General features: G+C 38.8%; 11 protein-coding genes across 16 annotated transcripts in view; 3 read left to right on the forward strand and 8 right to left on the reverse strand.

Annotated features, from left to right (window-relative positions):
• The first annotated feature begins 4,759 nt into the window (after window positions 1-4,759).
• LOC145469211 (uncharacterized) lies at window positions 4,760-10,229 on the forward strand. The gene is made up of 6 exons (XM_081452903.1): window positions 4,760-4,801; window positions 5,229-5,427; window positions 6,115-6,195; window positions 6,940-7,000; window positions 7,297-7,471; window positions 8,298-10,229. The coding sequence occupies exons 1-6, from the start codon at window positions 4,760-4,762 to the stop codon at window positions 10,227-10,229; spliced, it is 2,490 nt and encodes an 829-aa protein (XP_081309029.1).
• Window positions 10,230-10,459: 230 nt separating this feature from the next.
• LOC145469849 (uncharacterized) lies at window positions 10,460-16,993 on the reverse strand. Its single transcript, XM_081453656.1, has one exon. The coding sequence runs from the start codon at window positions 14,982-14,984 to the stop codon at window positions 13,113-13,115; it is 1,872 nt and encodes a 623-aa protein (XP_081309782.1). The 5' UTR covers window positions 14,985-16,993; the 3' UTR covers window positions 10,460-13,112.
• A 331-nt stretch (window positions 16,994-17,324) lies between these two features.
• Window positions 17,325-20,197, reverse strand: LOC145469850 (prostaglandin E2 receptor EP4 subtype-like). Its single transcript, XM_081453657.1, has 3 exons — window positions 19,063-20,197; window positions 18,093-18,300; window positions 17,325-17,797 (listed from the first exon to the last, which is right to left on the reverse strand). The coding sequence occupies exons 1-3, from the start codon at window positions 19,867-19,869 to the stop codon at window positions 17,703-17,705; spliced, it is 1,110 nt and encodes a 369-aa protein (XP_081309783.1). The 5' UTR covers window positions 19,870-20,197; the 3' UTR covers window positions 17,325-17,702.
• Window positions 20,198-31,602: 11,405 nt separating this feature from the next.
• Window positions 31,603-50,058, reverse strand: LOC145469368 (uncharacterized). Of its 3 annotated transcripts, XM_081453069.1 has the most exons (10): window positions 49,646-50,058; window positions 49,104-49,441; window positions 39,146-39,211; window positions 38,606-38,642; window positions 37,694-37,796; window positions 36,990-37,185; window positions 35,236-35,371; window positions 34,885-34,972; window positions 34,617-34,682; window positions 31,603-34,005 (listed from the first exon to the last, which is right to left on the reverse strand). In XM_081453069.1, the coding sequence occupies exons 3-10, from the start codon at window positions 39,159-39,161 to the stop codon at window positions 32,077-32,079; spliced, it is 2,571 nt and encodes an 856-aa protein (XP_081309195.1). In that variant the 5' UTR covers window positions 39,162-39,211; window positions 49,104-49,441; window positions 49,646-50,058; the 3' UTR covers window positions 31,603-32,076. The 3 variants fall into 3 exon arrangements, with proteins under 3 accessions (XP_081309195.1, XP_081309196.1, XP_081309194.1); XM_081453070.1 differs by lacking the exon at window positions 49,104-49,441; XM_081453068.1 differs by lacking the exons at window positions 49,104-49,441; window positions 49,646-50,058 and adding an exon at window positions 45,177-46,076.
• A 7,065-nt stretch (window positions 50,059-57,123) lies between these two features.
• On the reverse strand, window positions 57,124-66,128 carry LOC145469613 (ectonucleotide pyrophosphatase/phosphodiesterase family member 5-like). Its single transcript, XM_081453367.1, has 2 exons — window positions 64,648-66,128; window positions 57,124-57,995 (listed from the first exon to the last, which is right to left on the reverse strand). The coding sequence occupies exons 1-2, from the start codon at window positions 65,347-65,349 to the stop codon at window positions 57,288-57,290; spliced, it is 1,410 nt and encodes a 469-aa protein (XP_081309493.1). The 5' UTR covers window positions 65,350-66,128; the 3' UTR covers window positions 57,124-57,287.
• A 344-nt stretch (window positions 66,129-66,472) lies between these two features.
• LOC145469455 (solute carrier family 35 member F5-like) lies at window positions 66,473-82,718 on the reverse strand. 2 transcript variants are annotated; one of them, XM_081453175.1, is made up of 15 exons: window positions 82,511-82,707; window positions 82,109-82,401; window positions 81,564-81,710; window positions 80,559-80,654; window positions 78,148-78,238; window positions 76,350-76,400; window positions 75,431-75,543; window positions 74,806-74,887; window positions 73,046-73,133; window positions 72,068-72,163; window positions 71,578-71,651; window positions 70,002-70,164; window positions 69,779-69,869; window positions 69,138-69,286; window positions 66,473-68,420 (listed from the first exon to the last, which is right to left on the reverse strand). In XM_081453175.1, the coding sequence occupies exons 2-15, from the start codon at window positions 82,271-82,273 to the stop codon at window positions 68,327-68,329; spliced, it is 1,500 nt and encodes a 499-aa protein (XP_081309301.1). In that variant the 5' UTR covers window positions 82,274-82,401; window positions 82,511-82,707; the 3' UTR covers window positions 66,473-68,326. The 2 variants fall into 2 exon arrangements, with proteins under 2 accessions (XP_081309301.1, XP_081309302.1); XM_081453176.1 differs by lacking the exons at window positions 66,473-68,420; window positions 69,138-69,286 and adding an exon at window positions 69,292-69,577 and having other exon boundaries at window positions 82,511-82,718.
• Window positions 82,719-83,528: 810 nt separating this feature from the next.
• Window positions 83,529-92,047, forward strand: LOC145469364 (uncharacterized). The gene is made up of 2 exons (XM_081453058.1): window positions 83,529-87,124; window positions 89,743-92,047. The coding sequence occupies exon 1, from the start codon at window positions 83,870-83,872 to the stop codon at window positions 87,089-87,091; it is 3,222 nt and encodes a 1,073-aa protein (XP_081309184.1). The 5' UTR covers window positions 83,529-83,869; the 3' UTR covers window positions 87,092-87,124; window positions 89,743-92,047.
• Window positions 92,048-93,024: 977 nt separating this feature from the next.
• On the reverse strand, window positions 93,025-97,674 carry LOC145469212 (putative methyltransferase YdaC). The gene is made up of 3 exons (XM_081452904.1): window positions 96,177-97,674; window positions 95,662-95,719; window positions 93,025-94,962 (listed from the first exon to the last, which is right to left on the reverse strand). The coding sequence occupies exons 1-3, from the start codon at window positions 96,353-96,355 to the stop codon at window positions 94,576-94,578; spliced, it is 624 nt and encodes a 207-aa protein (XP_081309030.1). The 5' UTR covers window positions 96,356-97,674; the 3' UTR covers window positions 93,025-94,575.
• Window positions 97,675-100,342: 2,668 nt separating this feature from the next.
• Window positions 100,343-112,501, forward strand: LOC145469366 (pre-mRNA-splicing factor CWC22 homolog). The gene is made up of 26 exons (XM_081453066.1): window positions 100,343-100,554; window positions 100,659-100,735; window positions 101,126-101,583; window positions 101,799-101,862; window positions 102,366-102,429; window positions 102,586-102,650; window positions 102,827-102,920; window positions 103,593-103,667; window positions 104,101-104,154; window positions 104,382-104,456; window positions 104,911-104,971; window positions 105,108-105,211; window positions 106,058-106,160; window positions 106,826-106,888; window positions 106,993-107,085; window positions 107,237-107,321; window positions 107,469-107,529; window positions 107,745-107,822; window positions 108,581-108,640; window positions 108,755-108,847; window positions 109,302-109,348; window positions 109,442-109,522; window positions 110,041-110,142; window positions 111,339-111,454; window positions 111,562-111,640; window positions 112,072-112,501. Exons 1-26 carry the CDS (start codon window positions 100,513-100,515, stop codon window positions 112,139-112,141), a joined length of 2,364 nt encoding a protein of 787 aa, XP_081309192.1. The 5' UTR covers window positions 100,343-100,512; the 3' UTR covers window positions 112,142-112,501.
• Window positions 112,502-114,119: 1,618 nt separating this feature from the next.
• Window positions 114,120-117,047, reverse strand: LOC145469367 (uncharacterized). The gene has a single exon (XM_081453067.1). The coding sequence runs from the start codon at window positions 115,710-115,712 to the stop codon at window positions 114,966-114,968; it is 747 nt and encodes a 248-aa protein (XP_081309193.1). The 5' UTR covers window positions 115,713-117,047; the 3' UTR covers window positions 114,120-114,965.
• Window positions 117,048-124,441: 7,394 nt separating this feature from the next.
• LOC145469936 (disco-interacting protein 2 homolog B-like) overlaps window positions 124,442-127,500 on the reverse strand; it is a 46,480-nt gene continuing 43,421 nt past the window's right edge. For all 3 annotated transcript variants that reach the window (XM_081453755.1, XM_081453756.1, XM_081453757.1), the window contains 2 exons: window positions 127,414-127,500; window positions 124,442-125,787 (listed from right to left, as the gene is read on the reverse strand). The exon at window positions 127,414-127,500 is cut by the window's right edge and continues 37 nt beyond it. In XM_081453755.1, the coding sequence (XP_081309881.1) occupies window positions 125,535-125,787; window positions 127,414-127,500 (340 nt within the window). In that variant the 3' untranslated portion in view covers window positions 124,442-125,534. The remainder of the gene's footprint in view (window positions 125,788-127,413) is intronic.

Raw genomic sequence — 127,500 nt, forward strand, 5'->3', positions numbered from 1 at the left:
AGGAAATTTCATTATCAGTCTCTTTTCACGAGTACTTTCACGTTTCATATGAACTTAAAATTGGTTTTCGACATTTGGTGTTGTTAGAAATGATTTCTTTTGAGAAGGTATTTAAAACAGTCGCACAGAAGTTTGCAATACAATGTAAAAACTCTTGTTACAAAGTTTTTGTCCACTTCAAGTTACTCGAACTTCTGGTGGATTCCATTTCCACCGACGTGACGGTTCTGTCGTAATGCACCAGTCATTTGAAACACCCGCCCCGCCCCTCATAGAGGGATACCCGGGGCATTCACTTTTACTGTCAGTGAAATGCGGGGAAAGCCCCGTATTGCGGGCAAAAAAATTCAGAATGAACTCCCTTCGCCCTCTAAACATCAAGCGCAAATCATGAAATAGATTATAGTTTTTTTTAACGACTGGAGCTTTCACATGATTTCACCACTGAAGTCAAGGTTACTTATTTTTTTCCCTTCCTCTTCGTTTTCTTCCTTTTCTTGCAGTCTATTGAAAAATAGAAGAAAAAAAATCGATGGATCCGAAAAAGCATGATATTGAGCGATTGAAATTATACCTTCTTCGTCAATTGCTCATCCTCCATGTTTTCTGCGAACATGCAACTTGAACCAAGTCTTGTAGAAGAGATCGCGATCTGAAATCCCTGCCAAAACCCCGCTCAGCCCCCGCATTGTATAGCGAAGCCGTGAAAAAAGGTGCATTCCCCGACTACCGGGGAACCTAAATCGGGTGAAAACGAGGTGAAATGTCAGCTGTCACTGTCAGCTGCAGGGGCCTTACTTTCAGTGTCTTCAATCAGAAACAAAGAAACGCGTGAAAGGCGGGAAAGGCGTGTAATATGCAACGGAAACAGCATTGGACATTTTCGAATTTAAGCGAGCATCAAGCGTGACCTTACGAAAAGAATTTTGAGCGCTAATTACGGAATATACGAGATCCGAAAGATCAATACTGAACTCTCTATCCGTGAAAAGCCACTATCATATGGCTAGCTCCAAGAGCGAGCAACATGACCTAAATCCGCAAGAAAATAATTGTCTTTTACCCCATTTAATAAATCGTTTATTGACCAAGCTTGTTCGGTGAAGATGGCTGGATATTGTTTGGCCTCGTTCTCTTTTTGCGTGTTTATAAAACACTTGGCCAATATTAAGCCATCTTGGCATCACACTTGGTCAACGACCCATATACATATACTGTAAATTCCATTTGCTTCGGTTATTTTGCCTGAGAATTCACAAATAAGTACTTTTTTGAACGCTTATGCAGCAGGCAGCCGACTTTGGTTGCCTTATCCCTCATGAACTCCTCCAAGTAATCATGGCACGCTAGTAACGCATCTTCTAATGTATCAACGACGGAACTGACCGAGGTAAGGTCCGCTTTAATTGTTGAATGTGGTTTACCTTGGAATCTCGATTTCTTGAACCCTCGAATTTTCGAAACTCTCGGTAGGTCGAGCCAAAAGTCGTTTTTCTCTTCTCAGTCAAACACTGTAATTTTACTTTGTCCCCATGCAATTTCTTGTACTACTCGCCTTTTTAAACCAATTTTCATTTTCCTTGGAGGCTCGAAAAGTCGGATTAGACTGTATTTTCTACCTCGTTGGGGAACTGAATAGGCCTCAAGATTTACGCGATGCCAAATAGGGTGAGGCAACGTTCACACCCTGACATAGTGTACCTACGATGAGTTTTCAAGCCGCGCCTGTCGCACGGAGTGATTTCTCGAGGGTGATATATTCTGGCCTGGTACAGAGACGGCAAGAGGACAACAACAAACTAAAACTGTTAACAACACGCAGTATTGTGATCATGGCCATGCTATTGAACTTTAAGAAATAAGGTGAGAAGTTAACGCCGCCCGTCAGCATTTTCTCTTTCTGTGGAAATCTCGACACGCGCAATCGAAATTCCGAGTGGGAAAGAGGCTGGGGTTGAAGTTCTACCCTTACAGGGCCGCCAAAGACAAAAAAATTACTGTGATGAAAAGCGTGTCCTTAATGGATTTAAGAACTTGCTACAGAAGGGGTTTTGGAGCATTTTCCTGTTCTCCAGTGTGTCTTTATTGTACTTCATTAATCGTTCGTTGCCAAACGATTAAAGAAACGAGAGCTGTCTTACCATGCAATGATTATCGGGTTCCCGTTATGACAAATAGATACGTAACTAGGCCTCTAACAGTGTCCACGGTGAGGAAATATCTAAATATGATTCAACACTTCTTGATCACGTGAATTTTTTCCCCACGCTTAGTCAGATGATCTTAATTCATCAAACAGAGCAAGCCACTGTCACGTGAAGCACCCTTAAGTAATGTAAGTCTCTCGCTTATTGGCTTTGCCACGCTACTTTAGAGGTGCTCCTTTCTCTTTTTAATGCAGGTCGAAACAAGAATAAAATCCAAAATAATCAGAACTGGACTGGATGTTAAATTTAGCTTCGATTTCTTTAGCTGTTTTATTTTTCATTTGTAATACTTATCAAGAAGTCATAACAATTAGCTTTCCGGACTTTTTTTTCAAGCACAAGTTTTTTAGTTTAAGTGCAAAGCTATAAAAAGCACTTAACAGCTACTTAAACGATATCTTTATTGGTCTTGATTATAAGTTGATTTAGGGTAATCTGCTACTGAGCTTATATCCTTATTTTGTCAATCTTCTTCTTTTGGCGGTGATATATGGAGGAATCTTTTTCAATGAATCCAGGTATAAATGGGAAGTTTTGTTCAGTTGTTTTTCAGATACAGAAGCGTTTTGTTATTTTATTGATTAAGTATTAAGCATTAAAACGCTTGACTGGAAGCATAAACAAAATTACAAGCTAAGTGTAATGTGACATTTTAGTTGAAGTCCGTGCAAGCTCCTCAGTGAAATTAATCTTCACAGGAACCTTTTTGTCGGAATACAAATTACATAGGACATGCAACAAACGCATAAAATGCAATAATTTTTTAGTCCTCCTGCGTTCTGTAGAAGACAAATAACGTGTGAAACGAGCAAAACATCTCACGGTTAATGTGTTGCAGAAAATATCTCTGACAGCCCAGTTGTAGTCCTCATGGGGTAAAAAAACATGGAAGAAAAAAAACTGTAACGAGATGTTTTCGGTGTTAAAAATCAGATATAGAGATTGTTCATTTTCAGTTTGCTTCAATGGTAAACAGGATATCAATAGATAAACCTTAACAAAACAAATACAAACCTTACTGAAAATGAAGCCCTTCATCGTACATCAAATCATGTGGCTGCACTATTTTCTTATATATTCATTGGCATAGCCTATGTACATGTAACTACAATAACCAAAAAAAAGACAACTTCATTTGTACACATGTATCTGTACGTTTTTTTCTTCACAGGTCTAGAGAGTATTTCATTTTGCCAGAACCATTTAGTTATCCTGTATTACCATGTCGGTGGAAAGCGGTATGTTTGCTTCAAACAGTTCATTGCACATCCACTATTCCTCTTTAGTATAAATCTGCTAGCGTTCTATCACAAATGCCGTTCTCTGATTGGCTACGCTACTCACTATTCTGTTGTAGATAGTGAGTAGCGTAGCAGTGTACCCTTGTTAACAAAATGGAGGCCGCTTCTTGGCGTTTTCGAAGTGTCTGTGAAGAGGATTTAGATAAAGTTTTGAAGCCGACAAGTGGATTTATACTAAAGCAATAAGGTTGTTCTCTCTGGATTTCTATGCGTGATAGTTGACTCGGGCTGCGCCCTTCAACTATCGCGCGATAGAAATCTCGAGCTCATAATCTACTTTTAATAGACTATTCCCAAGGTCTTGTTAGAATACATCAAGTGAAACGATTAAAGTTCACTGTAAGTTCTTGTCAGGCTCTCAAAGATCAACTGAGAAAACAAGAAAACTGTGAACAGTCTTTTCTATCCAGTGATCGTGTAACATTTGTTTTTTCCCAGGATATATCGATCTTGCAGACATGTCAGGCAGTGAAGGGTAGGTATAGTTTTTGTTCACTTTGCCTCGATGTGCTCGCTTGTTGGCTTATTAATGTGAATTTTCACATAAAGTGACAACTTATTTATAGAGAAGTATTAATTTGTTATATGAGACTAAGCTCTGAGACCAGTCCTTTCCAAATTGTTCTTCATTTATGTTTTTAGTTGTCAATATCGCATTTGCGTGATATTGAGGGGTTTTCAGAAGAAAAAGATCCGTCTGTCTTAAAATTGCACAGGAAGGCTCATTTCAGCTGACTTAAGACGGCTGGAAAGTAACTTGAAGTCTTAATTCCAGGGGGACCGACTAAAAATGATTTTATGCCGAAAGACATTTGCCTTGAAGAAGATTGACAAAGAGCCGCAAAAGTCGGCTGAATTTTAACAGTCATTTCGGACAAAACTAACACCCAAAAGGCTTTTTCAACTGACTTAATAACTTAAAAGAATATTTCCTTGAAACCCAACATAACGTGGATTTAGAAAAAGGTGCCTTCTATAGGTTCGGACTCTTAACCGTTATTAATTTCTACAGGCAGAATCAACGACAAAAAATCTGATTTATCGTTATTCTATATCTAATACGTCTGTCGCTAGACTTTTTTTTCTTGCTGCTAACCCACTACATGTCACGAAAGTTGATGGAGATTGCAGTCTAACATTTTAGTTTTAAGTATATTACAACAGCTTTTGCATTCCACCTGACATTGCAGAAGGCGGTCATCAGACGAAACATTATCCACGGGTTCTGTGTTTCTTCCATTGGACTAACTAATGGATAAAGTCAGGACATTTGTTCGCGAAAGAGGGATTATGGTAAGACTGTTTATAAAACTACGTTAAAGGAGACCGTCGTCTTAGAATTAGTGATTAATTCTTCGGACCACTAACAGCTGATAGACGCCCAGTAGTAGGTCTCTTGTGGTCTGCTAGAGACTCATTGAATAACGTTATTGATTGATTGACTGTTTATGGTGTTAGGCTCTGTTTTGTCTTAAAGTAGGAACCCGTGGTATAGTTTGTCGTCAATGTAAGCTAAATGACAACCGTTAGGAAAAAATTATGAACAAATGACTTTCTGAACTTCTTCTTCCTTTACTTACCGTCTGATAAGTCAGCGTAAGTGGCTCAGTGTAAGTGGTCTGGGGTCAATGAAGGGAATTTACCACAATTCCATCGTTAATAGAACACCGACAATCAAGAGTTGAGCATCAAATAATTTGTTTTTATTCTTAATTTTAAGCAGGAGGACTTTTTCCATGGTTGTGACCTACTGAGGACAGGGTATGTCAGTGCTAGTGACTTTAACAAAGCTCTGAAGGAAGTGTTTGAAGAGCTCTTAACGGATGAACAGGTGGAAGAAATACAGAACCGATACTGCGTGCACAACAGCCCTGATAATTGCTTCAATTGGTCAAAGTTCTTGCACGATGCTGAGACCGGTAAGATTTCGTCACTCTTATCTCTCATAAACTATTTGATAACAATTGCTAATAACTCAGGGAAAAAAATTTACACTTAAATCGAGTTGAGTATCATATTTTAATTAAGAGTAGTATTTTAATTCTCCTTATTTTTTTCCTGCTGCCTGAGAAGAAAGCTAGGCAGCGGAAAAATTAGCATAATTTCGAAACAAAACGCAAAAAACATACTTTTGATGAAGGAAACCGGTTAATGATCTCAGTAATTATCTCAATAATTAATACTAGCTAGTGCACTGAAGCTATAAACGGTCGGGGAGGAGGAGGGTTAAAATGGGTTACCCATGTACAAGGTTGTGATGTCAAATTGAAAACGTCCAGCATTTTTTTTGCAAATTGTCTTCCTTGGAGAAATTGCTCAAAAACTGATTATTTTAGCTTGGGCGATTTGCTTTCCGAGTACAGACTACGTGATATTCTCTAGATAATTGTTCTTTTATCCATCTAATAATTATTTGTTCATGTACACGCGACTATTTGAAAGTTTGAAAGCGAGAATTCTCAAGAACAAACCACCCAAGGTAAAAAGATCTATTTCTCTCCCTTCAACGATTTCCTTAATATCTTGTGCGACTTTCTAGAGGCGTTTTTTCATGCGCGCGAACGTACTTTTTTTCTTTTTAATTTTGATACCGTTTTGACAACCAGTGCAGCCAATCACCATGATAGTGTTCTTAAACGCTTTAACTGTTGAATTGAGAGAAGGAAAAGAGAGAGAGAGAGAACCTGGTGACAAGGCTCACTCGCAAGCGGAGCATTCCATCCACTTGTCCATTTCGCCTATTCTTTGCAAGATGGCCTGTTCAAAAATTCCTTCAGCAAGATCTCGTACTCGTTTTGTTTACAACGCGCTGAACACACGGTCCAACTAAATATTAACGATAATGGGAAAATCAAGAACTGGGAGACAGTTCTCAGAAATGACATTTAAGGAAATACCCAGTAATTAATAAGAAGTTTACCTTCAAATTTGACACAAAAGGAGTTGGTTAGTATGAACTCACCAATCCATTCATTTACTTTTGACTTTGTTTCTGGCCTATGTTGTATTTACTTTTTTCACTGTGAAAAAGGCAAGCAATAAACACAAGATGGCGAGACAAAATGTTGCACTTAGATAAAGTCACAATAAGAAAGATGTCAGGTAATTACAGAGGCTGTATTTGGAAAGAGAATTGCAAGGGATCCAACGGGTGACTTTCGGCACGTGGGTAAGATGCTCTTTCAGTGAACTTTAGAAAGCTACTTGGAGCTATGGAAGGACATTCAACTCCGTTTAAAAGAGATATTGACAAAGATAATCAAATTGAAACACTAGAGCTGTAAAACGTTCATACCTCCGGGGGTTATGTTATGTATGTTGTGTTATATGTCTTTACGATATCTAATGATAGTATAAAGTAGCAACTGCCAAGCTAGGGTTAAAGGACACCTCATTTTTTGTTTGCTTCACAAGAACCCTTTGTGCCTCAGAACAGCACTTTGCAGCCTCAGAAGACGGAGCTACTAAAGAGAGTTGCTCTGCTAATGAAGGGTAAAATGGACCTCTCGAATCTACTGTGCCAAGCGTCCAATCAGAATTCAAAGAGGTACTTGCTTTGATAAATACAATTACATTGACGTACACAGTTTTAAAGCATGTCCTCATTATTACTGGTTGGCCAAAATTGATTTGCTATTTTATTTAATGTTAATTTATTAATGAAATTTGCGAACTTGAGGGAGGGGTCTAAGTCAAGACAGTTGCCTTTTTGATATTAGCTTCAGCTGCGAGTACGGTCACTTGTCAGCAATTAGTTTTTCCATTTCCCTTTTACCTTCCATTCACAGGAATGGACAAAATGACCATACATTTGACAAGCAGGCAGAGGATGTCTTTCAGCTTCTTGCTGCGGTCATCGAAAAGGGAGAATTAAAGGTTAGCCATTACAAAAATTTACAGCTAGTCAGTAACATTACTCAAAACACCAGACTTAGAAAAGCTTTTAAACTTGACAGGCAAAAGGTATTGCAGTTGTATACCTTTTCTTTCTTCCGCGTTCAACAGTCAATTGTGTCAGACGTTCTCTTTTTCAAGACCCTTGAAAGGTATTTTAACACAAACTACGTTGCATTTTAAGGCCATCATGGATATATACACAGATGAGACGGGTTTTAAATGCCAAGAGTTTCTACAAGATTTGAAGGTGGGCACTATATATCATTCCCTCACTTCTCACATTGTTATTTGATTGTTTACACATCAATGGAACCATACAGTCTTCCAAGTCAAGATCACGGTTCCCTCTGTAATGACTGATGGGGTGGTCTAAATATATTCGACCAGGTCTTGAATGGTTCTGACTGAATTTGAACTTAAGTATTCGGCTAATCGCGGTTAACTGTGACAAACTGTATTAATTTCAACGTAACTTAACCTTTTTAGTTTCCATGCTGTTACCACCTGTACCCATCTGTATGTAGGTGGGCCGTTCATCCAAGGCGGGATTACGTTTTTCTATGGGTAGTAACAACAATTTTAAGAGTAAAATAAAGTAAGGTCATTTAGACAAAATCGATTTATAATAGCAAAACAGTCTATGATAGATCCTTTTTTTTTTGAAAACATACACTTATTTTGGTGGTTTTCGGCAGATTTCATCCCTCATATCACTCTTTACTAGCATCCGGAGTATAATGATTTTGCTGAAGCCATTTATTAACAACCCCCAATGGTGTTTTCTCAAGGAAGTTTTTTGTGATTCTATAACAAATATCAAAGTCGAAAGTCAAAAAGGGTAAATACTTCATTTCACTGTGTTCCTTGACAGCTAATTATTTTTATATTACAGAAAGTGGAAGAGTGCCATAAAGAATCAAGACCGCCTTCCAGAAGCAACAACGTCTCACCGAAGTCACTGGGATTTTTCATTGACACTCCTGAGGATCAAGCGCATTCCTCCCAGAACTCGAAGCACTCCATCAGACGAAGCAGAAGGCCATTCCTGAGTATTTCTTACGAAAACTTAGTTTGGATAGTATTTACGATCGTGACGACACTGTGCGTGGTTGATCGATTTGTTCTGAAAGGTGACGTGGTGCTTGGACGAGCAGCAAAATTCCCCAAGCGTCTTTGGGGTACAAACATTGGTGAGACCATCACTAATGTCGTGTGGGGTGTCACAGCACGTATGATCATTACCTCTCAGAACTTGATGTTTTACACGATGCTGTGGTGCTTTCCAAACTTCATCAGCGAGATCGCTCCAAACTGGATTACACTGGACGGAATCCGTGCTGTTCATTCAAGAATTCACACGTTCGCTGGAGTATTCTTGATGGCTATACCATCTCTGGCCCATGTACTGGTGATTTTCGTTCCACCCCTTATTGACGGCACAAACCTGAAGTATTATCCACCGAGCACGTTCAACTATAGCAAGTATCCAGACCACCTGAACTGGTCGGAATTCTGGGATCCTGCAGCTGTTCAAGGTTGGACATTTAACGACCACACAGGCGTTCATCTGACGGCTGACGAGATCTACCGTTTCATGATCATAATCGTCATATTCTGCATCTTTGTTCCTCTGAGCAGATCGTATTACGCAAACCATCGGAGCTATTCTTTGGCAATGGCCTTACACATCTTTGCTGGAATCTGGTACGCTATTGACAACATTCGAAAGATCACCCATGGTCTGTCACAAGTCACCAACCTTCCCATACTCGCACTCTGGTGTTTCGACCGACTGCTCTCCATTTGGATCTATCGACATCATCATGGCCGCATTGTTCGCAAAGAAGTGATTGGAAACAACGAGTACGTCATCATGTACATCAAACTCGACAAGGAAGTGAAGCATGCTGTTGGCGATGTTTACTATCTTCTACACCAGGTGAAAGGAAGCACAGGAATACTACCACAACGATCGCATCCCTTTACGACATTTGCCAATGTGTCGCAAGATTCAACATGGGACATCGGTTTTGTGATATCGATATTAGAGGACGAGGAGCAAATGTGCCTGCCGTGGACGAGCTGGCTCGCTCACAGTTCAGATACTTCAAATTTCCACGTGTGGGGACCGTATCGTTCATCCGTTTGGAAGTTGTATAAACAGATGGTAGACGTGACAGATGGACAGTCGCCATCGCACTATGTTCTCTTCGCGACAGGATCTGGCTGTGGTTATATCTTGGATGTCCTCAGCTGCGTGGCCCACAAATCAGAATTATCTGAGCACGGAAGCCAAACATGCAGAAAGATTAAAATTGACATCTTCTGCTCAGTTCGATGTAAAGCGTTTTACTATTTTTTGAGGAAAACTATCGGCGAACTCCTGAAGAAGATCAAAGAGAAGAACACTGCAACAGTAAATTTCCAATTTTATGTCACCGGTGCGGCGGAAGAAGGAGATAATCTCGAAGAACGCGAAGATGATATCCAGGCAGAAACACAGATTCAGCTAATCAATGGGCGAATAGATTTCGAGAAAGCTCTTAAGTCCGCTAACAAGAAGTCTCGCTGTTACTTCGTGGGAAGACCAGTAATTGTCGAAAATGTTGAAAAAATATGCCAGAGAAAAGGAATCAGGTTGGTGAAGGATTACACAAACGGACGAGGAAACGAACAGGATCGTCGTTTATTAATGAAGTACCTTAAGATAACCTTTTGGGTGTTGTTTATCATAACTGCTGTTTGCCTTGCGATACGTCTAATGATTGACGTTAAAACCATCAAGCAATCTATACAAACTATTACAACGAATAAGACGAAGTGAGACTTCTAGAAAAAAAAAGAAAAGAGAAAATCAAATTATCGTTTAGCTTTTAAAGTACCTCACTCAGCTGGACTGTCGGACATTTTATCAGTAAGATATTTTGTGCTTATTTTTCCTATATTTGACACTAAACATTTATTACATCGTTGTATTCCTGGCGCAACTTCATCCCTCTTGACCCTTTTGTCACCAAGAATAAGAACCAAAATGATTCATTTTGTTAGCGGAGTATCGACTGCAATTAATTAGAAAACTAAGACAATTACTTTCCTCGACTTTATCAGAGTTTAAATAAATCGTGTTAATTGACTTTCAAATTGCAGCAATCATATATTTAGCACCGGCAAGTCGCCGTAGTTAGTTGTAATGGTTATAGAGTTACTTGTGAAGTCCGAATCCTCGAGATTGTGTTTGTACACCATTTTACTCGAAAGTATAATGGAACATTTTATATTGTGTGCAAAAACCTCTACTGAAGAAGGTAGAATAACCTGATATACCTTTCTATAATACTATAGATAACAACAAGAAGGATTTTATGAGTCAGTTTTCTCAATATAACCATAGATTATATTTATAGCAATTTTTTGAAGTTATTCTTATCTATAATGACTGCAGATTGTTGACATAACTTCCAATGTCCAAGTGAATTGGCTAAAGTATACGTAATTTAGCATAGATGTCAATACAGAATTGTTGATATTGTATCTACACCTATCAGTAGTGAACAATTTAATGCTTTTTCTATTTTTTGAACAGAATTTCAGTCAAGACTGTATTTCCAGTTATGTAGCCTCAATTTGTTGAAGCCGTGAAGGTTTCCTACAGCAGCGTTTAGTGTAACAGTTTAACTGGGTCAAGTTTGTTTCCAGCAGTTTCTTCACAGCACAATTAAAGTTATTTCTCACCAAGGCGCATCGGTGGACTGATGAAAACTATCACATTAACGACCAAATATGAACTGGCCATAACCCCTCCGCACCTACCCTTCCTCCATGCCCTTTAAATAACAGAGATGGTTGATGGACTTGTTAATATTGCAATCGACGCTTCACTTCCAGGGTAATTCTATTAGAAAAAAGTGTAAAATATATTTAAGATTTGGACATAAACAGCAAAATTACAGCACCAGAATTAAAGGGTGAATTGACATGGTGGTCATGGTGACCTGCGTTACAAAGAGTTCACTCGACACTCCTCTAGCAACAAAAGTTTAAATTTCAGAAGGCGCCATTGAATTACTTGAGCTCACTTGTCAGGGGATACTCAGGCGACGTAAAGCCGGATCACATGACTGGTTGATTTGATTTAATTTATGCATGAGCTGCCCCCGACCTTTTCCTCGCGTAGCTTTGTGGATTTGGGAAACTGGGAACACTTTTCCGAGAATTGAGTGCTATTACCTGTATTGGTGTAATATTTGTTTTCACAGAAGCTTAAGGAAGTCATGTTCCTGACCCTTAAGCCTTCCTTTAAAAGCAAACAACTCAACCAGGATTTGCATTAATTGTATTGACAAATCCGTTGTGATCCTAAATAGACAACTGAGCATTCCATGAAATAGAATTTGTGACATTCTTACTTTTGTTCTGCGTTTAAATATAAAGATTTAGAAGAAAAACCATCCCAGTTAAATACACATTGTGATAAAGCCTGAAAAAAAAAAAAACGGCCACGCGTTCAAACCATTCAAGCAAGGACTTAGCAAGGACTCGCAAAGATCTGGAACTCTCTTGTCCTCTTTATTGTTGATTTAACTTCGTAGTACATAGCTCAAAGCTAACTCGGGGTAAATTGGGCTTATATATGCTTACGGTGTGATAATAATGGCAGGTGAACTTTAAGGTTTACAACAAAATAAACAAGTAAGTCAAGTCGCATCAATACCAACATCGGTAAAGGAAATTGCTAAACGTTTATATCTTCCGTTCAAGATACGTTTCAGGAAATTGCTCAAAATATAGGTAAATAACGGTGTTAGCTGACAATATGCTACTTCGCATCTAAGAACAGTGATATTAATGAAGCTTAATGAAATACTGGACCGTAAGTAATCTTAATGCATAAAGGGAAGTTTCTTTCTATGTCAACATTTATGAATTTGTAATTGTTCTATATTTAAGATGCATACATTTTTAACTCATGACATTTCCAGTAGATTACGATAAGTTTACAATTCTAAGTAAAGTGCGGAACCTATTTACGATAAGGATATAAAGAAGAGCAAATATTACAGATAAACCTACTCATAGTTTTGGAGTTATTTCTCCTCTGTCACAGACGTCATAACTGATTTTGTACTTCTAACAGGAGCCCTAAGCGATTATGGCCCCTGACTCCTAAACAACTGTTCTTTGATAAACATCCGGAACGCTGATATAATTAAAAAAAAAAAATGAATCTTTTATCATTACGAACAATATTAACAATGGAAAGATGAATATAACTGTTTTGAGTGGAGGTGTAAAGAGGTGTTACAATAATCTTCATCTACACCTATGTTTAAAAAGCAGAGAAGGTGGAATTACTCCAGGGTTTGTTGTATAAAGATAAAGCTGGTTTGGGGACTGTTGTTTGGTCACTTATTCATAATTGTTAAGAAAATTGATCAATGAAGACATGATTGATCGTTATATTTTAATATAACGATTAAAGCCTGACAAAAATCATTCAGGCTTGAACGGGATTCGAACTCACGAACTCTGCGATAGCGGCGCAGCGCTCTAACAACTGAACTATCAAGCCAGTTGGTAGTCAAATCAATGTTAACCGGTTGTTTCCAATCCAGCTCTTCAAGTTTTTCGTCTTATACTTCTTTGCTTTCAGTTTCTTTAAGCTTATGCGACAAAAAAAAACGTTCAATTCTGGCCCCATAGCATGTTTTTATACAACAAGCAACTTGTAATTGACATCGGCAACTCCAAAAACTGCCGCAATACGACCTTCGGTATTCACTGCAATCCCTTGTAAGACATCAATCTCTTCATCATCGATTTGAGTGCTGCGCACAAACTCACCATCCTTGGTGTAGATTTCCATATGCAGGACGCCTTTCTCTTCGTCTATACCAGCGACGACGACATGTTTACTTGCACGGTGAAATGCAATCTTAGGAAAGGAATAACATCCTTGGAGTGCAAACTTGTCAAGATGGTCTCCATCTTCACTGAATATGTGAACACAGGAATCGCCCCTGTCCACTACCATAACACGGCCATCATTAACAGTGGTAATGTCCCTCGCATCCTTCAACAGTCCTTCTCCAAAGCTGCAAACGAACTGTCCATCAGTATCAAACACATCAACTTCGTCGTTTTCCTCAGTTCTCCTTGTCGGCAGAACACGTGATTTAGATGGGCTGAATGCGGAGCGCAATGCTTTATAATTAGTGCGAAGCCCACGGACACGCCTGGGACGCGAGGAAGAAGCATTTTCTTCGCTCCCCTCTTGCTCCACGCTAGCACTCGCTAAACCGCCATCTGATCTCCCCAGCACCAACACTTGGTCACGGTCATTGACTGCCAGTCTATGCCAGTGCCCTTTTCTCACAGGAAACTTGTCATGCAGATAAACCGTGTTGTTAAATTTGTAAACAACGTGCTCAGATCCAAAGGCATTTAACTTGATTAGTACGTAGATGTTGTCATTCGTGTCTGAGACCACATCAAGAACTTGTAACGTTGTATTTACGTCGTCCGTAGGAGGACTGAATGGACTGGTAAAACTGCCGCTGCTGTCAAACACCTTCACGTTATTATCCCCACGGTCTGCGACAAAAAAGTCTCCGCTGGAGTTTGTAGCGATACCCTGTGGGATCTTCAGCTTTTGCTCCTCTTCACCCTCCTGACCAAATGACCATGGTGTGACACAACAGTATTCCATTCCTTGTTTTCGCAGAATTTTATTTACTCTTCCGTCACGCAATGGATTCACTTTGTCTTCCCCACTGCCAACGCAAGGCCAGTTTGACAGCTCCTTATTACCGAAACAGACCATCAGCGTGGTGGCGTAGATGACAAAATTCACGTGACAGACGCTGGCAATAACTTTTCTGCGTTCAGTCTTACCAAATCGAGCCCGTAAGCCTTTCGTTAGCTCGACATTAAAATACTCTTGAACAGCAGACAGATAGTGAAGCTCTTCAATGTATACTCTACATGGTGCTACTGCGTCCGCGGGATTGTCTAGTTTCTCTAGTATTGTCGCCATAACTCGATAGTGCATTGCTAGAATGCGGTCTGATAATTCAAGAGCTTCATTAGCGAAGGCCCTTGTTGCTTCCTTGCGGGCATCTTTAAATCTCTCTTTCGCGTCGGCAAGCGCTCTCGTAGTTGATTCATCAAGGCCATTGAGCTCCAACTTTCGCATACCTTCCGCGAGAGAAAATGCTTCATCACAAGCTGCTTGTGTCTTCACGGTACCTCGCTCACTTCTGGACCTTGCCTTATCAAACACCTCATACAACAACTCGATTCCTTCCTTGAAGAAGCTGATGCTTGCCAGTAAATCTTTCCTTGACAACCCTTCCAACTTGGACTTGATATCGTCAATTTCACGGATGATCAAGCCACGAAATTTTTGATTTGTTACATCGCCATCTTTTAACTTCTCTGCTGCCTTATTCCTGCCTTTTCTCACAAGTAAACCAATTGTTTCTTTGAACACAGCTATAACTATGGAAGACATTGTCAAAAAATGGTAAAATTGTAGCGTGTTTAGCCCAAACGCGTCGGCGTGACGTGGCTTCGCGATCATACATCCGCTTCCAAAACATTGGTGCCACGAAATGAATTATGGGCTGGACTCGATTACACATCTTGGACTAAAAGGCATGGGCTGATCGCTTGTGGTAACCAGAGAGGAATCATGTGACATACAGAATCAAAGGCCCCGGCCAGGGCTGCCTCTACAGGCCCGCAAATGATCCCGGACCGCAAATGAACCCCGGACCGCAAATGATCCCCAAACTGGACCTCAAATTAAATGATCCCGGAACTGATTCCACCGCAAAAAGTTAGGAATGGCCGGGACGCCATGAAAAGTCTATGGGTGGATATATATCTTTATTAATTATCCTAAGCGAAGGAAAGACAAGCGCCTCTGGCATAAACACAGCAATAAAAAAACGTTAAACATACTGCCCAAAATAAAAAATACATGTGTCGACTGAACAAATTGTTCATTTACGAAATGCACCCCAAAAATTAATATACCTGAATCTTCGAAGATGCCTCTGCTATCTAAATTAACCGCTTGGAACATTTCCCCTCAGTGTACTCTTGTTATACTTGCGTCCTATTTAGACATGAGCTTCCATGAACGTGCACAACATTTCTTCGCGCGAGTTACCGCAGTGTTCTTTAATAGCTTTATTTGCATGCCGTACGAGTAGAGCTGTCGCTTTTGCTAATGATCTTTTTTCCCTGTCAATAATGTCAATAATCTCCTTGGGGCTGAAAGCTACGCCACGAAAATGTAGTCAATCCACTTGGGAATTCTCAGTTGTCTCCAGATTTGAGGATAGCCGTGAACATCCTGTGTTAGCATACATCTCAGGCCCGGACCCAATACGACTACAAATTTCAAACACAGGATTTCGTGACGATGGATATCATTTTTAAAGTTGTGAAATTTGCATTCAAATCGTTAGTACTGTACATTTTGCTCGCGTTACAAATAGTAACTGTTGTATCAAAAAACAGTCGAACCTCCTGTTGCGACCACCTCTCGTACGCGACCACCTCTCCTCGGGACCGGTTTTCTAAACTACAAAAAGTTTCCAAGTCAAATCATTATATTTGGAACCTCTTGTAAGCGACCACCTCTCGTAAGCGACCGTGACCACTTTTAAAGCTAAAAGTTTGAAATTTTCTTTTGTTTTTAACCTCCTGTAAGCGACCACTTGACAGATAATAGAGCGAAAATTGGATAATAGAGTGTTGCAACATTATCGCATTCCTGGGTAGTACAAGAGATGGGAATCTCCCATTTGATAGTACCGAATTTTTTTTCTCGGAATTGACTTTTCACGTGAATAAAACATTCAAAACATGGGGTAAGTCTCTGCAGTTACCATATGCCAATGAGGCAGAATTTGAACCCAATATGGTCTAAGCCCTCGTAAGCGACCACCAAGGCTTGACATTTTGGGTGGTCGCTTACGGAAGGTTCGACTGTATTGTATTATTACTGTAAAACCCAGAGAATCGAATCGAAGGGTCAAACATGATATCAGTGAAGTCATCGATATCTTCACTAGTGGAAATATGGAAAATACGCCAGCCGACTTCCGGATGTGGTTTCGTATAAATTTTACAAGTGGTGTATTTTCCAGTAAAACACTCGCGTTTATATAATAAAGGCCTATATATACAGTGAGATATTGACAGACCTAACAATCAATTTTTGTAAGTTATATACCTGTTTGCTAATTCGCAGAAAATGCGCTTCAGAGGTCAGTTTTAAACCAATCATCGTCATCTTTAGATTTTTCTGCGTGACTGAAACCCGTCACTTCAACGTTTTAAGCCTGTTATTTTTTTGTCAAATTTGATTTAAACGCAAACGAGTTGCTAGAACTGAGGGCTCGGACACTAACAAAATAAAATGCTAAAAACAGCCTGTCACAAATAGCTACAAATGCTTGAGTCTACAAGATCTACATCTCAGTCCCCGTAAAAAAAATTAAAAAATAACTAAAAAAATAACTAAACAACTAACTAACTACCTAACTAACTAAGTAACTAACTAACTAAATAAATAAATAAATAAATAAATGTCTTGAATCTGTACAGCGTGGTTGAAACTCGCATTTCCAAAAATCAATTGCACCAAACGCCATCAATGGTCGTCAATTCATCGTCAGTTTTGTACCTGTCTTACATAGCCAAAATTGATTAACCCGTAACTTGCCTGAACCATATCTATCTACCTATCTATTTACCGCCTGTCACGGATTTTGCGTTCTTTACTAAACAGATCAATCCAAGATCACTCGGATCGTGGTGCATCACACTGTACCCTCGTGTCCACAAGACCTTGGTCACTTGGACACGGGGCAAAAGCAACTTGTACCGGAAGTTAAGTCTATTTTTTTTGTAAGTTTCTTTCCTATGTACAATTTGCTCAATTTTCTTTTCTTTTGTTTTGTTTTTTTGGTGGCTTGTTTCAAAAATAACATCCACACAGAAGACTGGTTTCTGTCACCACAACTTTCATTTGTAAATATTAAGATACTAAAGAATGCTCTTTGATTTTACATTTGGAAATCGAGCAACTTGTTAACTATGTTGCCGCCAAATGTCTTTAATATCTCGTCTCCTTAACAAACTCTAAAAACAACGTTTATTCTGAAAGTGCACCACTTTTCTTCCGATGTCTGTGTACCACGGTCGTTCCCCTGCTGACCAAAAGTATTAAGTGGCCTGGGAACGAAAACTGCCATTCACGTTTCACAGATGTGATATCTTGCTCTTATTTGACTAGCCGCTGGGAACTTGACCGTCGTCGCTCCTCCTGGTAGAGTTCACGAACTTGGCTTGCTTCAGACTGTATACCAACAAGTTCATCTGTAAGAAGAAACATTTACTCAATATTCAATTTTCTAAAGATGCGATTGAATGAAAGAACTCTTTCACTTTCAAGACATTTATTTAAAGCTGTTGACCGGTGTATAGGAAATAGCAAGTAAGACTAAACAGATTAAATAGTACACGCAAATACTGGTTTGCGAGAAAAATAAAACTGTTGGCATGTCAGGTTGATACTCACACAACCTTGATCCCGGGCTCTCTCTCCTGTGACTCTCTCAACGACGAGTGAGGCACAGGAGAGAGAGAGTCCGGGATCGAGGTTGATACTCACCTAGGGTGGTGCCAGGCCTGGCTACTAATGTGCATGTGACGTAATACGCAAACAACGTTAGTAGGTACCAGAATGCATCGCGGTATTTCCTTCTAGTCAAGGGGTATAACCAAGGGTTAACAACTGTGTGTAGGGAGGCAAGACGTACTGCAGTGAAGTCTGTCAACTCATCAAATGACCAACCTCTTTGAATAAGTGTCACTCTTAGCTGGAAATAACAAAAAGAAACTGTAGTTAGGCTTAAACTGGTTAGAAGGCCTTTGTGGCGTGGGCAGAAAAATGGTATCAAAATGGAACAATGAGATGAAAAAAGCTGGGATTTGAGAATTGAGACAAGAAAGCAAAGCGTCAACCGAGTTTCCGCAAGAGAATATGATCTTGGTTTCCGCTAGACGCGGTCGTGTTTCGATGAAAACAGCTTGTAGGTTTATTCTGGAGATATTGCAGTTAGATCATAGTGTCGTAGCCATGGGCGGATCTAAGAGCAAATGTGGCAAGGGACCGCAAACAAAAATGCTGCTGTTATACGCCCCACTTTGTTTTAAATCTTTTTTCGGCCTACTATCTTCTTCCTTTTGAAAGCCAACGAATCAGTCAATGGTTGCAGGCACACCATACCTTCGTACCATATTAGATGGTCGTCATTTCGCAATCGTTTCATTGTTGTACCACAGTCATGCTACTGTCGTGGCACAGTCATACCACTGTCGTGTGAGAAGTCTTATAACCACAGTCCTACTCCTGCTGTGCCACAGTCATACCACTGTATTGTGATATAGTCTTACCACAGTCTACTCCTGTCGTTCCACAGTCATCTCTCGGACAGTTGTAAAGTAGTTGAGTTGAAGCCTAACTCTAGATCAGTCGCACCACAGTTGCAAACTACATTCGTATACTTGTTACTCTGAATTTTTTTAAGATCGAAACAGTGAGCAATTAGAACATAAAGAATTCTATTAATTATACTTACTAAAAATAAACTCCAGCAACCGACAAATGATACTGCTACAGCACCGCTTAACTTGGCAAACTGAAGCTCCATTTTCCCACAGACACAGTGATGGTGCTCTATATTCCCTGCGTTGGACGCCTCCGGATCTTCACGAGGTTTATTTGTACTGTTTTGCCTTCGATTTGAAAGTCTTAACGCCATAACAACAATGAGTAAATTGCATGTCACAATAAGGACCATAGCGCTCGCTAGCGCAGACATAAAAATATAAACGAGTGCTTTACCCTCTACCGTATCAGAACCCCACTCAAACAGGCAGAATGTCCCAGGAAAATGTAGAACATTTCTGCTGACTCCAAACGCTGGAAGTAAACTGACAGTGAGTACAGAACATCCAAAACCAATGGCTGTAATCTTGACTTTTTCCCTGTCGTAAACCATGTGTTTATCGTAATAAAAAGGTTTATACAAAGCTAGAAGGCGATCTACACTCATTAAAACAACCAGCAGTATGGATAACATAAATAAAAATGATATAGTGGTGGCTTGGAAGTCGCAAGCCACGTAGTCTCCGATGTAAAAGCCGAAGAAGTACTTTATCAGTGACTGCGGATACGCTAAAGGAAATACCAGCAGGTCTATCCAGGCTAAGAATAATATCAATACATTGGGGATATTTCGTCTGTGCCGGAGAATTCTGTATGTGACAATCAAAACAAGCAGGTTACCAACAAAGCCAATGAGACCAGTTAACATGAGAGTTACGCCGCCAGCAAGAAACTGATCATCGCTGAATTCTTCTTGTCCAAATTCGCGCCCATTCATAGCCAAGTGTGAGGAGACCGCGTTTTAACGCCCTGACCGGTGCCAAGGGGTTAATTAGCTATTTATGTTGCAAATGATTATAATTCAAGCTATAGCGTCGACTCGTTCGCCAGGGTTGTAGCTGATAGATCCAAACGCAGAATTATGTGAAATACAGTCGAACCAAATTGATATCAAGTCGATCGCTCCTTCGGTCCTTCCAAGGGCGCTGTGAGGGTCTCCACGACAGCACATAGAACCCAATGCAATGCCCAACAACTTGACGCTTTAATGGGTTTTTACTCGACAAGTGCACCGTTGAATGGGCTCCGCATATATTATATTTCCCGAAGACTACGAAACCCTAGCTGAAAAAGGGATGTTAACGCTAGCTACAGAACAATCGTTTAAGTCGTCTGAGCTGAACAGTCGCCCTGCTAAGGGTGTTGCTAGTTTGTAAACTTTATTTTTATATTTTAAAATCCCTAAAGCGGTGATGACTGCATTTCGCGGGCGCGTAAACACAAACTACTGGTCACTTCGAGGTGAAATATTAGCCAATCAGCTGTTAGCATTGAAGAGAACAGACGCGCGGAAATTATGAGTCACTTGTGGCAACAGGTGGTGTGCAACAACTGTATGTTCATGTTTTTCTTCCTGATATTTCGCCGAATCCGGACCCGCCGTGTGTTTCAAACCATCAAAGTACTGTGTAACAGACTTGAAACATAGACATTTTTTTTTTAATGTGTTATAGAGAGCCTTACTCACCGTGTTCGACGTCCCTATTGTAAGTTACCGATCGCGACCGAGGTTTTTCCCTTTCGATTTATGGCTCAATCGAAGGAAAACAACGACGAACCGTAACTTGAAGTACGGACTAAGAAGACGAAGTTAGTGAGTATATTTATTACATATGTATTCATAACTCTGCTGTGTATCTGACGGTCGGGTTCGTAATCGATTTCTATTCACGTGGAACGGCCTCAAATTTCTGACTCACGTCGAAAGCAAAATTAGTCAATTTGAAATCGTTGTTAAGGACGTTCGCGCGAAAATTTTCCAGTCCATAGATTTTTTTCAAATTTTTACTGCAGTCAGATAATGAGTTACTTATGTCAGAAATGCAAAAAAATTTGGGGTTACCGGCTTCGTTTCAGTGATAAAGCGGTTGAAAAACTACCCTGATTTTGAAAAATTGGCGCACGTAATTCAGCATGGTCTACAGGGGTTTATAGTTAAAAATATCGAAGGTGAGTCAACGGAGGCAAACGATCTTAGTCATATTTTGTAGAAGTGGGTCTGTTGCGTAAATAATTCCAAATGTTGCCAACGTTTTCACAAAACTTAACCCTTCAAGCCGGGGATTTGAAACCACCGCACGGAAAAACGAAGGGCTAAAAAAAAGGAATTCGATGGTGCATTTTGCAAAAAATTCAAACTTCTAATCGATAGATTTTCTTCATTTTTTCGCTAAACGTAGATAATCGGTAGAGAAGATTATCCATCAAAAGAGAAATAGGGGTCACCGAAAGTCCGAGGTCGTTAAATCCAGGCAAAGCTGAGGCAATCGCCATCTGCCCTATAATTGTTTATCATTGCGCGCTCATGCATGACGTGGAGTGTGAATTTGCGTGCACAGTAAGGATGCGCAGAAACAATTAGCGCGAACGTCCCTAAGTCAAGCCTGAAAGAAAGTTTAAACCTTTAGTTTCCATAAAAATTACGAACACTTGGCAATAAATCACGGAAAATTTCGGTAACAAAAGCAGTTTATATTTTAGCTTGCCGTACAGTGGAATACTGCCCGCTAAATTTACTAATCACAGCGCGCGTAATAACCGAGAGATATAAGGGAGTTTACGAAACCACGACGGCGACGCCGAGGACAACGTCCATTAAATAAACGGCACGCAATGCAGAAGCGATGACGTTTAAAAATTGTTCCTAGATGATTGGAACATGAGCAGACAAACTGATTCTTAAACTTTTGGGTTAGAAATTTTAGGGGTTTACATTTAGGGTAGTCCATTGGTGGTTCATTCAAGTAGTTCATGTACCAGGTCCATCTTGTTAGTCCATGTGCTAGGGGTCAGCGAAATGTACCAACCCAAATAAAAAGCACTCCGCTGAAAAGTTCCTCTGTCTGAAATCAACACCTTATTACCTTTAAAGATATTTGGCAAAGCTAATTACCTCACCGAAAATTAATTTTTTGTTTTAACAATACACTTGTCCAAGAGAAAATCATTTTCTCTTGACTTGTCATATCGCGCGTGCGACCCGTTTGTTTATCTAAAATTGTATGTATCGAAGATATGTTATTATGAGTTTGCCCGTGAGCGCAGATTTATCCGACACTGTATAAACCAAAATCCACCCCCAAATCTTCGTTTAAAAGCTGAAATTAAAAGCACTCCGCTGATCCTACAAACAGCAAAGGAAAGCCGCAAAGTGCAAGTTTCTCATTCTCTGAAATCGACACCTTATTATCTTTAAAGATATTTGGCAACGCTAATTACCTCACAGAAAATTAATTTGTTGTTAACCGTATACTTGTCATCAATGGACATTCGTATTGTCTTTACCCTGACAAAACGATTGTCGATTGTTTAATCACAACCACTCTTTCGTTGACGGAAAATATAAAACAGCACATTTCCAAAACTTCATAAAAAACTGACTTCATTATCACTACTGTAAACTGTATATTTCAGTGCTCATACAATGCTCATTCAATTCACTTCAAGACTGGCAAAAGAACAACTGCGCTACCAATCCGTAAATTTTATGTAGACCCTTCAGCGAGGGTCCCCAGTAGGGTTCTCCGATCCCGCTTTCCCGCCCATTTTTTCCTGTTAATCCCGCCATCCCACCCTTTTTAGACTGGAAATCCCGATCCCGCCCACTTCTTCAAGACGTTTCTGCGTTAATTATTAATTTGTTAAATTTAATGATAGTAATAGGACTGAGTGGAGTCCAATACGGACTGTAATCACACGAGTGATTAACAAAATCGGACGACCGCGAAGCGGAGGTCCGATTTGTTAATCACGAGTGTGATTACAGACTGAATTGGACGACATAATGTCCTGTTACCAATTAACCATAACAATTACAATTTCCCATAAAAGTAAAAGTTTTATTTGAAAAGGAGCTTTTAATAGTCATTTTAAATATCATAATTAAAAATTTGGAGAATAGTGTGGAAAATGGCTGTTAAGTTTCTTTTAACAAAGTCACCAGAGACTAAACCTCCACAATTTTACAAAGTCGGTCTCTTGAATTGGTTACTATAGTGATTGTAATCAATGTTATAATTGGTGGATTTAGTGGAGAGGACTTAAAATGATTGGCTCATGTAACTGTCCGATTACAGGTGTCCGATTACAACTTTGCAGATTAATTAGAGCAAAATACAGCTGTTTATGCACCAATAACATTTGAGGAAATTGTAATTGTTATGATTAATTTAATTATTAATCAAAACGATGTTTAATCGTTCAGCACTCAATCGATGGTCTGTTCGTTTCTCGAATTTTGTCATAGTTTTGATTAATTGGTAACAGGACATCGTGTTGTCCAATTCGGTCTGTAATCATACTCGTGATTAACAAATCGGACTCCCGCTTCGCGGTCGTCCGATTTTGTTAATCACTCGTATGATTACAGACCGAATTGGACTCCATTCAGTCCTATTATCATTATTAATTATTAACGCAGAAACTTTTTAAAAATAGATATCGCAAAAGATCACAAAAGAATTCAATGGGTAGCAGATAAGTAAGCACAAATGATTATAACGTTTTGTTCCGTAAACGGTATACTGTTTTGTTCTCTTTTGTCCACGTATCAGTGAAAGGAAAAGATTGTTCATTTCCCATATTTAAGAGATGGCCCGGAAATACACTTGGCAGTTTCTTTTAAAGCTTTCAGGGTCTTCGCTTTCCTTGAAGTCTGGACTCAGAACTTTTCTTTCCGAATGAAGGCATTCCTGCTCGCACATTCTTTTCGTAATACATGGGGACACAATTCCTAACGTCACATACTTCGTACAGTAAATCACTATCACCACCATCCGGTGTGGCCATGCTGGCCAAAACAAACCAAGCGCTCTAGAAAAGGTCGAAAGACTAGAAAAACTGGAAAGGATCGAGGGACCAAGATTACAAGCGCAAGTGTCGAAAATGTCGGAAATGGACAGATGTCATTGATGTCAGAGGTCAATGCAAATGATCGCAGTCAGTAGGAATGGGACTCAAAGACCTCATACAGTCTCATGATGCTAACGTAGTCAAGCGATAATGGATACGTTTGACAGAACCTGACAGGGTGCAGAGCTGTTGCCATTCATTACTTGAAACCTGACACAGCTACACACACGAAAGGTTCTTTTCTGCCAGCTTGTGGTTTTTGCGCTGGTCAATAACAATTTATGAGGTCATGTAAGAATTGAAATCTCGTATCCCACTCTGTTCCCCTTACGGATCCCGCATCCCAACCTTATGAAATCACGAAATCCCGCTCCCACTCGTAATTGTAATTTCCGCTTCCCGCCCCTGTTTTCAGATGAAATCCCGAATATCACAGCGAAAAAAAGCCAAATCCCGCATCCCGCCAAACCTATTGGGGACCCTCTTTAGCTATCGCGTGTGCGACTTGCTTGTCTATCTAAATTTGTATGTATGGACGATATGTTCTTTTCACGAGTTTGCCAGTGAGCGCAAATTTATCTGACACTGTATAAACCAAAATCAACCCCCAAATCTTCGTTTAAAAGCTGAAATTAAAAGCACTCCGCTGATCCTACAAACAGCAAAGGAGAGCCGCAAAGGAAAGCCGCAAAGGAGTGTTACTCTCTCTGAAATCGACACCTTATTATCTTTAAAAATATTTGGCAACACTAATTACCTCACCGGAAATTAATTTGTTGTTTTAACTGATTGAAAGCAGTCTGCTGATCCTACAAACAGCAAAGGAAAGTCGTAAAGCCTTCACCTATCGCCTGTGCGACTTACTTGTCTATCTAAACTTGAATGTATGGAGGATATGTTCTTATTATGAGTTTGCCCGTGAACGCAAATTTATCCGATACTGTTTAAACCAAAATCCACCCCTAAATCTTCTTTTAAAAGCTACAATTAAAAGCACTCCACTGAACCTACAAACAGCAAAGGAAAGCGGCAAAGGAACTCCCAGAGTGCATTTCGCTTCCACAGGGGGATAAATTGTGCGCGACATAAGCAAACGGACATAAGCGCGACAAACTATGCGAAATCACTATCCAAAGGAATGCATGCATGCCAGCATAAAGCGATGACGTCACACAATACGTCATCGCTTAAGAATGAGTTAATGTTTTACCTAAAAATCTCGCGATACTCTTAAGTCATTTATTTTGTTTATCACTGTCAAAACTAGCGCAAAACTAACTCCGGAACACAGCGATAAATTTGTAATAAAAAGTCAAAAAATTAGCCGTCGTGGTTCACGTTCTCCAGACAACGCAAAAGTGATCATTTCACGCTGTTTTCTTGCAGAGGACGGCAAAAAAAATGTACCAAGAATTATAACGCACGTACACAGCCATTGTATTGCTCATTAAACCTTTTGTTCAGTGACGTTCCCGTTGCCGTTGTCGTCGTGGTTTCGTAAACTCCCTATTATTTCGCCATAAGCGCGACGATCGGCGCGAATCAAGAGAGGTATAGCGAACGGAGATGGACAGAAGAAAGAAACTAAGCGTTGGTGGACAAAAGCAATTTGAGACTCTGTCTAACTTTGAAGAAAATTATACCTTTTTATTGTGTTTGTTATTCTTGTTGCATTTGTAGCTGTTTTTCAAGTGCTTTTTGAATATGGTGAATTTTACACAAGCTTAGTTAACCTATTATTTTTTGTAACAAACCACTAAACCTTGTCGTTATACGTCGGTTGTAAATTTTATGGACCAAAAATTTGCTTTCGTTCTGTCACCCATGGTTGATTTGAATGTAAGCGGTATGACAAAATATGAATACAACCGGTTTAATGTCTTTTACTGGTTTGAAGCAAAAAGCTCTAATGTTGTCCTTGAATAAGGGCACATTCGATTGAATCAAAATGCCACTCCAGATTGGACTTCCTGTTTGCACGTCAATAACAAGAAGCAAGTCGTGATAGTTAGAACTGATCAAGTTTTCCTGTAAGTAGGTTTGTAGTCTCGGGACCGTGAGAAGATTCAACTTTCACTTGCCATTGAATTAAAAAGTGTCTCGATCGTCCCTACTTCAAACGGTACCTCCGCTGAAGTGAAGTGACATTTTGTTCCTTTTCTGCTTGTTTGTTGCACAAACCGATGTCCTTCTTCGCTCAAGCTACACGGGATGTTTACAGCAGCACGCATATCCTCATCTTAATTGTCTTTTATTAGTTTACATGTGTACAATGAATCAACGTATAGCTGTTATTGACCCTCAATTATGGACACAGATGTGAGTAATATCATATTTATTTTTTACTTTCTTCATAGCTCAGAGTTTACCATTCAAGGGTAAGTGAAAGTCAGACTCCATCTGTTGTTCGTGACGAGTATCACGCCACTGCAAAAAAATCTCGTTTTGTTTCAGAGGGTAAGGAAACCAGTGTTCGGAGTTTTCGTTCCAAGTAAACTGCCCATTTTGAGGTTACTTTCTCCCGTTTGAAGGCGATAATGTTGATAACTTATATCAACCAAGATTGAACTGAGTTAGAGGATTACGCCTTTTCTTTATCGCACTTTCTCAGATATTGCTAACCTGTATCTCTGATTGCAGACAAGCAAACACCGACAGTACACTATGAATATGTGCACGGTCATTGTTTTAACTTCAAGAGTTGATTTTCGTTCCTTGGCTAAATTAATATAGAGAGTCGGTACTGAGAATCAAGGGATCAGATTTGTCACAACTACAGCTACCTTCTGATTGTTTTGGAACTGATTGATTTCGGCAATAATACCGCTACCGCAAATGGGAATTCTAATTATTGTTATTGATGAGTTTTTTTCCAGACAAATCCCAGGGCTTATCTAAGCTTTCAGCGAAAGGTGAGAATAATTATCTTTGGGAACCAATCAATTAATCAACTTTATTTAGACGGTGACACATGACAGTATGAACTGATAAAATAGTGGCCCTCTGTGCTAAAAATCTACGAGTAATTAACGAGTAACGAGCTTTAATAAGTAGCGTGATTTTCTCTTCGATTATTTTCCATCGTCTTGCCCGAAGTTCATAATGCCCGAATACGTGAGTGTTGAAATCGGTAACTAGCGAACAGAAAATTTTTAAAAGGGCTCTCTTCAGAGCCATCACAAAAACAAAATTTTTTGTTCGCTTTGATTCTTTTGTCACTGTTTTGCTGATGGAAAATTAGGAATGGAAATAATATCCATGTCGTGGATTTTAACCGATTTATGGCTTTTCCAAAGCAATACCTGGATCCCCCAGATCATATAACGTCAAGTGTGTTTTGGCAAGGCAAACGTGAGAGAGAGTAGCCGAGAAGCTTTGAAACCGTTTGGAATGTTTTCTCCCAAGCACTGTTGCCCGAATCATGAGCGTTTTGCCTGAAAAATTTCAAAACTTTCCGTAACTTCCTCCCCCCCCCCCCCCCCCGTCCCCCAGCTCGTACGCTTTTGGGCCAGCCGCCCAAACCTGGGACTTTTGTATGTGACTCGAGTGACTGCTCTGGTCTTTGAAAGGTTGCACTGTGTTATCCGCGCTTTTACGGTCGTTATTATTAGCGGTCAAGCTGCCGGGTCTAGCTCTAAGCTCTGAAGCTAACATGAAGGAGACTGATTTCATTTAATAATAAAATTCATTGGATAAATCTTGTTAACAACACAGGATTGCTTTATCACACAATATTGTTTGAGTCTATAACAGTTTAGCCACAAGATGGGTCATACAGTTGTTATCTTGTTCAATGCTAACATCTCATCAGCTATTTAAACAATTTGAATGAATTAAAATTAATTTACAAAAACTAAAAATATAAAGACAAACAATCAGTAAAATAGCAGTATCTTAGACAAAGGTGGCCAAGAAAAAATGTTTATGGGCATGTGATGTCACAGCAAACTTCATGATTGTAGTAACTATGAGGGGAATCACAGTTAACGATATGGCTGAGAGGATAATAGCGACGTTTGTCCCAGTTGTAACCGCCCTCAGGGTTTGGAAATCGTGCATTTCAGTTTCCAGACTATTTAAAAAACACTGCGGTAACTCGCAGGAAGAAATCTTGGGCACCTTCATGGCAGCCCATGTCTATATAGGACGCAAGTATAACAAGAGTACACTGAGGGGAAATGTTCTAAGCGATTAATTCAGATAGCAGAGGCGTCTTCGAAGATTTAGGTATATTTTTTGGGTACATTTCGTAAATGAAATATTTGTTCAGTCGACCAAGTGTTGCTGCTGAGAAATACTGACCTCCAAAACTATCAGTAGGTTTATCTGTAATATTTGCTCTTCTTTATATCCTTATCGTAAATAAGTTCCGCATTTTACTTAGAATTATAAACTTATCGTAATCTACTGGAAATGTCATGAGTTAAAACTGTGTGCATCTTAAATGTAGAACAATTACAAATTCATAAATGTTGACACAGAAAAGAATTTCACGGTCCAGTATCTTAATAAGCTTCATTAATATCACTGTTCTTAGATGCGAAGTAGCGTATTGTCAGCTAACACCTTTATTTACCTATATTTTGAGCAATTTCCTTGAACTTATCTTGAACGGAAGATCTAAACGTTCAGCAATTTCCTTTACGGGTGTTGGTGTTGACGAGACTTGTCTTAGTTGTTTATTTTGCTGTAAACCTTAAAGTTCACCTGCCACACCATAAGCATATAGAAGCACGATTTACCCTGAGTTATTTTTGAGCTATGTACTACGAGGTTTAATCAACAATAAAGAAGACAAGAGAGTTCCAGATCTTTGAGAGTCCTTGCTGAGTCCTTGCTGAGTCCTTGCTTTAATGGTTTGAACGCTTGGCCGTTCAAGCCAAACCGTTTTTTTTTTTCCAGGCTTTATCGCAATGTGTATTTAACTGTGATGGTCTCTCTTCTAAATCTTTGTATTTAAACGCAGATCAAAAGTATGAATGTCACATATTCTATTTCATGGAATGTTCAGTTGTCTATTTAGGATCACAACGGATTTGTCAATACAATTAATGCAAATCCTGGTTGAGTTGTTTGCTTTTAAAGGAAGGCTTAAGGGTCAGGAACATGACTTCCTTAAGCTTCTGTGAAAACAAATAGTACACCAATATAGGTATTAGCACTCAATTCTCGGAAAAGTGTTCCCAGTTTCCCGAATCCACAAAGCTACGCGAGGAAAAGGTCGGGGGCAGCTCATGCATAAATTAAATCAAATCAACCAGTCATGTGATCCGGCTTTACGTCGCCTGAGTATCCCCTGACAAGTGAGCTCAAGTAATTCAATGGCGCCTTTTGAAATTTAAATTTGTTGCTAGAGGAAAGTGTCGAGTGATATGGTAAGCCGTTACTTCCAAAAGCCATTCGAGTTTTAAATCTTGGTCCAACCGACTTTTAGCCTTGGCGAGTCGCAAATCTTAAATGGTGAGCTTTGACCATGTATGGGTGAATTTAATATAGCGATGGTTGAGTTTTTTGGGGGAAGCTTCAGTTCTCGCTAGCGAGTTTTCAATTTCTCGCTAACGAGTTTTCAATTTCTCGTTAGCGAGTTTTTAATTTCTCGCTAGCGAGTTTCCAATTTCTCGCTGGCGAGTTTTTAATTCCTAGCTAGCGAGTTTCCAATTTCTCGCTAGGAGTTTTCAATTTCTTGCTAACGAGTGTTCAGTTTCTCACTAGCGAGTTTCCAATTTCTCACTAGCGAGTTTTAGCCAGGCCTCTCTCCCAGGCCTTCACGTAGAAGGCGATTAATTAGTCCTGGGGATTAGGTTGCAATCATTCAATATGGCTGATGTTCAAATCTCAACCAGAGAAAGACAAGAAGACCTTGTGAGATTTTTTGCTGGTTTTAATGACCTTTTAGAACAGTTAGATTCCGATGATGACAATTTTGTGACTGAATACCTGGAAAGGAAACTGGAATTCGGTGCTTTATCACTTTTTGCTTTGCCTTTCTCGCGAGTGTTTTGACCAGCCCTTGAATTATTGAAATTATACGATAACCTGAAGCGCGGAGTCAGCGTAGAATTTGTGCTGTTACTTGGTCTTTGCTGAGCAGCTGTGGAAGTACTAGTAGTGATGATATTGCTAACAGTGCAAGTAAAGCAAGCATTACTGGCACAAATGCTGGGATAGGGCTGTGCTGTGCTTCTCCTGAAAATTCGCGACCCTTCACCTTCGACAGAAACTGTTCGTTCGTTGCTCATGGTTCCACCGTTCGTCTTAGATGGATTTGGCTGGCTGTTTTCTAGCTCGCTGTCCAATCTACCAATGTTATCAAGGATCTGTCTTACGACAGGATTCACAATTTTTAGCTTACAGTAAGCTTCTCTTGCTTCACTTTCGCTTCAATCGAAAACCTGACACCTCGAGGGTTCGGGGGAGAAGGCGGGAAAATGTCCCACAGTTCCCTGCGCTCCCACCCGTAAACTGTTGAAAACTCACTAGCGACAAAATTGAAAACTTGCTAGCGAGAAATTTGATGGTCTTTAAAAACTCACTAGTAAGAAATTGTTAACTCGCTAGCGAGAAATTTAAAACTCGCTCGCAAGAAATTAAAAACTCGTTCGCAAGAAATTGAAAACTCGCAAGCGAGAAATTGTTAACTCATAGCGAGAAATTGGAAACTCGCAGGTAGTAAACTCGCTAGCGAGAAATTAAAAACTCGCTAACGAGAAATTGAAAACTCGCTAGCGAGAAATTAAAAACTCGCTAGCGAGAACTGAAGCTTCCCCCAAAAACTCAGCCATCGCGATATTAAATTCACCCATTCATGGTCCAAGCTCACCATTTAAGATTTGCAACTCGCCAAGGCTAAAAGCCGGTTGGACCAAGATTTAAAACTCGAATGGCTTTTGGCAGTAACGGCTTGCCATAGAGTGAACTCTATGTAACGCAGACCACCATGACCACCATATCAATTCACCCTTTAATTTTGGTGCTGTAATTTTGCTGTTTTCGTCCAAATCTTAAATATATTTCACACTTTTTTTATAATAGAATTATTCTGGAAGTGAAGCGTCAATTGCAAGATTAACAAGTCTATCAACCATCTTTGCTATTTAAAGGGCATGGAGGAAGGGTAGGTGCGGAGGGGTTATGGCCTGTTCATATTTGGTCGTCAGTCCACCGATGCGCTTTTGTGAGAAATAACTTTAATGACTTAAATGGGCTGTGAACATACTTGAACCAGTTAAATTGTTATACTGAGACGTGCTGTAGGAAACCTTCACGGCTTCAACAAATTGAGGCTACATGACTGGAAATACAGTCTTGACTGAAATTCTGTTCAAAAAATAGAGAAAGCATTAAATTGTTCAGTACTGATAGGTGTAGATATAATATCAACAATTCTGTATTGACATCTATGCTAAATTATGTATACTTTAGCCAATTTACTTGGACATCGGAAGTTATGTCAACAATCTGCAGTCATTATAGATAAGAATAACTCCGAAAAATTGCTATAAATATAATCTATGGCTATATTAAGGAAACTGACTCATAAAATCCTTCTCGTTGTTATCTATAGTATTATAGAAAGGTATATCAGGTTTATTCTACCTTCTTCAGTAGAGGTTTTTGCACACAATATAAAATGTTCCATTACACTTTCGAGTAAAATGGTGTACAAACACAACCTCGAGGATTCGGACTTCACAAGTAACTCTATAACCATTACAACTAACTATGGCGACTTGCCGGTGCTAAATATATGATTGCTGCAATTTGAAAGTCAATTAGCACGATTTACTTAAACTGTGATAAAGTCGAGGAAAGTAACTGTCTTATTTTTCTACTTAATTGCAGTCGATACTCCGCTAACAAAATGAATCATTTTCGTTCTCATTCTTGGTGACAAAAGGGTCAAAAGGGATGACGTTGCGTCAGGAATACAACGATGTAATAATTGTTTAGTGTCAAATATAGGAAAAATAAGTACAATATATCTTACTGATAAAATGTCCGACAGTCCAGCTGAGTGAGGTACTTTAAAAGCTAAACGATAATTTGATTTTCCCTTTTTTTTTTTCTAGAAGTCTCACTTCGTCTTATTCGTTGTAATAGTTTGTATAGATTGCTTGATGGTTTTAACGTCAATTACTAGACGTATCACTAGGCAAACAGCAGTTATGATAACCACTACCCAAAAGGTTATCTTAAGGTACTTCATTAATAAACGACGATCCTGTTCGTTTCCTCGTCCGTTTGTGTAATCCTTCACTAACCTGATTCCTTTTCTCTGGCATATTTTTTCAACATTTTCGGCAATAACTGGTCTTCCCACGAAGTAACAGCGAGACTTCTTGTTAGCGGACTTAAGAGCTTTCTCGAAATCTATTCGCCCATTGATAAGCTGAATCTGTGTTTCTGCCTGGATATCATCTTCGCGTTCTTCGAGATCGTCTCCTTCTTCCGCCGCACCGGTGACATAAAATTGGAAATTTACTGTTGCAGTGTTCTTCTCTTTGATCTTCTTCAGGAGTTCGCCGATAGTTTTCCTCAAAAAATAGTAGAACGCTTTACACCGGACTGAGTAGAAGATATCAATTTTAATCTTTCTGCATGTTTGGCTTCCGTGCTCAGATAATTCTGATTTGTGGGCCAGGCAGCTGAGGACATCCAAGATATAACCACAGCCAGATCCTGTCGCGAAGAGAACATAGTGCGATGGCGACTGTCCATCTGTCACGTCTACCATCTGTTTATACAACTTCCAAACGGATGAACGATACGGTCCCCACACGTAGAAAATTGAAGTATCCGAACTGTGAGCGAGCCAGCTCGTCCACGGCAGGCACATTTGCTCCTCGTCCTCTAATATCGATATCACAAAACCGATGTCCCATGTTGAATCTTGCGACACATTGGCAAATGTCGTAAAGGGATGCGATCGTTGTGGCAGTATTCCTGTGCTTCCTTTCACCTGGTGTAGAAGATAGTAAACATCGCCAACAGCATGCTTCACTTCCTTGTCGAGTTTGATGTACATGATGACGTACTCGTTGTTTCCAATCACTTCTTTGCGAACAATGCGGCCATGATGATGTCGATAGATCCAAATGGAGAGCAGTCGGTCGAAACACCAGAGTGCAAGTATGGGAAGGTTGGTGACTTGTGACAGACCATGGGTGATCTTTCGAATGTTGTCAATAGCGTACCAGATTCCAGCAAAGATGTGCAAGGCCATTGCCAAAGAATAGCTCCGATGGTTTGCGTAATACGATCTGCTCAGAGGAACAAAGATGCAGAATATGACGATTATGATCATGAAACGGTAGATCTCGTCAGCCGTCAGATGGACGCCAGTGTGGTCGTTAAAGGTCCAACCTTGAACAGCTGCAGGATCCCAGAATTCCGACCAGTTCAGGTGGTCTGGATACTTGCTATAGTTGAACGTGCTCGGTGGATAATACTTCAGGTTTGTGCCGTCAATAAGGGGTGGAACGAAAATCACCAGTACATGGGCCAGAGATGGTATAGCCATCAAGAATACTCCAGCGAACGTGTGAATTCTTGAATGAACAGCACGGATTCCGTCCAGTGTAATCCAGTTTGGAGCGATCTCGCTGATGAAGTTTGGAAAGCACCACAGCATCGTGTAAAACATCAAGTTCTGTGAGGTAATGATCATACGTGCTGTGACACCCCACACGACATTAGTGATGGTCTCACCAATGTTTGTACCCCAAAGACGCTTGGGGAATTTTGCTGCTCGTCCAAGCACCACGTCACCTTTCAGAACAAATCGATCAACCACGCACAGTGTCGTCACGATCGTAAATACTATCCAAACTAAGGCTTCGTAAGAAATACTGAATGGCTTTCGGCTTCGTCTGATGGAGAGCTTTGAGCTCGGGGAAGAATACACTTGATCCTCAGGAATGTCAATGAAAAATCCCAGTGACTGCGCTGAGACTTTGTTGCTTCTAGAAGGTGGTCTTGATTTTTTATGGCAATCTTCCACTTTCTGTAATATAAAAATAATTAGCTGTCAGGGAACACAGTGAAATGAAGTATTTGCCCTTTTTGACTTTCGACTTTGACATTTGTTATAGCATCACAAATAACTTCCTTGGGCAAACACCTTTGGGGTTCTTAATAAATGGCTTCAATATAATTCATGATGATGTGATGTGAGGGATGAAATCTGCCGAAAACCACCAAAATTAATGTATCTTTTAAAAAAAGGGCCTATACTAGACTTATTTTGTTACTGTAAATCGATTCGTTTTGTCTAAATTACTTTTCTTTAGATTACTCTTAACATTGTTGTTACTACTTATAGCAAACCCTAACCCCGCCTTCGATGATGGGCCCACCTACGTGCTGGTGGTAACAGCATGGAAACTAAAAAGAGTTAAGTTACGTTGAAATTAATACAGTTTGTCACAACTAACCGCGATTAGCCGAATACTTAAGTTCAAATTCAGTCAGAACCATTCAAGACCTGGTCGAATATTTTGGACCACCCGATCAGTCATTACACAGGTAACCGTGATCTTGATTTGGAATGATTACATTGACGTCCAAACAATGAACAACAATGTGAAAAGTGAGGGAATGATATATAGTACCCACCTTCAAATCTTGTAGAAATTCTTGGCATTTAAAACCCGTCTCGTCTGTGTACATGTCCATGATGGCCTTAAAATACAATGTAATTTGTGTCAAAATACATTTCAAGGGTCTTGTGAAAGAGAACGTCTGACACAATTGACTGATGAACGCGGAAGAAGGAAAAGGTATACAAATGCAATGGCTCTTGCCTCTCATGTCTAAAAGCTTTTCTAAGACCGGTATTTTAAGAAATGTTCACTAGCACTGAGACTTTTTTGTGAGCACTAACCTTTAATTCTCCCTTTTCGATGACCGCACCAAGAAGCTGAAAGACGTCTTCTGCCTGCTTGTCAAATTTATGGTCATTTTGTCCATTCCTGTGAATGGAAAGTAAAAGGGAAATGGAAAAACGTATTCATGGTGGACAAGTGACAGTACTTGCAGCTGAGGCTGATATCAAATAGACAACTGTCTCGACTTAAACCCCTCCCTCAAGTTCGGGAATTCTTTTAAGAAATAAACATTAAATAAAATAGTAAATCAACTTTGGCCTACCAGGAATGATGAGAATATGCTTTAAAACTGTGTAGATGTAATTGCAATTTAATTGTAATGTAATTGTAACTATCAAAGCAAGTACCTTTTTGAATTCTGACTGGGCGCTTGGCACAGTAGATTCGAGAGGTCCATTTTACCCTTCATTAGCAGAGCAACTCTCTTTAGTAGCTCCGTCTTCTGAGGCTGCAAAGTGCTGTTCTGAGGCACAAAGGGTTCATCTGAAGCAAACAAAGAATGAGGTATCCTGAAACACTAGCTTAGCAGTTGCTAATTGATACTTTCATTAGAAATCATCATGATACATAACATAACCCCCGGAGGTATGAACGTTTTACAGTTCTAGTGTTTCAATTTGATTATCTTTGTCAATATCTCTTTCAAACAGAGTTGAATGTCCCACCATCGCTTCGAGTAACCTTCTATAGCTCACTGAAAGATCATCTTCAGACCCACCTGCCGAAAGTCTCACGTTCGATCCCTTACAATCCTCTTTCCAAATATACCCTCTGTAATTACCTGACATCCTTCTTATTGTGACTTTATCTAGGTGTAACTTTTTGTCTTACCATCTTGTTTTTATTGCTTGCATTTTTTACAGAGAAAAAAGTAAATTCACCATAAGTTAGCCGAAGTATTAATTTTTCTTGTATAAAAATATTTTTTACTGCTTACGTTTTGTGTAGTTTGAGCTTAGTCAAGCTCAAAACTGACGGACAAACATTGTAAACAGAAAACCTCACCGAAAAGTTACAAAACTGAAATAAAAATATTTGCTAATCCTGGGTTAGCTTAATCGGGCTTTGAACAACCCGGCCCAGAACGTCAGAATAAGTTATTAAGTAAATCATTGAAGAGAGAGAAATAGACCTTTTTAGCTTGGGCCGTTTGTTTTTGTGAATTCCTGCTTTCAAATTTTCAAATAGTCGCGTGCACAGGAACGAATAATTGTTGGATAGTTATAAGAACAATTATCTAGAGAACATCACGTGGTCTGTACTCGGAAAGCAAATCGCCCAAGTTAAAATAATCAGCAATTTCTCCAAGGCAGACAATTTGAAAAAGACTGCTGGACTTTTTCAATTTGACATCACAACCTTGTGCATGGGTAACCCATTTTAACCCTCCTCCTCCCCGACCCTTTATAGCTTCAGTGCACTAGCTAGTATTAATTATTGAGATAATTAACCGGTTTCATTGACCGGTTTCCTTCATCAAAAGAATGTTTTTTGCGTTTTATGTTTCGACATTATGCCAATTTTTCCTCTGCTTAGCTTTCTTCTCAGGCCGCAGGAAAAAAGCAACGAAAATTAAAACGCTACTCTTAACCCTTACACGACCAAATTTTCAAAAAGAATGCCGTTTTTAACCGCTAGCATGACGCTAAATGGGCCTTAGTTTTGCTGAAAAAGCTATTTTTTATCAAACAGATAGATTTCTGCAAGATTAAATACAAATGATGCAGAATATTTTAATTTTGTGCATGCGCATAAGCCAAAATTTGGACTTTTTGCGATTGCCCGTTCCGAATTTTTTTTTTTTTTTGCCCGTCTCCTTTCGTTTTTCTCGGCCCTTTTACTCTCGCTACCTTTTGCGTTTCATATTCTTTCTGGCTGCCGTAAAAAGTTGGGTATTAATTATGGGCAAAGCCTGGAAATGGCACCTTGATTAACTGTAGGTATAATGGGCCATTTTACCACCATTTTTGCACCATAATTAAATTGAATTTGGTACGTCAGAATGCTGTCGATATATCCATTTACATGTAAAATTTTGTCCCCGAGTTATTATCAATTATTATCATATAGTTTATGAGTGATAAAAGTGATGAAATCTTACCAGTCTCAGCATCGTGTAGAAACTTTGACCAGTTGAAACAATCAGGGCTGTTGTGTACGCAGTATTGGTTCTGTATTTCTTCCACCTGTTCATCCGTTAAGAGCTCTTCAAACACTTCCTTCAGAGCTTTGCTAAAGTCACTAGCACTGACATACCCTGTCCTCAGTGGGTCATAATCATGGAAACAGTCCTCGAGCTTAGAATAACGAATAAAAATAAATTATTTGATGCTCAGCTCTTGATTGTCGATTGTCGATGGTAAATTCCCTTCATTGACCCCAGACCACTTACACTGAGCCACTTACGCTGACTTATCAGACGGTAAGTAAAGAAAGAAGAAGTTCAGAAAGCCATTTGTTCATAATTTTTTTTCGCCTAACGGTTGTCATTTAGCTTACATTGACGACAAACTATACAACGGGTTTAATAAACCAGCCTGGGGGAACAAAATCATCGAAAACATATGACGCAGATTGGCGCAATACAAATTCATTCAAGAACAATATCCCTTTCTGATATCGCTGAGTCAGTGCTTATTTAACAGATCCTACTTCAAGACCAAATAGAGCCTAACACCATAAAACAGTCAATCAATCAATAACTTTATTTGAGGCCTACTACAAGGTGTCTATGAACTGGTCCAAAGAGTTAATCACTAATTAAGAGGATGGTCTACTTTAATGTAGTTTCAAGAACAGTCTTACCATAATCCCTCTTTCGCGAACAAATGTCCTGACTTTATCCATTAGTTCATCCAATAAAAGAAACACTGAAGCGTTGGATGATGTTTCCTCTGATGACCGCCTTCTGCAATGTCAGGTGGAATGTAAAAGCTGTTATAATATTCTTAAAACTAAAGTGTAAGACTGCAATTTCTATCAACTTTCGTGACATGTAGTGGGTTAGCAGCGAAAAAAAATGAAAAGTTCAAGCTAGTCTAGCGACAGACGTATTAAATATAGAATGTCGTTAAATCAGATTTTTTTCGTTGATATTGCCTGTAGAAATTAATAGCGGTTAAGAGTACGAATCCATAGAAGGCACCTTCTTCTAAATCTTAAGTTATATTGGGTTGCAAGGAAATGTTCTTAAGCTGTTAAGTCAGTTGAAAGGGCCTTTTGGGTGTTAGACCGTGTTAGTTTTGTCCAAAATGACTATTAAAATTCAGCTGATTTATAGCTCTTTGTCACTCTTCTTCAAGGCAAATGTCTTTAATTCGGCATGAAATCAAGTTTTCTTCTTCGAAGTAGTGGGCCTTATGGACACAAGCCATCCGTTCATGTTTAACCCTTTCTCGTCAATTTTAGACGGTTCCCCTAGAATTAACACTTTAAGTTACTATCCAGCCGCCTTAAGTGAGCTGAAATGAGCCTTTCTGTGCAATTTGAAGAAGAACGAATTTTTTTCGTCTGAAAATCCCTCAATATTACTTAAAGGCGATATTGACAACTAAAAACATAAATGAAGAACAATTTGCAGCGGACTGGTCTCTGAGCTTAGTCTCATAAAACAAATCAATACTTCACTATGAATAAGTTGTCACTTTATGTGAAAATCCAAATTAATAAGCCAACAAGCGAGCACATCGAGGCAAAGTGAACAAAAACTATACCTACCCTTCACTGCCTGACATGTCTGCAAGATCGATATATCCTGATAACAAAGCAAATGTTACACGGTCAAGGGATAGAAAAGACTGTTCACAGTCTTCTTGTTTTCTCAGTTGATCTTCGACAGCCTGATAAGAACCTACAGTGAACTTTGATCGTTTCACTTGATGTATCCTAACAAGACCTTGGGAATAGTCTATTAAAAGTAGATTATGAGCTCGTGATTTCTATCGCGCGATAGTTGAAGGGCGCAGCCCGAGTCAACTATCACGCATAGAAATCCAGAGAGAAAACCTTATTGTTTTAGTATAAATCCACTTGTCGTTCAAAACTTTATCTAAATCCTCTTCACAGACACTTCGAAAACGCCAAGAAGCGGCCTCCATTTTGTTAACAAGGGTACACTGCTACGCTACTCACTATCTACAACAGAATCGATAGTGAGCAGCGTAGCCAATCAGAGAACGGCATTTGTGATAGACCGCTAGTAGATTTATACTAAAGAGGAATAGTGGATGTGCAATGAACTGTTTGAAGCAAACATACCGCTTTCCACTGACATGGTAATACAGGAAACTAAATGGTTCTGGCAAAATGAAATACTCTCTAGACCTGTGAAGAAAAAAACGCACAGTTACATGCGTACAAATGAAGTTGTCTTTTTTTTTTTTGGTTATTGTAGTTACATGTATATAGGCTATGCCGATTAATATATAAGAAAATAGTGCAGCCACGCGATTTGATGTGCGATGAAGGGCTTCATTTTCAGTAAAGTTTGTATTTCTTGTGTTAAGGTTTATCTATTGATATCCTATTTACCATTGAAGCAAACTGAAAATGAACAACCTCTATATCTGATTTTTAACGCGGAAAACATCTCGTTACAGTTTTTTTTTCTTTCATGTTTTTTTGCCTCACGTGGACTACAACTGGGCTGTCAGAGTTATTTTCTGCAGTACATTAACCGTGAGATGTTTTTACTCGTTTCACACGTTATTTGTTTTCTACAGAACGCAGGAGGATTAAAAAATTATTGCATTTTATGCGTTTGTTGCATGTCCTATGTAATTTGTATTCCGACAAAAAGGTTCCTGTGAAGATTAATTTCACTGAGGAGCTTGCATGGACTTCAACTAAAATGTCACGTTACACTCAGCTTGTAATATTGTTTATGAATTCCAGTCAAGCGTTTTAATACTTAATACTTAATCAATAAAATAACAAAACGCTTCTGTATCTAAAAAACAACTGAGCAAAACTTCCCATTTATAGCTGGATTCATTGAAAAAGATTCTTTCATATATCACCGCCAAAAGTAGAAGATTTACAAAATAAGGACATAAGCTCAGTAACAGATTACCCTAAATCAACTTATAATCAAGACCAATAAAGATATCGTTTAAGTAGCTGTTAAGTGCTATTTATAACTTTGCACTTAAACTAAAAAATTTGTGCTTGAAAAAAAATCCGGAAAGCTAATTGTTATGACTTTTTGATAAGTATTACAAATGAAAAAGAAAACAACTAAAGAAATCGAAGCTAAATTTAGCATCCAGTCCAGTTCTGATTATTTTGGATTTTATTCTTGTTTCGACCTGCATTAAAAAGAGAAAGGAGCACCTCTAAAGTAGCGTGGCAAAGCCAATAAGCGAGAGACTTACATTACTTAAGGGTGCTTCACGTGACAGTGGCTTGCTCTGTTTGATGAATAAAGACCATCTGGCTAAGAGTGGGAAAAAATTCACGTGATCAAGAAGTGTTGAATCATATTTAGATGTTTTCTCACCGTGGACACTGTTAGAGGTTTTCTTTCGACTTGGAATTGATAGGGCTTTGAAACATGAGTACATTGCATTTCTGTTTATTGCAGTTTCAAGGAGAGCCTAGTTACGTATCTATTTGTCATAACGGGAACCCGATAATCATCGCATGGAAAGACAGCTATCGCTTCTTTAATCGTTTGGCAATGAACGATCAATGAAGTACAATAAAGACACACTGGAGAACAGGAAAGTGCTCCGAAACCCCTTCTGTAGTACGTTCTTAAATCCATTAAGGACACGCTTTTCATCTCAGTAATTTTTTTGTCTTTGGCGGCCCTGTAAGGGTAGAATTTCAACCCCAGCCTCTTTCCCACTCGGAATTTCGATTGTGCGTGTCGAGATTTCCACAGAAAGAGAAAATGCTGATGGGCGACGGTTGACTTCTCACCTTATTTTTTTAAAGTTCAATGGCATGGCTATGATCACAATGCTGCGTGTTGTTAACAGTTTTAGTTTGTTATTGTCCTCTTGCCGTCTCTGTACCAGCCCAGAATATATCACCCTTGAGAAATCACTCCGTACGACAGGCGCGGCTTGAAAACTCATCGTAGGTACACTATGTCAGGGTATGAACGTTACCTCACCCTATTTGGCATCGCGTAAATCTTGAGACCTATTCAGTTCCCCGACGAGGTAGAAAATATAATCTGATCCCGACTTTTCGAGCCTCTAAGGAAAATGAAAATTGGTTTAAAAAGGCGAGTAGTTCAAGAAATTGGGTATAAAATAAAATTACAGTGTTTGACTGAGAAGAGAAAAACGAATTTTGGTTCGATTTACCGAGAGTTTCGAAAATTCGAGGGTTCAAGAAATCGAGATTCCAAGGTAAACCCCATTCAACAAGTAAGTGAAAGCGGCCCTTACCTCGGTCAGTTCCATCTTTGATACATTAGAAGATGTGTTATTGGCGTGCCATGATTACTTGAAGGAGTTCATGAGGGATAAGGCAACCAAAGTCGGCTGCCTACTGCATAAGCGTTCAAAAGAGTACTTGTTTGAGTATTCTCACGCAAAATAACCGAAGCAAATGGAATTTCCAGTATATATATATGGGTTATTGACCAAGTGTGATGCCAAAATGGCTTAATATTGGCCAAGTGTTTTATAAACTCGCAAAAAGAGAACGAGGCCAATCAATATCCAGCCATCTTGACCGAACAAGCTTGGTCAATAAAGGATTTATTAAATGGGGTAAGACACAGTTATTTTCTTGCGGGACACTGCGTGTAATCCCGAGTGGGCAAGCTAGTGCCTGGATCCAAACAATCACAGCGCAGGATTTAGGTCATGTTCCTCGCTCTTGGAGCTAGCCATATGATAGTGGCTTTTCACGGATAGAGAGTTCAGTATTGATCTTTCGGATCTCGTATATTATTATTAGCGCTCAAAATTCTTTTCGGAAGGTCACGCTTGATACTCTCTTAAGGACGGTGCCTACTAAATATAAAGGTTTTTGCGCCAGGTTAGGACCACGCGGAAAAAGTACATCTTTGCAAGGGCTATTGGAATCCACAAAGAAAAAGGGGGGTAGCCACGCATTTTTTCGAGATAATTAGCCTTGAATCTCAACAAAAATGCTGACATCAGAATTTTCTGAAAAAGGATGGAAAGGATATTTCTTCGCAGATTTCCTTTGAATTCGTATTGACAAACAGAAAAGCAAATACGTTTATCAAGATCTTAAAACTGCACGGTAAATGGTGACATAAAAACCATTTTTGGTTTGCTTTTAATAACAAAATCGTTGCAACAGCGCTTTTAGCGTCTCTGACAGCCTTCCTCTGGTTCAGCCAAAATACAGTCTAAATACCTTTTGCTCACAACCAGAAACTAATCACGTGTTGAATAGGCCTGCCACTTCCATTTCATAACATAAAATGTGGGGGTAACCACGTGTTTTTTTAAAAGTTATTGATCTTTTTTGAAAACTTTTACGGTGCCCGCTACATTTTCTCCTGTCACCTCCCCTGTAAGTAAAACATTTGCGTATTTCGCACTTGTTTTGCGCGCGCACTACGCCATCTGCCGGTATATGTTTACAGTTGGATTTCAGCGTAATTTTCGACAGATAACAGATAGGTTTTCACCTGGAAGACGTTAACATTTAGTGGTTAGCGATATGCTGCTATTTTGGTGTTCCTGGTTTAAGTACGGGTTCATTAAACTTGATTTGGTCACAGTAGAAAAATTTTACTTTCTTTTAGTCGTGTACTTGGTAGCGTAGTTGATTGCGTCAATGTCAACCCCAGCGCGTGCATGGCGCTTAAACCATGCCTTGCGTGATGCGCAGAAAGTATGCGCACTAACAAATGTAGGTACCGTCCTCAAAGCTGTTTCCGTTGCATATTACAGGCCTTTCCCTAGTGAGTTATTAGTTTTTCTCGAAACCCTGAGAAAGAAACGGTTTCTTTGTTTCTGATTGAAGACACTGAAAGTAAGGTCCTTACAGCTGACAGTTACAGCTGACATTTCACCTCGTTTTCACCCGATTTAGGTTCCCCGGTAGCCGGGGAATGCACCTTTTTTCACGGCTTCGCTATACAATGCGGGGGCTGAGCGGGGTTTTGGCAGGGATTTCAGATCTCGATCTCTTTTAGAAGACTTGGTTCAAGTTGCATGTTCGCAGAAAACATGGAGGATAAGCAACTGACGAAGAAGGTATGATTTCAATCGCTTAATATCATGTTTTTTCGGAGCCATCGACTTTTTCCTCTATTTTTCAATAGACTGCAAGAAAAGGAAGAAAACGAAGAGGAAGGGAAAAAATAAGTAACCTTGACTTCAGTGGTGAAATCATGTGAAAGCTCCAGTCGTTAAAAAAAATTATAATCTATTTGATGAATTGCGCTTGATGTTTAGAGGGCGAGGGCGTTCACTCTGAATTTTTTTGCCCGCAATACGGGCTTTTTCTGCATTTCACTGACAGTAAAAGTGAATGCCCCGGGTATCCCTCTATGAGGGGCGGGGCGGGTGTTTCAAATGACTGGTGCATTACGACAGAACCGTTATGTCGGTGGAAATGGAATCCACCAGAAGTTCGAGTAACTTGAAGTGTACAAAAACTTTGCAACAAGAGTTTTTACATTGTATTGCAAACTTCTGTGCGACTGTTTTAAATACCTTCTTAAAAAAAATCATTTCTAACAACACCAAATGTCGAAAACCAATTTTAAGTTCATATGAAACGTGAAAGTACACGTGAAATGAGACTGATGATGAAATTTTACCTGTGTTCGCATAATCGGCTCTGAACTTTGAAATTAATTTCCTCGAGTTCCCCTGGGTAATTTGTTTTGGTGTTATTTCAGACGACCATTTTATATCTTGAGCTCATAGAAAATGCGAAAAGGACTGTAATATACTTAACATTATTCTGGTACTGGGTTTCTGTCCACTTAATACTGAAATTGCTCGATTTCCTATCGAATTTTGTCTTAACACTTGCAGGTTATGGCCAGACAATATTTCCTGTGTCACTTCACGGGCCCGCTTTGCTGACCCTCAGTAAGCTGGATATTTAACTCATCCTCGATTGTGAAAACAGATTTATTCCCTTATCTCTCTGATCAGTTTACGCCTTTTTTCCGCCAAGATCATCAGGTCTTTCATCCTATCAGCTTTCTTGATTAACTGCCACTAGTAATGAATAAGTCACTTGAACGATGAACACTTACGTAAGACCAGCCGAGGAATGAGTAGAAAGCTTAAACATCTAGGTACAAAAGTATTATTTCCTCAGCTGGCAAAAAAATACTCAAGTGTTATGAGTTTCTGTATTTGAAACTCAGTAGCTGAAAAGCAAAGGTCAAATGAACGCGGAAATTTTCAAATCGACCCCAGAATTCAACAATAGTGTGTTACGTAGTTCAACTGTTCTTGTTTCAGTTAATTTCCGAAGTATTTTTAAAAGTGAAAGTCAAAGTGAAATGCTGTTGTAAACTCGGTGCTCGATATTTTCGCAAAATGTTTTTTTAATGACTGTTTAGTACAGGTCAAAACAATCGGCTGTGTTCGCTTGGCTTTTGGAAACAGAGACGAGCTGTTGCAAAAGCTGATGAACAATCGAAGAATGAGTGTGAAACATAACTTACAATTAAATTTCCGTTTTAGCTCTCCGGGAAGTGAATTTTGAAAGCTAATTTAATCTTCAACTCCGTTATGATATCCTACCGTTCCAAATGCAATCTGTATCTTGAAATGAATTACCGAAAAACGTGAAAACCAATGTTTGCGACCCATGTTTCATAAACACTGACCTGCAAGTTTGTAAGTTAAGCGGCGTAAATTTTCTTACTTTCCTTTTAACTTTCCTTGTTCTATAGCTGGCGTTTTTTGCGCTACAGCGCGCCCATTCATTTGCTAGTGAGATTCTCGGGAAACAAAATTCACTGTTCTCCTCCGGACCAGTCATTATACCTTTAATACAGATCCTGAGAATTTGGTCAGTATTTTGTACAATATCTGTGACCTCTTGCTAGCTCTCTTATTGAAGCGAAGGCAAATTTTTAATCGCTGCAATTTTTTTTTCCGTGTTTAAAAGTGATTGTGTGCGTTGGGTAAGTGAAAATTCCATCGGCCGTTTTTCAGTTTTTCAAGCAGTTTTTGAGGCGAGTCCAAGTAAAAATATCATACTAGCTGAATCAAGAGCTTGAATTGATGGTTTTTGATAGATTGACACTAACTTCACTTGTTCATTTAAGAAGAACAACACACCCACAAAATGTGTTCATGACTGTTTCACACTCGGCACTTACCTTTCTTTAGGGAAGTTTTGAGACTTCACTGCTAAGGATGGGTTAAACTGCTAAAGAGCTGTTCTGACAAAGTGATCCAAGGATTGACTAGTACATGCTTTATAGTCATTAAGAAACTCGTGATGACGTAATGTGACTGCGCAGGCTAATCAGTTTCAGCACTAGTCAGTTCGTTTCAGCGTGTTATGCGGAAGATAAGACAACATTGACAGCTACAAATCAGCTTGAATCTACAGGAACTCAAATATTTTCCGCTTAAGCACTTTTTTTCTTAGAGTACTGCGAATATGTTTTAATACAGGGGGTAATGCCATCATTCTTTTATAGTGGTTGCCAAGTTGCGATACTGACAATCTGCTGCGCTCAATTGGAGCTGTGCAATGTGTGCAGGCCTGATAAACTTGAAAGTCCAAGTGTGGACATAGCTAAGGAACCTAATATGTCCTAGATTCCTTAGCTTGCCCCCTTATAATAAATGATGCTCAATTTGGGTTACAAGAAGCTAGCCATCAGTCATCAGCAGATTGTCCCCCGCAGTTTATCAAACAACTTCAAGTCATTGATAAAGCGATGAGTCAGAAATTGTGAATACTTCCACATTTATAAAAAATCCAATAATGTATAGCGATTAGATATTAATTATTTATCGAACATCAGCAAAAACAACTGCTCCTTTCGTGAATGTAAATGAAATCACCTGTTCTATGAGCTCAGTGAAACGACATTTTTCGTACATAATGTTGGCACACGCGCAAAGGGGGGTTCATTTTTCATATTTCGTACCCTGAAGGGCTTTGCCACATACAACCTGACTTATTTGACAATCACGGCTTATTACTTACAATGAAATGAAACAGGAGGACGGCAGACTCTAACTCAACCCTTCCCCCACTCCCCCCCCCCCCCCCCATAAAAATCACCGTTTAAATCTATAAGGACTATCTGCGTTTTTAGATGGCGTATTGAAAAGTTCCCTATTCCGGTAGTAATTACAAATGGGTCTTATAACAATGGTCGGTTTAAGGAACTTTGTTTTTGTTTGTTTGAAATGGGATTTTTAGAAAGGAAAAAGCGCTTCCGTGACCGGAGAGTTGAAGATGAAGTGATTCCGGGTACCTTTGCGGTCTGACCCTGAAATAAGCATATTTTGTACAGTCGCAGAGGATTATGATGAAGCAGATATGTGTATCAAAGTTATATTTTATGAAACAAACAATCACAATTACATCAATACTTTTTGTCGGGTTTCTGAACTAAAACAATGAAGTTTTTAACTTGCTGTTAGTTGTTCTCATTCGCCAACTCTACAATTCAACAGGGAGCCTTTCTGAGCAAATCCACGTTTGTGAGTTGGACCTACAACAGACAGTGAACAGACTGCTTTATGGCTTGCACATATAAAACCTATATAAATCAGCACCCAAAAAACCGTGAGGAACTCTCATTGTGCCTCGCTTCCTTAAAGAACTATGAAAAGAAAGAGATTCTCTAGGCTCTAAGTTAAAATTATCCGGATACCATTCGGTTTTCTTTTTAATAGTGAAACACGGAAGAGGAAAACTTGTCTCGGGCAAAATTTGCTGACAATCAATATTTGTTGAGAGAGAAATTTGCCAGCTCATCATTGTAATGTTTGCTAACACTGCAAATTAAAAGGTCAAATTATATATCGAAAGCAGTTGAACAAGTCAGATTTTTCTGAGATGTTTCTGGTGGGATATTTTTAGCAGAACTTTGTGTAGAAGCTCTGTTAAATATGGCTTCTCTTTACTTTCAATGATCGCAGTTTCAGCAGTACTAATTGTCTACTTCAACCTGCGTCTAGCGGCGATTGGCAGTATGTTCGCCAAAACTGCGTGTTTTCTTTCGAATGCATGATGCTGCAAGTTGTCAGACAATTATAGCCTACTGTTCTTACGGTAGCCTCAACACTGTACCTTAGTTTACTCTCTTGAGGCCGGCAACTCTGCTTATAGCAACTCATTAAATAACTTTATGCTAAATATTGTTCGAAAATCTGCCCCACAATATGTGATACTGGGTAACTCTTGCCGGTCCTCGCATTACGAGGAATTATCACAACTACGCTTTGACAAATCTCGTTGTTTGTCTTGTTTGTGATGTTGTTTGGAACAATCGATTGCGCAATCGAAGTTTCCACCGTGATTCCACAAAATAAATTGTCTGCAATGATGTGGGACTTGTAAGGTCAGTATATTTAACGATAGAGTAAAATATATACCCACTGCTATCTTTTCACGTAGTTTGTGTTCCAGCGTTATGACAGAACTCTAGCAATTCAGTGTCGGGTTGGTCAATTTTACCATACAGTAGCCGGAATTGGACGGCTCTAATTGCTGAGCCCTTCGTGAAATCATTACGATATCAACTTGAGTCTCCGTAGAAGGGACGATAGAAAAAGAATTGCTGTTTGTTGTTGTTGTTGTTGCTGCCGCTGCTGTTGCTTCTTGTCCTTGTTTCGAAATTGGTTAGTTTTGTATCAGCAGCCGAGCCAGCGGTAAATTTTATCTTTTAATTACTGGTGTTTTTAATAAAATGTTCTGACTCTTATGTAAACAATTACTTAGGTAAAAAGGAAGTAACGCTAATTACAGAGTTCTGTGTTATCCTTTACGTTCAATCGTGTAAACTCAGTGCAGTGTAATGTTAAGGAATATGTATATTGTTAATAACATGTGTGCAAAGAGATAAGATACCTTATTAACCGAGAAGTCCATATGAAATTGCTATCTTTATTTCTCCACTGATAATTTCGTCGACTAAAGAACTTTGACCCATAAATAATGGCACACAGTAAGAAGGTATTGTGCTTTGTGCACGGTCAAGGCCAAAAAAGAGAACATTCCAATCACATACTGAACAAAGAACTTTGTCGAGTTTCATATCCATTCCTCTCTACTACTATTAGCTATGTTGACACGAGAATATCAATCTGAGGATTTTTTTTGTTCATTTTAATTCACTGAGGGATTTGTATATAATTATTTTTCATGTGAATCAGGGTTTCCTAGAGACGCGCCGTTTCGTTTGTTACTTACAAGACTTTGATAGTTATTTGTTATTATCTTTTCTTAAGACGGCAGTCCATTTGAACATTTGACCTTCGATGACTATCAGCACAGAATTTCTTACGCGGAGCAAAGATACATGCAGATATATGTATGTCTGGACCGCAAGGAACGATCATTACCGTCAGAACCTAACATAACTTCGAAAACAGACCAAGATGGTCTTGAGCTTAGCAATTTATTGGAGCGACATTAAAAGGAAAAGGAAAATTAAAGTATCCCACAAGTTGTATTCACTGATCCATTTTGATGTAATAGTTCCAACTTTCATCCAGTCCTTGCATTAGAGACTCGTGACAGGAAGAGGTTCCTTTAAAATTATTTATTCATCTTTAACTGAAGGCGTCATCAGTGACCTCTTGTTGGCTGCGATACTGCAGCTTTGGCACGCGATGTCATTGCTGTGCTGTCAGTTCTGAATAAAGTTGTCTTGCATGCGTGGAACCACAGTTAACAGAGGGGAATGGTTATGAAGCCTGGCAAACATCAAAGAAGCAAACGAAAATGCCAAGATTTATGTTGGAAGGTCCACGACCGTGCATAATCTTTTGTCTTCCGTTCGTACACTATGCTTTAGTTACGTAACCCAAACGTCTCTATTGGTTAGGTCCTCGGTCAGTAGTAAACAACTATTGCGTTTTGTGAACGGTCGAGTTTCATAACCATTCTCCTCTATTAACTATTGTTGAACACTGAACTCTTCATTTCAAAATCTACGTTTAGTTGAAACTGAATTAAATTAATTGTTCAGCTGAATCTGTTGAGTATTCGCCTCTCCATATTGCGACGAAAAATGATAATCATAATAAATAACCAAAGACATCTAAAATGTGCTGACCTGTGCAACTCTCAGAAGCCTATTCCTCCGTTGTTTTTCCGTTTTGGTTTTTTTGGCTTTGATAAGATATATTCGATGACTAACTTATGTTCCCAGAGGAGTTTGCTTGTCAAGCCATTTACTGAAAGCAGTAAAGACCTTGAGCTCTCAGAATTTTCTGGTGTAGTGTTTTCAATTCATTTCTCTGGTAAGGAAACGGAGAAGCCCAATATTTCTTGTTCTGAAGCCTCTGTTGTAATGGTAATTAGAATCACTTTTCCAGGCTTTTGAAGATTGCATTTAAAGAACGGTCCTTTCATCACTTCTTGGTCAGTTAGTTATCCGTTCCGCATGTTTTTCTAAAAGCAGATAGCAAATTATAGCTTCATTTTGGAGAACTTTTCAGCACTACATTTCTTTCGCTTCATTGCATTTGTTCATGCCTAAACTGAGCACTTATTTTAAAAATACTATAGCCTTATGAATGTATCCAGTTCAAATAATTTTTAATAAGAAATATGTTTTCCACAGTTCAGTTTAGCGAAAACACTTCACTGTCATACCTTAAGAAATTGATTCCTGTTGACTTTCTAAAGGCTTGCCAAGTGCTTCGGCGACTCCCAGTCACGGCAGTGTGGTCGAAATGACAACCGCCTTTATATAAGCCCGTTTCAGCTCTGTGGCACGCGGAAGCCACTTCAGGCTAATGATAGCTTTGTCATATCTCTACCTGAGGCATAGATATTGCACATTACAAAACTCAGTCCTTAAAAATAGACCCTACAAGATGCACTTGTCATTTCGCTCTTTGGCCATTCTCGTTTTAGCCGACAGGGCATTACCATTTTAGGTTAGCAAGAGGTTCAGATATAAGCATGGATAGTCGAATATCATTATTTTGTTTTTCCAATTTTGTTGATATAGCTATATCCCCTTGTTTATAGATGACTGGCAACAGACTGAGTCTCCAGCACTTCCACGGATCAATACTACTTCAACTCTTTATCGACTGATGTTACAATATTGGAACAACACAAATGCCCAATCATTGGTGAACAAGTGTGGTCGTCTTCATAGCATAATAGCTTACCTTGGCAATGATGCAACCAGTTGAAAACACCCATAATTTTAGCATTAAGTGCTTTTAATTCAAAAACGTCTCGGTGAAACCCAGATTAAGATACAACGTTTTGCAAAGTTTTTTTTTTTTTTGAAAAAATATATATATAGGTAGGAATCAGAGACAATTCAAACTTTCGAAAATTTAAGGAGGCTCTGAACCCTACACACAGAATTTTTTTAAAACTACGCCAAAAGTTGTATCCATTTGTGTTCTCTTGGTTTTGGACCATAAGCGCTTGAAGCTAAGGGTTCTTTTTTAACAGGTTGAATAGTTCCTATGGTAACGTATTATACCTTGAGAATGACCACAACTTGTTGACCAATGATTGGGCATTTTTGTGTGATATCAGTGTTGTAATATCACTTGATAAAATGTGAGGTTATTAACCCGTCAAAATATAACTGCTGGAAAGTGCTGGAAACTGTGACCAACCACCTTAAACTATTTCTATACTATTTGTTTTTTATCCTAGCTGCAAAAAACATTGGTTATCGTGGAAATTCGCTTTCAATAGACATTTACGAAACCAAGAAAAGTTCCCTTCTGAACTTCTCAATAATTCTTGGTAGCGTGATATTTTCAACCACTGCTCGATATAATTTTAGATGTTTTGAGAAAAATGATTAGTATGTTTTCATTTTCTATTCCCAGAAATAAATATTTTTAGCTTCGTCAGACTAATACCTATATCGTGCAACACTCTAAATTTAATTTTAACGCGAAATTCTGAATTCCATGAATTCCGTAAAAAAATGCAGAAGCTATTGCAAAAACATGCAACATTTTCTTGCCTCAACAAAGATAATAAAGGTAACTTATAATAACACTTTAGTAAATTAAGTAATTTGAACCTTAAAGCCTGGTTTTTACCACGTCAGACTGACAGTCGTCAGAATAGACTTGTTTGATCGAGAGCCTTAGCATTTCGCACTTTGCAGAGTACAAGAAGGTCTTTAAGCCTTGAGTATTTATTTACGTTCACGAGATTATTTACCCTTCGTAAGACCTCCATAAGAATCCTGCTAATTTTCTTTTTTTTGGCACGACTTGTGGGAAAAAAATATTTGGAGAGTTGTCACCTGAGCAATTGGGTCCCTCTTCTCAGTTGCCACCAGTGTGACAGGGCAAGTGGTGCAGGAACATGTATAGCGGGCTTTTTAGGTGATTCAAACTCAATTTGTTGGTAATGTCTTAAACCCTTGCTCTCCGCCTCGCAGAACAGATGCCCTTCTATAACAGGGCTTTCCTCTGTTCTCAACGATGTAGAACAGTTTAAGATATAGTTGGTAATATGCATATTTTGATTTATGAAAAAAAAAATGTTAATATTTCATCTGCGTTTGGCCAAAGATAATTGTCAATCTCTAATCAATACGAACCTTGTAATTTGCAGAGTTTCAGTTCAGTTTCCGAATAGTCGTGCCGAAGAAAAAAGAATCACAAAGAATAAACAAGAAACATTCCAATGACGGAAGTTCTAAGAATATAATCATAACGCTTTGCTATCGTTTTTAAAGCTGTTAGGTAAATGTTTACTTTTTATGTGCTTTATGTGCTTTTCTAGCAGTTATCATGATTATCCTACATGTGTGGATTCAATTGCTAAAATTTCATCCCATAGATGACGTCTTTGTTGGTATTCGCTTTGTCAGCGAGGTCAGCGAAACTAAAAGGTTGCGATTTGCGTCAGCCAACGGGGATTATTTTGCAAAAAAAAAATCAAATGAGATCAATGTAATCTTAAATATTTTGCTGATGATGCACTTTCCTTTTGCACATGAAACAATTCATGAATGTTTTGTTCGCAGCTTCTAGATCTAATCGGATCAACTGGGCTTGGTTTAGGCTCCAAGCCAAACGTTTAAACACTGCTCGCAGTCATTTTACAAATTTGTATAATCTTTTGAAAGGAAATCATACAAGCTCTGAACTGAGCTAAGTAACAAACATGTTTCGTCTTGTAGTGTAATTTAAAGACAACATACTATGCTCTGATCTTCATAGATGTCATCGCTTTATGACAATCAATGTGTCTGCTCATTCATCAAAAAATAGAAACTTCCATGGTGTACTGTGTGAGATACATATAGGGCAAACATTTAACAAACACGCAAGTTCTGACCTGAAATGTTATCAATGTTAAGTAGATGGACGTATTTCATTAGCGATTTGCAGTTACCGGGGTACACACAGAGACACAGCAGAAGGTAATTTATTTTATCTAGAGACTGATTCCACTCCCGGGATTCCAGTTCACATACAACTCTTTTACATCAGTTTTCGGCGCAGAAAACATCTTACTTGTGACCCTCCTCGACTGCTTTAGAGGTAAATGTTTCACTTTTAACCGTCTGAGTTAAATCCGATACACCGTGACTGAGCTGTCCTATACGAGAATGCCATGTCATGCGGTCAGTTTAGTATGCGGACATACGTAGGGTCATGTTTGTTCATGGGGCCTTTACTAAAACTTCTCTACTTCTCTACGATGGTCATAAAACGTTTTCCCGCCGGACCTTGGATATAGTCCTTTGAGTCGTCAGAATAAGCTTGTTTCAGGGCCTTAGTATTTCGCATTTAGCAGAATACAAAGAGGTCTTCAAGCATTGAGCATTTATTTATGATTCATTGTTCTTTACTCTTCTTAAGACCTCCATAAATCCACTTGACACTACAATTAATTACGCGCCCAAGCTGCCACCTTTTTTGTGTTTGCGTTAGGGTTTTCTTTTCATCTTGAAAGAAAATTGACGGTTGATTTCTCTCTAGTTTTTCGACCAGTTGTTGTGTTTGAGAGAACGCAGTTCTAATCGGGTAATCAAGTTTTTGTGTACATCTATCTTTCTATGAACACCAATTTGGCCTCCCTCTCCAAAAAATTCTTCAGGAGCGAATGACGTCATCTCCGTGTTCGCCCATGTGCTTTCTTTCTAGTAGTTTGCAATATTGCGGACTTTCGAGTGTCGAGGCAATTTATTGTGGACTGTAGCGGATAAGTTTGAAGTTAGTGTTAGTGGCATTTAAAAACCTTGCAAACATATCTTCACGAAATGTGTACGACTTTTCGAACGAACAGAAAGCTGTAGTCTGGCTGCGTTTTGTGTACCCTCTTCTCCTCGACCAAAACCGACGCTGCTTTCTGCTGAGTAAATCAAAGGAGGAAATGTGAAGTTTCGCTTCGCTGGCCTAGATTTCTGTGCGCAAAATATGTAACATAAACCCAACGAAAGTGTTTACAAAGGAAAAGAGTTCAACCCTCACATGATTACTTTAGTACGTACACCAACATGTCCTCCGTTTCATTGTTTCGGAAGTGAAAATGATCAATAGCAGTTTCCAATAGCTGTTCCCCCAAAGCCAAGGCGATTCAAAGTCGTGTTCGTAAACAGAATAATTGCCCTAGTTTTGGTAATAAAAGCACGTCGTCTCACATACCGACGGAACAGGCAACGTTTGTGTCGATTTACACGGTCCAGAATCGTTGGGTTCTGGTCAGTGTAAAATATGGACTGCGTACTGGGGACTGGGGACTGGGGACTGTGGACTCTAGACTGTGGACTGCGGACGAAATGCGGCCTACCGACTGCAGTCCGTGTTTTATGCTGACCGGTCGTAACTATTACGCAATACATGTATAAACGAGAACAAACCCTCTCGTATGCACGTGCTTTGTGATCAATTCATTTGTTTTCGCCCCTGCTGGAGTGAGGCCAATTTCACGTCTACCTAACAGCTCAGGCTCAAAATGCTGTTCCTAGAATTTTTGCTTTTTTAACATACCAAACCTACTAGCACTCGAACGCACTCTTAAATCTAGGATTACTACTAGTCAAATAATAATATTCAAGCGCTAAACTTCAGGGGAAGGACGGGAATTTTTCATCTCTGTACAATAAACTTCTTGAAAACAACCACCAAAGAGAATTTCAGATGGTATATGAGGAGAAAAGCGAAACTTTTTGGGCGCTACAAGCAAATCACGCTACTTGCCAACTCCATCAAGTAGTGCGTCCTCATGATGTCTAAATTCAACATGTTCTTAATCTGTTGACTATCTTGCTTTGTGACATCGATGCTGCATAGATTCGTTGACTCTTACAGGTATTTTTATCACGCGCGCTTTCAAACAACAATGAAGAATGAGAAATGAACATCTAATTTTAGTTTTTAATGAAAAAAAAAAAAAGAAATGGTTGCCAAAGCCCATTTACAAGAAACGTGCTTCGGCGGCACGAATGAGATTAATTTGAATTAAGTAACAACTTCCTGAACACATTTTAAGGAAGATCGTTTTTACGCCAAAGCTTGAATGTTTGTTTAAGGTTCTCCCGCTTCCCCCTTTTCCGATTACTTCCTTGTTACCTTTTTTAGACTCGCAAACAAATTACTAAATGAATATAGAAACTAACGTGGCAGAATGACTTATGGTTTGTCACTGTTACCTCTGAAAGTGTCTTAATTTCACAATGTCTTCGTTTGCTATGAGCGATAATCAAGTCGGTTTGCTTCGACTTAGGCTCAATTTCCAGCCGTTTTGTGAGCCCGCGTTCCTTGCCCCACACCAAAACAACCGCACTCCCAAAACGGCTGGAAATCGAGCCAAGCTTCGACTGCGACTAATTCATTTCTCTTCCATCGTAGAAGACTTAATGGTTATTACTGAAGCACTCCCATATCATTCAAATTGGTTCGGTATCATTATTCAAACTGCGGCCTGCAACCGATAAAAATCATAGCGGCTGTGAGCCACTGAACTCGGATAATGATATCAATCCATAAGCCATGGGGTCAACTTCCATGAAATTTGTACAATGCTCTTTTTCTACTTTCTTTTTATGAGCACTCGCGCACTTTTTAAAAAAAGTTTTATAAAAGTTTTATTTTGACACAACATATTTTAATGATAAAAAGTGCGCAAATCTGTGACAGAGATCATTGTGGAGTTCTTCCTGGTATTGCAGTCAAAAATGGGAAGAACATTTTCTCTGGTTAAATGTGATGCATAGGCTGAAATGGCCGTGGCTCTTTTGCCCGAGTCCAAATAAAAACCTAGAACCCATATTTTTGCGAAACTATCTTTAACTATGGGTGTAGCGAAAAAACTAGAACTTGGTATCAAGATGAACAGTGCTTTCAAATAGAGACATCATTGTCAACAGTCTCTCCTATAACGTAACATAATAGGAACACTAACATAATTGTTTTGCCCAAGAGCACAGCGAATAAACTGTGCAGTCTCACAACAACAATTTTTAAGAATAAAAATTCAACATTTACAAGTTGAACATAGTTAGGATAGATTACATACACATCAAGTGAAAAATAGTGTGGATTCCTGTTATGTAATCAATGCAGAAACAATAAGAAAATTTGTAAAATTCATTTTTTACCTCGTGTCCACGTGACTTTGGTCATGACTTTGGTCACGTGGATACAGAGCCGCGTAAACGACATGGAATTCGAAACTGTGTGACAATCTGTTTTAACCCTTTTAATAAACGGTGGTACATACTGAAGTCCCAAAAAACTAAATGGAACCGTAACATAAGAAATCATATGATGCGCACTTTCCGAGAGTAATCAAACAAGTGTAAATCACAACAATTAATTGTCAATACGGGTGGAATCGGGCCAGATCGAATTTTAGTCATTAAATTAACGGAAGTAAAAATGTATCCTGTTAACATGATCTAGCGTTATGCTTGCATCACACTTCTTTGGTTTGGCAGTGGATTTTTTCCCACCAAACAGGTGACACGAGGTAGCCTTTGATTCATTTTAAGGTACTCTGTTTGAACAGCCTCAAGAGGAATGCTCACGCCATTGCCCATTCTGCTTCGCATTTTCTTTGAGCTCAACTACAGCAAACATTCAGGGCTTGTCCTTACTAAGACAATAGAGAACTCTGAAGGGTGAACCATTGCCTGCTATATCTTTAGGATTAGAGAGTTTGTTCGGCTGGTGTCTAGTAAAGCTTATTTATATGTTACTTTGATTAAAAAACCTCTTCAAACTTCTGTTGTCTTTGACATAAAGAAAATGCAACACGTAGGCTAACTATAATGCCAGTCCCTTTTACAACATATCGTTTCATAGACTGTGAAGAAAAAAAGAACCCTCACTGATTCAGGTATGAATTCTAGTTTTAATTGTTGATACAGCCCTTTTTTATGTTTCTAGTGAGAATATGTTGGCACACCAAGAGGATATTCTTTGGTTGTTTTGCCATCTGACAATCATATTTGAACAGTACGCTAACAGAAATTAGGTAATTTTTCGAGATTGAATACATGTAAAGAATGTGTATTTGTCAATTGTCATTGAAATCTATCAATTTTCTCACGCGTGATTGGTGCAAACAATTCAAGCAAAGCAACATTTGCATTTTATGTTGACAAGTTCACTTCCATGATCCTGAGCTATACAGTTAAATTGGATAGTACTAAACATCGAATATCTTTGAATGCTGACAATGTTATTTCGAAAAGTAGACAAGAGGTCCCTAAAAAGGGAGGCCCAATGCAAAAACACTTGACAGAATATACATGCATATGATATTTGGACATTACTTGTTTCTTAAACGTTTTACCATAAAACTTTGTACGTGCGTCACCCTGTCTGTTATTAAGCCCATCTATACACAGTATTGGGTTGCACTACTCTACTGAAAAAAAGCTCCAGATCCCCCATCCTCCACCACTTCACCCATCCCCCACTCTCCCCCCCCCCCCCCGTCAAAAAGAAAAAAAAACTGACTGTTTCTTTGCTGCCACTAAACCTTGAAAATATGTCAGAAGTTGAAAGAATTAAAAAGGAATTTAAAAATACGAAATTTTTAACTGGCAGTAGATAATCAATGGGCAGGTTTCTTGGCTACCACCAACCCTTGAAAATATGTATAAGAACATTTAAAGAATTAAAAGAATTAACAATACCAAATTTTTAACTAATAATACATTATCAATGGACAGGTTTCTTGACTACAACTAAACCTTGAAAATATGTAAGAAAACTGAAGAATTAAAAAGGGATTTAAAAATACGATATTTTAACCAGCAGTACATAATCAATTTTGTAAATAGCTACAAATCAAAATCGGATGTTCCTAAATCATAAATATGTCCATACTGTTTCATTCTGCAATGATTTTTGACACAGAATGACACAATACCATAGCTCATAAACAGAAAAACTAGAAATGAAATCACACAAATCACTACCAGTACTGTAAAGTCCTGCGTCAATTTCTCTGGTGCTATTTTAAGCAGCTGTTGAACTGCTTGCAACGAGCCATTGTTTGGTGAAGGTATAATTCCAAGTATGTGACACATAAGAGGGTAAATATTCACATTTTCAAATGGCTCAGAGATGATGTTTTTCTTGAATGCTGGTCCCTGAGCAAGGAAAAAAGGGTGCATATCTGGATACTTGTTACTGTAACCATGGTCTCCAAGTTTTTTCAACTGCGACAAGTTTTTAGCAATAATCCACTGGTCATCTGCTACGATCAAAATTGGCATGATACGCCTGTTGTGTTTGTAGTGGAATTCTTCAGGAATTTTCTCTTTCAGGTAAACATTAAGATGTGGAATTCCTTTGAGGCGTTGGTAAGTCTCAATTAACTTGCCATCTTTGGGCAAAATGTGGAAGTATGTGTTAGATGTCCTGTATGTTGCTCCAGGCACTGTAATAAGTGTGTACCAGTCAGATGGAACAAACTTATCCAAGAGAATAATGCGGGATTTGTTTAATTCTGCCATTCCATGATCACTAGTGATAATCAAGTTCACCTACAGGTAAAAGAGAATTGTTTCAGGTTAGTCTGCTATGCTCAACCATAAAATAAAGAACTACCCATACTCACCCCACAGAGGGAGGGGGAGGGGTGCTTTCAAAAGCCATGGTTTTGAAGCAAAACTAGAATTTTCAGAGGTCTGGTGGGTGGGTCACAAACACAAAATTTCTATTTCACTTCTGGTTTTTGCTGCCTCAAAGGTTGAAGCACAAATGTGCAAGACATTTGAAGAAATGATTTGAGAAAGAGCAGTGACAAACCAAATTATGAGCTGCTAAACTAGGTGTATTTATAAATGTCATATTTAAATTCCCAATGCCAAAAGTAACTTTCAGTTTCAAAGTGGCAGATTTCAGAGATTTGAGACAATTATAAGCAGCAATTTGGGTGGGAACTGTAAACAAACATTTGACCTCTGTGGAGGAGACAACGCGAAGCAGGGGCTTCACTGCTTGGCTTTCAACCCAAAAACCTTTCATAGAGGAGGTATGAACATTTCAGGAACAACACATTTAACCTTTCAGGATACTTCAGCTTGCCACATTTATAAAAAATACATAGGGACACACACATTTTTGTACACAAAATTCAAAAGGTTTTCTGCACTTTTTTTGAACCACTTTCTCTACTTAGATTCAAGACTAATATATAGATTTAGCCAAGCCTAAAAGCAGAGCTCTGGCCGGGTTGTTCAAAGCCTGATTAAGCTAACCCAGGATAAGCAAGAAAGCTGGAAATTTTAAAACTGTTTTTTCAGATTTGCATATATCAGACTTCGTATAAAACCTGCATTACACAGCAAGTGGTACAGCACAACAGGCTTAGCATTTCATAGTTGCAAAGAACCGTTCGTTAATTTTCAAGGTTGGTCAATATATCATTATTCCACTGTCCAATATCAAAACATTGTTAACAACACAGGTGAAAATAAGAAAGAAATGTTATTGAATGGTCATATTGACTTTAAATGCAGTACTTGATTTGTAGGCTATTTTTTTCTGGTGACTTGTCTGTGACATGTCTTTTTTCGAATGACCGAATCATATCATGAAAAGTGCACAATGATATCTCTTGCAAGATTCCACAGGTGTAAATCTCATACCCAGATCTTCTTGCTCTTTGGGAGAAAACTGGTTAGGTTTGATTTACTCACACCAAATGTGTCTGAAATCTGACACAGACACGACAGCAGATGCTCGACAATTTAGATGCTTTTAACAGACCTTTAGCTACTTTCCTATATACAGTTGTAGAGTCTGAAAGTTCACTGACTCAGGACAGACAGAGTTGGAGAGTGAGAAAAATACCACTGCTCTAGTTTTGTTGATCAATATTCAAATTCTCAAAAGAGTTACAAGATGGGTATGCTGTGTTTCACACATACAAGCTGGCTGTAAAGTTCCCTCACATCTTCTAGCTCAAAGACATGATTGCTTTAAGTGTTTTACTGAGAAGGTTCACCTACAAACTATCTGCTACCAGTTCAGTAAAGAAATATTCTGAAAACAAAAGCTTAACAAAACAATAAATGCATTTTCTTATTAACTCTTGAAAGTATGTGTGCATGTTTGCATAGACCCTTTTCATAAATGGCGGCCAATTATAAATTCTTTTATAAGTATTAAAATTAGTCCTACTTGACAAACCTTGTTTTTAAGCTGATAATTTGAAATAATTTTTACCCTCAAACAGGATAGTGAGGGTAATTTAAATGATTGATACTGGTTTTGCCCCATGGCGAGTATGCCCTCACTGAGTTCGCCCCCACGGGGCAAAACCGGCAGCTACCACAGGAGAATGGAAGGCTACAGGGTATAATTTTTGAAATGATCTGAAATTGTAGAAAGAACGTAAATTACAAAGAATCGATTGAAAAAAATTCGTATTTCAGTGCAAATCAAATAGAAAACTAAGAGAATTTGCCAGAATTGAACATCCGCCATTTTGTTAGCATTCTTTTCCGGTTACTTCCAAATACAGTAAGGATTACCGTCTGCCATCTTGTGATGTCAAAGTGCTCATGCTTTCGTTCCTACTTTGTGTGCTCGCCTCCGCGTGCAATGTTTTGGTGTTCTCGCCCTTTATTAGTCGTGATTAGTCGCGGATTTTCGCAGCTATATTGTGTATAGTTTGGGACAACAGAATGCTTGATAATAGTTACAAAACATGGCTGAGTTTGAACCCTATTCCTTCGAACCCATGTGAAATTTCTCGGTTTCCGATGGAGAGAATACAGCTGACGGCCAGAACGAGCTTGCAAGGAGAGGAGATACCTCTTGGCGTAACTGCGAGCATTGTGAAAACTGGGAAAATCAGCAGGAGAGAGAGTGTGTTTGCTGCCAAGAGATTGACGAAGCCATGACAAAAATATCAGGTGAAATATTGTTGATTAGAAGGATAATAAATTTCATGAAACAATTCATCCACTGTTTGGATTTAGTCCTTGTATTTTCGCTTATGAAAACAGCCATTTGTTTTCCATTTGCCATTGCTGCTTTTTTATTATATGGCTTAGATTTAGAGGACGATCCCCCTATTCGCTGTTTAAGTCGTCATCCTGATTTCGAAACTGTATGTTTGCGAAGAGAAGTGTTGGAGACGGCCATTGTTGGTTTGAGTCAGGCGCGTGGCATACGAGCGCCACGGGAACTTGCTAATGTGTACGTACCACATCTATAACATTGTTAATCGTTTTGCTCTTTTCCTGGGATAATGTAGATTAGATCAATTAGCCACAGGCACTCTGTAAGGATGTTAAAACGTTTAATTGTCATTATGATATAAAATTCAGTTTGAGATACTTGATTAGCCCTATCAATATTGCAACACAATTTTGAAAGATATAAGTAGCCAAACTACACGAATCTTTTTAGTAACTGTAGACTTTAAGTTAGTGAAAGAATTATTTGTTCATTGAACTCAGTCGACTACATTTTACACACATGGCCATTGCCTAAATTTCTTGTAGGTTCTGTGAAATGAAATTAATAAACAGAAGCGACTGACAGTTCTGTGTAGCTACACCCCGATCAGCGGGTGATAGCAAATTGTCACGGCAATTGCAATGACCTTTCAGCCTTCCTTTCCATCATAACTTGAGCAAATTTGAAAAGATTTTGCAAAACACGTTTCATTCGTATGTTTTCTTTTTGCAGCAATTATTGTTACGCAGCTTACCACCAGTTTACTTGGTGGGTACATGACAGACTGGGGAGATACGTGAGAAAAGTAATCCCTGCTTGTGTAATGAAAGCAATATGAGCCGTGTATCCAAACGCAGATGGGAATTACATGGGCTTTTGCACCCCTGATGAAAGTTACTCAAAAGTGGATTTATCCTGGATACAGGAGATTGTTAGAAATTAAATATAAATCATTCAGTTAGTTTCCTGTATTAAAACGAGATCTGTGCTTCTCTAGCAAGTTGTTCTTGAGTGGCCTGGGGGTTGGAGCGATGTTCGCGGCTGCAGGTTTGGGAGGTAGCGGGGGGAATTTCAATGTCACCTTTCTTGAATGCAAGGAGAGAGACCATTAAATAATTTAAAAATGCTTCCGATTTTTCCTCGTATTGCGGCTTTGCAATCCACCCAACAATTCCCTTGGGAGAGACAAGTTTGTGTTTCTTTGCACCCTCCTTGGTTTGGCCTTGGCTCCTTCCTACATTGTGGTTGTGGTCAAGAACAGCTAACTGGGTGCGAGCCCTCATGCCATCATATGAGTAGTGCTGCACTTTTTGGCAGTACTTCTTTGCCATGAGGCCATGGTACATTTCTAAAATGCCAGTGTGGATAAACTCGGCTAGCATGCCGATGTCCTTTAGAAGTGACTTGTTCAAGGCCACCTCCTTCAGGGCGTCATGAGCAGGGCTTCCAACCTTTAACCAGTCTTTCCTTCTCTCTGTTTCTCTTGGGATGGGTGGGTGTGCACACTGGTGGAAATGCTGACATCCATCCCAGTGGTGGATGTTAGCCGTATGGTAAATGATGGATTTCCATCGTTCCACACAGTCGGTAGCATTGCCCTGCGAGGTTTTTGCACACCACCAGGGGTGAGTTATGATGGAGTGTATCAGGGTTTCAATGTCGCACATGGCTTTGATTGAGCCTTTTTGGATAGCTTCTGCTGAACAGACTTTGCTAAATGCCAAACATCGAAGTTGTGTTTGATGTGCGGCCTCTCTTTTTTCATGTGCGCTCTGACTTGCACGTGCCTATCTGTAGCAAGTTTTGCAATAGCCACTTGTTCCTGTTGTAGGTGATCTAGGCAATGTTTTAGGCCCTCCAGCTCCATTGCATTTGAATTTTTGACCTCTGTTACCTGGACCAGAGAGAAGTCAAGAACTTTAGATGAAGCTGTGTTCACAATGCTGTATGTGCCATATTTAGCCGAGTGGCCTGGGCTGTCACAGCGACCATCACCTCCTGCTACCACCTCGGTGTTTCTCACTTCGTTAAGAATATCCACTTGATGCTCAGCAAATTTTTTGTTAACAATGGGGAAGAGGTACTTTTTCTGAGTAGAGCTAAAATTCCTCTGGCTAAAAAATTGGACGTTAGTTGCCTTTGCAAAATCAGCAATATTGCTGTAATCGTTGCCGGTAAATAGAATTCCAGCGCTGAACAGCAAATTTCCAGCAGCCATTGAACTCACAAATGGCTGTGTTTGCCATCGTAATGGTTGATCACAGCAACCAAGGCATTCAATAGTCGCAAGAGACCCCTTGGTTTTTAATGATGCTTTTTCCAAGTTCCGTCCACAGTTTGGACAGTGCACGTGATGACGAGAAAAAAGCTCTTTTAGTTTGCTTTCAAATACCAAGAACTTTCGCTCTTAGTGAAGATCACCGCAATCTTCATTAAGCCAGTTGTTGGACTCCTTTTCCTTGTCATTGTCAGGAATTTCAGTTTTTATGTCAAAATCCTCGTCTTCGGAGTCGACACTTTCACTAAATTCGCTAACTTCATGATCACTTAGGTCCGACATGTCCGATTCTTCATGATCTGACACATCGGATGGAATCTACTCATCTTCAATTTCCTCTTCTTGGCAGTCAATTTGAGGAAAATCTGATGTGTCAATTTCAGAGAAATTCAGCGTCCTCTTGCATTCTGGAAAATCTTTGCCAGAAACCCTAGGGACTTGCTCAGCGGGTACAACAGGGGAATCACTAAAGAGAGCGGCATAGTTGTGGTCATTCACTACAGCATGACAAACATCTGCTAAGGGAATGGATTTAAATTTATGAGGTGAATGCACAACAAAAGGTAAGTCTGTTTGACAAGCTTGGTCGACCATTGTTATTTCAGTGTCAGTAGAGGCATCCACCAAAAGTATCTTTGAAATAGGTAGTCTTCTCCTCTTCCTTTGTGGTTTTCTTTGTCACCGAAAGTCTGACTGACATCGTAATCAGGAACCGCAGAAGTCGTGACATTTGCATCTTGAAAAGGCTGCGCGACTTTCGCTCTGGATTGGCCCGACTCTCGCGAATTACTATCACAAGCATCCAGTATTTGATTGAGGGCCTAAAATAGCAAATACAAATTTGTGAACGAAAGATAATTTGTTTAAAGCTTGCTTGCCAGGAAAGTAACACGGCGGCCAAAAGGTCATATCAGGTCATATCAGTAGAGTCAGTTTTATACCGCGAATACATGACTTACCTCTTCGAGTAAAGCTCTATTTCTTCGGCGCTCGCTGGACGGCCTTAGGCTTAACATTTTTGTGTGTTGAAACACAGTTGGAATAGCATCCTCTTTTAAGCGACATCTGCTTAAATTGTCTGGCAAAATATCTAGTCGGTACTCACTTGCAAAACATGTGGGCTCAAAGTGTTTGGACCAGACATGGCAGTGCTTCATTTGGGGCAAATTTTCTCTCTTTATCTGAGCAAGCCATTTGCTTAAAAGGCCTTTATCTTTTAAAGGAAGGCGATGAAAGCTTATTCCTCTTTTAGAATCTCTAGGTGATCTATTAAAAAAGCCTACGGCAATGAGGTGAACCATTTAAATTTGGCGCGAATGCAAGTGAGCACAATGACGTCATGCCATGCAGCCCAGCCTTCAACATGGCGGTTAAAATGGCAGACCTACATTGTGTGAATGTCATGAGCAATTTTCCAGTCAAAACGCGTTAAGAAAGGACAAATACGGCCAAATACTACAATTTTTACTCAAAACAAACTATTTGCTCTGTTGCAAATATACAACGATAACTTTATTTTTCACCTTCCGTTCTCCTTTAAATGCATCCAAAAGAATTTTAAATCAGCAGCCATTTGCGTCAAGGGTCTATTTTATCTGAGTGCGAATGTTGATGCTCCCTCACCAAAAAGGTTGGAGAATGCTACTGACTTTACAAATCTTCCCTCCAAAGAGAATATCTTGGTACATTGTAAGATTGAGATTATCACAAGCGTATTTCATAAATCTCTATTCAGGGTACTTCTTCTCTTTTATGCTGAAGATTGCGAGAAACCTTATAACCATAGTTATGAGCATGCAAATTTTATCGCTATGAATTTAACACAACTCATCATTTGCAGATACCGTGATCTCATGAAATTAAAATAATTAACTTACCACGACACCATGTAAACAGAAAGGTGACTTTATAGCATATAGGTGTGCAACGTTCACATTTGTACTTACCTGGTCTATCAGTCCTCTCTTCCGTAAATTTTCCAGCAGATATCCAGTTACGTTGTCCACTCTGCGGATTTTATCTTTAACCTCCGGTGAATTTGGGCCAAATCTATGACCACTGTGATCCGGCTCTTGGAAATAGGCAGCCAAAAAACTTGGCGGGTCATCTTGCTCCAGTTGAGTGATCAAGTAGTCGACCCTTTTCTCATAAGGAAATGAGTAATTGTATTTCAAATAGTGAGTTGGATACTGCCCTTCTATTTCCACCTCCGATCCGGGCCAGAAAATGACCGCACTTGTCTTCCAAGCCTTTTGATTCGTTATCCAAACGGGCTCGCCATTCCACCATTTTGAATCCAAGAAGTCTTTCGAACCGATGTAAAACGTTTCGTTGAAGACCGGATCATACATCATGTTGCCTACGATTCCATGGCTTTCCTCATAAAGTCCAGTCACAATCGTAAAATGATTTGGAAATGTCTTTGTAACAAAGGTATTGATAATATGTTTTGCTTTCACTCCATTTCGCACGATGGAATCGAAATTCGGAGTGTCAACTTTGTCCATGTAGTCCCAACGGAAACCGTCAAAAGAGATCAATATTACGGTCGGCTGCTTTAGCTTGATGTTCTTGTTCCCTGACGAGAACGCGTCGCGATTGGGTAAAAATAAAAATATAATAAAGACGTGAAAACGTCGAAAATTCATGATACTACAATGAAATGCAAGGCGGAAAATTTCCAGACAAACATTTCATAAATTTGATAATATTTCCAGTGGCCTTTGACAGCTGTACAAGTCAGCTCGCTAAGGAGTCTGGTACTTCACGGTGAAATACCGCTGACGGTAAGGTACGACGGCGGCTGGAAAAGCTCAGTGATAACAATAGGGGTGACCAAACTCGGGTGACTAGGGGTGACGAGGGGTGACGGGCGAACAATGATAACAATTATCGGGGTGACAGGCCAACAGTGATAACAATGGGGGTGACCGGGGGTGACCGGGGGTGACAGGCCAGCAATGATAACAACTAACGGGGGCTACAGGCCAATAGTGATAACAATGGGAGTTACGGACCAACAGTGATAACAATGTAAGTGACAGGCCCACAGTGATACAATGGGGGTTACATTAATAACAATGGTATTGTAATGACAATAGGGTGAAAAACCTACACAACTCCTACCACGTGTGATAGCCGCTCGCTTTTAAAGTTTTGTGCGAAGGAGTACAAAATCAACCATTGCTTAGCGAAATATTCAAAGATCCCCCTATCGCATCATAGAAAAGAAGCAGATCATTAAAAGATGTACTCGTTCGAGGAAAACTTTTAAAAACCGGCTATTACACGTGGATAGGAGTTGTGTTGGCCTTTCACCAACATTGTTTTTGGGCCTCTTCATATGAGCCCGGTAACCGAGCTGGTTCGGTTACGGGAACGAATTTTGTTGTCTGTTTATATGGAAAATTTCAGCCCGGTCGACCGGGATGAAATTCCAGAAACAAATCCAACACGGTGCTGCATAAAGTTGCATCATTCGCGACTATCACAGCCTTGTTGACTCTTGTGACTTTACCAATAAAGCTAATTGCGGAACAAATTTTGGCCGTATTAACGGGGTGGCCGTATTAAGGGGAAGGCTCAAATTTCATGACTGGTCACAAGAATTGACCACAATTACCATTGCACTTCTAAACAACTGCTGTTTAATAAGCGTTCGAAATGCAGTTACATACATATATTTTTTTTTTTAAAAAAAAAAGAAGTTGAAACTTCAATCATTACATACAATATTAACAATGGAAAGATGATCGATGAGGATAACTGGTCCGAGTGGCCGTATTAATAATGGTAATGGTACTGAGTGGAGACCAATTCGGTCTGTAATCATACGAGTGATTAACAAAATCGGACGACCGCGAAGCGGGAGTCCGATTTGTTAATCACGAGTATGATTACAGACTGAAATGGACGACATGATGTCCTGTTAATTAATTAATCAAAACTAAGACAAAATTCGAGAAACGAACAAACCATCGATTGATCGCTGAACGATTAAACGTCGTTATGAATGCTGAAAAACACAGCAGTTTACTCAACAAAGTGCACCGCAACAGCGCGCCCAAAATGAGGCGTACTGTCCAATTACAAGCATGACGCGTACACTGTCCACACACTTCCGCACACTTTTCTGGGAGTACCTCCCCCCCGGTAACGAGGTGACCGTAGTAACGAAGTGACCGTAAGGCGAGGTTCCACAGTACTTCTGCAGTGGAAATACATCAAAGGCAAAAATTATGTCATCTAGGCCGCTATGTTGCGAAAGCGAAGCTATTTTGTCAAAAAACGTTCGTCCCAGTTACTCGGTCTATGTGATCTAGAGTGTTTACATGGAAAAATTTTCATCTCGGTTTCGGAGACTTCGGTTGTAGAAACTGAGATCTCGGTAACCGGGCTGGCCAGAACGCATCGAAATTTTAACAAAGGAAATAGGAGCCGTGGCAAGATCTTGGTAACCGGCCGGCCAGCCGGTCAACCGGGCTCTTATCCCCATTGTTATCATTGCTATCATTGGGAGCGAGGTTGCAGCGTCCCGGTCCACTGTTGTGCGAGGAAGTTGAACTGTGTGAAAATCTTTTACAAGTAGGGCAAAAATTAAAGCATAAATAAGGCAGCTCTGAATTTAAGACAAATTTATTTTCTTTTATATCCGGATCTCTCTCTTATTGATATACATTACACACTTCTTTTTTTCGCAACTTATTACTGCTTATTATCACGCATTTACTATTCATTGTTACGCTTTGAATACAAAATTGTGAAAGTGAATTAAATAAATATCCATTTATATATTTTACATAAAATTTTGCAGATATTTCTTTCAGTTTAGGGTATTTCATTGTTCATATATAATACAATTGCTTGTGTCGCAAATATTTTGCGTAGCACCGTGGATCTAAATCAAGTAGCAGAAACGCTAGCAAACAGGGGCGTAGCCAGGATTTTTCAAAGGCGGGGGGGGGGGTCACACTGTATCAAAGTGAGGGTACTCACCAGATTGTCACGTCGTTTTCGTCACCTGTTGTACGTTGTTTGCTTAAAAAAGGCTCACAAAAGGGGGGCTTACAGGCACCCTAGCTACGCCCCTGGCAAATATTACTAGTAGGGAAACATTTAATTTTAATTCCCAAGAATCTCAATACAGTGTATTTCAGTTCACTGGTTTCCTGAGGGACCAGTCATTAAGTGGATTTGTATGACGTGAGAAGAATTCACATGCAAGGGCGGTCAACGCTCAGCATTTCCTGGTTACAGAAGGAGTTACAGTTCACATTTACTCTCTGACGTCATAGATGTTGCAATGTTGCCCACTCAGAGACTTTTGGCAGGAAACAGCATTATTGTTATATGTCATGTGACCTGGAAGTGGCTAATGAGAGCCCGCGCTGTTGGCAAAAAATACAGGTATATAGCAAGCCAACCTGTTAATCTCCCCACCACCGTCTCCATCATTATTTCCGGCCTCAAGCACCTTCACAAAGACCTTGGTATAAAATTAAGTTAAAAACTAAAACTCTAATCCTCCGCTCAAATTTATTCGACATTTCAAAAATTATTGTTCATTTAAAAAGATAGCTCGACACCTTGTATCAAGCAAGCACTATTTTCAGTGATCCTAAAGAATCACGTTTTTATGTCATCTCCTGTGTCTCCCTGATCAGCCTCCTCCTCAATAACATTGTTTATCAAACTCTCTGTTTGCTGAGCATCCCTTCTCCTAGAGTGAAGTGAGAAATCAGCAAACACCTCAGAAGTGTATACACTCTAATATCGATAAATAAGGACAGCATAAGGTAGGCTGGGAGAAAACTATAGCAGCTGAAATCAACACAGACTATCTCAAAGTCCTTAGCGCTTCTCTAGGTAGTCCTGACACGAACGCGCTGCCTTACACTCTCTGCACCTAGGTTTTGAGGATGACAGATATGTTTTAACTCTACGCTTGGCCTTCGCAGCTCGGGTTGTTGACAAGTCTACAATAATAATATTTTGGTCTACACTAATACAACTGATAAAAACGAAACGAAATTGTTCAGGTCTAACTGAGGAAGGAAGGTCAAGGAGTATTCATGTTAAAAAAATATTAATCCTACATTTTACACGCTTTTTGTTATGGTAATCTACCTTAATCTTTGTTAACCATCCCAGTTCCCTGTAGGTCATTAATGCACCAGCCAAAGTAAACCCCGACCAACCCTCCCCCTAAGCTGGGGAAATAGGCGGTAACTGGCTCTCTATAGCGTGCAAAAACCATCAAATGCCGGGAAAATGTCACATCCCCCGGGGAAACAGAAGTTGTTCTTAATGAATTTGTCCTTGAAAAACTCAAAAAGTTTCAGAATTCAAATGCCACCATATTTTATAAGCTTGAGGACAATTTTATTCGTAACATTGTGATGGTTTATTGTGATAGTTTGCTATTGATTCAGCGAACCTTTCAATGACTTGCTGACTGATGTTAACAAGTTTCTTCAATCCGACCAAGATCGGGTCCCAGTCTCCGTAATGCGTCAACAAACCCACAGCAAAAAATGACACAAATGCTGGTATTGTACCAATAAAAAACATCCATGAAAAATGAACCTGGGAGATAGAAACAAAACCTTGTCAAAGGTTTGTTATTTGATATATGATATATGATATTTTATGTAATCATTTGTCAATAGTATTATAAGTAGTCAGGGAGACATGATGGCCTTATGGTTAGTACGCTCGTCTCGGGATCGAGAGCTCCGGGTTTCAGTCCTGGCCGGGGACATTGCGTTGTGTTCTTGGGCAAGACACTTTACTCTCACAGTGCTTCTCTCCAACCAGGTGCATACATGGGTACTGGCAAACTTAATGCTGGGGGTAACCTTGCGATGGACTTGCATCCTATCCAGGGGGGGGGATAGAAATACTCTTACTTGCTTCATGCTACTGAAACTGGGATAAGCCCCGGCCTGATGGGCCACTTGGCTTGTATGCAGACTTAACCTACTTCACCATAATAAGTAGTCAAGATAATTATCGTCAAGTTTGAAAATTAAATTAAAATTGTCCAAACTGTAGCATGACAAAATTAAAAATACTTACTTTCTTCATGAACACATCAACAATCATGGTCAGCGGTATCACTAGACTCAAAGACAATGTAGCTGTTAATGATGACGTCAAGTAACAACCCCTAAAATGTGACAAAATATAGATAATGGCAGATGGAAACTCACATGTTTAGACAGGTATGACTGCAAATGTGTTTGTCGAACAAGTAATACAAAAACAACAACAACAACAAAAGAAGAAACTATAATATTACCAAAGCCACAAGACCTCTGACAGCACTGTTCCAACAATGGCATTCAAGACGATATAGCCCCAAACACTTGAACTTGGAGGAAGTTCAAACTTTTCCCAACTGAAGTAGTTAAGTACAAAAAATCCTGGCCAGAGAAGCAAGAAGATAAATGCTCCAACGAGACCTGCAATGGTAACAATGAGGTTTATAAATGAAATAGTTTCTTTTTACTTCTGCAAAACTGAACCACACTGAGTGCAGCAATAGACCATTTTACAGTTGTCTGCTCAGTGACCTGGCCTTTGTATGGAAGCGAGGCTAGAGTTGACCTTGTTTTGATACAGACCTCACTGCTTTTGTTGTGTAAAACAAGTTGTTCTGATGCTAACTAGGTGCATTAACATGACAAAAATACTGAGGTCTGTATCAAAACAAGGTCAACTCTAGCCTCGCTGCCATACAAAGGCCAGGTCACTGAGCAGACAACTGTAAAATGGTCTATTTAAGTCTGTCCTCTTAATATCTATTTTCTGTTCACACATTTGTCAAGATCGCAAGCAAAATACAGTGAAACCTGTATTAAGCTGACACCCTTGAGACCCTCATTAGTGTCCACTTAATACAGGGTGTCTGCTCAACACAGGTTCTAATATGTCGTGCAATAATAGTTAATTATTAACCCTTTTGTAACACAGTGTAACACAGCGTGAGATCAAAGACTGCTCATAGCACAATGTCCAGTCAGTCAATGGATCAATCTGGAAATTCATAATCTCTTAGCTTTAAAACGACATTGCTGAACAATGTTAAAGGAGTCTCAGCTGAACTTTTAGAGGTAACATGCCCTTTTTAAGTGTCCACTTCTTGCAGGTTTTGTGCAACAAAATGGCTGAATATTGGTGTCCCCGTCCACTTAACAGAGGTGTCCGCTGAATGCAGGCTTATTTTACGGTAAATAAGGAAACAAAATTTAAGGACTGAAGCTGGTGTCTGGTTAATATGGGGTCCACTTATAACAGGTTTCACTGTAGTCAATAACTTGGGGGGAGTTGAATGAGCATGAATGCAAGGGTGGGGTTTGAACGCCTGCTTGCAGGAAAAAAATGTATGTGGACAGGCTACAGCTGCAATAACTATAACATGATTGTGAACGTAACATTTCAGAAGTTATTGACCATTTATTAAATAAAGGGGACATTTGCAGATAGTGGGCCTAAGGTTTCTTCAGTTTGAATTCAAGTTACAAGGTTTCAAACAGAATTCTATTACTTTTAAATTGTATGGTTTAATCTTTATATCGACAAAACATGTGTTTGTAATTATAATGATTCTGAGGGCTCACTCAATATGAACTATGATAAAAACAAGCGATATGTGAAATGAATATAAATTTATGTAGTATAGACAAAGCATTATGTAAAAATTGATAACAAGATGGTAATACAAATTAGAAATTAGAACTGAAGCAGATCATTTTAACAACTGGAACAGACCTCACTAGCCACGTTAGCAGAATTAGCAATGTTTCACTGTCAGCGTGCTAAAACGTCTGTCCAAAAACAAGATCATACAATGTAAAGATAAAGAAATCACTTACCAAAAAACATTGGGATATCCATTTGTTCTTCATTAGGAACTTTACGTTTCAACAAGATTAAATAACATGAATACCTAAAACGAAATTGGAAAAGGACTTGTGTATAACTAAATACAATCAAATCAAATTCTGGATCAGTTTATGGAGAATGTGAATGTCCACATTAAACAAACAGCACTATTTAGCCTTTTTATTCAGTTGTAAGACTTTCTGACATCATAGAACAAGGAGTCGTTTCTGTCAGTAGATCTTGTTCTTCTTTAATTTTAATTTGTGTAATCAAATAGGAAGACGCAATAGGAAACATTGCTGTAACCCACATGTTTCACCACGGGTGTTGTCACCCTGTTGCAATATAATAGAAAATGTTGTTTGAACGTGCAACAGGAATAACAAACATGCGCAACATGTTGTGGGCAATAAGTTGCAATATGTTCCACATATTTAATTGGTCGGGCATTAAAGTCATCTTTTATTTTTTCAAACTTACAAGAAAGCACCGGCCAGCGCCCACAGAGCTCCAAGACTAATTCCACCTTTTGTGTTTTTGGAGTCAGAGAGTGTAACTAAAACTATCCCAGTAATGCTGCAAATGATAAAAACACAATGTCACGAATACACAGTTAAACCTCACCTATACTATTAGACAATAATATTGTAGACATCTTTCAGTTTCGTGGTCTGCATGCACAAAAACCTTAAAACACAATGAAACTCTACACCGTCACATTTAGACCAGAAAATAAATTTAGGGAAATTCCTCAACATTGGATTCCTCTAACCCTACACTATGTGCCATCACAGTCTGCAGTCAGGCTACATGCATAGTTGCTCTTCGAAATGAGTGGAAAACAAAAGTTTTCATTTTGGGATGTAATGAACTGGTGAGAACACAAAGCAAAAACATGGTGAAAACACGAGAAGACACAAATGACCATATGGTGATTGCTTTTAGATTTGAATTTGATTGGTTCTTTGACTAGAGGTGGCATGAGTTGTTTAAATGAGAACATACCAGATGGCTTTACCTTTACTTAAACACAATGATGTTTAAAGCTGAAAGCTTATGGGGTTGTGTGTACACAAAATCAAAGCTAAAATTACCTAAGCAACGGCAAAGGAAATTCAAGATATCTCTCCACTCTCAATTGAAAACTTTCTAACACAGTAAAGAAATTAATTATATTACAAGCCCAAAAGCCCATACAAGCATGCACATGATTACTTGTTAATTTTGTAAATTGTCCAAATTAACAAGTAATTTGGAGAGTTCTGCACTCAGCATTATTGATAAGTATGAGGACTACATGGTTGTCCAATTTAAACATAACTGGATTAAAAAATATCTCTGACAGCCAAATCAGACACAGCATAAAATTATGGCCTTGTCCAATTTTGGCTGGGGTCAGAATTTTCCCAACCGATTATTTCCAAAATTGGACTGTGTGTAGTCCTAATAAATAATAACCTCATGAGGACAGCAAGTAGTTTTGTAACAGAAAATTTGTCTGAAGTTGAGCTCTGGAAGATGGACGCTAATATGAGTGTAAATAACCCTGTAAATAACAACAAAAACAACAACAATCAATAGAGGATTTCTCCTTAACTAGTGAGACTATCTCAGATAGTGCAGAGTGCAACTGATAGGTCTGGTACGGTAGTCCGATAAGTACTCACCCCTGGTAATCTGCTAGGGCTTTTCTCCTTAGCAGCGTGTATGTTTCAAGGTTGTATTTTCATTCAAGGTCCAAAAATTACATACAATTACTGTTTATCATGACAGCTTTTAATTTTACCATGGTGTTTAACGATGATTTTCCTTCATTTCAAATTCAATAATACGTTGAACAAACGTGATAATTTAGCTCTTTGCACCAACTTTGCAACTTGATACTTTTGTTTTCCTCGCAAAGGTATGTAACATGAAACCCTTGTTTTCTCCAGAACACATGGAAAATGTGCTTGGGATAAACAAAAGAAACTTAAATATTTGAGGAAGAAATGGAAGAGAAACAATTTAATTTGTTTTTTCTCAAAATGCACCTTTTCTTATCACTGATGAACAAGAACTAATTTAATTATCAGATAGTCACGGAATACTACTTTCACTTTCTGTTGCCACCTTTGTTGCTAACAATAAAGTAATTCAAAATTAATTCACAACAATATTGATTGATACAACTGAGAAGTGTTTCAACGAGAAGTATTGCAGGTAAACAGAGCTACTTGGCCGATATTATCCTACACCGGTGAACGAGTCCCCTCAAAGACTGATTAAATTAATTTGCACTTTCATTAGGTGCCACGGAGTCTGCAGCAATATTTGTGCACTTTCCTGGTTTCTTATGTCACAAATTTACAATTTGCAGAATATTGAAGCCACTAACTTGGGAACTTTTTGGTCTCTCTTACAGATGCAATTAAGGCAAGAAATAAACAAGCTGCTAAGGAGAAGCTATACATTTCCCCTCTTTATTTAAACCCTGACAAACATACCATTGTAGTTTGAATACAGCAGATGATATTTATTGAACTGACCTGTGGATACTAAAAAGGGACAAGGGGTGCTACCGGTCTGACATCACATGACATATAAAAAACCGCATGGAAACATAGTATAACACTAACGATGCTATAACGAATGCCTCTTTCATGTTGGGTTCTACCATAAGGAAAACCACTCAACATTTGTGTGTGATCCTGTATGCAATGTATCCTCCACCTAATGTATAGAGGACACAAACGCTAACTAATCTGTGCATGTGTTTAGAGCAAATTGGTTTGCTCTAAAGAGAATAGTACAGTACCACAAGGAGAGCAGAAGGTTACTTAACACAAATATATAGCTTTGCAATGTTCACACCTAACTGACGTAGATGGAACATGCTTTACGTAGGGTACACATGTACCTTTCCCACCTCACCCCCACCACTTCCTTGCCTGAGCTAGACTAATTAATTGATAATTGAAATTGATTAATTAAACAAACATTACAAAGTTTACACCATAGTGCCATAGGGCCATAGCCCCTTAGTACCTTAGCGGCAGGCAGCCCCCAAAACCATACCAATAGTGCACTCTGCACTTAAAAATCAGTACACTGTCAAGCAAACAGATGATGCAAATAAATAAAAGCAGTAGCCTGAGGATACTGCCTTAAAGTACATGTACCACCCAAATTTTCCAAACCTAGCCAGGTAACAGTAAAATAGATGCACTAGTAATTACCTGATGATGAGGACAAAATATTAACTGCCGCTGGCGATGTCCTTGAAATGGCCTCCTGATAGCTGCAGTTGCCACAAAAAAACTGTACAGAAAAATTAAACCCATTAGTTTGAAGGCATATGATATAGAATTTACAGCTTTCCATCCAAAACCAAAGTACCTATAACATGAACCCAGTGAACTACTGAAATTCAGAAGAAAAAATATGAAAATGATGCCAAGTTGTGTCCAATTTATGTGGGTCCTTTTTCCTCTTTAGGTCTTTAGGACCCTTGAGTTTTGGGTCCTAGAATGCTTTGGTCTCTGGGTGCCTGAGTATTTTGGAAATTAGGTTTCTAGGTTGCTTTGGTCTTTGGGTCTTTTTTTCTCTGGGTTCCTGGGCCCTTGGACAACCGGTCAAGTTCCCATTAAAAGCTGCTTAACTATAAACATGGTGCAAAATTGGTTCTTCTATAAAGATCTTCTACTGAGATTTATTGACTAGTCAGAGCATTTGTACATTACACCCCAAGTGAACCAGCTTACACATATTTGAGCCACACATGTAACATTGAGGATCTTAGTTTAATTCTATATTACTGTCAGCTACATTTCATTTGTAACAGTCCTTCATTTGCTCACTCACCAAGAAACAAAACATCACTGCAATTTTAGCCACTTGCATAAGAGGCAACTTCTGACCCAGTTCACTAGGTTGATATGGACATCTGGCTAACCTTGCTTGTTCACTGTTATGGTCTGGAAATGGAAAATACCGATATTAGTATTGAATGATATCATTCAATTAAATGGAGAACAACACATGGGTATGTAGAAATAATAGTGAACTTCTCTTTGAAATTATATTTATGAACATGAGTACATCACTTTGCTTCTGTCGTGTCTCCAGCCAAAACCAATAAACAGAGAGAAGAAAAGTTTGATACAGAAGAACCAATGCATGCCTTGTCCCTAGATTTTGTGGAACCATTTTTTGTATCACTTTTTCCACTTTTTGTTCAACCCAGCTAGAGGAAAATATGAACTGCTCATGCTTCACCAGGCAGTCCTGGAAACAGTCCATGTTAAAGGAGGTAGAGTCAGTGGTGAGTGGGCTCCTCTTGAAGCAGGGGTGGGGGTGAAGTGCAAAATATTAGCAAAGAACAGGGGGTGCATTGGAGGGTACTGGCTGATGTCCTAACCTTCCCCAGGGGTGTAAAGGATTGATGGTGATGAACACCAGACGGAGTGTATTTTTACCATACTGAACTGGTTGTAAATTCACATACAGTCATTGCAAGCTACTAGGCACTGTGTTTGAGCCTAGTGGCCCATCAGGCCAACACTTATCTCCAGGTTTTTGTAGCATAAAGTTACAAGATTACTCCGGACTTTCAAGTGTCATCAATTCTGGGTATATTTATTTCCACAGTAGCCTCATCAAATTTATTTTTCAAACCTTGGTTGAAGAAAATAACATACATTGTACTGTCTGGCAAGCCTAGTCTACTGGAATCATTTTGTGATCATAAAAAACCACCATATGATAATTCAACAACAGTCACCTGATAACTGCCGCACCTCTCTTACACTGCTAAATGTAACTTTTCTTGGTCCTAGATTATTGATAAAAATTAATACAAATGTATCACTACTTGTGAAACACAGACCAAGACAAGACCCTCAAAAAATATATATATATTAAAAGTAGTTGTCATTAGATGAAGTCAAGGGAAATGTACTGGGCTTATTATTGTGATCTATCAGTTTTACCACATACATTTATCAGTAACAAATCAGGAACATCTCTGCTTTTAAAATAAATAAATAATTGAAATACAATGTTTAGAGAGGAAGCCACATTTAGCCTTAGATGGTTTTCATGTGGCTCCTCTATCCTGGTTGAATTGGAATTTGGAAATTTTAGTTTTTGTGAAGGGTTGAAAACTGGAGTAATGGGAAAAACCCTCAGAGCAAAGCAAACACCAGATAAAAAACTCATCCCACATAGGGCACCGAGCTAGAATTGCTGTGAGTGCAGACGCCTATTATAACGGGCATCTTGTATAAATGGTCACACAGTATAAAATCTGTGATACTTGGAGGCAAAAGAATGCAGCTGCCTCCAAAACAAAGTGATTTTCACATTCTCATCCCCAGAGGCCATGCTCCTTTTGGTCGGCACCAAGAATTGTGACCTCTGGTCTGGTCCAATGCTGGAAATCCGCAATTCACAGACTTCCCATTAAATCTGACAAATCTGATCAGCTAAGAACACAAAACAAATACTCTGCGTGTGCACAGAAAATCGGGTCTGGCCAGAGGTCGCGATTCTTGGTGTTGAACAAAAGAAGCACGGCCTCTGGGGAAAAGAATGGATGTCCCACAGATGCATTAATAACAAGCGAGCTATATAACATGATGGTAGAGTTTGTAACATGTAACATTGTGATCCAAAATGTCCAAGCCACAAATGAAAACATTTTGGTATAAAAGAATAACGAGAGGATTGCTTACACTACACAAAAAGAATAACACTGTTTGAATTAATGGACATTCAGATTTTCAAAACTAAATTAAAGGAGACCAGACCCAAATTTGAACCTTACATCACACTTTGATAGAATTCACAAGAAAGCAGCAGGCAGAGCTAACCTCTTAAGGTCAATCCATTCATCGATCAACCAAAAATGTGCTGAAACAATCTATAAAATGATGATATTGCCCATTTTTACATACTGGGGATCACTTGGTCTTGCTTGGTCAGACACCCGAAAAAGTTTGATAAATAACATTGAAAAATGAAGTTTGAAAATTATTGGTAACAGCAATCTAAAACTACCATCAGCAGAGACCTTAATTCAGCACAAAAGCAGTCAGTTTGAACACAAGGAACAATGGTTTATTGGTGAAACTATCTAAAGTTTACCTTGATTTGGGAAGAAGAGCTTTCACTATCAAGGAGCCACGATTTTTAACAAACTACCAATGGAAAATTTTTAGATCCACAACTTCAAGATTTCTATTTAGCAAAAGCTTACAATGTAAGTGAACATTTTCACTAATTTTGTATGCCTTTTTTACCTGTTTTTACCTTTTTTACCATATTTTCACTATAGTTTCTTTTACAGGACCCCTGTGATAACAGTGTTTAATACACTGCTGGGCCATCCTATTAAAATATTTCTCATAATAATAATAATAATAATAATAATAATAATTATTATTATTATTATAATTATTATAATTATTATTATTATTATTATTATTACTATTGTTGTCGTTATTATTTATTTGTTACTTGGTACACAAATGAGACATCAAATAGCCAGGGATACGTACAATGTAATGTTTGTGACCTACTTTGAATTATTTCAAAGGAACCACTTTCAACATCAACTGGCTGACTGTTGGATAGCTCGTCATCTGTAACTCGCTCAAATGCTGACTCGTGCTGTAGTTTAAATTGAAAGGAAAGATTGTAAACAAATCAATAGTTGTGGTGGCTTCGTGGAGGCTTGAATTTACCTGGAAAACATCTTTTAAGTTTGAAAGAAATCGTAAGTGTTAATTTTCAAACTATTTTCCCCTCATACATAATTACAGTAACGACTTGTCAAGCTGATGGCAAATAACAATAATAAAATTAATTAATAATAAAATTTATAACAGTACTTTAATAAATAATTTATAACATCAATCCAATCATTAGGGATTATCGTCATAAATAAATGTACTGCCAAATTCTTGGCGCAAACCAGGGCTCAGAAAAAGTGCCATCTGGTTGACCCAGTGAATAACTGTTCAGTCTCACTTGCCCAATGGCCAAGGGCCCAGGCAAATTGTCTGCCAACTAAATAACAAAAAAAGTAAACTAAGACTTGCCCAGGGCAAGCAAAATTTGAGAGCTGCTTGTCTGGAGGGCAAGCTAGAATTCAAGGTGTTTTTTTGAGCCCTGCAAACATTTTAAAGAAATGAAGCAATTATGTACTATTACACTTGTCTAATTGCTCAAAATAACTAATTAAAATAATTAATTATTTTAAGCACTAAGTGAAGGTATAACAAATCAGTCAGACAACTTCCTTTATTTGTGGCATCTTCAGAACATCATTATCAATGCTTGTAACATCTTAAGTTTAGTCACCTCCAGTTTAAACTCCCTTGAGTTTGACTATGTCAAACTGGTGTTCTTCTGAGATTAGGTAACCTCACTCTGATAACAGCTAAATTACACATTGTCAAATTTGCTATACTACCTCATCTCACATGCTGTCAGACTGTCTGGCATTGTTGTTGTTCTTCTGATGCCAGAAAACTAGAACAAATTCTGTAAGAACGAGCACTATGTGATGTTCACTGTGACCATAAATCGGCGTATGAGGAACTCTTGCAAAGAGCGCAACTACCAACACTTCATATGCGACGACCGCAAACCTCAAGGTCTGGCGCCTCCTTACATTGCGGATGTATTTGTTGTTACCAATTCTAAGTATCATCTTAGAAATTCTGATTTCCCCATACCCACCTTCACATAGCCTGACTTATTTAGGCCCTGTCATTAGGTCCAAACTCTACAAATCTATTTGATTGTCTGAATCATTGGCAGTGTTTCCGCCGGTCTGCGCCATTGCGGGAATCCTGTGTTGGAATCAGAGATGGCCCCCAGAAAAATGAAAAAAGGGCCAATTTGGCCCTTTCTTTTTGCAGGGCTGCAGGCTTAACACAGGCATAGTATTTTAAAAGCCATCCCAGGGCTCTAAATTGTGACCATATCAGTCGCCAATGCAACTAACATTTCAGCCTTGACGACCAAAAATTCAGGTTTAGTCCCCATAATGGTGACTACATTTCTCTGTGTTGACAATCAACAACAGTTATTTTGTCACACATAATGTCCATCTAGAAAATCATACTGAAAACATTCAACATTCAACATTCTAAAACATTCAACATAAGAAAAGAAGCCAATCTGTCCTTTTGCTTTGCTGTGCCATTTGCTGTATTGATTCTCTCATATCGGAAAACTTCCAAATGGCTGACCATGTTAAAAAAAAGCCCTATAATGCATTGCAAACCCTTGATCATTGACTACGTCATGTACGCCTAAGGATTGTTCTCTTGTAATGCACGGATCCTTCATACTGGTATCTGATTCAAAAGAAACTTTATAGAGTAAAAATACTTTAAAAAGCACTTACTATTAAATTTTATCATAGATCCTAATAAGCAGCTTTATTTTTCTTGGTACCCTGATGTATTTTTTCCTTCTGTGGCTTTCAATTTATTGGCCCCTTTCCTAAAAAATTGGCCCCTAAAAAAGATCTTCAGGGGCTAATTTAGCCCTCAAGTAAAATTTTCTGGCTGAAACACTGCATTGGACACTTTTAAAAAGCGCATCAAATTGGTTAATTTTGCAAGCCTGCTGGGCAATACTTGTAAAGACTTTTTTATGTAACAACCAACAATTGATTTTATTGCATGACTGATTGTTTGTTTTAAAAATTTTTCCATAGTTACATATGTACATATATTTCAAATTTTATTAATTATTAGATAAGTAAAATATTGTAGATCTTTAAGTGTCCCCAATTAGTGTACATTGTATGCTAGCAACTTTGACACAATAATAAAAGTTCTTATCTTATCTTTACCCAAAACATGACAAGCATGACCATTTGAACACATTCCAAATTTTCCTGACTGGTCTCCATCGAAACACAATTTCTTATGTTATACCAAAAAGATAATGCAGTTAAAGAAAAGTGTGTTACCATAAGTGGAGAGGGGACTGGTGAGGATTCTCTTGAAGAGCTTGGCGAATGCAAAAGTGATGAATTTTCTCCGGCTTGGTGTACTGAAACTGTTACCTGGGAGAAAATAATGAATTCAAAATGATTACTAGTGATGTGCTATAAACTTCAAATTAATTCCAGTGGAATACTGACTTCTCAAACCTTCGATTTTTCAACCCTCCCAATAACTGGAACCAAAAAATGCTTCCCTACCCCCTATCAAACACTATGATTTACCTGTGTTTTCTCAAACTACCTGATTTTTCAAACCAATTTTCATTTCCCCATGAAAGTTAAAAAAATTGTGATTCCAATGTATTTTTATTTTACAACAAAGAAAATGGCGAAAGCAAGAAGTAAGGTTCAGTTAAATAATCAATAAGACAGACTGTCTGCTGACAATGTTAAATATGTCCTTCCTATCACATCCAAGCTTGACCATGTCATGAAAAATCATGACCAAAATGGGTAACAAACATCCTATGATTTGTCATTAATCATTGAAGTTTGGCAGATGCAATATGAACTTTCCCAATATAGATTTATCAAGTTCTGAAAATGTTTTCAATAAGATTGGATGAAACTTCAAAGAAGAGGTTCCCTTGAGAAGGAAAGTCCTGTTTTGAAGATTCATCCAACGTTTTGTGAAAAAATATCTCAACTAAAAAAAATGATATATCGATAGTGTCCTTCTTCTTTAGGTAAGAACCGTTGTGTTATGGCCTGCTTATCCTCAAATGATTGATGACAAACCATACCCATTTACATCATCTTTTTTCATGACTTGCTCCCGCTTAAATGTAACCCATGGTAAATAATCTAAAATTTCTCTATATATTGAATGCCAGAAACACAGATAGTTTTATTAGAAGTTTCTTGTAAATTATGTATCGCCACAATTTGATTAAGGAAGCAAGATTAAAAATAATTGATGGAGAAACAAAAAAATAAAGTAATATCCCTAAGTCCTTTTGTCCACTTTACCTTAGAAGATGTTTGATTCATGGACTGTATGCAAAGTAATCTCCAAGGTTCATAAAATATAAATCCAGTCAAGTAGATCATAAAAGAAGATGTCTTCACGTATGTCGTAAAGAAAGGCTTGTTAAATCCTTCATCTTTGAATATAAACTTAAATGGTAGTAGGAAAAAAATAAATCAAAGTTAAAGCTGAAATAAGAGTATATGTTTGATATATCAAAATTCTCACATGACACTGAGGCTTTCTACCAAAGTCTCTAATGGGAATTATTAGCAGAAGAATTTGAGGAAATCTGCAATTTTGGACAGAAAGCATCCATGCTCTTTTCATACGGGAGTTCTTCTACCGCGGCGAGGGGGGTGGGGTTGGGGTTGGGGTTGGGGGAGCCCCTGGAATATATCAAATTTCCGATTTTGAACTATTTTTGCCTTGCATTGGAAAGTAATCAGAATTTCTCTGTATGCAATTTCCTGACCTACCCGGCGGTCTCTCCTCGTTATTAATTAATCAAAGCTGGTAAAAGCATCAGTAAACAGAAGTTTCTTACATCAGTCAGCTCAGCGGAGCCGACCCAAATCACATCCACCAAGAGTAGAACTATTAACCCCCACACCAAACGACGTTTACGACGAATTCCTTCCTCATCTGAAACTATGAAACAGACTGCTTTCATCCAAATCGAGCGAGCACATCGGCAATAGTTTGCAGCCATGAAGATTACGTAATTTAGTGTCACCCAGATCACACCAGCACCATGTGATGGAAGACCATGACTGAATTAAGTGAATCAGCAGGATCCAGAGTCCATGTCATGAAATGTTTTGCATCATTGTATGTTCACTGTATGGTTGAAGAAAATTAAAATTAATATCACTATTAACTTTTCCAAAACCGTAAAACCTAAAATCGTACTGAAAAACAGTGAAAATGCGAGATACTTTCCACTAACTTCATCAACATCTGTTCCTCTATTTTAGAGTCCATTTTGGTTATTTTGGGAAACGCTGACCAAACATTTTCTCAACGCAGGTTCACATCGCACAAGCAATGCGCGTGGGTGCGCGTGGATATAAGCGTGGACACGTCGTCTGCCTAGAGCGTACATATACGGGTCGTCTCTATTATTTCGATCTGGTATAAGAATATCACCAGCTTTTAAAATAGCGCTGAGGTATTAGGTAACATTGAAATATTCATCTAAAAATTAGTTAAGAGAATCAGACTTTTGAGCTGGGGTCATTTCAAAGTATCTGTAGAATTATTTTTCGCATCCCTTGAATTGAGTTAAGCAGGTGTTAATTAAAAAAGAAACTCACTTGCAGAATAACTTCTGGATTTTACAGAATTTTGAAAACCTAAACGAGCTAACAGTTTTTTTTCTAGCGACGTTTCAGTCGTAAGTGGCTAGTTTCTCTTCTTAGTAAACCTTAATCGTTGATAAGTTATGTAACCTATCTTTGAACGTTCTGAGAACAGTACTTTTTCTTTTGTTTTTCTCAGTTTCCTAATTCAAGCAATTTTCAAATGAGTTGATATTAAAATGGTGTTGAAACTTCCGCCCGTTTCGTAAAGATGAGCTAAGACGGGGATGAATGCTCTGTTTTCACGGCAGGTTTTCTAGCCTTTTTGTCAAAAAATTAAATTTCCGAATTTAAAAGTCCTAATGCCCTCATTCATCTCAAACAGCTTTGATAATTGAAGGAAAAATATTTCTCACATTGCAAAACTGGAACATGCTTTGTAGTGAAATTCTCCTTACTAGAGTTTGTATTAGAGTGCTATTCCCATTCTTGTCGTTTTGATGTGAATTTTCATATTCCCTTTAGCGAAAAACACATTGTTAGAATACTTAAATATTACAAAAAAACAACAAAAAAATTGGAATAACATCATAAACAGACTAAAGGTCACGAAACTTCCATCGCTGTATCTAGTCGAAATACATTAGCAACCACATGGCGGGATAGTACAATCATTGATCAGATGTCTCGAGTAAAGGTCGCAAGATAACGTGACTGTAGAAAAAAACATTGCAGAACTGAAAAGTAAAGCGAAAAAACGGCTATACGATTATATTGCCGATTTATTTGGCCACTTGATTAGATAAGAAAAAGAAAATTCGATTCAGATTATCAACACCATCAAATCCGAATAATACAAACTGATACTAAGGGGAGACGGGACGAATTTTTTTGCTTGCCTCGACGTCATGCATTCAAGTAGTTTACGACGCCAAAGGTCCACTTTTCTTGTCTTCTCTTTGGTCGAGCTGAAAATTATGTTGATATTTATTATATAGCGTGACACAATGGAGGATAACACTGGGACACCGCCTGAATCTGCAAACCGCAGCAAATGGGAGAATTTCGATGAGGAGAATAGAGAAATTAACGGCCATTGTCAAGAGATTTCCGTTCGTGGAAAATTACCTCTGGTAGAAAACCACCTTTCTGAAAACTGTGAATTAATTAACGATCCAAAAGCTCTCAGTCAGCCAGGCAATTCTTCACTTAATAAGGAGAATGGACTCACAGGAACTGACTCTAAGGAGAATTTACCGGAGAAATCTAAAGATTCGGAGACTTCACCGAGTAAGATAAACACTCCACAGCAATTTGATCTTGAACCTGGCGTTGATTCTTCGAATCTTTTGGAAACAACCTCCGATCAAGCTACTGATAAGGAGCTAGGCGCTCGCGAATCTTCTTCAAAATCTAACAAAGGAGAATTGACAGCCGGGGAAAATTCTATTCAATCGAAAGATTTCTCAAAAAGTAAGGCAGATGTTGTTGGAGGCAAATTGAACGGCGTGAGTGGTGGTTATACTCGTTCAGCAGCTGACGACGGAGTGCTTGCTGGAGAAAACATTATTCCTTCAGGACAGTGGACTACGTTTGAGGAAAGTCGTGGAGACGGTACATCGACAAATGATTCTAAAAGAGCAGAAGGTTCCTCGATCGCCAAAGACCTGAATATAAACACACCCACGACAGATTCGAACATGGCGGCGTTTGATTCCCAAGCCGCATTAACCACAAACATTATCTCCAATTTGGCTACTGTAACTGAAACTGAAGCCATTCAGGCGAATTCTTCATCCATTAACCACGGAGAAATAGCTAAAAATCTACCTTCAAATTCGCATTCGCCCACTGCGAGCAGCATGAAATCAGCTGTTCCCATCGTAAATCGGGTTACAACACTCGAGAAAGGCACTCTCCGCTCGACTTCAAGTAATTCTCAGCAGCCGCAAGTTGGTAATAGCTCTGTTACAAAGCAAAGTAAAGACGAGCTTGGATCTAACTGGGTCAGTTTTGGCGAGGAGGGGAATTCGAGCGAAAGCCAGAAAGCAGGTTTAGACGGAAAACTTGGTAACTTAGAAACGAAGAAGCGTCTTGTCGAAAGTGATCTTCAAAAGCCGGATTCAGCGGTTGAAAACGCGAAACAGAGCGTAAATACCTCTGGCTTACAAGCAGAAAAGGTAGTTAATGGTAAAGGATTAAACAAAACGATCTCAGCAATTGCTCCGGTATCGTTCACTTCGGCAGAACTGGATTTACTTGCGAGTAAGTCGTGGATTCAATTTAATGATTCAAGCACAAGTAAAAAGGACGTTCAGCAAACGAATTCAAGTGCTGCTTCAACTTCGGTCCAGCAGTCTTGGGTCAAGTTTGGTGATTCGACCGGCCTAGTAGGACAGAATCTGGACTTGTTGGAGTTGGATGTTAGTGGCAAAACTAACTTAAATAGTGCATCATCAAGCCCAAATCCATTCAGCACTATGCCATCCACTTTGGGCAGTAATCCTTTTAAACCAGATGCAAAGCTGAGCCCTGCTAATCCATTTCAAGCTGATGCCAATGCAGCAAATGGATCAACTGCATATCCAACATTGACTCAAGGTCCCATCTCCTCCTCGACGCCCCTCTCTGGCACGAAAACCTTGTTGGTTTCAGAACCCACTGCTGCACTGACCATTCCACACCAAGGACCCCTCAGTGATGATTCTAATTCACTACACAAACCTGAATTGGTTGTAACTCAAGATCAAGTGGACACAAGACCTGTAGAACCAGTCATTCATGATCAGCAATCCACTGAAGCAAATAACAAACCCCTTCTTGAAGAAAAGCCATTGATAACCAGTGGTTCATGGTCTATGCTTCTGCGCTTCCCTGACAAGAAGCGCAAAATTGGCTCACGTGAGTGGAAACCTGTGGTTATAAAGCTGGAGGGTACCACGTTGCAGGTTTTTGAGGAATATGAATTGTCTGCACCCTTTCGAGAGATCCCACTGCAGGCTTATTTTGTGTTCACAGCACCAAAGTTACAGTCATTTGAGCATGGGGCCAAAGTTCATACAGTTAAATTAGAGTATGTCAAGTACATCGAAGCAAGAAGTTTGCGACATCATGGCACCATCAAGCACACAGCACAAGGAACTCCGATCATTAAAATTGCATCTCCAAGTCACTTAGTAATCAAAGAACTCTTAGAATCTTTCAACAATTCACTTCGCCTTCTCCCAGCCTACAGAGACAGGGGTATCACTTACCGTCACGATGAAGTCTTTGTTGATGTTGAGGATCTGACCAATGTTATTTTATCTGGTGATGGTACTGTTCTAAAGAAAAATTCCAAAGTGTTGATCAAGTTTCGTGCTTTTCTAACTGGAGACCCTGAATGCCAGTTGGTACTGAATGACATTGTTCTCAGGGAGAGAGAAGAGGCTCGCCTGCGAGGAGAGGAGAAACCACAGCGGGTTCATCACTGGGTTAAACTGCGCCATTGCGATTTTCACAAATGCGTAGATGTCACAACCTTCGACCAGTCGCATGCGATAACCTTTCATCCTCTAGATGCATGCACATTTGAGCTGATGCGTTTTCCTGTGGATCACCATAAACCTCTACCCCTCCTTGTAAAAACAGTGTTGAATGTACACAGCGAGCAAAGAATTGAACTCAAAGCTGAAATCCAAGTCTGCCAGGAAACTAAGATGGCAAAGTATTTGAGAAACAATGTGGTTTTCAGATTTCCAATTCCTGAGTCATGGGTACCTCTCTTTAGAACATCGAAAGCCTTCAGAGGGGAGAAATCCATTAAATCCAGTAAGGGCAGGCGTGCTGCAGCAATTAAGAGCAGGCTGAGGAATTCCAAGTGTTCCATTGCGGTGTCTCTTGGCAAAGCAAAGTATGAGTCGGAATATGGTGCTGTTGTGTGGCACATTGATCAACTGCCATTCATCCACAGCAAAATCCCAGCTGATGCTCCCCAGACACTCACGTGTGTCTTAGATCTTCCTCCAGGCATGGAATATCCAGAAAACTACAAACCCATGGCAGAGCTTGAGTATGACGTCGCCTATGTGTTAGTCTCTGACACCACTGTCATCGCAGTGAAAGTGTCCAATCAGAATATTCCAGAGAAGTGGGTTTGCTACAGAGCATTGTACCACTATGACGTCAACATTGAAATCTCAAGGCCATCTAGTGGACCAGTCAGAGATGTTGGATGTACGCAGCAGTGAGGCAACCAGTAGCACTGCTTTCAGTAATAACTGGTATGTATAAACTTTTGCATGTTTAAAGGGCAGTATCCTTAAATATATGTTTTAAAGAATGGTTTCAAGACATATGTCAAGTATTCAACTGAGGCCCCATTGGAGAAGTTGTGAGTATCTCACATCCCAGTAATTTTTTGGACCTAACAGGGCTCAAAGTTAACGACCAACTGGTCGCATATGTGACTAGATTTTTGGCTGTGCACCTAAAAAATCATGTGTGGTTGCACCGCCGCGCCTTAAAAGCCAAAGTACAGTGCGACTTCTCTAGTGCTTACTCACCTGACCACACTAACGTACTCAGATTGATAAATATAAATATCAATGTAGATATAACACAACCAGGCACCAAATAATAAAGTTGCACCATTTTCCCTTCATCAGTGTGTGTTTTATTCATCATCTTTAAGCCTAATTTCCCAGTGGATTCTCGGAACTCGAACGTTCATTTCTTCCCCACGTTCTGTGTTGTAAATAACTCCGCTGACACATGCAAATGAAGGAATGAAGCACATGCTTCTTGCGCAATTGATGATCCAGCGGAAAGCATTGAAACTGGGGAAGAGAATTAAATCGTGTGCTCGTTCTTTGCAAACAACAGTTACAGAATGCTGCGTTTTGTAAAGAAAGCTTTGTTTTCACTTGTCTGACATACAAAAATGTCCAGCGTTTTCGGAACGGGCCGGTCCACGAGTTCTACGGCTTGAAAGCTAGCCAAATGAGCAAAGTTCGTGCTAGTTCTACCCAGATGTTGAATAAATCAAGAATGTTCGTGAACAGAATTTCAAAGGGAGGCACACAACAAGCAATTGGATAGTGAGGATACTCAACGGAGCGACGTCAGTAGTTAATATCTAAGCATAACCCTTGTGTGAAATATCCTGATTCTTTTATTTGTTTTCGTTGTGTTCAATATTGCTAGAATAGGCCCATACTGCAACACGAAACCTGAGTCGCTCTTTTTGGAGCATTAATAATTCTTTTCGAGTAGGTGCTCCAAGTGTTTGAAGCTGTGCGCCTAAAATTTTTAACTCTGTGCCTAAAATTTCGACAGTGCGCCTAAAAATTTACACCTGGTTGCACAAGTGCTCCCAAAGCCAAAAATAAATTTTGAGCCCTGCCTAAGTATCCTGTATCCTATTAATTCCAAGTGCAGAAATTAACAATTTTCCAACTCAATATCCTGTTTTATCTGATCATAATATCCCATATTCCATTAATTTTCTCCCTAAATATTCTATATCCTGTTAATTTTTTACCCAAATGTCCCATATCCCAAAATTCCTAATACTGGACCTCTGAACTTGTAGTAATTTTTGCTATTTTCAAGACATCCTTGATTGAGTGATAAGAAATCATAAACTATATGTAACAATTTTTTGATGCAATACAGTACAGAAAAAAAATGGTGTCGCAGTGGTCATTACTGGTACAATGCAACCCAGTGTACAATGAAGTTCCAAGGGACCTGAAAAATGAGTTCAGGGATCCATCATTCCTGTTTTAATGAATTTGTGGGAAACAGAACCGAGTCGTAGCTGAGTTTTTATACTGCAACACCCAGAATTCAGATTGCTGGTACAGCAGTAACAAGAATGAAGTATTCCATCTGTTTTGATATCTTCTTTATAGCACATGTACATGTACTACAGCTAGAACTTTGGATTTCTTTCAAAGTCCAGGCCTCTGGACTGTGTTGTTATAACAGAGATTTTATCATGCTGGGGTTTGTTACATGTATTTCAGAGAACTGCTCTTTGTCTCCTGGTACATGGATTATTTTATTTACTTACAAGGTACAAAGACCATGCTTTTTTGGTTTGCTGGGATTAGGGGGAGGGAGAGTGCTTTTCGGGCCCTTGCTCAGCTGTATCTCTTAGAACATTAAAACTTAATGAGAATGAAGCTTGGAGGACTTGTAGTGTACCCAAAATTATTTCCTTTGGCATGCATACCATAGAACAATGATGTCATACGACTTAGAAATGACGCCATCACTTAACAGATAGCCTTCATCTTGGATTTTATAATTTTTGTAAAATATTAGAAAAGCACCATGATTGGTGCAAGATAGTCAAAATGGATAGAAAAGGAAAAATAACTAAAAGTGATTTTTTTTTCACTAAAGACAACAAAATTTGAAATTTGAAAAACATGCCATAAAACATGAAGAACGTTGCCATGGAAATATCAAGATTTAGGAAAGTTGCCAAATGTGGACTTCATTGCTTCAATGTTTTAAAGTTACAAACCTTCAATAAAATTTGTTGGGGGTCTCAAAAGCCCCCCCCCCCCCCCCCCGACACTACTCAGTCTAAATAGGGTTAGTTAATGTTTGACTTTTCTTACATTACCTGTTTAAGATCAACAACAGTCATTTTGTTGAAAGCTCATAATTTTCAAGTAAATTATAACCAGAGAACAATACACGTAACATATTCTTACTCATCTCAATACTACTTGACTTTCAAACTTCTCGCCTATTCATCCTTCTGTCTGTAAAAAGCGAATCCAGGACTAACATGTCCCAGATTTGCAATGTCACAAAAAGGATACTTCATGTAAATTAGTCTTGCTAATTGTGAATGTTTTAATTAATATACCTTTTCTCCATTTAGATGAAGTTGAACATGCAATGTGGGACTGAGTGTGACATGGTGCTGTGAATAAAGGTTCTATTAGCTTGCAATCAAAAGGCATGGAAATTTTTAGTTCTTTCATTTCAACCTTGGTACTTTATTGTCATTTGAAAGAAAGGGTTTCTCTCTGAATTCCTGGTTCTTATAATTATTTTAAATTGCAAACATTGTTATTAAGCTTTTTATTAAATATTAAAATAATGTACATGTGAGTGTGTCCAAACTAATTTCAAACTTCCATAATGTTTTTATAGAAACAATTTTGTTGAGAACAACAGTATTTTCTCTTTTCATCTGAAGTTTGTTTTGAAGGCTTTAAGTTCTTTTTGGTGGTGTTTGTTTTAAAAATACATTTTATAATTGTTTTATTAGCCTGCTTACTGTGCAAGAATGGCTTGTACTGTGACAGTTTAGAGTAACAGCTTTATAGCTTATTTTGTCAAAGTGCTGCAAGAGTAGACAACAATCATAAAGAAGCTTTAAATTGTGTTGTTAAAGATTAACTCCTTTTGTTGAAAAGCAAAGTTTAATTTCTTTTTCATTCAGAAAAGATTTTTTCACAGTATGACACTCATCACACAATGTGTGTTAGAACTTTAAAGGGAGAGTTTCATGGTTCGGCACATGTCTCTAAATCAAAATACTTTTGTTTGCTTCTTCCTTATTTTTTTTTTTTAATTTTCCAAAAATACAGTATTTGCTGCCAGAAGAATGTAGGTCATTATGGTATTTCATGTTGTTGATTGTTTGGCTAATAATGATCAGAGTCAAATGTCTGCTGAGTTATTATTCAGTAAATTTGTTGTCAAACAGGCCAGTGATGAAAACAGAGGATAATCATTATTGACTGAAGGATGTTACCTTTATTTACGCGAATCACAAAATTCTCAGACCTAACACTGTAGTAGGGGTAATGCAGCCACTGAGGAGACATTCTATTTTGAGCATTGGATTACTAAGGTTGTAAATAATGCTTTTTTAACACTTGTGGTCAAACCGGTTTTTTTTTACTGGTAAAATTTCACTGAAAAATAATTAATTTTTGAGTCAGAACTCTTTCATTGATTTTATGATGGTATTAATTTTCATTATAAATGTTCTGTAAGTTATGAGCAGTAACGTGATGCCTAGTAAATAATTGGACAGGGTGAAAACAATTTACAATGTAATAGGAGAATATTATGAATTAACGGTTGTAATGTTGTGTATTATATTCTTAAGATATTAATTGTGATCATACCTGTAGCAATAAGTGGATTGAAGGTACACACAAAGCAGTAAATGAGATGATCAATTTTATATAGATATGTAATATGTTTCCATCTTCTTACTACTGGAAAACTACCCGAGTGACCTACAGAAAAGAAATAGAAACTAAGAGAGTTTCTAAAAAGAGTGCCATGAAAAAGCTATTTTACAGCGGTTGTCATTATTACATGCAACCTTTAATGCAAAAACGTCTTGACTAAACCTAAGTTTTGGTGGACGTCAATCATCTCCGCCTCCTTGCCAACTGTATGCAAAATTTACCTGAAAAAAAAAAACGTCTGACACCTTGCAGCAGTCCACTCATAAAAATTATCATTTTACTTTCAGTATGTATGGCTAGCTCACTAAATACATTGACATTAAACAATCCTTGAAATCTATGAATGAAGTTTTTCTGGTTTTTCAATGACCATTCACATGCATGGATGACCCCAAAATCAAGCAAATCTGCATGTGAGCAAACAAATTATTTCTGCACGAATTTTTCTTGGGGTTATGGACTGAACAATACTTAAACCTATAGAATTTATAACTTATTACCTTACAAAATTATAAGGTTTATAAGACATTTAAGTCTTGTTCAGTCCATAACCCCAAGACAAGTATGTACAGAAATAATTTAGTTTGTGTGTAGATTTGCTTGATCTCGGGGTCATTCATGCATGCGAATGGCCGTTGAGAAACCCGATCTGCCCATCTTCAGTTACAAATATCAAGGAATATTTAATGTCAGTTTATTTAGTGAGCTAGCTGAGCATACTGAAAGTAAAATGATAATTTTTACGAGTGGACTGCTGCAAGGTTTAAGACTTCCTTTGTAAATTTTGCATACAGTCGGTAAGGAGGTGGAGACGATTGACGTCCACCAAAACTTAGGTTTTGCCAAGACGTTTTTCCACTGAAGGTCGCATGTGATTGATAACCGCTGTAAGCAATTGCATTATGTACAGAGTACATCTTTGCTTTTCAAGTACATGGAATGTTACAGGATCTAGCTAGTAATGAATTTTGAAAATATATATATATATATGTAGAGTTTTTTCTTTAAATTAATTTTGTCTTAAGACCTGTGCTGGCAATTTAATTGGCACAAAGCCAAAAAACGAGTGGAGAGCAAAAATGACTGCCATAGCTGTGAGACTTAATCGGAAGAAGGGAGTGTCCATTCATGGCTATCATCCAGGAATTATTTGTGGCCTTCACCCCATGTTAATGAAACTTCGAACTACACAGGCTGTGTATTAAATGAATGCAACTAGCCAATGCTTTTATTGCCGTAAGGTTGCTTTTATTATTTATGGTGTTAAGTTGTTATTTTTAGTTTCACAAAAAGAATTCTTAAAAATTGTCAAGTAAATTCTATTGTTGCCAGCTGTTACAGTGAAAAATTTTTCAAGTGAGCCATAGTGATATTTCTGGGTGGATATTGAGATTTAACTGCAGTCAGTGACAAGATCTCAGAGACCACAATTTAAATAAACCACAAGCTGCAAGAGGAGTGAGTCTAGGAGGTTCCTTTACTCTTTTGATATTGTGATTTCCAAGTATGTAGCCAAAGAATTAAACTGAGGTATTTTACCAAAAAAGATGTCACTTTTGTTTTTGACATCTGTTTTGTTTTTGATTATCTGTTGAACATTACACTTGAAGACTGCAGTTTATTCACCTTCAATAATGGGTAGGAAATGTTTCTTAGCACTCCAAGAATAGCATTATTTCACTGTTTAGTCCTTATATGTATCTCTAAACATTCAATGAAGTTGCAACTGTTGTGAAGAAAGAGTTCATCAATATGCAAACATTCGTAACAAATATATTTATCTGTATCATATCAGTGAATTAGTATCACTATTGCTCTATTTAGCTATGTAATTCGTGATAGGAAATTAAATTAGATATCTTAGACATAATCAGCACAATACATGTAGTATAAAGCTATCAAGGGCAAGTACAGCTTACAGCTATTCACAGCGTGCTTTTCATATCAGATACCTCATTACACAACTGCTTGTACACATATCATAATTATGTTGACTGTCAATAAATGGTTATAAAATGGAGTTAGTTGTGTGATCATGATTTCTTTGACTGGGTGGCTGATCCAAGCTTGATGTTTATTAAAAATTGAAGGGTTTTTATACAGTAAAAACTCATGTGTAAGAACCTAGGGGATTAAGAACCTGCTTACAGTATATTCTCTTAGTTTGTTTTTGCTTACTTTTTTACGCTGAATTTTGTGAAACAAAGCAAAAAACAACTGAAATGTAACCAAATTTTCAAGTTGTTGAAGTGTTTAAATTTTCTACACTCAGGCTGATGCAAGTGAAATTTCAACTCCTTAGCAACACGCGCAAGTGTGCACATCAATCAGTACTTTTGTTAGTGTGCGCACGTTCTGCACATCACGCAAGGCATAGTTTAACCGGCATGCACATGCTAGGATTGGCATTGATGTAATCAACTACGCTTCCCTATGCTAGCAAGTACACGACTAAAATAAAAGCAAAATTTTCCTGCTGTGACCAAATCAAGTTTAATGAACCTGTACCTAAAGCAGGAACACGAGAATAACATTGTATCATTAACCACAAACTGTTAATGGCTTCCAGCTGAAAAACTAGCTGTTATCTGTTGAAAATTGTACTAAAATCCAGTTGTAAACATGTACCTGGAGAGGGCGTAGTGTGCGCGCAACACAAGCAAGAGAGGCGGAAATGTTTCTCTTACTGGGGAGGTGACAGGAAAAAATTTAACGGGCACAAAAAGTTTTTTAAAAGGATGAATAACTTTAAAAAACACGTGGTTACCCCCACATTTTATTTTATGAAATGGAAGTGGCAAGCCTATTCAACACATGATTAGTTTTTAGTTATGAGTAAAAGCTATTTAGACTGTATTTCAACTGAACCAGACAAAGGCTGTTAGAGACCCTAAAAGCGCTGTTGCAACAATTTGTTATTGATAAACATATCAAGAATGGTTTTTATGTTACCTTTAACCAAGTAGTCTTAAGATCTTTATAAACATGTTCACTTTTTGGTATATAAATGCGAATTCTAAGGAAATCTGTGAAGAAATATCCTTTCTTTCTTTTTTTCAGAATTTTTGTTGAGATTCAAGGCTAATTATCTCGTAAAAATGTGTGGCTACCCCCAATTTTTCTTTGTGGATTCCAACAGCCCTGACAAAGATCTACTTTTTCTTTCCTTTTCGTGTATAAATAAAGACAACTCACAGCCACCTACCTACCTAACAATGGACTGGTATCATTTTCCTGAAGAAAAGTATACACTCTACAGATTCAGTCCTAAAAAAGCTTTAAAAAGCGTAATAAAATTTAGGATTGAAACAAAGCAACAAATGGCAAAGTTTCCTGAGAAGTCTGCTACTTTCACACTTATGTTGGGTTTCCAATTTTTCCAGGTTTTGGTGGAAAACAAACTTGGCCATAAAACCAATATGCTAGAATGTCAGTTCAACATTCTGCAACATGATGTAGAAAACAGGGTAAGGTTTAAGGTCTGGGTTAGATTATATAATTTCTTATGATTTTGAGGCATAAATAACTTGAAAAGCAAATCCAGATTTTGTTTTCTTAGTTCCTATGGAGACATTGCTAAATCCTCCTTCTGACAACTTAGCAATGTAAACTTCTGGTGACCAGTGAGGTGCATATTTAAACAACCCATTCTTAGAAAAATCATTGAGTTTGTCTCGAACAAATGTAGAGACCATCAAACCATCTGTTTTCATGACTCTCCCCAGTTCAGAAATGCCTTGATCCAGATCAGGCCAAAAATAGTAACAGTTTACATGGAACACTCGCTCAAAGAAGTTGTCACTATATGGAAGTTCCATAACACTTCCTAAATGAATTTCAAGTTCCTGCCTCTCTATGGAAGACTTGAAGTTTTTCTTGGCTAGGTGAACCTATTATAGGCAAAAAAGTTAAATAATTATAAAGATCAGAGTGACCAACCAAGTAAATAAGCTTATATATGAAATGTCATACATAATGTAACCGAAGGAGAACTTAGTCTGATAATTTATAATGGTTATTACTTTAGATCATCGTAGACAATAGTTATGTGTGCAACCTAGGCCATCCCCATAAAATGTTTCGTTTCCATCTGCCCAAGCCAATCCATTTTTGTGGAAAAGGAAAAGGAAAACAGTCGCTCTAAGATTAAGACCTAAGACCCCATCTTACTATGAAAACTCAGAACCCACCTTAGCTTTCAAACAATATGAAAACTAAGACCCTATCTTAGGACGCACGGAATTAGGTTTAACTCAATTGAAATAAAGTAACAGAAGAAGACATGAAAGAAAAAAGTTTTTAAAAAGAAACTGAGTGATTGAAGACACTGGTTGGTTGAAGATTTTATCTTGAGTAAGGAAACCAGGAATTGTCACTAAAAAAAAAATCAAATTGGCAAGTTTAAATTTAAGCAAATCAGCCTCAACATTGTCGATAGATGGGGGGATTTGGGGAGTTTACTCTAGTATAGGTTAGCAAAATTCAGCTGAACTAGCTCTGGTATAGGCTAAGGGTTCCAGGTTCCCAGCAGCACATCCCCACCCAGAAATTCCCAAAGTAACCCCCCTCCCCCCGGCAGGACCACTTACATTTTGAAGCTCAGAGGGGCCCAGCACACTTTCTTTGGAAAAGATAGAAGTGCAAAGACTGGATACATTACAAGTATATTGACCTAGTTATCTTAAACTTCAAATGAACAAGGCACAATGGAAATCTATAATCACACAAAATTGAACATCTGTTCTGTATATCGCACATTGCTGAAGTGTGATTTGAAGTGTGAAAAAGTGTCATTTTAGTGTCATTTTAGTGTGATTTTTGTGTGACTCACACTTCATTTAAAATATCACACATGTGAATAACACTTATGTGTGATCACTCTTGGAATCACACTTGTGATCATACAAGTCATGTGATCACACTTTTATTTTTGCATGTCGGGAATGTCAATCTTCTCTGCACAGTCCTGGTCAAAAAGGGATTGAAGAGAATGGCTTCATAAATAACACCATTTTTCCTTTGGGGCAGAGTGACAGTTCCTGAGCTGGCAAGAGTTAGCCCCACCTATCTTGCTCAAGTATCCAATCACAGAGAAGCATTTTACTCATCATGCTCCCTAACCTGACAGCTTACCACTTGTTCAGATATGTCAATGCCGTACACTTTACCATTGTCCTGTTCTACTTTCTTCAATGCACTAGTCAGTCCACCTCCAGAACCAAATCCCACTTCAAGAACATTATCGTCAGGCTGAATATCAAGGTTTTCTACAGCTTTTGACATTAGGACACCATTATACTTCTGAAGGTTTGCCTGGAAAAATACTGCTGCTTGTTAAAAAGAGTTTGGATCACGAGATACAACTATTACTAAAATATTTGTAATATACAGATCTAATATGCCAAAATTAAATGACTGAAATCAAGGTCACCAATTTTGCACAATGATGTGTCTTGTCTCCTGTTGGCCTCCTAAAAGAGTATATGCCCCCTTCCCCTGCCCTCAAATACAAAAACATATCACTCATTAAAAATAAAGTTACTCTATTCCCTCCTAATCTGGGAAATTCAGTGACAAGTACAAGAATATCACCTGCCCAATTTTGAGAAAGCTTCACACTACAAAAGCAATAAACCTGTGAAAGGTTTAGTGGTTTTTAACACTGAAATGCCATTGACAAATTTGCAAAGAATTTGCTAGTAAGAGTAGCAATGGCCTTGGCAGGATCAGCCAGTTGCATTGTCTCGAAGCAATCTACAAGTATTGCTGATTCTTTCGCCCATTTGGGGGAGGGGGTGGGGAATCCCATATAAGAAGGATGGGGGTGCTCATCAGAAAGAAAAGAAACCCCAAGAAGTACCAAGATCCTATTTTGTGGGCGTGGCTTGAAATGTGTTTTTTCACCCCTAAGAGGCACCAGTTCTAAAGCAACACATAAACTGACACTGACTTTTTTCAGCTCAGTACCCAAAAAGGTACCATAAAAGCTCTTGCTGTGGACCTTTTGCAGCTAAAAACCCTAAGAGGTACTGAACCCCCTTTTTTAACCCCCAAAAGGTACGATAGGTATCCCCGTCCATAGACTGTTCACAGCCCCTCTATTATTTTTCAATGCACACGAAAGAAAAAGTGAGCGAGCAAACACAAAGCACATGGGGGTGGGGGTGGGGAGGCGAGTGAAGCAAGCTACTTGGTCCCCACCACCACCCTGTCAAGTCTCCAGGTATCTACACTGGCGTCCTGATTATATCCGCCTGTTCAACGGTTGAATAAAAATGCGTGAAAATAGAGGGCTGTGAAGAGTCTACTCCGTCCATTCTACATGGAGGGACTCCCCCCACCGGGTCCTTCGGTGAAGTTTCACCCGTTTCTATAGACCAGCAAATTGCTGCTCTAGTCCTCTAGCTCTGAAAGGGCACGGGCAAAACTCGGACTGGATCAACTATGATCACTGATTTAAGGTGGCTGAACACAGTTTTTGATACCTGTGTTTCATTCACCTTTTTCTCTAAGACCCTTGATCCCTCAGTCGTCAATAATGGCAGCAAGCTAGTTAACAACACAAACTTTGGTTTTTTGATGGTTAAGCTGACGTATGTGCGGTTGCCATGGCAACATTAATAAATATAAACAGGCCTTTAAAATTAGTTTTGTTTATTTGCAGAAAATCTAGTCATTAGATGTTCTTTATAATTTGCATGCAACAAGCTTGTAACTATTCTCACAAGTTAACACCATTTTGCTAATAATTTAACAGAGAGATCTTTAATTATCTCTTGTTGAAGGTTTACTGGAATATCTAGAATTTCCTTTGTTAAAGTTCAATTATTTTCAATACTCCTGTTACTTATTTCCTAAAGTATTTTCGTGCCAAATTTCGTGAAATTCTAATGAGTGATTCTCGAAAAATAGGCGTATTTCCGAGAGTGCAATTTTCAATCGCAATTTTTTGACTTACTACGCATGCGCTGGATTTAACTGGGTTCTTTCGGTAACAAAGAAAAAGCTGAGAATTGCTGGGTTCTTTGCATCGTTACCTTTTCTAACATATCTTTGTAATAAAAGACTAAAGCCATCAATACGCTGCGTTCAATTATAGAGAGAAATAGCACAGATACTCCGGGTGTTGAGTAAATAAAATAATCGCTCTATTGACGGCACGTTTGTTTTTTGCAATCCTTGTGCGCGCGCTGAATTGCATCAGCAAAAGCGCGCGCGAAATTGTGTTCGGCCACCTTAAGGACGTTCACGCTAATTGTTTCTGCGCACGCAAATTCACACGCCACGTTATGCATGAGAGCGCGCGCTAAGTAGTAAAATGAAAAATGATGAATGTCAACAATGATAGGGCAGATGGCCATTGCTATAGCTTTGCCTGAATTTAACGATCTTGGACGTTCGGTGTCCCCTACTTTTCTTTACAGAAACAGATTTTATTTACAATTATCTCCACATTGTCCAAAAATGAACAAAAAATCAATGTGGGAAGTTAAAAAAAAAATTCAAGATTTCAGTTCACGAGACATCGAATCCTGCCATCTTGCGGCTGCAACGCGCATTAAACTATGGTTGCAAAATGTGAACTTGTTAGGAACCTCACCAGTTGACTAAATTCACTTAATAGGTCCACTCAAACAATATTTGGCAGAGAACACTTCACTTCAAAGATCAAATTGCAATATTTTTGGGCTTACAGACACTCTCCAAAACGAAGTCGGTGATCCCCCATTTTTTTTTTTTTTTTTTACATTTCGGACATAACTAGCTCATCATCTTACAGTGGTAAAAGTCTCAGAAAAAAATCAATGATGGAACATTTTCGCGTGAACGTCCTTAAATAAGAAAGGCAACTACCCATGATCAAGAAAAAGGCACAATTCTTTTTAAATGAGCGATCCCAGTTGATCCGCTCCGTGTAACTTTCGCACCTGCTCGATATGAAAGTCAGTTTTCGGCTGCTAAATAAGCTTGTTACTTTGTTTACATAAATCAAGAACTATTTATCGCTCACCAATATTACGCGCCCTGTAATCCCCTTGGGTTCTCGAATATAGCCAACGGCTGCCAGATGCTCTAACTTGCGAGACCAAATAAAGTATGTATGTATGTAGTATGTATGTATTCTTAACTAACAAGTTCTTGAATAACTCAACAACCCTCGCTATCTTTGCTGCTCACGGTTGCAAGACTATGGTATTCTTTAGAATGGGATTCCTGTTATTGGGGACACATGTCCCAAGGGCACAATAATGCTCTGTCACTTTTCAAAATTTTATTTTCTATTATTATATGGCTACCCTACGATGAGACGCTCTTTCTTTCGCCAAAAGAGAACGTCTTATCATAGGTTATTATATGGTTAGCTCCGACCGTGATCTCTCCGCCCCCCCGGGGGGGGGGGTTACTTTAGGAACTTCTGGGTGGGGATGTGCCGCTGGGACCCTGGAACCCATAGCCTATAGCAGAGCTAGTTTAGCTGAATTTTGCTACCCTATACTAGAGTAACCACAGGCAGCCCAAGCTCTCTCTATGAAACACACAATATCATAAAGAGAGGACAAGCTTGTCCTCTCTTTATGAAGGGAAAACCGGAATTCAAAAAAGTCGATTGAATCAAGTTAAATTTGTTAAATAACCATACCAGGAGCAAACAACACATGCATGGAACAAGGTAAGCCATTTTTATTGAGAATTTTCACTTTCAACTATCTCCATGGATATCTTGTAGAAAATCCCGTATAAACCCTTATAATTCGATGCCATATTGTGTTGGTTGTGTGTTTCATAGAGAGAGCTTGGGCTGCCTGTCGAGTAACCAGTATGAAAACCACCAAATTCGTTCCCAGAGCCCTCGTTACCCTTGTCCAGCGGAACGGGAAACCGATAAGGGTAACGAAGGCTCTAGGAACGAGATTGTAAAACCACCGATTTCCGTCTGAATCCCGATTTTTGACAGTTAATAATATCCAGTAGTGTTTTATGACAGTCATCTATCGACGCTGTTGAGGCTGAGTTGCAAAATTAAAACTTACCGATTTCATTTTTTTTTATATATTTGAGTGGCAATTTCTGGTTTCCTCAGTTTAGATAAAATCTTCAACCAACCGGTCGGTTTCGTGAAAAATGATACCCTATTTTAGATCCAAACGCTCTGATTTATATACTATGCTAGAGTAAAAAATATCCTTCACAGCGGCACATACCTGTGTAGCCCACATATGGCAGTACCCCCCGGGCTTCGCGCTATCCCCTCCGACTCTTTAGTCTTACTCAGCAGAGTTAAGGCGCGGCTACCCAGTTTAAGAACAAGAAGAATCATCGAAACGTTTAGCCATAGTAAATTAGCAAGGAATTGCTCAAAGAAAGAAGTTTACGTATGTAATAAATACTCTATCCTTTTATAAACTGTTTGAAAAGCTTTTATAACAAATATAGGCATCATGGCGGAGGTTGAACGTTCGAGAATACGAAGTGTTGTCCAGGTGAGATTTAGAATTCGCAGCTACAAGTCGTAAGGCTTGAGCGTTCAGTTATAATAAGTTCTGATTAACTTTATGTAATGTCTGTTCTTGTTTTTGATGGTAAGCCCGTAACACATTCGAACTCACCCAGCACTGGAGTGGCGAGATCAAGGTCTCGATCAAGATCGCCATATGAGAGGAAGTAAGTATACGAATGAACTGTTAAATTCGATTCTAATACAAAGATAATAAGTTTAAATACAGCAGAAGTACATATGTAATGGTCAAAATCTTGTAATGTATGTTGTGCTTCATTTTTTATTGGTTAGAATTTTCAAAACAGTCCATTTTGTAGTTTCCTCTGCTCGTATTCATTGCAGCTATTTGGAAGCAAAGGAAAATAGTAATAAAAAACACTAGCCATGTCACATTTCAGGGAGAAAAATAAGACCATTCACCAATCATGAAAATACACTTTACCACCCTCTATCCTTGGTGGACCATAAATACATAGGTAGAAATAATTACAAGAGGTTTTACAGTAATGTTTTGGCTTAACTCCTAAGCAATTTAGTTGTTGTTGCATCTTTAGAAAGAGAAGTAGAGAAGACAAAGAAAACAGACAGAAGAGTGATGATGATAAGGATGATGATGACAAGGAATATCGTAGAAGAACACGGCAAAGTGATAGTGATGGCGGTAGAAAGTCTTATAGGAGAAAAGAAAGAAGTAAATATGATTCTGAAAGGCGCCGGGATCGAGAGAGACATGGAAGGAGAAGACGTGGAAGTGAAGATGATGGGGATTATGATAAAGGAGTTGATGATCGGAGGCAAAGAAGAGAACATAGACCTGAAAGAAGAAGATGGGATACACCTTCAGATGATGAGAGACATGACAACTGCAGCCATGAAGAAAGACTGGAGAAAGATGATGCACAGGACAGCAACAAAAGAATAGAAACAGCTGGAGCAGAAGAGAATAGTGAAAAGACAGATGAGCGTGCTAAGAAAAAGGCAAACCCCAATAACCCACTTCTTACAAGAACAGGTACAATAGCTGTTTGTAGATAATTGTACTTCACAGCTGAATTAGTAGAACAATAATGTATTGTGCACGGGCTTTTGCCAGCATGTTAGTTAAATAACTTAACTGCTTTTCTGTGCTCACTTTTTGGCTGGTTACAGGTCTAGTACATGTAGGTTGGTTGACTTTATTAATATAGTTAAACCCAACTTATAGTATTTCATTTTTCTCTGTTTTAGGAGGTGCGTACATTCCGCCAGCAAGACTCAAGATGATGCAAGAAAGTATTGAGGATAAGAGCAGGTATGTTGGCACACCGTAAAGTAACAACCCTTGTTACTTTCAGATTTACTGGTCCATTCCGATAAGTCTGACTCTTTTTCTCTTCTTGTCCCCATCTACTTTTGGAGGGTAGTAAGTTTGATGGGTTGTTAGTCTCAGGTAGCTAAGACATGTACCCTATGTGGTGAATCCTTCTTAATAAATTAATATTTTTTCAATATATATTAGCAATAGAGAAGAAAGGGATAAATCTGTTGGAAAATAATGAAATTTAATCACTACTTTTGGAAGGCTGCTACTTTTTTAGAACTCTGTAGGATGTTTGTTAAATTCATTAATTAGTTTTCTGTTACCATTGTGGTTGAAAAATACAGTTTTCTTTGTCAAAACAGATCCACAAAATTTTGCAGTTGTAACTTTTGTATTTTTATTGCATATTTGAAAATAAAGTGAATTATAAAAAAAATTAATATAATGTTATGAACAGTATCCATGGGTTTTATATAATATGTTATTGATTTCAGTGAAGCCTATCAGCGTCTCAGTTGGGAAGCTTTGAAGAAAAGTATAAATGGTCTTGTCAACAAGGTATGAATTCACTTGAAGTAACTAAAGCAATCATTAACAACAGCTTTTTTCATTTTTCTTTCAGTGTTTGTTGTTGGTTATATCCTAGACAATATAGGTGTACATCTTTAGGAAAGTTGTATTCGTAGGCTTTAATTGTCTTTATTTTCGTCCTAGGTCAATATATCAAATATTGGTAATATCGTAAGAGAGCTTTTCCAGGAAAATGTTGTTAGAGGAAGGTAAGACCCAACTTATAGCTAATTCTCCCTCCTCCCTGTTAATTTGTGCGATTCTGGAAGGTGTGAACTTAGGAATTTTACAGTGTTGTGGCAAAACTTGTCTGGTGTGCTGCACAGGGTTTATAAATCTCTGACTTGAAGATTTCCCACTGAAGTTGTTGATTTTCTTGTTGCAGAGGAGTGCTGTGTCAGTCAATCATGCGAGCCCAGGTGGCGTCACCAACGTTCACACATGTCTATGCTGCACTTGTGGCCATTCTGAACACAAAGGTTTGTCTGACTTATTGTTGAATCTGAGCAAAATCATTAGTTCGTCATTGTTAAAGGTTATACATGGCAGCAATGGCTTGCATTCAGAGATATGTCTGTTTCTTAGTGAAGCATTTGACTGTCTTATGACCTTGTTAAAAGGTGGTTCTCTTATCTTGTTTGTCTTTGGATTGATTATCTGGATGAATTTACTCATGGTGGAACAATTGTCTAGACCAGGTCTAAGTTTTTAGATGCAGTCTAAACTTCATTTAAAACTGAGCTGTTATTCATGAAGTGTTATTCAACATCAATGATTTAAGGGAAAAAATGTTGCAACATATCCAGTCTTTTTTTGCTGTGTTTAAAATTTCCTTCAGATCATAGACCACCTGAAGATAATTATTAATTAGGTTAATAAAACACCTCAGAGGTTGCAATGAACCCAAAAGAGTCATAGCAGGGATGATTATGATTGGGCAAGATTGAGACAGACTGCAAATGACTGACTTCTAAAAAATTGGAGGCTTAACTTTTTAGAGTGCGTCATCTGTGACATAGCCCCGTTAAGTGAGATTACATGACTTTGTGTAAAACACTGTATGACTACTGTGGTTTGAACTGTTGTAGACAATTGCTAGTCCATAACAAAGATAGGGTTTTGAAAAATTTCTTTCTTTTCTCTGTAAACAGTTTCCCAAAAATGGAGAACTTCTTCTGCGTCGGCTTGTGCTGCAGTTCAGACGAGCATACAGAAGAAATGATAAGGTACACATACATTTATAAGTCTGCATATTGTGCTCCTTAATTCAAATTCACATCATTCTATGTAACATACACACTGTTGAATGAAACTTTCCATGGTAAATCCTTGCAAAAGAGGGAAGAATGATTAAATAACAGATGAGTCAATTGAAATCTTGACTTTTTTTAAGCCCGAATGCTCAACAGTGCCATCACTTATTGTTACACCACACTGGAAGGGATTTTAATGCATCTAATAGGGATCTCCACCATTTTGTCAGGTCACCCAATATTAATGACAAGTAACCATTCTGTACAGTGTACACTCTCTTGGAAATAAGTCAGACTATGATTTCATTTTTTAGGAACACACCTACAGAGGCAACTGTACTTATCAAATACCAGCACAACTCCCACGGCAGGAAATGATAAATACATCTTTTTTTGTTTTCTACAGACTCTGTGCTTGTCCTCCACAAGGTTCATTGCTCACTTGGTCAATCAACAAGTAGTGAGTAGTATATGCTGTACATTACATGTATACATGTGCATTATAAATTATGTTTAGAGCTGGTTGCTCTAACGCTGATATTTCTCTCTCCATAAATGCTTGTATTATCTATGCAATTTGTGTCTAATATCTGAACTACTTGGGTTTTGTTTTTGAAAATTATGTACTGTTAAATTGCAGTATTATCTGTTCTTACTAGTGTATTCCGCTTTCTTTCTTTTCTCTAGGCCCATGAGATTTTAGCATTAGAAATTCTGACACTGCTTATACACAAACCCACAGATGATAGTGTGGAGGTTGCGGTGAGTGGCAACTGTATTGATTGTTAGAGCTACAAATGTACTCACATCATTTTTCTGAATTTGAAGAGGAGCAAAGGGCATGATTGTTACTTCATTTGTAAAGTAAAAATGTCTTGGGCATGATCCAGTATTCGATGATTGACCCTTGCACATAACTCCATTGTGGTAACATAAAGTGTCATGAAGAAAATTCTTTGATGCTTTGAGCCTTGCCCAAGGACACAGCACTCAAGCTTTGGCTAAAGTTGGAAGCATTTCTGTAGGCCATCAAACCTCCTACACATTTGAAGATGTTTTGAAACCATACATGTGCCTAACTTTTTCATTCGGCTTTTCAGTAGTTTTAACTCAGGTGGATCAATGCCACATTTGCATCTGTCATTGTGCTATTGGAATTAAATACTTATTACAGGTACATAATATTTCTGTTTTTTCTTGTATGCTTGAATTCTAGATTGGGTTCTTGAAGGAAGTAGGAATGAAACTGACTGAATTATCTGCAAGAGGTGTTCATGGTATGTAACATGCCTGATATGAATACAGAAAAAATTGACAGCATTTTGATTTTATTTCAGATAAAGGGTTTTGCTTGTGTGTTTTGCACTTTGTAACCAATTAATTTCTCAATGCTTTGATTTTGTTTCTCCTCAGGTGTATTTGAAAGGCTTCGAAACATTCTCCACAGTGCTGAAATCGACAAGCGAGTCCAGTACATGATTGAAGTCATGTTTGCAATAAGAAAGGACGGATTTAAGGTATTCATCTCAGTAGGCCAAATTTCAATATACCATAAAGACTCGTGTATAAGCCGCACCTTTTTGCTTAAGTTTTGGGCCAAAAATCGCTGGTGCAGCTTATACGCGAGACCATTGCTTTCAGAGGGAGTAAACTGGCTTCTTGGGGTCACAAATTGAACTGAAAACTTTCAGTAAATAGAGATTAAGCATATTGAAACCTTTTGTTGATCATTGCTTTTGGTAGAAGTGGTGGCTCCTAAAGGAGCTGTTTGTTTGCATCTTCAGGTTCTATACCTGAATCTTGCTCGCCAATAGTTCTTTGAAGTGTTTTATTTGCACTTTGTTTGAGCAGTTAAACTGGCATGGAACCTCCATTCCTCTGCACAGCTGCTTACAATGTCATTTGCAACCGATCACTTCAATTCACTGATTTCTCCACTACATGCAAGAAAATACCACGCTATTCGGAAGAAGTGCGAGGCAAATGGCGGACCTTTTCTTTGCTCTTCACTACTTTCACAGCATGTTTGTCCATGGGGTTGTTAAACTCTCGTTTAGCAACAAGTTTTTTTTTTTTTGATTGATGGCTTCCATACATCTTTATAAATATGATATCCATTCTAAAAAAGGCTCACAAAGGCTTTGGGAGATAAAACAAAAGAAATCACATTGAGGTTGATACATGAATAAACAATTTCTTTATTGTAGGTCCCTTAAACGTTGGTGCCACGTTAGAATATCATTCTTACAAATTATTGTAAAATTTGCCCATTCAGACAATACACCTGTACAACTGAAAACCTAACAGAAATATGTTTAACTAATGAAATGTTTCTGTTAATATTTCTTTGGTGTTTTGTATAGGATCATGCTGCAGTTCCTGAAGGACTTGACCTTGTGGAAGAAGAAGATCAAATAACCCATTTACTGCGGCTGGAGGAAACATCAAACTCGGAAGACATTCTAAGTATGTGCGCCGTCAGCTAAGATCTTCCATGTGGTTCTCAACTATCCATTTTTACTTCAGCTCTTTCACTCTCAGAAGGGCCCCAGTTCAAAACTGTAACTACACTGAACTTTAATTATGTCCTACAAACAACAAATAAACCAGCTTTTAAGGCATAACAAGTACCACATGAGGGGACTGCTCAATAGCTTTCATTTGAATGGTCACACACTAGGGTTTCATTCACAGACTTACTATTGATCCTAGACATCTGTGAAAATTGATTTTTTAAGGCTTTTCACATGACATTAGTTTCAAGAAAAAGTGGTCATGTGATGACAACATTCTTTGCTGTAACAAAATTGGACTTGTACGATGGAGATTCACGAAACTCTGAAAAAAAAGGAAACAAACTAGCATAGAATTTGCTGAAAATAGACAGTACACTTTAGGCAATTCCTTGATTTATTTTATCATGCGATCATCAAATTCATGATCACTTTTCTTGAATCTGTAACTTTACCCGACAGTGCATGAAATATTACAACAGATATCCAAGATCAATAGGATAAAGGCACCTCTCATATTAAAGACGTTTGGCTGTACAAAGAACTTATCTGTTTTATAATATTGCATGCTTCTGAAACTCTGTTGAGTACAATTGTAGTATTGTCTTAAATCTTCAGATGTCTTCAAGTTTGACCCAAATTTCTTGGAAAATGAAGAGAAATACAAGGAAATCAAAAGAGGTAGGCATATGACTTGTATACAATGTAACTGTATTTTTTCCTGATGGAACATTTAAGGCATATACTAAAATACTTAAAAATGCAATAATTTTGTTATTTCTCAGATATTCTAGGTGAAGGTGATTCAGATGAGTCTTCAGGTGATGATGATGACGACGACGAAGATGATGATGATGATGAAGAAGGAGAAAACAAAGGTATTTGAATTGTACAAGCAATGTTTTCATTTACTCAGATATTTAGGAACCAAAATAATTATTTTGTTAAAAACAGGATGAAATAACATTGAAATTTCTGCGGAGCAAGACAGTGTTATTCATCAGACAAGTTGTTTTGTTTTCTTGGCAGATGAACAGAAAATGGAGATCATTGATCATACCGAAACAAACCTTGTGGCTTTACGGCGAACAATATATCTGACTATACAGTCCAGGTACAGTGAACATAGTTTTACTATAGCCATCACCAACTGAATTCCTGGAACCTTATGTAGTTGCAATACAGTGAAGAAAGTTTCCTTCAAACATTGTTTCTCTTTGTCCTTCCTCAATTTGTGATTAATTTTTTTCCATTCTTGTAGTTTGGACTTTGAAGAATGTGCACACAAACTTTTAAAGATGCAAATCAAACCAGAACAAATGGTAAGTCATTAAGCGTTAGAGCATTGTACGTGGTATTGTTGTTTCGATGTTACAGTCAATAAATTGCTGAGTATCCAAACCTGTAATGATCTATTCTATGGAAAATGAGAAATACCCTGTAAGAATGTCCTTTGAAATGTTAACTCCTCAACTAAGGAAACTCTTTAAACTAAATGATTTAATTCAGTAATTTTCTTTTTCTTTTTCTTCCACAGTCTGAGTTTTGTACAATGATTATAGATTGCTGTTCTCAGCAAAGATCTTATGAGAAGTTCTTTGGTCTGTTGGCTCAGGTTAGTTACACAATACTTGAATGTTGTTGCTGGGACTACTGCTTACTGGGGGTGGGGTGGGGAATTTTGCTGCAGTATGATGTGCTCTTTGTGACAAATTAAGTCTAAGAATAAATCATATGTACATGTAGCAGTTAACATTCTCTTCTACATTCAGCATTACAGAATGTACATCTTAAACTTATGACTTCCGCATTATTGGGCCTTGTAGGACAAGTGTCACATGAAACTTGCTCACCAAAGGTCTTGTACAGCTCAGTGTCTGGGAGGTCATTGAAATTTTATTTTTCTGAGTAAAATCCGGCTTGTTTATGTGCCTTTGGTTACTCACTTTCATCCAAGTCAGCAGTCCATTCCATTCTCTACCACTATGAGTATCAAAGTATTTCCCTTTTTTTAAATTAAGTAACAGTAGCTCCACTAGAAGAGCTTTGCTAGCTGTGAGCTACTAAGGCTTGTAATTTGAATTATGTATTAATAAAGTTACTGTTACTGTAAATTAACAATCAAATGTCACATATGGAAGAGAAACTTGTTAAGAATTACAGCTGGTGAGAGGTATTGACATAGTTTGGCGGGGAGCAGGCAAGGAGCTACAAGAGAACATAGCCAGCTAAGGCGAGGTAGAAGATTTGAACCAGGAAATCCAACGCCCTAAACTACTCGGCCACGCAGCCTCCACCATCATAACTTCTTTACCCGTTTAACCAAACTTTTCTGCTATTTTTATCGTACCTTCTCTACTCTATCTGTTTTAGAGATTCTGTCAGATCAATAAAGCATACATGGACGAGTACATCAAGGCATTTCAAGAACAAGTGAGTTTTGAGATTAAAACTGCAGGGGCTTGTTTCTTGCCAGTGCATGGTTTCCACATAGAGTCTTTTCTTATCTTGTAAATTCAGACCTTGTTGTTTTGATTTTGTTTTTAGTACGAATCAATCCATCGCCTTGAAACAAACAAATTGAGGAATGTAGCCAAGTTCTTTGCTCATCTTCTGTTCACGGATGCCATTCCCTGGACGGTAAGAGTACTAAGCTAGGACTCATGGTTAACTGGTTCAATGATGTGAGGCAGGAAAGGTTTTTAAAATTGCGTTGTACTTAAAGCAACAGCATGCACGTGTCTAAAATGGCGGGAAAAGTTGCCTCAGCCAAATCGAGGTCGGTTTGGTGTGGTTTCTTATTGGCTAAGCAACAATATCTTCACTCTGATTGGTTAGAGCTTATTTACACGAGACTTATCTCTCTCAGGCTTCCTTGATCTTCCGGCCGTTTTGTCATTCGCAAATAAAGTGAAAACTTCAGTTATTTGTATTTGCTTTGAGTTTTCATTGATTGATTGAATTGTTTTGGTTTGTTGTGTTTGACGAGATGTTATTCAGTTGTCATAACACTACTTTTAAGTAGAGCTCGGCAAAACTAAACCTAGATCACTATAGCATCCCATTTAACAATAGTTTTATCGGTCTTTCAAAGGTTCTGGCTTGTATCAAACTGAATGAAGACGACACGACTTCCTCCAGGTACTGTCATGTTTCAGTTCAAGATAAACTTATAATTTGTTTCTGTGATGCTTTAAATTTCTCCACTCATTCCTGTTTTCTTACAATTTTTAGCCGTGTTTTCATCAAAATCTTGTTCCAAGAGCTAGCGGAGTACATGGGTCTTCCTAAACTTAATGAACGGCTTAAAGATCCGTAAGTAAAATGCTTCTCCTTTAGCTCTTTATTTCAATTTTTTTTTCATCAGTCAAGATTATCTGCAGAGATTAAATAAACATTTAAGAAACACGAAACAAATTTTACTACTTGTAATTTACTTTATAGAGAGGATCATTCAGCTCAATTTCAATAAGCTGAAGATGGCATGGGTTATGCCGAAACATGTCTTTCAAAAGATGTTTCGTGTTTCTTTAAATGTTAAAGTCTATAAGAGCTGCGCGTTGAACGCAGAAAATGTTTCCAGGCTCGTCTGTTTACACTTGTTCGAATTTGACACTAACTATGCACTATCATTTCTATTTATTGCGTCTATATTTATTACTTGCGGAGAGAAAATTTTCTGTGGTGTGATTTATAAGGTTACAATCTGTCACTTGTGCTTGGGCGTTTTAAGAAATTTCGGGTCTTTGAAAAATATCAGCTCCTGATATCCAACACTAATTCTTTTTTGTCTCTTGTGTATAACAATTGTTTTCATTCTCTTTCCTCGTTAGATTCCTAGCAGAGTATTTTGAAGGGATTTTCCCGCGAGATAATCCACGAAATACACGGTTTTCCATCAACTTCTTCACCTCTATTGGACTGGGTGGTGTCACGTATGTATCAACTTACATGTATCTCACACTTTGTTACTCGATATGGACGTTATTTCTTTCAGACTTTGTTCTGCCCCTAGGTCAACGGTGCTTACAGTTTTAGACTTTGCTCACCCGGTAGGTTAGCGGTATTTATTTAACCCAGTATTAACGGAGTTTATTTTAGACTTTGTTCTTTATCGGTGCTTTGCTTTGTTCAGTAGTTAGTAGTGCGAGGGCGATGATCAAACGAAGGACTAAGCGAAGGTCGACTTGTGACAAGTCTAGCGAATAATCTACTTATTTTTCTAAATTTTCTCCGAATAATGATTTCTAATTATTTCTTCGCATTTTAGCACATTTGAACCCCGCTATTTCGAAGCGTAAACGGGGAAAATATAAATAACAAGTTTAACAGTAATTAGTATTTCAATACTAATTAATATGTAGCCAACATGATGGAATGTATGTTTTATTGACCAAGGGTCGGAAGAGAACCCCGAGACAAGAACACTCGAGGACGAAGTTCATTACATGTGAAAATAATTATTTTCGGCGGAGACAAGCGACAGCTGGAAATACGTCTGCGTTCGCAAGCTAGTCGCCTAACGGCGTAATGATTAAAATTTTTTTCAGCAATATTTTAAAATTTCCCTCCGAAACTTCCCAGAAACGACAAAACATCGCCATTTGTTAAATTGGAAATCACTATTTGAGTGCAGTTCATTTACAACTCTACTAAACCAGTTTAAGTTTTCGCTCTCGATTTCTCTGAGGTGAAAGTTGATTCGGTCATCAGTTCAATCAGTCATCACCTTTTAGTAAAAATCTACTAGCGTTCTATCACAAATGCTGTTCTCTGATTGGCTACGCTACTCACTATCTATTCTGTTGTAGGTAGTGAGTTACTTGGCAGTGTGCGCTTGCTATCAATTCTACGTTCTCCATCTATAAATATAACAGAAAACGAGTTTGGTTTTATTTATTGCCATTTAGAAATGTGGTAACGTCAGTGAAAGGATTTCAAGACGAGACGAAAAGTCAGCAAAGTTTGGTCAAGGAATATTGTCAATTTTTGTCAAGATATCGCCTGTTGGTTTAGACTTGTAACGTTACTAGGGTAGCAAATAGTTGATTTACTTCACTGTCGAAATTTGGGTCGTGATGTAAAGCTTATCATCAAGTACAGATGGAAATTCATTTCCTTTTTGTTTCAGGGATGAACTGAGAGAGCATCTGAAAAACGCTCCAAAAATGATCATGTCGCAGAAGAGGGCTGGGGCGAGTGACGGTGACTCGGATTCTTCCAATGACAGCAGCAGCAGTAGTGAAGGTTTGTGGAAAAAAAAGTTTAGTCCCTAGTGATGTGATTTATTTTGTTTTCTTGTTTCAGTTTTTGTTTGGTTGTAAGCTAAAAATAGTACATTCGTTGCACAACAGATAGCTCAAGTTCGGAAGAATCATCCTCGGAATCCTCGGAGTCTTCCCAAGAGTCGTCGGACGATGATCGGAAGAAACGGTCAGTGAATGTATCACATACTGATGCAACCCGTTATTTTGTTATCTTATTGTTATTGTTTTTGTTTACATGCTTTCCCATTGCTCTTTTTGAATTCTATTCCTTCTCTGTGAATTTGCTGTCGGCAATCTTAATGTCAAGAGAGCGGAAAGCAAAGAAATGGCAACTAAAAGAGAGAACATAATGACTAAACAAGAGGTTATCAGATCATATTCTCTTGCTAAAAGATTCAAAATTTGGTCAGAATGGTATTTGTGGTTTCTTGGCAAGCACTACTGATAATCAGCCACTGTTCCTACAATTAGACTACAAGCCTACAGTTATTCTTAGAAAACAGAAACTTGTAAAACGTGACAGACCGGTAGATAACTTGTGCGGTGGTGGATTCAGTTAATTAAATGGCAAGTTTCTTTTCCTTCTTGTGTTTTTAGGCACAAAAAGAAGCAAGCAGCTCCCAAGAGGAAAGAGAAAGATACTAGAAAGCACAAGAAAAGACGATAAACTTGAAATTCCATAAAAATATGATTACTTTGCAAGTTTGCCATCAAGAGTTGACGGTGTTATTACAAATCTGTGACACAGACGTCTCCCTTTTCACCTCATTGTCATTTGTCTTGTTGATCAAGAAAATGAGTGTTAAAAGTTCCAATAAGAGACACTACAAAACGAATGGAAAAGTTATGGAGCGAGTGAATAGTATGATGAAGAAGGCACAGAAGTGTCCCTTTGTCTTCCGTCATCGTTGTCTAAGTTCGAAAAGACCGCGGCGTTGACGCAAATAGAAGCAAAGGATCGACTTCGTGACTTGCCCTACGACTCTCAAGGTTGTCGAATAGAGGACGACGCGACGGGGGGAAGGGGGGGGGGGGGAGGAGGTGGGGTAAGACAGCCATGAAAATCACCTTTCAGTTATACACTTTACAATAATCTGTAGTTTTTATGAGATCTGTACATAAAAGTGTTTATACCTTCATTTTATCTGTCTTTGTCGCAATTTCACCAGAGCTTAGACGTCAAGTAGTTCCTCTTTCGCTTATTCCTCGAGCGTGACCGTAAATATACCGCGAGGAAAAAATGGCCGCGCGAAATCCTGGGGTCAAGAATCCTTCTCGCCCCCAGGAGCTCGCGCGGTCACTTTTTCCTCGAGGTTTTCTTCTTTCGCGTCGCGCACGAAAGAGCAAAGAGGGACTCGTTCAAATGGTCTGTTCTGGTCTGTTCTATATCGTGACTTTCCATACACAATAGAACAGTTCACATTGTTTGCGTGAAGTCGGCCGGGTGACAAAGCTTCACGTAACAGTGCAAAACATGGCCTTGTACTTAACAGCCTTAGCTCAACTAAACGTTTGCTACATTTCTAGTAGACCACTACATCAGTTTCCAATAGATGTTGAAGAGATTTAATATATCTAGCGAAACAGCAAGTAAAATTAATGTATCGGTCAATGGTCCATCCGGTCGAGAGAGCAGCATATAAATGATAGCATACAACAATAAGAAAGAAAGAAGGTGCGCCTTTGGGGGATTGATATAATTTATGCCTTCTTTCTTTGTTATTATTTTTTGCACGCAATTGCTTCTCCAACGTTTGTCACTGGCGAAACACCCTCTGTAACTGGCGAAGATATGAGTCACATCAAAACATCTTTACAAATTAAAACACGTGATATTTTTAAGATTGCGATTTATTTGCTGCTCTGTCGACCGGATGTTTGATGGGAGAGAAGCGTCGGCTGTACTCGAGAAGCTTCGAGAGAGCGGCGGAAACCAGCCCAGCAGATTGGGCAGTTGCCAAAAAACAATCCTACACAAGAAGAATCGATCCAGAAAAATCGTGCAAAGAGAACCACCTTAGAGAAGCACACTCATGTTGGACAAATCGAAAAAAAAAAAAAAAAATTGCACGACCTGACCTTGAGAGAAAGAAAATTTGCTTTGGAAAATTCTGCGCTCCACCTCTCAAAGATTTCATGGTCCATTCTTATTTCAAGAACTGTTCACGTGTAAGTCTGGAACAGGACTTGTCTTGTTGTAATTCTAAACGACCATACACGCGAAACGTGTTCACAGCTAACCACGCGATGCATGATCGAACTCCAATCTACATCGTGAAAACTTGGTCACATGACGACGGTATATCAATATTCTAACATGGCTCCGAGAAACCACGCACGACGAACTAAGCGAAGGAGGGACTACTCGTAGTCTATTCCATATCCGATGGTGTTTTACTTGTATCCAAGTCCTCTGGAAATTGAGGGACAAGAAAATTTAAAAATTCGCGATTTTTGTCCTGAAAGTCTAGGAGCCATGTTAGAATACCGCTACGTTGTACATCGTACGTGATCGAGATTGATCGAATTCCACCCTCTCGCGTGAGAAACGTGTTCAATCGATCGAATTCCGCCGATACACGTGTCTGATGTTTACGTTCCGTGAATCACGTAAAACGACAATCTAGCCCCACCTCCTCCCCCCCCCCCCCCCCCGAGGTACATGTCATGACCTGTTGACAAAATACGGCGAATGAAATATCTTCCGCGTTTGCTTACATGAGGGCGAATGAAATATCTTCCGCGTTTCATTTTATGAACTGAAAATTTTAAGGTTACCTAATTGATTAGGTACGGTATGCTATTTTAAGGGAAACTTCTGGAAAAATGAAAACGTGGGAGTAGTTTCAGGCTCGTTATACGGTTGCATGCGCTCGATCAATATCCTCTAAAGATGTGGGAAAAGATTGTCAGCAACATATTTTGAGAACTGAAATTTGCATACGGAAATTCCCACCCATCCACATTTTGTTTAGCGACAAGTTTCCTGCTGAGCTTATAAATGCTAAGAACGGTTTATTTCTGTCATGGCATGTGTTTGACATTTTATGTTGCAAACGAAGCTTAAAAAAGATAAACACAGTGGAACGAGAACAGAAGAGTTTGCTAACTTAGTATTAAAGGAAACCAACAACAGTCCTATCAAATACTTTTCAAGGTCATTTATTTTAACAGCACATCGACATACTTTCAAATGATACATGTGATGGCGTGATAATTAATTTTTTTTTGCATAACTTTAGTACAAGTCGCTACTCTTTTATAGAATATTAACGAGTGAATACCATTAAGGAACAGAAATATTTACAGAACGGTAACTTTTTTTCTCCATATTACAGTATTAAGTTGGCTGTTTGGAAACTTCCAAATAGTTAAAGCATTAGAAATCTGTGCCCTGAAAACTGGCACAATAAGTTCACTTGAGGCCGCCGAGTTTCACAAACCGCCGCCCTCTTGTTCGTTAATTTGTACATTAACATTAAAGTTCAAAATCAAGCACATCGCACCTCTTCTTCATAGCGTGCAGTGAGATTGCGAGCCATAGTCGTGTACTCCAAAAATGTTTGAATCAATTCCGACATTTTTTGCTGCAGTTTAGGATCTGGAAGCTCGATGTTCCTGGATCCTGACAACAGTTCCGTTCGAAGTTTCTTCAGCAAAATAAACACATCGTACAAGGTTTTGGTTCCTTCGTCGAATTGAGGCATTTGCTCGCTCACGCTGTGGTCGCGGAGAAGACAGGGAAACAGCACCGCCTTTTCCAAGGATTCTACTTCATCAGCAAACTTCTTCAGAGCTCCAAGCAGGCAGTTTTCAGAATGAAACACTGTTTCACTTTCAAAGTCTTGGAAAGAAGGCAGCACATGATTTGGGCTGAGATTTTGCGTTGCATTCCTGATGTACCTTGCCAGTAAAGCGAGCTGATTTAAACGATGGCAGGAATCTTGTATTTCTCGCTCTAACGGGACATTGTTCGCTTCGTTTTCGGACGATGCTCCATGCCCAAGTGACAGCTTAATTCCTAACGCCTTGACCATGAAATAGAAGGCTCTCATGTTCATGTTGTTTTGCAGATACGAGTCTGCAGCACTCGCCGGCATCAAATCCTTTACGGGCAAGTCTATCAACTTCATAGGTATCAAGACTGTGTTATCCATCAGATCCACCGTCTTCAAGAACTGCTCCAGAACGGCAACGAACGAGTTCTCAACGGATTTAAAACGCCACAAAGACTCCATTCCTCTTCCTCGCTTGGTGAAGGCTTGTGAATCGTCGACAGGTGCAAATGGATGGTTTTCAAACTGTGTATGTCTCCAAACTCGAGTATTCCAGGTTGGGAACTAACTCCTTCGCTTCGTTGAAGTCAAACGGCGGTCAGAAATACTGAACGAATGAATTGTAAGTCGACAGCACGATTCTTATCGAAAGATGTTTCTTTGTTGTTATTCCCGAACGTGACATCGTGTTTTTCCGCGTGTTGTTGTTGTCGTATGACAGCCCCTGTTCACGTGCTCTACTCATGGAACTTCCGTGGGTTCATTTATATTCAAAACCTAAAGTCGGCTGATTTCCGTTGTTTTCAGTCGTTTCTCTCTCTAAACTCCTGTAGTTTCTAAAAAATAGTAAATCCAGAATTTTCTGAGGGGTTTGATGGTGGAAAATTGCTTTTTCTTCATGAATTCCTCGGTGTTTATTTCGATATTCGCCCGCACCTGAAGTTGCGTGATTGAAGCCGATACGCTCCTCAATTCTGATTGGCCCATAAAACAAAGTAGGTGGGCGTGTACAAGGCGTGAGGGTGGCGTGTTCTGTCACGCTTTACCAACTGTACTTTATCGTACCCAGATCTTCCTCAGGAAGAATCCGTTGCGTAATTAAAGATTAATAATTTTTTGCCAGTTACGTAGTAGCATGAACATTTTCAGACACAGGGTTTAGCGGGGGATTAAGATAGCTTTTAGGAACTAACTTCCATCAGCGACTCAATTCTCTGTCCAGTTCATTTAGTATATTACTTTGCAATGCTTATAAAATTCTTACTTCCTCATATGGAGACAAGAAACGGGACCAACATAGTGAAGTGTAAAAGAAAAAAACGTTTCTTGCAGAAAATTCTATACTATTGTCTTTTCCAATCGATGTCTGGCCAGAGTCTAGCGGTGTTAATTTAACAATAGCCCCATTCTTTCTATGGTTGTTTTGACTAACCTTTATTCAAATTCAATTGTCCAAGTAAAGTTGCGTAATGGCTCTCTTTTCTGGGATTGCACACCCAAGGAACCGTGGTATACGCACGTGAGTCTGGGCATCGAACAAGGTTTTTTCTGCTACCACTCGAGGGAGGCACTGGACTCTGTCCGCAAGTTAAACTTTAGTTTGGCAGCTTAACATCACCTGCGAAAAGTGGGTTTCTCACGTGTAACGGATTTTAGCTCGGGAAATTTTACCGGAGTAAATGAACAGTAACTTGATTCTTAATAGCCCAGGCTTTGTTTAGCGAAGGTCCAACGTACCCATATTGTAGGCTTCGAGGGAAACGTTCAAGGAAGTAAATTTCAGCGAGTAGGAAAAGGCTTCGTCGAGATTATTAAACGTGGACGACTAACAAGTTTTGCTCCCTCGTCAGTTATTCTTTCACAGATACGCTAAAGATTCACTCATTTGATGGTTTATTTAAATCTTTAAATACTGTAAGAAAAGCTTCCAAGGGATGCTACGATCAAACCATTTTCATGAGGCTCGGAAAACTTCTAAGATTTGGAAAATTAAAATGGTCAATACACGCTAGAAGAAGCGTATAATTACGTAAGACCAAGCATTCTGTTTAAGTAAATATTCATAAACAAGGTCGAAGGAGTCTCGACGGAGAGCTCACTTTCCACAGACGTCTCTACACGTGCCTGGTGCATGAATAATTAGCTTACAATGTAATAACACGCGCGCGCTCTACACGTGCACTTTATTTGGGGAACCTGGGAACCAACAAATACAAAGGGTTTTGTCTGGGGTCGGGCTAGCCGGTAGTCTTTTCCACGCTCTAGCTCGGTCAGTGGGGACGATCGAAAAGGCAGACGGGCGATCGGAAAAGCGGGCGGGTGGCGAGCGGGATCAGTGACGGGCGCACGCGATCCGGGAGAAGAAATGGCTTGAAAAGGAGAGGGCGGTGTCCCATCAGGCCCAGACCCCGCTCGTCGCCCACTCGCTCTTTCGATCATCCCTTTTATCTAGGACAAATTTCAGATAATTTTGGTTCAGTTAATTAACGTATACAACAACGTCTGTTAGAGAACAAAATTTAGGAGCAAATTAAAAATCTACAATATCCTTGACTTAAAACTTGTTACCCGGCTCTGTTATGCAAATTTAAAACTATGGTGATACAGTTCCTTTGGGCTTTGTGTATAAAGAGGCAAATAGTTTCTTTTATAATTTATTTTGAGTGGATTGAAAGTGGTACCATTCATACCATTCAAGTCAAATGCTTAACCATTGGTAAGGTGTGACCGAAGAACAGCACTCCGGATAACAAAGGAGACTGTTTGATTTCGTTGCCATGGAACCTGTTTACTTTACAAGTTTTAAGACAATGAACCATTTCTTCTCGGTCCTTCCTGAAATTATTTCCTGCTAACGTTACGTGGTTTGTAATCTAGGTTAAAGTTTATAATCCACTGAAGCGATCAAAACTTCAAGGAAATTAAGCGACCTCAAAATATTAATTACTAGTAGGCTTCAATTTTGTTTTTCGCTTCTTATGATTTTTCCTCATGTTTACACTCCACTCTAAGGTGCTAAAACTATCCTCGATTAGAAAACGAAAAGGTGAACAAACATTTTAAATTAAAAACGTAGGTTTGCATGAATAACACTTTGCTTTTTTGTAACCGGCATTCAGACCGCAAGTACACAGCGGACATTCACAAAGGCACTGCTGCATAATCTTGGCGTAAATGAGCCTGGAGTTAATTTATGGAAAAAGGCACAGTCTCAACAGCTTTTGAATTGCTACCGAAAGTCATAGCACGCAAAAACTAATACAAAATTTGATCTTGCATCTGTACCGTTATATTAACTGGATCTTCATTGTAACCTATGGAGAGAAACTTTGTAATGATCAGAACATTGCTGAGTGGTTTGCATATTTTAATTGGGCACTTTTAAGTTTTCACCCTTAAATTTCTTAGCAACGCTGTTTTTTCGTACTACGTAGTATTGAACTTTTTAGTCTAAACGTTTCGTTCTTGTACGCAGCCGTGCATGTCATCAATTTGGTTTTGATTAACATTCGATGTAGCCTGTTCCAGGCTCTCGGTCAGTGGGGACGATCAAAAAAGCGGGCGTGCGACGGGCGACGTCTGGAAGAGAAAGGGAGAGATCAGGAGAAATTTGACAGTTTGACAAAAGAAACGGTTTTTTTTTTTCAAGTGGGCAGAATGAGGTTTTTAAAACAATGCTTACGGGCTCTCCCGCCCTCTCCCGTATCCCGCTCGTCGCCCGCCCGCTTCCACTGACCGAGAGCCTGGAACAGGATACATTCGATGACGTTTGTATCCAGTTTTCACGCATGAGAAGAGAAGGCACGATCTGTTCTGGTCTTTTGGTCAATAACTGTTGTACTGTAACGTCTGTAACCAGCAGAGGACTGAAAATCTACACAGTGGTTTTCTGGTTGGAAAAGGAGCCGAGTTGAGTCAAATTCACCACAAACAAACAAATTTAACAGTGGCCGACAGGAGGCCGTAGCCAGAAAAAAAAAATGACTGAGACAAAGGTATTTGTTTGCTTCTTTTAATATTCATTTATTTGGCAGCAGTGTTTTACTTTTCCCGCTCAAAACAAAAAAACAAAACCGAAAAAAATGACTGAGGTAAGTGGCTCCGTCTGCCTGTTACCCGCTAAGACCCTGGAAGAAAAAATTTAAAACAACCCTGATTTCATAAGTCTTCTCTTTTTCTCAATGAAATGTGACAGAAAGAAGAACCAAAGCCTCTCGGACCTGGGTAAAACTTAAAACTTCCTTGGTAAATATTTTTCCGAATTGAAAAATCTGAACTATCTTTCAAGACGTTCCGTCGATTTGGGAAATTTTCACTTCAGTCGTCTACATAGCGACTCCATCCTCTCTGTCTGCTCCCGATTGGTTCCGACTTCTTACGCCACTGCCGTACCTGCTGATGATCCTGGGTTGTCGTCCTCTTCTTCCTCTCTTTTTTGATGACCCCTCCCCCTCCCCACCCCCGATCTGGTGCCTAGTCTCTGGCAAATCCAAACATGTCGCATCCTTGTTTGACACCGCTATATATTTACTGAATGACAACAAACCAATCACACTTTCCCCCTTTGGTCTTCTGCAGTACATTTTAAAACTTCTTTTCGTCACTTCACGACCTTCTCTGTGATGCAATACCTTCATAGGCCTTTACATGGTGAACGGACTAAAAAGCGTTCTCGAAATCGATTAAGTTCAGTTTTATAGCAGTGTCGATTGCCATTAGTTAGTCTGTTCGGTGATGTCATATAAGGAGGAAACAGTGAAACTAACACCCGCTGAAATCGCTTTGAAACAGCGCCAAAACGGCACGGAAACACAAGTAGAACACCGAAGAGGCAAAGTAAGTCGTTCTTATTCATTCCTCGGAATTTCTTTTTCCATATTTCGAACTGTTATAAAACGATCGTTACATTCCATACAGACTCTTATATTTACGCTGTGTTACCCAATAGTGGCTAATAAATTAAAGTGTTCAAGGTTCTCGAGGAGCCGGGAAATCTGTGATAGATCAACTTCTCATCTTCGTTAATGATTTAGTGGGTTTTGTCACATATCAAGGACAAATACATCTCGACCTATTCAATTCCTTTTATTGAATCTGGGCACTGTTTTTTTTTTTCAATATATGCTTTAAATTCAACAATTATTAATATTTGGAGCTTACAGTTTTACATTGATTTTCAATTGTAAGGAGAAAATGTTGCAATATTATTCATAACATCATTCTTAGTAATATTTTCATGATATAAAGGATTGTTCATCCCATATATCTTGCTCTATTTCAGAATAGTCATCATTATTTTAATGTTTGGTAATGCCAGTCCAATATTTTCACTGATATTTTTATATATAAGAACCAGTTTTGTTCCAATATGCTTAATTAGCCTTTGCAGGCAAGCGTCAAGCCGCGCGAAAAATGGGGCGAGAACAAAGGAAAATCACCCCAACATCCCCCTCTCCGTAGTCCGTACCTCAATAGTCGCTCGACCAGCGGGCGGGAAACTCTCCGCTCAAGGGGGAACGCTTGCTACGCAGGCTAAATATGCTCAAAGCTGTTTCACAGATCCTTCTGGTTTGGGTTCTGGATGACTATTAAAGAATATTCTCCTGATGGTGCCACCATAATCTCGTACTTGCGTGAACGCACGCGCAGAAACTTCAGATCATTGAGAGGGTCGAGATCTCGAATGCAACTCCTTGCCAGGGTTGTTAAGTGCTGAAAATTGTGCGCGTAAACTTGAGTTGTGGCATTATCCATAGTTGTCTTGATCGCAATGCCTTGTGGGTTAAGTACAATGAGGCCCAGGACGCCCGGGTGCGAGGTGATTCGTTTTAAAGTATCTTCAACCTCTCCAAGTCCTGTTGGTGTAGGTTCCATGTCACAACGATATGGTTAATTTTATCCTTCAAAGGCAAAAGAAATTAAATATTAAATACTCACGCCAGTCAGTTGGTTGATCGGTGGGTTGGGGAGTCGGTCGGACACACGATCGCATAGTCAGTCAGTCTGTCAGTCAGTGAGCCAGTCAGTATTAGTCATTCAGTCTGACACAGTCAGTCATGACAGTCATCCAGACATCCAGTCCTTCCGTCAGTCAGACAATCGGACGGTCAGTCAATCAATCAGTCAGTCTGTAAGATAGTCAGTCAGTCTGTAAGACAGTCAGTCAGACCGTCAGACCGTCAACCAGTCAGACAGTCGGAGAGTCAGACAGTCGGACAACCAGACAGTCAGACCGTCCGACAGTCAGTTAGTAGGTCAGTGTCAGTCAATCAGTCAGTCAGTCATTCGTTCAGTCAGTCGGTCCGTCAGTCAGTCAGTCAGTCGGAAAGTCTGTCAGTCAGTTAGTCAGACAGTCAATCTGACAGCAGCCAGTCAGTCACACATGTTAAGTTCTCGAGATGCTACACAGCCATGCAAAACTCTCGAAAGGTTCTGTTACTCTCGCGCTTTCGAGATTCAAAATAGAATATTTTTGCTTGGCAATGCAAGAAGCGTTTCACGTCAATAGTTTTGTGGTTTCAGTGTGAAACTACTTGCTCAAGTCATGACAAGTTATTATATAAACTGCTTCATTCCAAGGATTAACAAACAAATTGATTCTTTCAGATTCTTTTTACTAGTTTTCTTTATGTTCAGTTAAGAATAAGATCCCACTTTTCTCAGTTCACTAGAAATGAGTAACCTACAAACTTATTTCGGAAAACTTGACATAACAAGCAATATAGGGATAGTAGCTCATAATTTTAAAACATTTTTTAAAACATATAGAATTTCATGAAGAATCTTTTTATAAATATATGCGTGACATAGAAAATCGCCTCGACATCTAAGGGAAAAATATATATAGTTTCACATACCTTCGATTTTAAAACCTGCAATATTCACGGAGAGAACCCCCGAGAGAGACCGTGCAGGCAATACAGAGAAATGTACATAAATTTAGTAACCGCGATTTGCCTCTAAGGTTTGATGCAAAGGGGCATTGATTTCTTATAAGTAAAACTTAACATATAGCAAGGGCGAGAGAGGGATTGTGTCTGAAGCGATTCAATGGTCTAATGAGTCGGTAGATTTATAACACAGGCATTACAAAGAAAACTAATTAAATAATCTGGTAATTATCGGAAAAATATTAAACTACAGGATTATCGGTTAGTCCATGATGCCTTCCCAGACCAGAGTGATAAAATGTTGCTTTTAACACATTGAAGTCAGCATTACTCGAACCAGAGAAAAGGCAAACAAACGCAGTATGGAGCAATTCTGAAGTCGACGATACTAAATTTCTAAATACTTCTGCTGAATAGGAAAAGTCCCATGTGTTTACTCAAGCACGCATTTGTTGCTCGTCACAGAACATCCAGATATTCTTTACTCACCAATCAAAAGGTCCCAGGTTAGCTTAACGAGAAGAAACTTCGAAGATGATATCTTGCACAGTGTCAAAACAAGGTTCCCAAAGACACGAATTACAAAATAATTCGCGTTGAAGGTCAAAGTGTCTGGGTTACCGCGATACGAGCAAAACACTGTATATTGAAACATTTATGGAATGTCAACTTGCGTGTTAATAATTCCTGCTTATTGATATTACGTCCGATTTGAAACAAAAGGTCAGCGGGTTTATTGGCTGTGTACGAAAATAATTTAAGGCAAACATGCAGGATTATTAAAAGAGGTTTTATTACAAGGTCACGTATTTTAAGAGATTACATCAAACATTCTGAACATTCTGAACATTCTAAGGTGGTTTACCTCAGAGCCATTGCCATTTTCGATTTGCCTCTGTTTCAAAACGAGTCCCCGTGCGAGCTTGCATGAAAATGGACGGTTCGGTGAACACATTTGTTATATGTCTCGCTAATTTTGACACAGACGCAAAACAAAACGCTATTTGAAAATGTTCTCTAGCGCACTCTTTCGGGTTTTCAAGCCCAAGGAGGCGACACGCACGAGTTTTTTTTTATCGCGTTAGGAGAAAATGGCGAGCGAAAATATCAGGGCCGTACCTTGCTGAGTCCAACCTTTTTAAAAAAAAAACTCACACCCCCACCAGGCCCCTGCCGTGGACACGATTGTTTTTGGTATTTCTCTCCAAAGAGGTAACTGTGAAAGTCATAAAAATTCACAAGGTTATCTCTCTACTCGGTACGTATATACCTTGGTTCCCTGTGGGATCAGTGAACGTTTTTTCATTTTAATTCATTCGTGCATTTTCTGTTGTCACGCTTCCTCCAGTAGCCACCTAACCACTCCATTACACAAACACACATAACTCACAATCCCTCACTTTGCTCTGACAACGACTAACGCTCGAAACATTAGCTGCACAAACTCGCCACGGCAGTTAACTTCAAGTTGATTACATCACGCCTTCATAACGTGTCTGTTGCTTAGCAACTTAAGGTCGCTATCATCTAGTACAGTACGGCAGTACGGGTGAATTCTGCCTAACACCTAGTTATATTACCGACTCTTTTTTTTTGTCCCGCGCGCTGACTGGTTAAAAATCGTGTTTCAATTAAACAATAAGATTATGAGCTCGAGACTTCTATCACGTAATAGTTGACGACGAGGGCGCAGCCCTCGTCAACTATCACGCATAAAAATCGAGAGCGAATAATCTAATATTTTAGGATAAATATACTAGTTGTTCAAAACTTTGTCTAACTCCTCTTCAGACACTTCGAAAACTCCAAGAAGCGGCCGTTAGTTTGTTAGCAAGGGCAGACTGCTACGCTACTATCTATCACAGAATGAATGGTGGGTAGCGTGGCCAATCAGACAACGGCATTCGTGATAGAACGCCAGTAGATTTATATTAAAACTCGATGAACACGGTACATGTCTTCTATTTCTCAAATAATTTTACCCCCGATTCATACGGCCACTCAAACCAATTCTGCCAGTTACGTTCGTCTTTTCTATTGTTAATTTGGTCTGTACTGGTTGAAGTTTCAATTAACATTTATTCTTAAATCACATCCGCATTCCGGACGCCTATTAAAGATCAGTTGTTTAGAAGCGCAATTGTGATATATAAGACGTCACTCAGTTTAGACCAGTCGTGACCCTACCCTATTAATACAGACAAATTTTCATGACTCGTTACTGGTGACCGTATTACCAGGGCTCTACCGTACTTGTTTCCCTGGCCCACCAAGAAAACACCACATACACAAGAAGCGTTTTCTTCACTTGCATGTCTTTTATTATGTACACATAAAAATATAAGAAGCAACTTCTGCTATTGCCTTTTTACATAATAGTTAACAAATCTGACAACTTATGCTGTTGTGACGCACAAATCTATGAACAATTGTTACATCGTTAGACAAATGCCGTATTACATGCGTTACAATTCATACAACTTCCACAAACAAAAAAAAAATTACAAAAACAAGTTATCTAACTGGCAACTTAACTATTTATAGTCCTAAGAAGACTACACACAATGTCGCGTAATTCGTCAAAAACAATACAAAACATTACGCAACATTCTTTAAAATTAGAGAACTACAATATTCAGTCTTTATGTCGCCCGCGGGCGCGGTCAATGAGGAGATTATTTCCTAAGCCCAGAAATGACGACTCTAGAAGTCGATCACTGTCTGTGATTCACTTCATTCGAAGATTGAAGGTAATTTTGTGTTCCCTTTGTTTTGCGGCAACTCCTTCGTTTAATTAATACAACATACTTCGATCAATTCCTGTTCTTCTGGGGATCTGAAAATTTTCATTTCCAGTAATAATTAATTTATAACTTCTCCTGCATATGTCAAAACGTAATTTGACTCAATAGAAACTAATTCTTAATTCTAGAAACTTTACTGAGTCGGAGCCGAGAATAACTACAAGCATGATAAATTGGTGAATTAAAATCACACAGTTTCCTTGCACTGTGAAGAATTCACTATAACCAGGCTCTTTTTGGTGTAACTTGAAATATTTGTTGCTTACGAGTATTGACCGGCCCAAACTATGCCATAAGTTATTTAATGTGGGGTGCATGTCGGTCAGACGTAACAAAGCGCAAAAAGAAAGGCTCCAAAAAGCGGTTTTCTGTTAAAGACAGAAAATACCAGCTGAATCGTTAGCAGTGTCTTAATACATTGAATAACGTCACAGCGAATCAAAATCTCGCGTGACCCTTGATAAGGCAAACAAACAGTTACCGCTCAAATTGCCAATTTGAAGACACCTACGGTGTATACGTAAACCTGACGTGAAAGTCATTTTAACGACTGATCGTGTACCGCTTAAATGCAGTACCCTCAGAAGTGTCTACATGTTATAGGCCACGTAAATGGGATCCAATTGATCCCCTAGGAACCCGTCCCTCAAATGCATTCGTTGTTTCTCTCCACGAGAATTGATCGGCACCACACCAGGGTCTACCACCACTACCACCCCCACGATCAGCTGTTGTTCATTTAACACCGATGACGTCACAAGGGGAACGACGTCAAGTGCCTCGCTTTCCTCCGCGTCAAGTTCCACTACAACCACAAGCAGGTTAGTCCATGTGAACACCGCACTGGGGAGGGAGAGGAAGAAAAATACAAAAATAAATTAGTTTCACTCGTTGTGGCTGCAAGGTACGGAATTACTCTGGTTTTCATATGGTTTGCATTTTTTCTCCTTCACTTATAGAAAGCTTTCACTCACGCGGCCAGCAGCCATGCACAAAAGAAAGCGTTTACATAAGGAAAAAGTTCAACTCCCACAGGATTGGTTTGGTACACCAACATGGCTGCCGTAACGTCATGTGAAAACACTATAAAAAAACATGTTTAAATTTTCACGTGATACGAAATAACGCCTACAAAGGTTTGTTTTTCCAAATTATCGTTCGCGTGGCCGGAAAAGCATACTGTAACTCCAGTCAGTCCTTTTTCTGTTAAAGCAAATCCCAAGTGGCCATACGCACCAAAGGAATGCCCTCCAGGCTCATCCCATGAAAGTCCTAAATACTCTTTTTCTTTGGCCATCGTAGCTTGATAAGAAATAACACACAAACTGCGGTGACAAACATGGCAATAAAACGCATGTTAAAAAACAAAGTTCATTTACTTGACGTTTCGTATGTTTCAACATACATCTTCAGAAGTGACCGTTAGGAATAGAAGTAACAACTAAATTTCAATTTAAAATAAGTAACTAATTAACAATTACAATGACAGAAGCTGAGAAAAATTTTCATATAAACAATGCAAACTAATAAAGATAAAGCTTTTCGCTGCTTACATTATCATTTAGGGTGGGTTTTAATTCCCTTATTACCAGAGTCTCTTTTATCTTGCAATGTGTATCTGTCCGACCTATAGCTAATATATCAAAGTGCGCTTATCACATCAAGTCTTTATTTCCCTACAAAGATAGGATCAACCGTTCCCAACTGTCAAAAGTTGTGTATAAGGCTAGTTGTCCGACCTTTTGCTTATATATCAAAGTGGTCCCATTTGAAGTTGTGACCAGCTGACGTGACGTGGTCTGCAATAGCAGAAGCATGACAGCTACTCGTGATCGATTTAAAATGTTCAATTTTTCTGTCATGCAATCTACGTTTTGTTTTTCCAATGTAGAAATCCTGGCAGTCCCAACAACTAGCCTTATACACAACTTTTGACAGTTGGGAACGGTTGATCCTATCTTTGTAGGGAAATAAAGACTTGATGCGATAAGCGCACTTTGATATATTAGCTATAGGTCGGACAGATACACATTGCAAGATGAAAGAGACTCTGCTAATAAGGGAATTAAAACCCACCCTAAATGATAATGTAAGCAGCGAAAAGCTTTATTTTTATTAGTTTGCATTGTTTATATGAAAATTTTTCTCAGCTTCTGTCATTGTAATTGTTAATTAGTTACTTATTTTAAATTGAAATTTAGTTGTTACTTCTACTCCTAATGGTCACTTCTGAAGATGTATGTTGAAACATACGAAACGTCAAGTAAATGAACTTTGTTTTTTAACATGCGTTTTATTGCCATATTTATCACCGCAGTTTGAGTGTCATGTAAGTCCTGTTTTCAATTTTTTTCTCGCCAAGATGAGATCACCTGGAAATAATTACCCCACTCCCACTCGGGGACTGAAGAGTGGGGGACGGAGGTGTAGATGGGAAACGGAGGTGGGAGAGGGGAGGTAAGCACTAACCTTTCGCAGATTGCTCGGTGACATCTCGTGACTGTGTTCTCTATGTCTACTGGGTGATACCGCATACCACGTAGTATCATGGTCTCA

This window comes from Orbicella franksi, chromosome 15, assembly GCF_964199315.1.
Source record: "Orbicella franksi chromosome 15, jaOrbFran1.1, whole genome shotgun sequence".
NCBI classification, from domain to species: domain Eukaryota; kingdom Metazoa; phylum Cnidaria; class Anthozoa; order Scleractinia; family Merulinidae; genus Orbicella; species Orbicella franksi.

Bases quoted from the DNA above. Each gene is read 5' to 3' on its own strand.
- LOC145469366 (XM_081453066.1), top strand. From the start codon at position 100,513: ATGGCGGAGGTTGAACGTTCGAGAATACGAAGTGTTGTCCAG. The intron at 102,651-102,826 runs GTAAGACCCAAC...TTCTTGTTGCAG, and splicing joins GAAAATGTTGTTAGAGGAAG to AGGAGTGCTGTGTCAGTCAA. The intron at 109,523-110,040 runs GTAAGTAAAATG...TTTCCTCGTTAG, and splicing joins AATGAACGGCTTAAAGATCC to ATTCCTAGCAGAGTATTTTG.
- LOC145469212 (XM_081452904.1), bottom strand. From the start codon at position 96,355: ATGTCAAAAGCTGTAGAAAACCTTGATATTCAGCCTGACGATAATGTT. The intron at 95,720-96,176 runs GTAAAATGCTTC...TAATGTATCCAG, and splicing joins CAGGTTAGGGAGCATGATGA to TCTTTGCACTTCTATCTTTT. The intron at 94,963-95,661 runs GTAAGTGGTCCT...TGCCTATAATAG, and splicing joins GCCCCTCTGAGCTTCAAAAT to GTTCACCTAGCCAAGAAAAA.
- LOC145469455 (XM_081453175.1), bottom strand. From the start codon at position 82,273: ATGGCTGCAAACTATTGCCGATGTGCTCGCTCGATTTGGATGAAAGCA. The intron at 76,401-78,147 runs GTAGGTCACAAA...TCAATAATCTAG, and splicing joins TTCCTTTGAAATAATTCAAA to GACCAAGAAAAGTTACATTT. The intron at 70,165-71,577 runs GTAAGTGATTTC...TTACCATTGCAG, and splicing joins GGATATCCCAATGTTTTTTG to GTCTCGTTGGAGCATTTATC.
- LOC145469211 (XM_081452903.1), top strand. From the start codon at position 4,760: ATGGATAAAGTCAGGACATTTGTTCGCGAAAGAGGGATTATG. The intron at 4,802-5,228 runs GTAAGACTGTTT...CTTAATTTTAAG, and splicing joins TTCGCGAAAGAGGGATTATG to CAGGAGGACTTTTTCCATGG. The intron at 6,196-6,939 runs GTGACAAGGCTC...TTTGTGCCTCAG, and splicing joins AGAGAGAGAGAGAGAACCTG to AACAGCACTTTGCAGCCTCA.
- LOC145469368 (XM_081453070.1), bottom strand. The intron at 35,372-36,989 runs GTAAGATTTCAT...TGTTTGCTTCAG, and splicing joins TCTACACGATGCTGAGACTG to ATGAACCCTTTGTGCCTCAG. The intron at 34,973-35,235 runs GTACTTGCTTTG...TTCCATTCACAG, and splicing joins CCCAGTCAGAATTCAAAAAG to GAATGGACAAAATGACCATA.
- LOC145469613 (XM_081453367.1), bottom strand. From the start codon at position 65,349: ATGAATTTTCGACGTTTTCACGTCTTTATTATATTTTTATTTTTACCC. The intron at 57,996-64,647 runs GTAAGTACAAAT...TTTTACCTGTAG, and splicing joins AGAGAGGACTGATAGACCAG to GTGAACTTGATTATCACTAG.
- LOC145469367 (XM_081453067.1), bottom strand. From the start codon at position 115,712: ATGGAGTCTTTGTGGCGTTTTAAATCCGTTGAGAACTCGTTCGTTGCC.
- LOC145469364 (XM_081453058.1), top strand. From the start codon at position 83,870: ATGGAGGATAACACTGGGACACCGCCTGAATCTGCAAACCGCAGCAAA.
- LOC145469849 (XM_081453656.1), bottom strand. From the start codon at position 14,984: ATGATCGCGAAGCCACGTCACGCCGACGCGTTTGGGCTAAACACGCTA.
- LOC145469850 (XM_081453657.1), bottom strand. From the start codon at position 19,869: ATGAATGGGCGCGAATTTGGACAAGAAGAATTCAGCGATGATCAGTTT. The intron at 18,301-19,062 runs GTAAGTATAATT...TGTTATTTCCAG, and splicing joins GTTGCTGGAGTTTATTTTTA to CTAAGAGTGACACTTATTCA. The intron at 17,798-18,092 runs GTGAGTATCAAC...TTCTTCTTACAG, and splicing joins CAGGCCTGGCACCACCCTAG to ATGAACTTGTTGGTATACAG.